The sequence below is a fragment of the Pelodiscus sinensis genome, chromosome 27, assembly GCF_049634645.1.
Source record: "Pelodiscus sinensis isolate JC-2024 chromosome 27, ASM4963464v1, whole genome shotgun sequence".
NCBI classification, from domain to species: Eukaryota; Metazoa; Chordata; order Testudines; family Trionychidae; genus Pelodiscus; species Pelodiscus sinensis.
The window spans coordinates 5,552,450-5,695,083 of record NC_134737.1 but is presented as its reverse complement, the minus strand read 5'-3'; the positions used below and the strand labels follow the sequence as shown (position 1 = coordinate 5,695,083).

The 142,634-nt window shown below is 44.2% G+C and overlaps 6 protein-coding genes and 1 long non-coding RNA gene across 9 annotated transcripts in view; 4 read left to right on the top strand and 3 right to left on the bottom strand.

The window, feature by feature from the left end:
- The first annotated feature begins 29,783 nt into the window (after nt 1-29,783).
- LOC142820892 (interleukin-20-like) lies at nt 29,784-36,196 on the top strand. The gene is made up of 6 exons (XM_075910270.1): nt 29,784-29,861; nt 30,784-30,981; nt 32,278-32,343; nt 34,528-34,680; nt 35,322-35,396; nt 35,502-36,196. Exons 2-6 carry the CDS (start codon nt 30,823-30,825, stop codon nt 35,577-35,579), a joined length of 531 nt encoding a protein of 176 aa, XP_075766385.1. The 5' UTR covers nt 29,784-29,861; nt 30,784-30,822; the 3' UTR covers nt 35,580-36,196.
- A 4,429-nt stretch (nt 36,197-40,625) lies between these two features.
- LOC142820862 (interleukin-20-like) lies at nt 40,626-43,837 on the top strand. The gene is made up of 4 exons (XM_075909852.1): nt 40,626-40,796; nt 40,937-41,002; nt 41,888-42,040; nt 43,748-43,837. The coding sequence occupies exons 1-4, from the start codon at nt 40,641-40,643 to the stop codon at nt 43,835-43,837; spliced, it is 465 nt and encodes a 154-aa protein (XP_075765967.1). The 5' UTR covers nt 40,626-40,640.
- Nucleotides 43,838-64,730: 20,893 nt separating this feature from the next.
- LOC142820875 (interleukin-20-like) lies at nt 64,731-70,818 on the top strand. Its single transcript, XM_075909973.1, has 6 exons — nt 64,731-64,754; nt 67,110-67,280; nt 67,720-67,782; nt 69,063-69,215; nt 69,858-69,932; nt 70,693-70,818. The coding sequence occupies exons 2-6, from the start codon at nt 67,119-67,121 to the stop codon at nt 70,783-70,785; spliced, it is 546 nt and encodes a 181-aa protein (XP_075766088.1). The 5' UTR covers nt 64,731-64,754; nt 67,110-67,118; the 3' UTR covers nt 70,786-70,818.
- Nucleotides 70,819-72,925: 2,107 nt separating this feature from the next.
- Nucleotides 72,926-93,697, bottom strand: FCMR (Fc mu receptor). The gene is made up of 7 exons (XM_025178568.2): nt 92,905-93,697; nt 89,686-90,015; nt 89,304-89,399; nt 85,278-85,470; nt 84,979-85,097; nt 83,419-83,580; nt 72,926-75,278 (listed from the first exon to the last, which is right to left on the bottom strand). Exons 1-7 carry the CDS (start codon nt 92,939-92,941, stop codon nt 75,232-75,234), a joined length of 984 nt encoding a protein of 327 aa, XP_025034353.2. The 5' UTR covers nt 92,942-93,697; the 3' UTR covers nt 72,926-75,231.
- A 2,037-nt stretch (nt 93,698-95,734) lies between these two features.
- PIGR (polymeric immunoglobulin receptor) lies at nt 95,735-134,856 on the bottom strand. Of its 2 annotated transcripts, none has more exons than XM_075909935.1 (11): nt 134,698-134,856; nt 116,218-116,325; nt 113,214-113,552; nt 111,802-112,131; nt 108,439-108,762; nt 107,590-107,904; nt 105,413-105,509; nt 100,613-100,731; nt 99,612-99,740; nt 97,798-97,856; nt 95,735-96,398 (listed from the first exon to the last, which is right to left on the bottom strand). In XM_075909935.1, the coding sequence occupies exons 2-11, from the start codon at nt 116,273-116,275 to the stop codon at nt 96,321-96,323; spliced, it is 1,848 nt and encodes a 615-aa protein (XP_075766050.1). In that variant the 5' UTR covers nt 116,276-116,325; nt 134,698-134,856; the 3' UTR covers nt 95,735-96,320. The 2 variants fall into 2 exon arrangements, with proteins under 2 accessions (XP_075766050.1, XP_075766051.1); XM_075909936.1 differs by having other exon boundaries at nt 116,218-116,315.
- Nucleotides 123,991-133,100, top strand: LOC142820871 (uncharacterized). The gene is made up of 3 exons (XR_012897818.1): nt 123,991-124,190; nt 129,734-129,880; nt 132,688-133,100. It is a non-coding gene; the product is annotated as an uncharacterized LOC142820871 (long non-coding RNA).
- A 6,359-nt stretch (nt 134,857-141,215) lies between the features above and the next one.
- The window catches only part of LOC112543741 (polymeric immunoglobulin receptor-like), a 19,009-nt gene continuing 17,590 nt past the window's right edge, over nt 141,216-142,634 (bottom strand). The window contains exon 10 of one of the 2 annotated variants that reach the window (XM_075909934.1): nt 141,216-141,729. The gene's annotated coding sequence lies outside the window, so the exon portion shown is untranslated. The remainder of the gene's footprint in view (nt 141,730-142,634) is intronic. The other variant, XM_025178564.2, reaches the window with a different exon arrangement.

The window sequence follows — 142,634 nt, the reverse complement described above, 5'->3', positions numbered from 1 at the left end:
TCCTTTATTGGAGTTTTGGCACTGTTTTTGACTTTTGTAATATGGGAAGTGGCAGATGAATATGAAATCTGGAAAATCCCTATCACTGAGTTATGTATATCAATGTTCAAAAAAGAGAGACAGAACAAAATCAAGCATTCTCTGCCAGGTTTTAACTCCCTAGTGTTGAGTCTGCAGTTGATGGCTTCTCTCCCCAGTAAAAGCAATTCTGGCAGGCAGTCCTTTCTTCCCTAAGTGTATCTTTCTCTTTGAATTTTTAGTGTCCGAGTTTTGCATGGCAGTACTTTCCAGTTGGCCTGAGGTAAATCCTGTAGTCATGGAGATGGGGACCCTCTCTTTCATCACAAGCTGACTCTGGAGGAGGTTCCTGAAATTTGGTGTCTCTTTGTAGATGCATCTTTTTGAAAAAGTCCTATAGAATTCAGTAGAAAATAATTCTGAAGTTGAAATCTTCCCATAGATTTTCTTGAGCTGCTCTCTATAATTTAAAAAGAATTCAACCCTTGCTATAGTCTGGAGAAGACTGAGAGGGGACATGATGAAGGTTTTCAAATACAAAAAAGGTGGTTTCAAGGAGAGAGAAAAATTAAACCTCTGAGAATAGGACAAGAAGCAATGGGCTTAAGTAACAGCAAGGGCAGTTTAGGTTGGACATGAGGAAAAGCTTCCTACCTGTCAGGGTGGTTAAGCATTGGGATAAATTGCCCAGGGAGGTTGTGGAATCTCCGTCACTGGGGGGTTTTTAAGAGTAGGTTAGACAGACATCTAGATGGTGTTTGGTCCTGCTGTGAGTGCAGGGGACTAGACTAGATGATTTCTCGGAGTCCCTTCCCTTCCAGTCCTACTGCTAGATACTAACTAAAACAGTGTTTCTTAAACTGTGCGCCACGGTGAGACAGTTGGAGGTGTACCATGGCCTCTTTTCACTTCTTTTTCCCCTTGCTCCCGGCAGAGACAGAAGCTCAGTTGGGACAACATGCACCGCAATTAAAGGAGCCACAACCTTTTTCCTTTTTTTTGCTCAACATTCCCCCCCACCCCCCCGGTGTTCCGCATTTAAAAAAAAAAAAAAAAAAAAAAGATTGTTTGGTGTTCCGCGGTCTTTAAAAGTTTAAGAAACACTGAACTAAGATCATGCTGGACCATGGATATTGCCCGACTGGAGAGTGCCAGACTAGAGAGGTGTGCCACTATAGAAAGGATGTGGATGCATTGGAGAGGGTCTAGCGGAAGGCCACCAAAATGATTAGGGGGCTGGAGCACAAGACCTATGAGGAGAGGCTGAGGAATTTGGATTTATTTAGTCTGCAAAAGAGAAGAGTGAAGGGGAATTTGAGAGCAACCTTCAGCTTCCTGAAGGGGGGGTTCCAAAAAAAATGGAGAGAGGCTGTTCTCAGTAGTGAATGATGGCAGAACAAGGAGCAATGGTCTCAAGTTATAGTGTGGGAGGACTCGGTTGGATATCAGGAAAAACTATTTCCTTAGGAGGGTGGTGAAGCACTGAGATGGGTTATCTAAGGAGGTGGTGAAATCTCCATCCCTAGAGGTTTTTAAGTCCTGGCTTGACAAAGCCCTGGCTAGGATGATTCAGTTGGATTGGTCCTGCTTTGGGCAGGGAGCTGGACTTGATGACCTCCTGAGGTCTCCTCCAGCCGTAGGATTCTATGATTCTATTGATTCAACTTGTATTTCTTTCAAGCTGATATTAATTTACATGTTTGTACTGCATGATTCTCATTGCTTGCCATTGAACTTGCTTGAGTATTAGTCATTTTAGCAAGTGTCCTTTATTTAGCATAGGGAAATATGATCACCCTACTTCTAGTGAAACAGCCACTTATCCAAGCAGTTATTTCATGTGTGTTCAGGACAATTTCCGTCCAGCAAAACTGAAACTTAAATTTGAGAGCTGAGTTGCCTGCGGCATTTGCAGACGACTTATTGAACCAGCAGGTTTTGGTTTTGGTGAAAGCTAAATCTATTAGGGTTCTTACTGGCTATTGGAATGATTCATTCACTTCTGAGCTATTTTAAAAAAATTAAGCCAAGAGAGCACTGAACAGGCAGTTTCCCCTCTATTAGGCACCATTTATTGTACGCATCATCAGCATATTTTTTTTTTTCAAATCTCTCAGGCAAACGAAAGCAGCATTGTGGGGAGAGTCTCTTGCATTGCTGGTGTTTGTCCTTTACTGGTAGGAGTAGCGTTGAAGACCCACAGAGATGAGTAATGGGGCCTTGAGTGTGTGCTCTTATTCTCCATGGTTAGCCAAGGCCCAGTCATTTTAACACACAACGAGGCTTTTTGCCATCTCAGGCAATATCAGCAGCGTGTGACTGTTGCGACTCCCATCCCCTGTGCTAGTCTTCAGTTTTGCATTTGGGGATTTAATTTATTAAATTATTTCTTGGTGGTTATGCCAAGTGGGTTGGGGGTGAGAGGAGAGTAATGGCTGAGGAACATATGTGAGCAGGGTCTTCTGGATAGTCCTCCTATGTAGGCCTCAATTCTCCAGGGCATGGGAGGTGGGTAATATAGGCAAGGGAAGGCATTGCCTTCCCAGAAAGGCAGGGGTGGCTCTTTCTATATTCCCCAAGCCACCCATGCCCCTGGGGGTATCCTTCCTCTTCCAGTCTCTCCTGAGCTCAGACAGCTAACAATTGTGCTGGACTTCAGAATGGTAACAGCATGTTTAAGGTGAGGCCTCATTCGCTGTTCCTCTGTGCCTTACGTAACACTTTAGGCCCAGTGCAAAGTGAGCATATCAAGTCAGAATCCTAGTGTTTTACACTCACTTTTCCCTCCCTGTGTCCTGGAGCTTTTGGAAATATGTGTTAAATTTTTTTAGAATTTCATAATTTTGTAGCCGTCATGATTTTTTGGGAGGATAACTTATGAGTTTTGAATGTCTGAGGCTGGTAACGCTGCAAAGTTAAACTGTGGGACTCATTGCTGCAAGGTATCACAGCAGGCAAGAGTCTGGTAGAAGTTGAAAAAGGGTTGGACATTGATATGACCAAAGCATCATGAGAGCTATTTTCTGAAACAAGAGCACAGATACTTTGAAATAGAAGATAGGAAGTGCACAAGGCTCTGGGAGAGATTTAAGGGGGCCAGGGTTCCAAGTTCTGCATCTATGCCTTGGCTGGAAAGCAAATGTATAACATTCAGGGAATGATGTACACAGGTGTTTTTTGTGACTCTTAAAATTCATGTGTGTAGAATGAGAAGCTCATTCATTGACTGAAAAATTCCTCCTAAGAAACAGCTCCCAAAAAAGTGTTATCCTTTCTACTAAATAGTTAGATCTCTTGATGAACCAAGATCTAGGACATCCTGGGACTTACAATGCCTTGAGGATCCCTAACCTCTTTGAAAATTGTCTATTTTTCATTGGTTTCATTTTTCACTCATCACTCCTACCATTCGCCTTTTAGAAGTCAAAATTCTAAAATGTCACATCCCCACATCAAAAGAATTCCTAAACCTTATGAAAACTGAAACATACTTGTGATTAAGTTAGTCTGAGATCTTGCCAGTGGAGTAGACAGACTCTTCAAGGACATGCGCGTTTGCTGAATAGGGTAAACCTAGGTCATCTGAGGGTGTTGGATTTTTTTTTTGCACTTCTTATCAGAAAGCTTGGAGCGATAGTCAATTCCAAAGCAGTTCTTTATTCGCATTTTCTTCCTTGTTTTTGCTGAAAGGACAAGTGTGATGAAAATGGTCAAAAATGAGAACAAAATTCACAGCCTGTGAAATTACATAAAAATGGATTGCCAAACTGCGAAATTCACCCGGGTAGGGTGAAAGTTAAACCCTTTGGAAAATTCCCAGAATGTTGTAGTTCTCTTGTGAAAATTTCACAAGAAGAAACAATACATTTCTGCCTCCAGCTCTTTAAATTAGCAAAAGTTCATTGAACTCCCTCATCTTGGGCCCCAATCCAGCAAAGCATTTAAGCACATGTTTAATTTGAAGTACACAAGAAGTTCCATTTGGACTTCATTTGGCTTACTTGCCCTTTAAATGTGTGTTCAGATGCGTTGTGGGATCAAAGCTCTGAAAAAGAGCTTATTCTAGTTCATGTGATGTATGTTTCTGGTGAAATCCATGAATTCACCCTTTCACGATTAGATGCGATGTAAGATTAAATTGTAAAGACATTCAACATGCATTTCTTTCTGGGGAAGATGACAGCTGTGGTCATTAGAATAATGAGCTCAAGTTTTAGCATAGCTGTGAAAGCCATTAGTTCATCTTCAGGTTTTTTTTCTTTCTGGGGACTCAATTCCTATGTTCATCCCCAGAAGAGGTACAGCAGAAGTAGTGGAAATGGAAGCTTCCTCAAAGGGGAAATCTTCATGGAGTTGGAATATTTAATTTTGTTGCATATAGGAAATCTTGACTCCCATAGGAACTTTGCCAGTAACAGGAATGGGTCAGAATGGGTCTCAAAAAAGATACCTCGGCACTGGAAAAAGTTCAGAGAAGGGCAATTAAAATTATCAGGGGTTTGGAATGGCTGCCACATGAAGGGAGATTAAAAAGACTGGAACTTTTCAACTTAGAAAAGAAGAGACCAAGGGGGGATATGATAGAGGTCTATAAAATCATGACGGGTGTGGAGAAAGTGAATAAGGCAAAGTTATTTACTTGTTCCCATAACATAAGAACTAAGGGTCACCAATTGAAATTAATAGGTATGTTTTAAACAAACAAAAGGAAGTATTTCTTCACACGGTGCACAGTCAACCTGTGGAACTCCTTGCTAGAGGATGTTGTGAAAGCCAGGGCTTTAACAAAGTTCAAAAAAGAGCTAGATAAATTCATGGAGGATAGCTCCAGCAATGGCTATTAGCCAGGATGGGTAGGAATGGTGTCCCTAGCCTCTGCTTGTTATAAGCTGGAAATGGGTGACAGGGGATTGATCACTTGATGATTCCCTGATCTGTTCATTCCCTCTGGGGTATCTGGCATTGGCCACTGTCGGCAGACAGGATACTGGCCTCAGTGGACCTTTGGTCTGACCCAGTATGGCTGTTCTTGTGTTCTTATGTTATGATTTCAGTGCATGTCTCTGTTATCTTCTATCAGGAGGATAGCTCGGTTACCAAATGCGATGGTGCTTTTCGTAGTGTGGGTTCCTCACTACTTATGACCTGTACTTAGAGGCCCCAGAATAATTTCCTGTAGGCCCCACATGGTGACAGATTTTGGGCACCTTAGTGGAAACAGTGACCAGTGATCGTGGACTGAAGGACTCTAAATCCCATTTCCTGTTCCCCATGCTATTTATTTTCCATGTTAAGGTAGAATTTGAACATATACATTTTGCAATACCTGCTGAGCTGTAATTAGCTGCCTGTAGAAAACTGTTCCTTAAACATGAATATAACTTTTTTTAACAGTGTTTGTGCCAAACTGAGGTAGTGGTGCCTGGGGCAGATCTGCAGATTTGCAGGACTGCTGAAACTGATTACAGCTACTTAGGACTCCTTTTGCCTCTGTGCTTGTGTGTTGGAAACTAATTATTAGTAATTATTAGCAGAGATAACTGACCAGTTGTGGATACAATAAGTAGAGAAGTGATTGATCCCCTGGACTAGGACATGGGAAATCTGAGTTCAATTTCAATCTCCGTTCAGACTCCACTTCTTTGTTCCTCAGTTCCCCAACTGGAAAATCAGATGATAATGCTTCTTCTCTCCCAGCTTTGGTCCCTCTTGTTGATTTATGACATCAGCAGTGTTTCCTAAAAGCTCTGTGCTTGTGCAACTGCCCAGGAAAAATTCAAACGCCGCCAAGCTGATTAGCAGAGTGCCCACAGCCTAACATGTGTTCCTTCTGGTGGTGCACATTCACACAAAAATTTATTTTGCACATGGATGGAAAAGATTAGAAGGAACATTAGCCATAAGCTCTTTGAGAGAGAAGTGATGTGTTTGTACAGTCCTGTGCACAGTAACATCCTTACTGGGGCTGGGATGTAAGAAATGAAAAGAAACGAACTACAATTTTGTTAACTATTCAGCAAGAACTTGGAATATTTTTTTCATTTTTTTTCAAAGTAAATTCATTTTTAAACTTTCCATAAGTCTGAAATAAGCCCCTGAACTTTGGCTGTCACTAAAGGGTTCATTATCTTTGAGTCTGTTGCACACCAGGGGTGGAGTCTTGGCCCTAATGAAGTCAACAGCAAAGCTCCCAGGAACTTTAGCGATGCTCAGGATTGGTCTACCTTAAATACATGTATGACTCCCATTTCCCTAGTTCTCGAACATGGCGCAATCATTAATGTAATTACCCTACCCACACACTTGGGAGGTCAACATTATTATCCCTCTCATGCAGATGGGGAATTGAGGTACACAGAGACAAAGCACCAGATTTCTAATACTCCCTTGGGTTTGCCCAACATCACAAGCTAGCAGTTGAACCTCTAAAATCTGGGACCCTTTGGTCCAGCAACATCCAGAGTCCAGTACCACCACGGATATTGCTGGATCAGAGCACCCTGGCTGGCTAGGTTCAGGAGCATGGCCTGGACTCGGCAGGCAGTGGGGAGCACAGCTCAGGCAGGCCAGTGGCAGCAGGGTTGGTATGCTAGGGAGTATTGCCCCAGCCGGAGGGCTGGAGCAGCGAGGATCACAGCCCCAACTGGGTTGGCACCCAGGAGCAGGGCAGACTGCTGGGAAGGGAGCCTTGACCTTTCCTGGTCTGGCAAACTCCATGGCTTAGGTCTGGTCAGGTCCTGAGGGTGCCGCTACATCTGTAGTGGAGTCAGGAACTGAACCCTACTTGCCCAAATTCCAGTGCAGCACTCTCAGTTCTGGAGCACCCATCAGTCTATAGCAGGGCTACTCAACACATGGCCAGTGGGCCACATGCAGCCCGTGGCCCATTTGTTTTCAGCTGGCGGGTGGGAGCCAAAACAAAAAAGTCATCAACGTAATGGTCTTTGGTGTGTATTCGTTTTGGTAGTTACATTCCTGGACTGATATAGCACTTTTAATGAGCGGTCATATGGATGGAAATGGGGTAAATATTGCATTTTATTAATATCAGCAGAACTGACTGAAATGGGGCCTGCATGATTGTGTAGTCTTGCCTTAATCTTTGTATTCATGCCCATCGGTGTGAAAAGTTATTTGCATATATTTGCATTTATATATTTTGCATATATATATTTGCATGTCTATGCAACCACACTTAAGTTGCAGCCCTCGGCATGTGCTGTGAGTATCATTGTGGCCCTTGGGGCTTCCAAAATTGAGTAGCCCCGGTCTATAGCATTCTTGTAAATAAGGTCCTAGGTGTCAGGAAACATGCTTTTTCTATGCTGAGTAGAAGGGCAAATGGAGAGCTTTTGAGGAAGTAATCCTCCAGTTTTGTAAGGTGATTAAACTGCTATTTTTATCTCTTGCCCTTTAGAATATCTGTGTGTGCGCTGAATAAAAGTTGTACTTTGTTAAGCTTAGCCATGAGTGAGCCTTGTGATTCTCCAAAATGTAATGGGTCCTATCTGATTTTCAGAATTATCAAAGCGGTTATGGTCAGAAACGTGACTGCAGAGACAGCACTGTATCATGCCTATCAGCCCATATCAGCTCCCAGCCTTGTCTTCTGAGTCATATCGGCTCAGTTTACTGAGAAAAGCAAATTTTTGCTGCTGTCAGCAACCCTGCGGAGCTGTGGGTGAGCGAGCCGAATCTTACCTTGAGTGTTAAGATTGGCAACTGTACTCTGATGTCAGAATCTTCAGTGCTGTTAATAACATACTGTGCCAAGTGAAAGAAAACAAGTGCAGCCAGATTTTTCCGGCGGCTGGAGGGAGCTGAGCAAACAGTGATGCAAGAATGTGATTCCATCTTGTACAGAGAGCAATTTCAACATGGAAGTTTATTGATGGAGCAAAGAGATTAATTCTGATCTCATGGGCACTAGTGTAAGTGTATTGACTTCAGCAGAGTTTCCCTTCTACACAGGGTTTTCTGCACCCCCCACCCCTGTTCCAGCATCCCTGCATGTGAGTGAGACCAGAAGCTCCTTTTATTTCATAGTTAATTTCATGACCATTAAGCCTCCACTTTTTGGCTGTCAGAACTAAGACTTTCAGGCTAATGCAGCCATTCCGCAAAAGAATTATCAATGGTTACCGTTAGGCAGCACCTGTTACATTTATAAATATGGTATGGTATGATCATTTCTGTGACAGATTGAAGGAAACAAGCAAGCACTAAAGCATCACATCATTAATTCTACTTTTAATCCCCTCTATGTAAGCACCTAATGGAAGCAGCTTCCATGAGATGACAGAACTAAAATGCTTAGCAAACCCATTAGCTTTCTTGCTTGTTACCTGGGAGTCACTGATGATGTTACTTAATATGTGTGGTCATGAGAAACAAAAAGAAAAAAAAACCCCTGTGGATTAGGGTCATTGCAATGCATTTGTACCTGGAAATAGGCATATTAGAGCAAGACTTCCAAAGCCGGGCCCCTAAAATTAGGTTCCTAAATCCATAGTCAGGCTCCTAAATAGGTGGGCTGATTTTTGAAAATGCTGAGTACCTAGCAGTTCCCACTGATTTCAGTGGAATCACTTCTACTTACACTGGAAGATGGGAAATATGCTTCTATGTCTTTTTCCCAGGAGTAGTGTAAATAGGTGAGAATTCTGGTTATCTGATTTAATGGAACCTTGAGGTCTGATAGCTTCTTCCTCCAACTCCCTCCCCCTACCTGTTTTCCTTAACCTTGTATCAGTGCTGGTTCTCAAGGGTCTTTCCCGGAAGTATTTTGCAAACAATTTCTTAATTGGCATTCAGTATGAGTTTTGCTTGTGCATCACTAAAACTTCAATGAAGGCATATTTATAATAAACATCTTCCATTACCTAATGGATAGGAGAGACACACCCAAACCTTTTCTGGAAAATTGGAGAAACATGAAATAACCTGCAAACCAGAAATATTTAGGAAAATGTTTTCAGGTCTGTATATTGGAGCAAAGCTGCCGTGACATGCAACGGATATGAAATGTAGTTCAATCACAAAGTGTACTAATGCAGCTGATGTGTAACATTTTCAAAAGAAGTGAGGTGAGGTGACTGAAGAGTCTAGCCATCATTTTCAAAAGTGACTTAGGAACCTATGTATCACTGAAGTCAATAGGAGGCTCCTAAATCCTATATAATTTTTTACCTGAAATCTAAAATTAAAACTTAAATGAGCAAAGCCATGCCCAGGGAGAGCTTTCACCTCTGGACCAAGACATATGGAAGTGTTTAGGATAAAACAGAGTTAGGTTAACGTAGAGTGTGGGGGTTGTGATGACTATATTCCCACTAGCACAAAGGACTCTGCGTGCTTGGATCCCTTATACAGAATCCCATTGACATAAATACTTGAGTAGGAGCTATGTTCATTTCTACTATTGAATTTCTGTGAACTAAGGTGTCTTTCTGTTTTCTTGAGTGGGAGTCTGTTTTCCTACTATGCAACAAGGTTGCTTGGTTCTTCGTCCTCCGCTCATTCAGTCACTCATTATGTAGAAACCTGGCCTTTTTCTACAATGACTGTAATTATTTTTGCCGACATAATTGTAACGCTGCTTTTGCCATTTTCACAGTGACGCGGCTGCAGCAGCTTGTTTTGCTTTGCAGCGCTGATGGCACTGAATGATAAACACTTTAGTCACTACGCTAATCGGAGATGACTGTGGAGAGATGATCTCGATAGGTAAGGGGGTAGGTTGCCAGAGCAGGAGGAGTGGTTTCCAGAGGAGGACAGCCGTGCTAGCAAGGTGAATGCCTCATGTATGTCACTGGAAAAGAAAGAAACTCTGGACACATCAAAGAAAATGACACGGAGGAGAATTTGAGACTGACGCAGTGCTAGAAGGGAAATGAAGAATGCACATTTCAGTAATGACACTCTAGTTTTGCGTGTGTATGTGTAGGCAGCTGAGAGCACGGCGCAGGTGGGGGAAGGACCGATCTCAGGTGCCCTATCATGTTCGGCATCTTATTTTAATCTCTATTCTAGGTTTCGATGCTTTGCATAGCTCTGTGAGTTCGCTGCTTTTCAGCAGTCCTGTGGTCCCAGCCGGGACCAAGTAAGTGTCCAAGCAGGTGACACGAATCACCGGGGAAGGAAGCTTCTCCAGCAGCTGTATTGGGAAGGGGGGGAGAGTTACTTCCATCTTCCTCCCCCCATCACACATCTATGCCATTCACTGCCTAGCTACTCAGATCAAACACCGGGTTTGGGAGCTGGCCCCTAGGGATTGTCCAGATAAGGAGAATTTCCAGTGGCATAAGGCCCTTGCTCTGATTGAGTCTGGTTACCAGAGCAAGCCTCGTTGGCATCGATGCAGCACATCTCTATGGGAAGTATTCAAATTTCCCTCGTCTTAGACAAAACAGAACCTTACATTCTCCGACTGTGGTTGATAGTTTATTGCCCTCTAGTGCTATCTAGTGGGATTGGATAAACTTAAAAAACCGAAAAATGGTCTGGTAGCACTTTATAGACAAACAAAACATGTCAACAATATCATGAGCTTTCGTGGGCACAGCCCACTTGTTCAGATGACTGGAGTTTTGAGTTTAGATACCCAGACCCAAAATAAATAGGGGAGAAGGGAGAGGGGGGAAGGGAAAAAATGGAAGGGGGCGGGAAACAAGAAGCAGAGGGTATGTGAATATCAAAGGGAAAACCAAACAGGCAACACTGGTAATCTATAAGCACCTAAAGATTGGATAGTTAAAAGAAGCAGATAAGGATCAAAGGATAGCAAGTAGAGAGGAAGAGTACTAGCACAAGAATCTACACAGAGCTGTTGGCACCTTCATTGTTTGTTTGGTTGATAATGTCCTAGCCATCCATTATCTCAAGGTGTGAGAATTAAATTTTTGTGGGTGAATTGTAATTCCAAGCCTGCTCTGTGTACTTGGCTTGTAGAATTGGTCTGTAACAAGACAGCCACTTGGAGATCTTTTAAAGTGTGACCAGGTAGATGGAAGTGTTTCCCCAACAGGTTTCTGTATGTTCCTTTTATCTATATCTGATTTGTGTTCATTGATTCTTTCCTGTAGGTACTGTCCAGTTTGTCCAATATATAGAGCACTGGGGCATTGTTGGCATATGACGGCATAGATCAAATTACTGGATGTGCAGTTAAATGAGCCTGTGATTTGGTAGCTTATGTTGTTGGCTCCAGTAATGAATTGGCTTGTATAGCTATGTGGGCAGAGTTGGTACCGTGGCTGATTGCAGGGCTGGATTCCTGGATGCTTATGATGTATCTGTGTAGCATGGTTACTGGAAATAATTTGTTTCAGGTTGGGGGGTTCTCTGTAAGCGAGAATAGGCTTTTCCCCCAAGGCCTCTGAGAGTGTGGGATCATTTTCCGAGATCGGTTGCAGATTGTGTATAATGCATTGGAGGGGTTTGAGTTGTGGACTGTGGGTAATAACAATTCTGTTATTTTCTCTTTTGAGCCCGTCTTCAAGTAGTTCATGTCAGGGGACTTTTTTGGCCCTGTCAATCTGTTTTTTTCACTTCTCCAGGTGGGTATTTCAGTTTTAGGAATGCTCTATAAAGATCCTGTAGGTGTTTGTCTCTGTCTGTGGGATTGGAGTAAATCTGGTTGTATTTTAGGGCTTGGCTGTATACAATAGATTGAGAAATGTGTCTGGGATGGAAGCTGGAGGCATGAAGGTAAGTGTAGCAGTCAGTGGGTTTCCAGGATAGGGTGGTGGAAACGCATCCATTATTTAATTGTACTGTAGTGTCCAGGAAGTGGATTTCCCATGTGGATTGGTCCAGGCTGAGGTTGATGGTGGGGTGGAAGTTGTTGAAATCTTTGTGAAATTCTTCAAGGAATGCCAAAAAAAACCTGAAAAAATTGCTCATGAAGCTCCCTGATGGAGCTCAGGAACAAATTTACACTAACGCACCCCTAATCAGGAGCTTTCTATCTGTGACCCAAAATACACACACCTGGAAATCCCGGACAACCCATCATATCAAGCATTGGCACACTTACTACAGGATTATCTGGCTATATCAACTCCCTTCTCAGACCCTATGCTACCAGCACTCCTATCTACCTCTGCGACACCACTGACTTCCTGAGGAAACTTCAAAACATCAGTAATCTACCTGAAAATACCATCCTGGCCACTATGGACATAGAAGCCTTTACACCAACATTCCACATGAAGACAGATTATAGGCCATCAGGAACACCATACCCAACGACAGCACTGCACACTGGTTACAGAGCTCTGCGACTTTGTCCTAGAATCATAGAGCTGGAAGAGACCTCAGGAGGTCATCAAGTCCAGCCCCCTGCCCAAGGCAGGACCAATGCCAACTAAATCAACTCAGCCAGGACTTTGTCAAGCCGAGACTTAAAAACCTCTAGGGATGGAGATTCTACCACCTCCCTAAATAACCCATTCCAGTGCTTCCCCACACTCTAGTGAAATAGTTTTTCCTCATATCCAATCTAGATCTCTCCCACTGCAACTTGAGACCATTGCTCCTTGTTCTGCATCCATCACTACTGTGAACAACCTCTCTCTATCGTCTTTGGAATCTTCCTTCAGGAAGTTGAAGGCTGCTATCAAATCCCCCCTCACTCTTCTTTTCTGCAGACTAAATAAGCCCAAATTCCTCAGCCTCTCCTCATAGGTCATGTGCTCCAGCCCCCTAATCATTTCCATTGCCCTCTGCTGGATCCTCTCCAATGTGTCCACATCCTTCCTGTAATGGGGTCTGTCGGGAATAATTCCGGACACACTGGGTGAAGGTGAAAACAAGTTGAGGATTTGTGGGTTCACACAGCTGGTGGCGGGCCAAACTTAACCGAAACATACATTAGATTATATAGGCAGCAGATGGATGGAGGGGAAGTGATTTGATAGGTCTAGCAGTGGAAATTAGATGAGCACATAAGCCAATGAACTACGAAGGTTACACAGTATCTCCGCCCATTGCCAATTAAACATGTTATCACTAATACAGGTAGTTATTCCTAACAAGCTAAGTGAGCCAACATAAACAAAATGGACATGTTCATGTTAACTTTTGTTTTGCTGAAATTATGATATGTCTACTGCGAGATGAATACTTCCTTGCATTGGCAGAGTCCTTGGAAGGACTGCCAAACTGATTAATCTGAAATTACAAGCGACAGTGAGAAAACCGCACAGCCTGGCTGGTACCAGCCAGGCCTTATCAGAGTGAGGCCCCGTTGGAACGTAGATGCCAGGGGAACCAGGCTCACGGTAACAGCCTGTCTGCGTGCTTCCTAGGCCTGGCCTACTGATTTCGGATTTGAGTACTCAGTTCTCAGCAAGATACCATGGACTGCCTCAGTTTACCCCTACAGGGTCCCAGCACTTAACACAATACTCCAGTTGTGGCCTCACTGATGCTGAATAAAAGGAAATAATCACCTCTCTAGATCTGCTACCTCTCCACAGTGTTGGCTCTTTACATCCGCTTTACACTGGTGTAAATAGCAATACAATATGCAGGGTAATGGACCCCCAAAATTGACACCATCTGATGTCTCTTAGGTCACCTATTTGTGAAATGAGTTTTGATGGTGCTCAGTCCAGTTCCTTCTGCGCTTAAAGAAACTAACCCCAACCACCCATCATAGGCAAGAGCAAGTTTGCTGGGCAGGCTAAGCAAAGAAGCCAGGACTGAACAAGCTTTGGAGGGTCAAATGTTCCTTCCTCCACGTCAGAGAGGAGACGTGTCATTGGGGCAGGTGAGGGGGAGGGTGGGCGGGGATGCCTGTGTTACTGCTAAGCACGATGAACCTGTTCTCCAGGCAGAAGATCTTGCTTTCCAATGATCATCTGTTTGGGAGCTTTCACCAACATGGAATTCATCTTCCGTTTTCAGTTCATATTTGATCTGTGTTTATTACAGGGGCTGCTGGCTGGCATTTAGAAATAAAGCATTATGCCTAAAATTTTTCAGCTGAATCTTGATGATACAACTCAGAGATAGAAGGTGGCTGGATAGGGTCTGTGTAGGCCTCCTCCCTTGTACCACCACCCTTATCTGCTTCTTGACTCACAGTACTGATGGACTTGTGGATCCTTCTCTCACTGTGGGCCTGGTCTGCAGCCCTCCAGGCAGCAAAGTCCTTTTAAGAAGTTCTCCATCAAGAAACTGCAGAGGTTTCACGCTGCAGCTTTGCCTGGGATACGTGTATTGACTCCAGCTCTCTGGGATCTTGGCAAGGAACTGCGAAAGGAGGCGCCGATACTCACAAAACGCTTCAGTGTCTTCCTGAGGTCCAGCAGCATGTTGCCAATAGTGCCCACGTTCCGCTTGACGTCTTTGCTGCTGTTGATTGCTTTTGGTAAGACTTCCTCCAGGTAAAACCGGATCATGTCTGACACAGATTGGCAGCCCTTGCGGAAGAGGAGAGTAATGCATGAATGACACGCCACCATAAGTGGAGGATTCAGCATAAACATCTGTCAGAATCTGTCATTCTGTCGTCATCGCTGACCAGAGGTTTGGTTCTATGGGTTATACAATGTAGGTAAAAGTTCTTTCTTAGTGCTTTCCATAGTGCTGTGCTGCCATCATGTGAGACTGGTAAGGAAGAATTATTGTGTCTGCTTTACAGATGGAGAAATTGAGCTGTAGGGAGGTGAAGCTATTTGTCGGAGCCCATAGATAGCATCAGCACCCTGGAAATCCAGCGTTCCTGGCTCCCAGTTCTGTGCTCTGACCAGTAGCCCAAACCAAGCATGAAACCAGAAGCAGAGCAAGCTCATAGGGAGTGACTAGGATAGAAACCAGACAGGCAAAGATATAATGAAACTGGGCATTGTATTTTTATCATATTACTGTAGCAGTTTTAACACACCCTAAGCTTTGTATAAGGCTTCAAGCTGCCTCTCTTAGAATGGAATATTAACTTAGAATTTGATTCACCATACACAGAAAAGTTCCACCTTACCTTGAAATCTTCCAGTAAATTGTCCTTTAGCAACAATATGTCAAGTTCATCATCTTTGGCTTGCTGTAAAAGTAGGCAACATAAATGTCAGTTTTACAAAGGCAGGCAGCCTTTAAAACCTACATTTCTACCATGTGAAAGTATTTCTGTTAATCAAACTCACTTTTTCCAGTATATGTGTGTGTTGTCATTTTAAGGTAAACATTAGAAATAAAAGCCTCTGATACAAAGTCCCATATTTGGCTTTGATAATCTTATGAACTTAGCTTTAAGTCAAAAGATAGGAACAAATCAAATCACACGTGTGGGTGGACAACCTACATTTCATACCCCACTTACTTTCTCTTGATTTCTGATAGCGTGCACGTAAGAGTGCCCAAAATTATGGTGATAGATAGTAACAGGTCTATTTGAGGGTCTGTTACCAGCACATTACTCAGAGACTGGTAGGAAAATTTGATTTAAAGTCTTAAATCCTATCCACCTACCATGTGTCATGTTAATTTGACTGATAATACAAACCTGATGACATTATTTAGTGATCTAACCTAGGGGGAAGACAGATCCATATTTTATATAACTAGGAAATAATGCCTTTTGATTTTTATATTGCAGTTTAGAGGCATTCAAGGCAATATTATTTCTAATACAATTACAAATGTTACGTATGACTGCTTTGCTCAGCTGTGAGCAAGACCCATTCAATACATACATCTCCCACCACAAAGGTGTAATTCTTCCTTGCAACCTATCCACAGACAGTATTCCCAGGCAGGAGGAGAGGGAAATGGGCATGAAATTCTCTAGACAAAAAATAATTTCGTTCTTGCTCTGGTTGTGTTAAAGAACAAATATTAAGCTACAACTTGAAAGCTATAGTGAAATATTTCCATCTCATTCATCATTAACTTCACCCACTTACATATGAGTTGAATTTATCTCTGTCAGCAAAGGAAACAATTTAAATGCAATATTGAAAAAATTAAAATGCACTACAATTCACTGTGAAAGCTGCTGAGTTTTCCGCAGCTGCATCTGGATAAAAGAAATTATTTTCTCTCCCCTTAGCAAGATATGAAACTAAACTACTTATTTCACTCCCAGCACCGAACCCAAAACAGAGTGTGCTTGCAGCTGAGCCTTTTCTGAGCGAAGGAACCTGCCTCCTCCGTGGGGATATGCCAAATCACTGAATACACACAAGCAGTAGACAGAAGGTGGTAGTTTTGACAGGTGTCATACTCACAAAATAATCCTTAATTTCAGCAAATGCAATCCTCAGGGCTTTGAGCTGCCGGAGCAGCTGATTGGAGAGGTTCGTGCAGCTTTCTTCAGAGAGCTGGCAGCTGGCATGTTGGATGCTGGCAATTAGAGCTTGGAAAAAGACTGCTGTGAGTAGCTTCATTTCTGAGATGAGTTTCTTTCTTGTGGTCCAGCTATTAGTTCAATTTCACAAGTGGCAAAAAAAGACTGATCTGAATGCCTTCACCTTGATGGAGCTCCTGATTTTATACACTCCAAATATGCATTCAATTTCCTTTCCCATTTCCTGGGGACTAATATTGGGGTTTTAAGACATTCAAAGGTCACATGAGTTTCCCGGCAAGAGTTTTCCCGTGCTCTGCACTTCCCATTTTCCACACCCCATCAAATTGTTTGTTAGACACTGCTTTTTTTTTTTTTTTTTAAACATACCTTGCTTCTTGTAAATTTGAATGTGGATATAGATGAAATATGAACAGAAGCAGGTGCGGTATGGAGAACACTTCTGCATCATGGGTATCTTCAATTTTTACATAGAAGGCCCGTGGGGGAGGGCGAATGTTTCCATTTTTAAATCTCTGTAATGCACTTACCTAATTTAGACTTTTGTCCAGTCCATGACCAAGCAAATGTCATTTTAAAGACACTTGAGCCTTTTGAACAGGTAAGTAATTCACTACTACTCGCCAAAAGTATGAATTCCCCCTTTTCCTGTCCTTTCTATGATAAATAACCCTTTTTATATAAAAACATAAGATTGGCCATACTAGGTCAGGACAAAGGACCATCTAGCCCACTACGCAGTCTTCCTACACTTGTCAATGTCGGTGCCCCAGAGGGAATGAACAGAATACATAATCATCAAGTGATGCGCCCTCTGGGTATGTCTACACTACAAAGTTAATTCGAAATAACAGCCGTTATTTTGAATTAACTTTAATAGCGTCTACACAGCCAGCAGACCATGCACCTGGCACAGCATAAGCCAGCAACCCGCTGCCACCCAGCCCTCCACCGCTCCCCAGGAAAAAGGTGGCGGTTCCCAGGAGTCTGCCAGGGGCCATAAAAGGCGGGCACCTGCCTGGTCTAGTGCAGAGATCGTGGACCTCATTGAGGTTTGGGGGGAAACCTTCAATGCCCACGATCTCGGCACTAGGCGCAGGAATGCGGCCGTCTACAGCCGCATGGCTGCCAGCCTGGCCACCTGAGGCCACATGTGCAGCCAGGAGCAGGGGCGGAGCAAAAGTAAAGAACTGTGACAGGCCTATGCCAGGGCCTCCCAACCAGGGGCTGACCCGGAGGCCTGCCTGCAGTATGAGGCCCTGGACCGCATCCTGGGGGTCAGATAGTCCGTGCCCCCCTCGTCGTCATTGACCCCAGGGCAGAGGGCCCTGCCCCTGACACATGGGAAAAGGAGGAAGAAGAGGAGGATGGCAGCCAGGAGCCTGCAGGGAGTGTGCCCTGCGCCCAGGACCCCCAAGCTGAACCAGAGAGCCTGTCAACAGCCTCATCCAAGGCCGGGGAGGTCTCCACATGTGAGTGACATCACGGTCCCCTTATGCAGGGCGGCGGGAGGAGGGGAGCCCAGGGACCGTGCGCGTGGGCCTTGCTGACCATGGAGCATGTGGCAACCTGTGCATCTGCCATGCCAGATGGGACATGTGGCCCCAGCTGGGTGCCATGCAGGGGCTCTGGCCTATTCCCCACACGCGTCTACGCGTGCAGGCACATGACAGGTTCCTGACCCCGGGGAAAGACACTGCACACTGCCCTCCCTCCAGACGCCCCCTCTACGCAGAGGCAGGGCACATCTCTTCTCCACCCCCCCCCACACTCCACACTATAGGCAGCACAGGGGCTGGGGTGCAGTCCTGGGCCAGCTCACACTCCAGGGGACGGCAGGATGTGAGGGTGCGGAGACCTGCCATCCTCGCCCTGCAGAGGGGGGCTGGGTTTCACCCACTGTGTCCCCAGGGAGAACTGACCACTGCTCTTGTTTCACCACAGCCGCAGCACCTGCGAGTGCAGGGCGCATCACCCCACCTAGAACATCCACCTGCACCCGGGCCAGCAGGCGCACCCGCAACCAGGAGGAGTACCAGAGGCAGCAGCTGCGGTTACAGACACGGCAGGTCCACAGCCAGGAGCAGTGGGTGCAAGAGGACCTGCAGCTGCAGTGGGAGAGCTTCTGGGAGCTGAGGGAGCAGGGCCATGTGCTCCGCGAGCACCTGCAGCCCCTGGCGGACCAATTGCTGCCTTCTGCTGCTCCAGCCCCTGCGGTCGCCCCAGCTATCGCTCCTTCTCCCACTCCTGCTCCCCCTCCCACTTCTTCCACTCCCCCCCGCCCCTCCTGCCCCACCCTCCATACCCACTCGCTAAAAAAAGCAGCAGAAGAAATGCATCCCTGGACGCGGAAGAGTTTTGTAGTCTAGCCGTATCCTCATTGGGTTGAGACACGAGGTGTGGGCTCTGGGGTGGGAATGAGGGATTTGGGTGTGGGAAGGGGTGAGAGGTGCAAGCTCTGTGAAGAAATTTGGATGCAGGAGGATGTAGAGAAGGGGCTGCTGGCTTGGGGAGTGGGCTCCAGGCTGGGGAGTGTTGGGGTCAGGTGGAGGGTTGGGGTGCTGGGGTATGAAGGTGCAGGAGCTTGGGTTTGAGTGTGTGAGGGGCTAGGGCAGGAAGGTTGAGAGTATGATGGGCTCAGAACACAGAGATTTCTGGTGTGTGGATGGTGCAGGAGTGTTCTGGCAGAAGACTCAGGATGTGGAAGTGCAGAAGTTTGGGGATGTGAGAGGCTCAGGACAGGGAGTTCCAGTGTATGATAGGCTCAGATTTGGGGTAGAGGGGGGTTCAGGAATGTTATGATGCTGTGGCCAGATGGGGGCTTGTTGGCCAGGCTTCATTTTTAAATAAAATATTATGTCAAATACAAAAAGTTTCAGCATTGTCTTTATTTATGAGAGGGGCAGGGAACTTGTTTTGGGTCACAGGTCACTTGCTCCAACTGACTTTTCTGTGGGTCACACAAGGGAGATGCAAAGAAAACCAAGATTCACTAATGTGGCCTCAACTGTGCTGGTGGGGACAGGGGTCAGGAAGCTGATGTGTGCTGGGACAGGGGACAGGGTGCTGGGGAAGGGGACAGGTTGCTGGTGGGAGCTGAGGCAGAGTGCTGGTGGGGGTAGGAGATGGTGCCAGTGGGTGCTGGGGCAGAGGACAGGGAATCCCCTGTGTGCATGCACTCCTCCTCCTGGGACTCCTCTCCTCCGTGTGCAGGAAGGCAGCAGGGGAAGGAAGTCCTCGGTGCGTACCTTCTCCCGGGGCTCCTATCCTTCTCCCCACCTCACAGGGGAAGGAAGTCCCCGGCATGTGTCTCCTCCTGGGACTCTACCCCTCCCCCATACAGGGAAAGGAAGTCCCTAGCATGCATCTCCTCCCAGGACTTCTACCCCCTTTCCCCTCCCTATAGGGGAAGGAAGTCCCCTGCATGCGCATCCTCCCAGGACACCTATCCCTTCCCCCCTTCAGGGGAAGGAATTCCTCAGTGCACCACAGATCCGGCTTCAGGAAATGTGCTGGCTGTCTGGGGGAGGGGGAGCAGCCTACACACTTCCTGAGACCCCGGAAGTGGCGCTCAGCGGCGGGACTGCCCCCCCCCCCCCCAGCATGCAGGAAGCCAGCACTACCTCCGTTGTCACAGGAGGTCGTGTCAGTGGGGCTTCTTGGGGGTAGGGAAAAATGAGGGGCCCCTGAATGCCTCGTGATCGACTGGTTGAGCCCTCCTTAGTCTCCTCTTTTACAAGCTGAAAAGTCCCAGTCTTTTTAATCGCTCTTCAGATGGCAGCTGTTCCAAACCCCTAATTATTTTTGTTTCCCTTTTCTGAACTATTTCAAATGCCAAGATATCTCTTTTGAGATAAGGTGACCACATCAGCATGCAGCATTCAGTATGTGGGTGTTCCATGGATTTATAGAGAGTCAATGAGATATTCTCGGTCTTATTCTTTATCCCTTTTTAATGATTCTCAACTTTCGATTTTTATCAATAAACAAATGTTCTTATGGGGAAATAAATGTCACCTAGGGTTTATGGAAATCAGTACAGAGCAATTAAAAAAATCCTTAGGGACTTTTTCTGTTGGAAAAACTATGCGAGCATGCATTGTCTGGCTAAATGCCAACTTTTGTAGTAATTTTGCAACCTGCCGAAGCTCCCTCTTCATCTTTCAAATATGTTATCCAGTTTGTTTCAACTGGATCTAGTATCCTTTATAGTAACCTTCTTTCTTCTGGGTATTTGACATAACTCCCGTGTCTTTACTACGCTATGCAGACAATATACAGCCATATTCTCCTTTTGTACTCAACTCGGCCCTGGGTGCATGCTCAGATACCACAGAGAAGAGCATTTTATAAACATGTAACAATATTGTTAGTATCACACACCATAGTTTGGGGTATGATCCCAAATTACAGAAGTAGTCAACAAAAGTCTTTCTATTGACTTCAGATCAATGGGTGTTGGCTCTGTGTCTGATCTGTACATGCGATTCCCAAATCTGATGCAAGTGCCACAGTTGTAAGGGAGAACAGCCATGTGGGTCAATGAAGAAAATGTGACCGCACTTTGTAAAAGTGATTCTGGCTGAAAGGGGGTTATAAACACCAACTATTTTCAGACATCTTTTTTTAAAATTGTCATCGTTTTCCCTTTTCTGCTCATCCACTATATATTTGAGAGAGTCCGTCTGTGTGTCTGCCTGCCTGTTCAAGAACTCCTCCTAAATTGTAGGAGCTAGGACCACCAAATTTGGTAGGCAGCTTTCTCTTATCCTATCTTTAAAGCAAGGTCGGGGTTGGTTGTGTGTGGACAATGGGATGTGCAAATGGAATTGCTTCTCAGGAACCATAGAGAAAAGAATCACCAGGCAAGTGAAAGGGGCTAGTAGGGGGCATGCACCCCCTCCAATCCTGCCCCCTGGGATGCCTTTTAGGAATGGGAGGGAGGCTGAAGCTTCTCCCCTTCCCCCAAATTTGTTCAGGAACATTGCTGGCTGTTCCACTTGGTTAGGAACAGTGGGGGAAATGCAGTTTGCTGCATTCCTCACTCTGATGGCGGAGTGTAGGGAACAGATGAACTTGGACCTGCCCCAGCTGGGGAACATGCACCCTTCCCCGGGCTGTGCCAGCTGGCACCACAACAGCCATGGAAAGGTGCTTCTCATCTGGTCCCAAGCTGCTAGGGTGGGAGTCATTCATTGTAAATGATCTTTACTAATCACACATCTGCGCCATGCACTGCCTAGTTACTCAAGTGAAGCATCGGGCTTGGGGGCTGGTCTCTAGGGATTGTCTAGATCAGGAAAATTTGCAGTTATGTAAGGCCCTTGCTATGATTGAGCCTGGTTACCAGAGCAAGCCTCATTGGCATGGATGCAGCACCTCTGTATGGGAAGTATTCACATTTCTCTGGTCTTGGACAAAAGAGAACCTTAAATTCTCCAACTGTGGTTGACAGTTAATTGCTCTCTAGTGCTACCTAGTGGGATTGGACAGAGGAACTTTTTGCACAAAAGTCTCAGAGGGGTTGCCTTGTGAGTCTGTAAATTGAAAAACAAGTAGTTCTGTAGCACCTTAGAGACGAAGAAAAATAGATATATATGGTGTTGTGAACTTTCATTTGCTTTTGTTTTGCCCATGAAACTCATCTATCTCCCCTCATCTCCCCTCATCTCCCCATATCTCCCCATATCTCCCCCTCTCCCCCTCTCCCCCTCTCTCCATCTCCATCTCCATCTCCATCTCCATCTCCATCTCCATCTCCATCTCCATCTCCATCTCCATCTCCAATCCCAATCCCAATCCCATCTCTAAGGTGTTACAGACTATTTTTGAATAACTTTAATTCATGTGGTTCCAGAAAAACTTTGTTCTTTCTCACTTCCCCCCAGCAATGAGAGCCTTATTATTGTAGGCTCTGGTGGAGTTTCATACAGATGTGAATTTGTTTTGGCTCCATCTAGCTGTAAGGGATCCTGCCACAGGAATTGCAGTCACCTTTGCAGTCCCCAGAATGCAGATCAGTAAAATCTTTAAAAAATCCTCATTAAGTTCCTTGCTGTTTTTGGTGTGACACCTGTGAGAAATGAGGAATGTTCACTCCCATATTTTAAGGAGAAATGAGTTTTCAGCCAGTCAAGTACATCTGATGTCACACTGGGTCCCAGAGTTCAGGGCCACATTATGACTTTCGTGGGCCCTAGGCACTTTTGCCTTCATGGGCTCCTCCCACCATAATAATATCCAGGGCTCAACAAATAATGCAATCTACTCACCTGTGGTGTGTAGATTGCAACCCTGAAGAGCCGGGTTTGGGTGATCTCCTCATGCACAGGTCGCCGGACAGCACAGTTGGCGAGCGGGGCTCACCGCGGTTCGGCAAGCCCTGAAATATCAATATTAAAAATTATTTTTGATATAACTTTAAATACTTCAACATTATATTTTTTTTCTGTTTTAGGCAAAATTTAATAGATTTTCGTGGGCCCTAAAAGTTTCATTTTTTTCTGATGTGAGAAAAAAATTAAAACATTTTCTTCGACCCTAAAAGTTCATTTATTTTCTTCTGATTTTAAAAGAAATTAAAACATTTTTGTGGGCCCCTAAAAGTATTGTGGGCCCTCGCCACTGTGCATACTGTGCCTAATGGATAAGTCGGCCCTGCGAGGGCTAAATACACTGCAGTTCTGAAATTGCCCATCACATGGCTGAGAAGCAATTTTTATGATAAAGAATTAATGGAGGAGTTTCTGTCTTGTTCTGTCTTAGTTCTGACTTGTCTAAACAGCAGTCTAATCCCTGGATGTTGCTAGGATTGCTAAGGAACATAAACTTTGTTTGATCATTGGCTCTGTTAACGTTATTTAGGTGCTTTTATCGTTACAGGAGATAGCCTCAAAGTATCAATCCCCTTTTTACCATTCAATGTTCTATATGTATTGTCATCACAGGAAGTTCCAGGAATGCTAATTATCAGGAGGGGGAGGATAAAGGTTCCCCTTCCTTACCAGCCTGTGCGAAATCTGGTTTCATACTGTGTGCAGATGTCATTACCTCATCTCAAAAAAGATATCTTGGCATTTGAAAAATTTCAGAAAAGGGCAACTAAAATGATAAGGGGTTTGGAATGGCTGCTATATGATGAGATTAAAAAGACTGTGACTTTTCAGCATAGAAAAGAGGAGACTAAAGAAGGATATGATAGAGGTCTATAAAATCATGACTGGTGTGGAAAAAGTGAATAAGGAACAGTTATTTATTTGTTCCCATAACACAAGAACTATGGGTCACCAAATGAAATTAATAGATAGCAGCTTTAAAACAAACACAAGGCAGTATTTGTTTACGCAATGCCCAGTCAACCTGTGGAATTCCTTGCCGGAGGATATTGTGAAGTTCAGGAGTTTGACAGGGTTCAAAAATGTATTAGATAAATTCATGGAGGATAGGTACATTAATGACTATTAGCCAGGATGGGCAGGAATGGTGTCCCTAACCTGTGTTTTTTCAGAAGCTGGGAATAGGCAACGGGGGACGAATCACTTCAAGACCCAGTATAGCTGTTCTTATGTTCATATATCCTTAAATGGACCCATTTTCCATGTTTTTGACATTTGTTGGAGAAGTTTATATAGTCTATATCCGGGGACTGGTAGATCCTGAAGCCTCTGACAGGTGATCTTAATTGATTTGGCCAGGAAATTCTCAAGTGCTGGCACTTCAGCTGCTGCTGCTTCCCTCTGCCTTGGACCTGCCCCCTGGGAGCCTTCTGCTTGCTGTGCAAGGTGGGGGAGGCGGAGAAGCGGGGCGCTGATGTCAGGGTATCCCCATCCCTCTGCCCTTCTACCTCATATTCACAGAGAAAGCAGGGTGGGGCAGGGCCACAGAGAAAGGGCCGGCAGGGGTATTTGGGTCTGAGGTAGATCCTGGATTGACTCAAATTCAAAAAGTGATCTTGTGCTTAAAAAGGCTGGAGGCCACTGGTCTAGATCATACACCTGAAAACTTTGTAGAGAAATTTACTTTGCCCCAACCCTGGTTTTCAGTAAAGGAAAAATGTTCTTCATTGTTTTTAGAACACTTTCAATAACATGTTGTATTAAAATGTCGGGAAGAAAGGTAAGCCCTTTTCTTGCCATGCATGGAACACTGCCATTTTTTTTTAAGTTTTCACGGGGGGGGAAGAAAAGTTGTATTTGAAAAATGCAGCCGTCTCTACTATGGTAAGACCCTAGTGGAATGACCACTGCTCAGCTATCTTTGCTTGTAAGTTTCTCACATGTGTGTCAGAGTTGTCAATTTTTAATGAAACATTAGCAACCTTTTTGTGTGTCTGTATTTAAGGTACTGCTATGGCCCTACCGCCTCTCTGAAGTATCTGACCACCTCCCAGTCTTCTAATGTATGTATTCTGCTAACGTGTCTGTGAGGTAAAGCATTTTACAGGTAGGGAACTACAGCAGAGAGAGACTAAATGGCGCGCCCAAGGGTACAAAGGAAGTCTGTGGCAGAGCAGGTAATGATCGTGGCATCCCAGGTTAGTGCTGTAATTGCTGGACCGTCCTTCCTTTTCCTGTCTGGTCTGTGTTTGGCAGACCCACCATTGCATTTCTTTCATTAGTCTTTAACCTAATTTTGTTTTTTGAATACTCAATTGAGCTTTAAAATTTCCCTTCTTCTCATCCATGATTTACATAATTACTGAGTAACAGTTTCCCCCGTTAGTTCCCTACTGGGATTTGGGAGTGGCTTGGGAAAGCTGGGGGGCACATGGGGAAACTGATTTGGTCAAGTGCACCTAACAAGTGCCCGTTCCCTTCTTGCGGGAGGAGCGTATGTTCCCATTGCGTTTGCCAGGTAGCAGCCAGGAACCCAGGGAGGCGTGCACTGTGCAACAGTGCTGCAGGCTACAGGGAATCTTTTCAGCACATTGACAAGGGGAAACCACAAACCGCTTTGGATTTATTTCCGCTTCTAGTTGCACTAACTGTTTTTCATTATCCTGCAGAATAACAGCCATGGTGAGACACGTTTTTCACGGGCAATCGCAGGTGTCTCTCGTATTCCGTGTTCCCATCTGCATGGTCTGGAGCCGCACTTGGTGGCAGAGTAAGTTAGACATGTGCCAGGTACTCGGGGGGTGGAAGGGAGGGGAGACTTAGGTGCCTAACATCACAATGGCTGTGTCTACATTGGCACACCTTTCCGGAAAAGGGATGCTAATGTAGACTTCGGAATAGCAAAATCCGCGGGGGATTTAAATATCCCCCGCGGCATTTGCATTTACATGGCTGCAGCTTTTTTCCGGCTTGGGGATAAGCCGGAGAAAAGCGCCAGTCTAGACGTGATTCTCCGGAAAATAAGCCCTTGAAAGTAGGAATAAGAGATCCTCCGGAAAAGGGCTTATTTTCCGGAGAATCACGTCTAGATTGGCGCTTTTCTCCGGCTTATCCCCAAGCCGGAAAAAAGCTGCAGCCATGTAAATGCAAATGCCGTGGGGGATATTTAAATCCCCCGCGGATTTTGCTATTCCGAAGTCTACATTAGCATCCCTTTTCCGGAAAGGGGTGCCAATGTAGACACAGCCAATGGGTATAACTCAGCCTTACCTGTTTGTCTTGAGAATTGACAAGGCTGAGGCACATCATCTACTTGTGTAATCCTACCATACTGAAAGACAATCTAGATCAGGGGTGGGCAAATACCGGCTCGTGGACTGGATCTGGTTCGCCAGAGTTAAGCCCATGGCAGCCCCCGACTGCTAGATTTATCTGCTCCTCCAGAGGTTCGGGCGATGGCTGTTGATCGCTGTTCCCAGCTCATGGTGTCTCAGTCTGCATTCCTTCTCGCTGCTCTCATTGGCCAGGAATGTCAATCTGTGGCCAATGGGATCTACGATTGCTGGTTCCTGTGGCCCTGCAGGTAAACATAGTAGCAGCAGCCCGCTAGGCACTAACTCTGACTTATAGGGTTGCCAGGCATCCGGTATTGGCCCAGATAGTCTGGTATTTGTGGCCTCTGTCAGGTAAAAAAAACCCAAAAACCGAAAATACCGGACATGTAAAATGTCATATTTTCTGTCCTGTCCTTCTTGGATGGAAGGAAGCTTGGGACATTCCCCCCCATGCTGTGTCTGGTGGGGGCATGGGGAGTGGTGGGAATTTAAAGGCAAAGTGCCTCTTTTTTTTTTTCCTCAACCAATTTTTTCCCACCATATTCAGTATTTTTTTTAAAGTATCTGGCAACCCTCCTGATGTACCACCACTATTTTATTGTCCACCCTGGGCTAGATGATCACAATGGCGCCTTCTGGCCTTGGAATCTATGACTCTATAAACTGCCCTCCAGCCTGAGCTGCAATACCGAAGAGCTGACTACATGGCTGGCTTTAAAGCACTATCCTGAGGTGGTCGACCTGGGCTGGGAGGCTCACTCTTGCAGGCTCCAAGATTCTGTGTAGAAATATCCTCTGGTGGGCATGTGTGTGGGTAGAGCCCTGCACGGATACAAAATTTGTATCCACGTCTGCATCTGTATCTGCAAAAATGAGCCACAGATACCTGCATTTACATCTGTGGATGCAGATCCCCAGGGATATCAAACAGATACCTGCAAATTTGCAGGGTTCTAGATACAAAATTTGTATCCGCATCTGCACAAATGAGGTATGGCTGTCCTGCAGATATAAAGCAGGTAGCTACCGATTTGCAAGTCTCTGTTTGTGGATACTGAGAGAGCATTGTCCATTTCTGGTTGTCCTCGTCATAACAATTTCTGTCATGGATTCCTTGCTTAGTTCAGTGCTATGCCTCCTCCTCCCATCCCTTTTATCCCCAACTTTATTACTGAGGTCTTTCCTTCTGCCCCAGAAGGCAGAAGGAAGCAATCTCAAGTTAGACAAGTCCCAAATTGTTTAGGGCTTTATAGGGGGAACCAAATCCTTTATCAACCTCTAGAAATTAGTAGTCAGTGGACCGGACATTGTCCTTCATTGTACAGTGTTATTTCAGCTTTAATTGCACGACATCTCCCAAGTCAAAGGTCGTCTTCTGAGATGTTTAAAGCTCTTGAGAACTGTAGATTACTATATGAGGATCAATCCTCCACTGATCCTTAGGGGAACAGCTTGGGTGAACTAAATGTCTGCTGGTGACACCTTTGATTCTGTGAATTTCTGCTCCTTCAAAGACTGTACAGTATGGAGTGCCCAGCAAACCCCATGTGAGTCACTGAGTTTCCACATCATGGCATGTTCAGTCCGATGTTTCCAGGCCTGTGACTGTCCCATGTTTCCGACATCATGTGTCTCTGCTCCTGCATCGTGGATGTAAGTCAAATATTCAAATTGCTTATAACAAAGTGATGGCCAGTTCGATATCCATAGCAGTTAAATCCCCTGATGGAAGGCCACTCTTAGACCTGCTTATTCAGCTTTCATGCTGTCTTTATTCAGGCAAAACTCTTGCTGAGTTTTAGGACCAAGTCAACTGGAGTAAGGAGCTCCAGATTTGGTTCCTAATAACTACAGTGAAATCTGTATTGTGGCTCAACTCCCACAAGCCAGCACTCTCTAAAATATAAAGATAATTCTCTCCTATTGGCCTACTATTTGCCACTGGGTGGTTGTTAAAGGCAGATGTCACCATCATAATCTCTGCTTGGGCAAAAATTGCATTGATGCTGCTGGGTTGGGAGCAGTTCTAAGACATGGGCGGATTTTCTTTTGGTTGACGTGACCAGAATTCTAACTTGGAATCTAGAAAAAAAGATGACCAGGGCATAGTTACATGTATGTGGGTAACTTGGGACTGTGCAAAGCAGGCACCCAAAACGTTGGCTTGCCTGGAAAACTGACCACTTATTCCGGTGCCTACATGAGAGCTAAGTTCCTTTGAAAATTCTGGCCTCACTGTGGCTCTGGAAATCTCCACTTACTGGTTGATGATGAAATGCAAATAGCTCCGAAGGATATGTCTATACTGGAGCAGACATATACTCACATAGGGTATGTCTACACTAGCTGGTTAATTTGAGCTAGGTAGGCAAATGAGGCGACCGGAGTTGCAAATGAAGCCCAGGATTTAAATATCCCGGGCTTTATTTTCATGGTCCCGTCTGGTTGCCATTTTGAAATTCCACTAGCCTGAACTCACTGCCGCGCGGCTACACGCGGCAGTGAAACATTAATTCAAACTAAGTCCGCGCGGCAGTGAGTTCGGGCTAGTGGAATTTCAAAATGGCGACCGGACAGGAACATGCAAATGAAGCCCGGGATATTTAAATCCCAGGCTTCATTTGCAACTCCGGTTGCCTCATTTGCCTACCTAGCTCGAATTAATGAGCTAGTGTAGACATACCCATATATACTACACAGGTGGGGAGATGGGTTAGCACATTCTGACCCGAGGCCTCCGACAGGGATGGGCAATAAAATAGCAGCAGTTCCCCAGGGATAGCCCCTGATGGGCTGCTGCTGCCATATTTATCTGCACCTCCACAGGTAATTATGGCTCCCATTGGGCAGTAAGGGTGATCTGTGGCCAATAGGAACTGTGATTCCCCCATACCTGCAGAGGCACAGGTAAATATGGCAGCATGGAGGGCAGACCGGATCCAGCCTGTGGGCTGGTATTTGCCCACCCCTGCCCTAGGAACATACCATGGGACTTCTAGGTGCTCCCATTATGCATGCAGTTGCAGCAACACTGCTATTTTTAGCTCACTAGTTTGATCAGAGCTAGTACAGGTATATGTACTGCCTGGAAACCCCTTCAGTGTAGACATACCCTGAGTGAAGCAAGCTGCTGTCAGGCATCCTATGGTCTGTCCAATTGGCCTGCAAGTCTGAGGGCGATGCCCCCAACCATCCCCTGTACAGCAGTGAGTTCATCATCTGGCCCCTGTGACTGACACAGCGAAGTGAACAGTTGCTGGGAGCAACATGGCCAACTCTCACAATTTCCTCGTGAGTCGCACCATTTCAGCTGGCGCCAATCTAGACGTGACACCAGAAGCTCCAGCCTTCCGCAGTTTCAGATCTGTTTCATATCTCTGCCGTGAAGCACCATCCCACACACAAACGTCTTGTCCCCTCATGGGGCCGTAGGTGCGGCCTTTTTCCAGAAACCCCCTGGTAGCACAATTCCTCTGAGACAGGAGGAAGCTGGAGAAAGGGGAAAAGCATGGGTGCTGGCAGCCCCTGGACTCCATCAGATCCTGTACGAGTGGCAGGTTAATTGAGGGAACACCTATGCAAAGCCCTGTTTCTCCCCCGCAAAGGACAACTTACAAGGAAGCTCTGAGACTTCCCATTCCCATGTGCAGGAATAACACGCATGGGGGAGAAAAACTTGGCCCCTTTTAGAAACTAATTAAGTCAGAATATTAGGAAAGGAAATAAAGTAATGAGAGAAGTGGGAAGAATCCCAAAAGTTCATCCAAAGGCGTTTCCTCTCTACTCTTGCATAAAAAGGATCACTGCTTTCCAGGTGAGGCAGCACATCAAGAAGCAAGTGAATACATATTCTTGAATAAGGTAAGGTACCAATATTTTTGTATATCTCTGCAGTCGGTTCACCTGTTCTACCTGTCTAGGATTCATATACTAACTTACTCTACATAGGTATATATGTATATTCATGCATATACACATGCATACCTACCTATGAGATTTTGTTAATTAATTAGTTAATTTTCAGTTGTATCAAAAACGTTAGTAAAAGTATCAGAACTATTTTTGTGATAACCCAATACTTTCAGTGGCTCCTAATTTTCTGAGGGAGCTTTCTTTGGGATACAGATTTACATTCTGGGTCTCAGCACAATTATCAGTCCTGGGGAAAATTTTAAGACAGTTTCTTCCACTAGAGCTGCTTTTAAGTTCAAAACAGTTTGAAATATGTAATTAGGACAACATGATCTTTTCCATGCAAAGTTTTGTTTGAGAAGACTTTTTTTTCATTCAAAATGTATGTAATTTAACAAGTTTTCAACTGAACAAATGGAAAAGAAAACTTTTTTTTTGATAAATTTTAAATCAAAATGTATTATTTTATTTCAATTTTGGTTCTCCTACTCTTCCTTCTGGGGGAAACTGAAAGAAATGGGGGGAAACAGGGAAGAAAAGGGAGGAAATACAAACGAATAATCCAAAAAGCCCAAGCGACAAAACAAAAATGATCAATTTTGACATAATGAATTGAACATTTCAATTTATCTTCATTTTAATCAAAATATTTTTTTAAAAGTCATAGGAAATATTATGTTGAAGAGGGAACCAGGGCTGCAGTCCTGTCCCTATAGATGCACGTGAAATTTTTGCTGCTGATTTGGGAGGGAGTAGGGTGGAGAGGGGGGAGGGAGTACATCCTAGTACAAAACCCTAAGAGTTGGAGAGTATATTTTTTAAATTGTGTAGATAAAGGCTAATGAAGAAATATTTCCTCCCTACTGAACAGCTATCCCGGCTAGCCAGAACTTTCATATTCTACTGCAATATGAAGGTCTCCTGCCTCTCTCTCAGCCTCCTTTCTGCAACATGCTGGTTGTATCTGACACCAACAATTACGAGCAAAATCGTCCATTCTGGACACTGCATGATTTCAGTGAATGTGAAGGAAATCAGAGCCAGCTTCACAGCGATCAAAGCAACCATTGTAAGTATTGTCCAGTATGCTTCAGAGGGACAAAGCCCTATGCAATTATAGTTTTCCCAATGAACGTCTCTTTAAAGTCAAATCTCACAGGGGGAGCCATGTTGATCTGTATCTGCAAAAACAACAAGCAATCTTGTGGCACCTTAAAGATTGAGGCCTGATCTACATCACTGGAGAAAGTCATCCTAAGAGATGCAAATCCAGCTACGTGAACAGTGTAGCTGGAGTTGATATACCTTAGGTCAAATTTCTGCAACATCCCCCCTGTGAGAGGTCAACATAAAAAACTCTCCCATAGACTTCAGACTTCTCTTATTTCTTGTGATCCGGTGGAGTGCCAGAATCAGTGTGTGTGCGTGTGTGTGTGCGTGTGTGTGCGTGCCATCAGTGGTTGATTTAGCAGGCCCTTAGTAGACCTGCTGAATCAAACCCGGAGAGATGGATCTCCACAGCATTGATGTGTTGGTAAGTGGAAACAAGCGCAACCAGATTTATTTGGGCATAAGCTTTCGAGGGTAAAAACCACTTCATCAGATGCATCTAGCAAAGTAATTTTTACTCATAAAAGCTTATGCCCAAATAAATCTTTTAGCCTTTAAGGTGCTAGAGGACTCCTCACTTTTAAAATCGGTTATCTGGGGACTGCTTGCCTCAGGAGATTGAGATATGAAGCTTTAGTAGTGACCCAGAACCAGATTCTTCCTTGCTCTGCATCTTGTGCAGCCATTTACATCACTGAGTGAGTGCAGAGCAGGCATACTGTGCTACCTCTCTGTGGTGTTGGCTCTTTACATCCACTTCACACTGGTGTAAATTACAGCACAAGGTAATTTACACCATTTGATGTCTCTTAGGTCACCTATTTGTGAAATGAGTTTTGATGGTTCTCAGCCCAGTTCCTTCTGAGATTAAAAAACCCAACCCCAACCACCCATCATAGGCAAGAGCAAGTTTGCTGGGCAGGCTAAGCAAAGTGGCCAGGACAGAACAAGCTTTGGAGGCACAACTGTTCCTTTCTCCACCCCAAGTTCCCTCCATGTCAGGGAGGAGACATGCCATTGGGGCAGGTGAGGGAGGGCGGGGATGCCTGTGTTACTGCTAAGCACAATGAACCTGTTCTTCAGGCAGAAGACCTTGCTTTCCAGTGATCATCTATTTGGGAGCTTTCACCAATATGGAATTCACTTTCCGTTTTTAAGAAGAAAAGTTCTGTTTATATGCTGGATTCATTAGCTGTCTAAAGATCTCCGTAGCTGACATGCATTAACACCATTGTATTTTTCTCTTACTGTCTAGCAAGCCAGAGATGCTGTGAGAACCATAAGCATTTTGTCATACCCATCCTCTCTGCATAATTTCACCGTAGGTATCATTAGCATCTTCTCATACAACTTTCCTTGTGTTGAATTTATCCTTTACCACTAATTTAAAGGAGGCTAATTCTCAAGTCTCAAGTCTCAAATTCCACAAAGGTGTGAATTAGGGCTGATTGCAAGGTTCCAATGGGACATCTTTCCATCAGAAAATGGAACACAGATGTTTTCTATGGGAGTGTGTTGATTTCAACAACATTTTATGTTGAAAAAGAAAAATCAAAACAAAGTGAGCTTTTTGGTATAGAACAGTTTGATTTTTTTTAATTTCAAAATGTATTTTATTTAAGTAAGATATATTAAAATAGAAAAATAAAAATTGAGATGAAATACTTTGATTGACCTGAAACCATTTTAAAAATTTTGTTTCACGAACAGTTTAGAAATGGAACATTTTGTTCTGATTGAGAAGGAAAACACGCTTCAAAATTGCAGAATTCACCTTGAAGCAGGTTCCCACGTGGCTGTAATAGGAATATGTTTACATAGCTAAGTGGACGAATATTGTCCGATTACATGAATTAAGAGCACCTGTTAGGGATGGTCTCGATTGTGTTTGATCCTGCTGTATGGGCAGGGGACTGGACTTGTTGACCTCTTAAGGTTCCTTCCAGTTCTATGATTCTAAGAGTCCCTCTTTTGAAAACAAGATTCCACTTGGCTAGTGTTTGATAATGAACAGGGGACAAAACTGTTTTGCTCAGGAAGTATATTACTGTCATTGATTCTCTTCCGCTCCCCAAGTAAAGAAAGCTCACACTAGAAGATCAATCTTTGGGATGGGAAACTACTAAGAAACTCAGGGACACTGCAAAAGGGGGGTAGTATTGATAATTTAATAGGTGGCCTCAGGTATGTTGGAAGATGTTGTACAGCTGGAGGCATCATCTTTTGGAAGAGGCGTGTGGCCAAATTCTTGGCTGCTTGTTGATATTAAAACCGCCTAGAACTTTTCATAATGGGTATGGCGGATACCCCGGCAACCGTATCCTATTCCAGCTTGAGTAATAAGCTTTTTACTTCTACCTTTCCCTGGCAATTTCAGTTGTATCCTTCATGGGTATTCTTGACTTGCTGCGAGACTTTACACTGTGTGTGTTTCCCAAGCTCTGGGCACATGGCAGGGTTGTATTTTCAAAAGTGCTCCACTGTCTATAACTTCTTGTTGTTCACTTGTGAAAGTCAGGTGGCTTGTTTAGGGTCTTTGTCACAAGCTGGCTCGTCCCGGAATGGAGTCAATCAATTTCCACTGTGTGTGGACAGATCATAGAATCGTAGAATCCCAGGGCTGGAAGAGACCTCAGGAGGTCATCGAGTCCAGCCCCCTGCTCAAAGCAGGACCACTTGATCCCATTGGGCCATGTGATGGGGCAGGGCAGCACCTGGGGGCTATAAAACATTAGGGCAAATCAGAGACAGGAGAGACCTGCTAAGTCAGAATTGCTTGAGGGAGAGTCACAGGGCCAGGGGAGGTCTGTCACAGACACTGTGTGCAGAGCTGGGAGAGAGCGGAAGGCAGGAGAATAGCAAGAGATGACGCAGGCTGGTGAGATGGCTGGGGGAAGAGTGAGGGATGCTCCCCTGGGAAAGACGATCTCCCAGCCGAAGAGTAGAAGTTGCACTTTGGTAAGAAGGTTTGGGGAGGCTTACCTGATAGCAGGACAGAGGAGAACTTCTAGAGTGCTTGGGCGTGGTCAGTGGAGCTGGTGTGTGATATGCGGAGGATTGCGGGATACTATGTCAGGTGATCTTAATGGTCGTTTTCACTGGGGCGAGACAAGTGTTTGGGCTTGTATTTGGGACCATTTGCCAATGTCTCACTAGAAACCAGCCCAAAGAAGGCTTCCATTGTGTCAAGGAGAGTGTGCATAGAGTTACGGCGGTCTCCGAATGGGGAAACTGAGGCACGCATAACTGCCGTACCGTGGCCTGGTGCAGGTTTGACCTAGAACAGTCCTTGGGAGCCGAGCGCTTTTGAAAATCTATCCCAAAGCTACTGTCAACCGTGTAATACAATGTATTAAACAAAACTTGGTAACAAATAAATCTCCTTAGCTGTCGTGTTCAGCCCCAAAAGGGGCTGTCTGCTAGTGGTGGGTGGTGTGGTAGCAGATTATGGGATTTGATAGCCGTTTGTAAAGCACTTAAAAGAAAAGATGCTCTTCCTCTGAAGTCTACAGATAGATGCTGCATCGTCCATCACCTTTTACAATTCTACGTGGACAAGGTCTTCAGACACTGTGAGATTGAGGATTCTCAGGTCAACCGGAAAATCAGCAGCATAGCCAACTCTTTCCTCAGCATCAAGAAGAAATTCAGACGATGTGTATGTCAGGTTTCAATAAATCCCACTTACCTCTAAAATGTATGTTGACTCCATTAAAATGAAGGATAGAAAAGTGCGCACAGATTAAATAAAACAGTCTGATCATTTCCTGAGATTCTAAAAAGTTTGCTTAAAAGAGAGTTCAGACTGCTGTGAGCTTCAGCAAGGAACAGAAGCATCAAAACACCATGAAAAGAATTGTTCACATGTACTCAGTATTCCCTGGAAGCTGAGAGCTCGGGCAGCCACCCAGGAGAGATTTAAATGCCACCCAACTGTGATTAGCAGAGCACCCACAACCAGCAGCATGTGTATATTCTGGTGGTGGATGTAACAAAATGTATTCTTCATGTGGACAGAAAAAATTAGAGGGAACACTGCTGCGAATCTTTCAGATTTACCTTTGCACCACATAACTCCTATTTGAATCTGAAAATTAGTATTTAATTGGGATCTTGGACTAGTCCTCCACTCAGTGGCGAATGTCTTCCTTAGGTGAGGATGTCTGATTTAAGGGAATGCAGTATTTTGTACAGTTTAGCAACAGCTAGCCTATAAAAGAGTGTCTGTATTAATTATAAAGCCACGGCTTGCTAAAGCAAAAAAAAAAAAAATTAATGAATTCTTTCTTCTTTTTCTAGCATGAACAAAATGTGTGCAGTTGTGGAGAGGAAGCAACAGAGAAATATAAACAAATTCTCACCAATTATGGACAGGTACATTGATAAGGCTTATTCGCTACCACAAAGACTCTCATTCCTTTTTGCTCATGTTCAGAGTGCCATAATTATTTACCAATATTTCTTTGAATTTACTTCCAGATGAACATTACTTCGGCAGCAATGAAATCCCTTGGGGAACTGGATATCCTATTAGACTGGCTGGAGAAGATTTATTAGAGAACAGAATGCAATAACCAATATGCAGCATTTAAAGGTTCTTTAAAGTTGTTCTGTGGCCATAATGATGAGTGTGGAATAAGGACTTAAAACAACTTTCTTTAGGGGTCTTCCCAATTACTTGAATTGGCACTTAGTAGGGCCATGAATGTTGAAACAGAATCTTACATATAGAGACAATTACTTCAAGCTCATCTGTGGGTTTTTTCCCAATTCACAGCACCCCTATTCCCGATTAGCCTTGAATGACCTCTGCTGATAGGTTTTTAATTATTCTTTTTATTGTTGGTTAGATGGGTCTCTTGTAGCAATTTAATGCAAGTATTGCTGAGATTGTGTGCTCTTTGGCACAGGAACTGTATCTTCATCTATGTTTGTAAAGCACCGAGCCCACTTTGGAATCTACTTCAGTCTAGCTATTAGTAAAGAATGATGTTTACAAACCAAGGGCTCAGTCTTGCATAACCCCCACAGGTATCAAACTCCCCTTGAAGCTAATGGGAGTACAGACTGTGGAAGGCTTGCAGGATTGGTCCCCCCTATAATTATTTTTTAATTGCTAAAAGTATTGCTATTGTCTCTGGAAACAATGCTTCGTGTCATTGCGTTTCTCTGGATGCAAAACCATTTTCTATGTAAGATAATTTATTCTCAAACAGGAAAAGAACTGTGTTCTTCCCTTATGTATTATGCTATCTGCATGACACTCAGTAAGTATATATTGTACTGATCAATTGCACTCATCTTAAATAAACACTTCTCTGAATGATGTTAACTCTGCCTTGTCTGTGTTAGTGAAAGTTCTCAATAATCTTGTATCTGATTCTTGTCTGGAACTTATCTGATACGTTCTCTTAGATGACACACGTTCACAATTGCCAGTCCCACAATTTAGAGTAATAATTTAGACTTTCAGTTTAGAGTCACAGTTCCTGAGTTCATCCCACATAGAACTGGAACAGTTAAGGTGGCCAGATAAGCTTATTAATTACACAACTGTACCTAGAGGAAGAAACAGAGAATAGGTAATTGACTGGAAGCAGGCTCAACTGGGCAGGAACAGAGGAGGCCTATAAAATTAGGAAGCTAGCAACAGACAGGGACCTCCGTCACGCCCCGAGGGGAGAGTTTGGAGTTGGAACTCCCCGAGAAAGAGAGGGAGGGAGGAACCAGGAGTGGTTGGAAGTAATACAGGAAAGGGGAAAAGAGGGCTAGGAGAATAAAACCCAGAAGCATTGAGGGACCCTGGTCTGGAACACAGAGTGAAAGCAGGGGCCTGGATTTCCCTACCACACACTGAAGGAGTGACACCGGAGGCTGTGAATGGGAATACTGCCTAGGATCGCTGAGGGAAACACTTGGATACTCCCCGGAATGAGGGGAACTCAGAGTTACCTGGCCAGAGGGCTGAGACGTGAAGAGAACTCTGAGAGAGGGATGGAGTGAGGGTGTATGACTGGAGGAATTGTTGTCATCCTCTTAATGAGCTAATCTCCAGAGCCACCAGGAGGAGGTGCTGTCCTTGTGGTGGGTGGAACATACATTTTTCTTATTTGCCTTCTGGGTTTTGAGCCTTGAGGTGTCATGTCTTCAAGCGTTTGACTCCAATCATTTGAGCTAGAAATTCTTTTGATGTGATATACATGAAAACTGAGATTCTCACATAATTATTACTTTAGGAGGTGGGATTATGAAATAAACGGCAACTTTTTTTTTAAGATTTACTATGACATCGCAAGAATTAGTAACAGGGCATATTATAGGGTCCTGTGCATTGTGGGAGGCTGAGTATCTGGGGTCTATGTCGGTGGAGCACAAGGAGGCTGTGGAGATGGAACTTACCCGGTCCCATCCTAGGTCCAGGGTACCAGGCTACCGTGCTGTTCCCTTCAGCTATTGTTCCTGCAATGAGCTGGAACGTGGCTATAGGCAGCTGATGCCAGTTGCATAGGATACTGGTGTCATTGCTAGAAGAGAAGAAATGTGTGATTCCAAGGTGTTGCAATCTGGAAACCCAAAGGGGTCAGATACTGGTGAGATGTCTGGAATATTTAGCTTCTGTTTGTTGCTGTTGATTTATAGCCTGCAATGGCCACTTTATCTCAGGCCACATCTCTGCTTCGATCTTCCGGGGTTTGATTTAGTGAGTCTAGTAAAGACCCACTAAATTAAATGCTGAGGGCACTGCCATTGTGCTGGTATTCCTACTCCTTGCAAAGAGTAAGGGAAGTTGACGGGAGCGTTTCTCCCATCAACCTACTGCTATGAGGCTGTCCCAGAAAATCAATGTAAAGTACACTGATTCCAGCTACACAGTTCATGTAGCTGGAGTTGCATCTCTTGCATCGATTTTCTCCCCTTATATAGGTAGACCTGGCCTCTGTGTGGTAGTTTTCCTTTTAAGGCAAATGGGGAAGTCACTTCAGCCTCCCATGGGCAAGAATGGGAAAACAGGCATTCTGAGGAAAAGTCTGGCCAGGCGCAATATCTTAAGTCCTGATGTAAATATGTGAATCTTTCCATGGGAGGAAATGTATAGTCAAAGCAGAAATACCATGGGAATTCCACCTTTAACTTCATTTCCTTTTCTCACCTGTATATAAAGGGGAAGCAACCTCAGAGGCAGAGAGATGGTATATCACAAGACAAGACAACACACATCTTAAAAAACAAGGTATGCTATTTGTCTCCATTCTATCATTTTACATTACTTTAGCTCAATTCTCCATAAACGGTTAAATATAAAGACCCATTAGACTGATGCATTAGGTCAAATTCAGCATTGGTGTGACTTCAGTAGAGTTATAAAAAGATACATTTGTCCCACTGAATATAGGACTAGACTTTGTCTACCTATCTAGGGTACTTATATGGTCCCCCTCATCATGATATCTGAATGCTTCACAATCTGTGCTAGATATGTGGTCACAACATCCTGTGAGGTAGGCTGGATTTCTGTGAAGAATTCCCAAACCAAAAAAGGATGTTGTTGGTGGTAAGCTTTATTCTGGTGTACTAAACGGGGGGGAGGAGGGGGGGATGAATTTTACCTTAGTTACATCAACTCACCCCTTTGCCTATCTCCATAGCACCATGAGTCATCAGGCAGGGACTTACTACGTTTCTGTTTGTCCCAGAGAGGAGGATGAACTGTGACAATGTCATACCAGGAAACAAGACCTAATTGTGACAGATAACCTAAGCACTTCTAAGTAGCTGATCTTGTCTTCAAAAAAAAAAAAAAAAAAAAATGGATGGATGCAGCTTTGGTCCACTGAGGTTTCACCTGTGGCCCTGCAGACCTCGTCTTCACCTCTCCCCCATGTATCTCTTGCACACTGGGGCACTGGAGACCTATGGCAGGGTCAGAGTAAGCCACGCTGAGCCCCTAAACTATGTCACGTTTAAGAGGACCCGTAGCATCACCAAAAACTTAAATTTAGGGTTTTTTTTCAATTTAGAGGCCCCTCATAATCTGAGGCCCCAAGATGTATCTTTCTTAGCTCGTGCATAAATCTGGCACTGCTCCCAGCACTTCTGAAGCACCATGAATTCACTGGTTGGTACTCCATCCCTGCTCCACCCCCCACCCCAACTTCCTCCCAGAGCTGGAATGCTGCGAATCAGCTGTTTGCAGCTCTTCAAGCTCTGGCAGTGGTGGTGGTGGGGGGTGGGGGGGGGGAGCATAAATCAGACAATTCGTGGCGCTCCAAAGGTGCTAAGAGCTCCAAGGAGGAGTAGGAAGAGCGGGGCTTCATTGGCACAAGAGACATGTGGGGCAGACAGGAAGCCCAGTGGTCTGCAGGCTGCGGTGGCCCACGCAGGTGAAGGAGGGCTATTTATGCGTCCCACTCACTGTTCTTGGCTGCCCATGGCTGGCTATAGCTATTCCCCATATTCCACTCAGGACCTGCTCCATTGAAAGAGAGAACTTGTACAAGCGCTTAGAGAATTTGTTACCAGCAGCTTGAATTTCCTTTTATGATACTGTTATGATGTTCTAAGCTGTTCACTCTCCTTCCTGGGGAGCAACAGAAACTTGGTGCCTCAACTTAGAGGGAATGGAGAAGACACCTCTCTAGGTCCCTTCCAGCCGTGCATATCAATAGGGTCTCCTAATTCCAGATCCAGGTGCACATATTTAAATACAAGCAGGAAACAGTCAGCAAACCAAACTTTTCTATCACCTCTTGAAATAATTGGCACAGTCCAAGCGTCTGTTTCTCTTTGGCTTTCCTTCCATTCATCCACCTGTCTAAGCTCAGGGTTATAAAATGTAAAAGTGATGTCAGAAGGGACATGCCTCTTGTACACTGGTAAATGGATGAATCGAAGTGAGTCTGTGTGAAGGTAAAGGACATCTTAGCAGGTTAACATAAATGTTGGAAGGAAAGGAGGTACGAAGATGGGTGAGCCTACAGTGACTTAACCCTCTTTTAGATTAAGGTTGCCAGATGGTTTAACCAAAAATACTGAACACCCCACCTCCCCCCGAAAAAACACCAGAGAAAATTTTTTGTTGAGGGCAGGGGGAAGAGGGGAGGGGAGAGAGGTTGAGCACTAAGACCCAGGGAAGGCATTGCTTCCCCTTGCTTCAGTTCTTTAGGCATTTTGCCAGTGGCCATTTTGTTTTTTTGATGGAGCCAGAATGCAGCTTCCCTGTGGAACCAGCTAAGCAGGGGATCCTGGGGAGGGGGAGGCAGGTCCCAGGCCCAGTTGCTGAATGTATTGTAGGGTTACCAGGTGTCTGGTATTTTCACCTCCTGGCTAGGAAAAAAATCAGAAAATACCGGGCATTTCAGGTGTCCGGTATTTTCTGAATTTTTTTTACCAGGCAGAAGGTGAAAATACCGGACTGTCCAGGTCAATATCAGACACCTGGCAATCCTGCTCTAGACACAGGACTCCACTATGAATTTGAACCCCAGTATCAACAGCATTGGTTTCCTATGTTGCAAAACCAAGATTTAACTTGTGTAAACCATCAATAAGTGAGCAATGTTTTATTTCCTACTGAACAGTTGTCCCGGCTAGAAGTGAGTTTCTGTAATCTGCAGGAGAATGAAAGGTACCTGCTTCTTCTGTCTCCTCTCCACTGCACTTTTGATATGTCTGAAACCCACCACCAGCCTCCGAAGACTCCACTTGGGCCAATGTGTGATCTCTGTGAACATCCATGAAATAAGGCACAGCTTTAGAGCCATTAAAGACATGATTGTAAGTATGGACTATTTGGAAACCCACCTATCGCTGTAACTCTGAATCATGCTGATCTATTGAAAGATCCCTCATAAAAGCAAACCTTCACTCAGTGATATCTGTCTGATTTGTTTTTTTTCTTTTCCCCTCTTGTTCAGCAATCTAAAGATGAACATACAGACATCAGACTTTTACACCAATCATATTCTTTGCAAGACACTGAGGTATGTACAATATCTATCCACTGGCCAAGGGAGTATGGAGAGGGGGAAGATGGAATTTGAGGGGTAACAGCCCTTGTAAGAGGGTCTGCTTGGATTCTTCTCCACACCCTGTTGCTTAGTTTTGATTTGCACCTTCTTTGATGCTCAAACCTCCCTGTCTAGCTGCAACACCTCTCCCCTCCCTCTCGCAGCTCTGCTTAGAATCCATTAAGGATCCAGCCCAAATAGCCATAAAGGAGTAAGGTGCATGGATATTACAGAAAAGGGCAGCAGTTTAAAACCCCAACCAGTACTGAGAACCTGGTGTACTTTGTGCTGTACTATTGTGCTCATTTGAGCTATCCTTTCAAAGGAATAACCCTGTTAGTTTGCTTGAGCAAAAAACAACAAGGAGTCCTGAGGCACCTTCAAGATTAACACATTTATTTGGGCATCAGCTTTTGTGGGCAGGAGTTCCCTTCATGCCTCTGACCAAGTGAGCTCCCACCTACAAAAACTGATGCCCAAATAAATGTATTGGTCTTTAAGGTGCATTAGGACTCCATGTTGCTATTTGTGCTTTAGTGACTTTAGTCATATAAATAGTCATATTGAAGTCAAAGGTCTGCTCATGTGAGTAGAGTATGTGGGTGAGGGTCTAGGACCAGAGCCTTGGATTATAAATTCTTCAGGGAAGGAATTTAAGGCAAAGTTCACTGAGAATAAGAGTCATACATGTGGAGAGGGCCAATATATGACTAAGGCACCATTGAAATCCCTGCATAGCAGGGATGAATTCCATCCATACACTAAGGTGTCACGTAGACAGCTGGTTACATAATACATGACTTCTTGATTTTTACAAGGATTTTTGCTGTATGTACTGAGCTGATTTTTTTTTTGTAGCCCATGGACAGGTGTTGTTTCCTTCGTCACTTGTTACGATTTTACCTGACTACCGTTTTCAGCCACTGCAAAGTATCCAGTTCCCCCATCATCAGGAAGGTCAGCAGGATAGCCAACACCTTTCTCAGCATTAAGAAGGACCTGCGACTCTGTGTAAGTCAGAGGGAAAGGGGCAAATTCTGCTCACCGTGTAAATGTGGAGAAAAGCCACTGCAGTGAATAGAATCACTCTGGATTTACACCGAGGTAACAGACCAGAATCTGTCCAGGAATATAAAGGAACGAGTTATAATTATGAGCTAGATTCTGCCCCTGTTACTTGCCTTGAGTAGTTCCTTACTCTGGGAGGAATCCCATGGGATTACTGGAGAAGTAAGGTGCTATTCAGTGTTAGTAAGAATAGCAGAACTGAGCCCTATGTCTATAATGAGGTATTATTCATGTCTGCGTATCTGTCATTAATTGCCTTGCTTTTATCCCTCTCCAGCATCAAGTTAGCATGTGCCACTGCAGAGAGGATGTGAAGCATAAATATGGACTAATCATGAGCCAGTATGAAAAGGTAAATCACTATTTGCTTTCTGATGTAGCTAATGGCTATGCAGAGAGTGTCTCATGCGGGAGGCAGACAACTGGTTTTAGAATGTGACAGCTGAAGTGACACTGACTTGGGATGCTCTCTTTTCTCTACCCGAAGGAAAGCGCCCTTTGAGAATCTTACTTTGCGGCTTTCGGGTGCTGTAACGATTCTGGGTTGTGTCCAAAGGTCCTCAGGGCTGTCAATGCATTGAGTTCCTCTAGGTGGCATCCACAGACTCCTCACAGAAACTTACCTTCCCCCCTCACCCCGACTGTTCTAAAATTTGATTTATCAATTTCACATGTGTTCATTTTTTTTTATTGTATCACTTTGGTATATATGGTTGTGCCAATTTTCTTCCACATATTGATCTGAGGAAGTCGGTCTGGCCCACGAAAGCTCATCACCTAATAAACCATCTTGTTAGTCTTTAAAGTCCTACATAGTCCTGTTTTTTGTTTCAGCTACACCAGACTAACATGGCTGCATCTCTATCACTATTCCTCTAAGCAGTGTGTGTTGTCTGGACCTCTGAGCTCCCTGTTGCCCAGGACCATTGTCAGGATTTCTGGGCCCCTACGCAGTGCTATTAAACTGATGCCCAATGGCAGCAGGGGTGTGTGTGATTTTTTTTTTAGAGATGTGATTTTATAACAATACACTAATGAAATATTTTAAACTAAGGTCCTGCCTACTCACACAGTAAGGGTACATCTACACTTGCTCCTTGTTCGAGCTAGGGATGCAAATGTAGCCGACCGAAATTGCCCGTGAAGCGGGGATTTAAATATCCCGCACTTCATTAGCATAATATCTCGCCCACGCGTTATTCCACTCAGCAGCTGATTCGAACCAGGAAGTGCGCTCCAGGATGTTAGTTCGAATCAAACTCCTTGGTTCGAACTAACATTACTCCTCAAAAAATGAGTACCGCACCTGGTAGGGAAAACCTTTGTTGCTTTGAGCTCTGCCTACCAACTCCAGTCATCAAACAGGCTGGCACTGACATTAATGCCCAAATCAAAACCGAGAAGGAGATGAACCAAATGCCCAAGGTTGAGTCTGAGGATGGGGAAGGACTGAGAGCCTGGGTGTGAGTTACGGTCACCATTTGCCAGAGTGGCACCTGAGAGATACAGTGCTGAATACTTATTACTGTCTTGGTTGCAGACACTGGTTCTGGGGCATTGATAGAAAACCAAAAGGCCCTTTAAAAATGTGCTTCTGTTATTGCAACCGAACTAGCTGTTTAGCAAGCAATTCTCTGCATTCCCTTTCAGATGGATGTTCACTCTGCAGGTCTGAAAGCTCTTGGGGAGCTGGATATCCTACTGGACTGGATGGACAAGGCTGATGGGACAGAAATCTAGAACTGCCATCCTGCCGAGCCACCCATCTCGCCACCTGAGGATGAGCAAGACAGAGGATGGGGCCCTAAATCAGGCTTTCCAAAGAGTTCTTCTGGGCTTGAATTCTTGCTTTCATTGCAGTTGGTGGAATTGAAACTGAAGACTTCAGTAGGAACAGGATGGGTCATTTCATCTGCAGAGGTAGGGTGCCCAGCACATCACAGGAGGAGGCACTCAGCACCCTGCAGAATCAAACCCAGCACCTCCAGTCCAACAAAACACCTGAGCAGCTGTGCAACTTGAAACATGTAAATCATCCCAGGGAAATCCTCTGTGCTCCTGTTTCAGAGTTTGACAAGACAAGCACAGCCCAGATGTTTCACCCTCCCGTCTAATTAAGCTGCATGGCCCAGTCCTTTTTTTTTTGGCCCTATTTTTATCATGCTTTGCACGTGTCTCTTATCATTTCTTGTGTCTGAAAAATATTTTCTATGATGCCGATTTTCCCCCAATTTGCATTATGTATTTATTTATTTGTGTATTTATTTATTTATTTAATATTTATTTTATTAATGTTATTTATTGGCCCACCACCTTTTTATTGTTCTGGGCTAAATTTATATACAAGATATCTTTAACTTATTGTTAAACCCAGTAAGCACTGTGTGCTCCCTAGGTGTGTGACGTTTGTGGGGCATTGGAAAACTGTAAATTGTATGAACCCCTCACACTTTTTTTTTTTTTATAAATAAAAAGCACTGGAATGACGACATGGTGCCTAGTCTGTGTGTGAAAATGTTCCTTGGCCAAATCCCCCACAATAACACAGCTGATTAATAGCAGCATGTGATGCTGTAGAGCCTTCCATTCAAAGAGGTCAGAGCACTTGACAAACAGAAAAGAATGATGCATATTGAGAGACCTGTTTAGGGAAGGTAAGAGTATCCCCTTTTTGCAGGTGAGGAAATAGAGGCAGAAGAGTGGTGTGCCTGTCTCTAAAGCGGGGGTCTCAAAACAGGGGGGCTGGCAAGTGCCACATGTCTGCAGTGGTCGGAGCCCCCCGGATTTCCCACAGCAGCAGGAGTTGTGAGGAAATGGAGTGCACTGGGGGAGTTCTACACTCTGCTTCCCTGCCACTGTCGGGTGTGTGGGAGTGTGGGTGCGTGAGTGGGGGGACTGCTGCCGCCTTGCAGTGCCAGGCACCCGGTGAACCCCTAAGCTGCGTCCTCGTGGACGGGGTGCCGTGGGGAGGGAGAGAGTGGGGAGGTGGCAGGCAGGGCCAGATTAAGATATGCTGCGGTGCTACACTATGACAAGTTTGAGAGGCCCCATAGCATTACCAAAAAAAGTGCATTGCTCTAACTCAGTGGTCACCAACCAATAGATCGGGATCTACTGGTAGATCTTGGAGCCTCTGACAGGTGATCCCGACAGGTTTGGCCGGGAGGCTGTCAGGCGCTGGCTCTTGCTCAGCCCCGCTCAGCACTGCCGTGCTGCTCCTGCCCTCTGCCTTGGAGCGGCCCCCCACCCCAGGCTCAGGAGCCTCTTGTTTGCTATGCAGGGCCCAAGAAGAAGAGGCGGGGGTGCTGATGTCAGAGTGCCCCTCCCTTCACCCTGTACCCCATCTCCACAGAGCAGAGGGGGCAGGGATGGAGACAGTTTGCTGGCTGCTTTTGGGAGAGGTGCAGGGCCAGGGTAGAGGGGAGCCTGCCTTAGTCCCTTGCACCACCACCCAGAAGCCACCTATGGTAAGCGGTGCCCAGCTGGAACCTGCATTCCAAACGCCAGCCCCAGTCCTGAACCCCTCCTGCCCCCCAAACCTCTGCCCTAGCCGAGTCTCCCTCCCAGAGCCTGCAGTCTGAACCCCTCCTGCACCTCCACCCACTGCCCCAGGCTCAGCTCAGAACCCCTCCCACACTCCAAATCTTTTAGCCCAAGATCAATGTCTGCATCCCCCTCCCAGGAACCTCAGCCCTCTGCCCCCAGCCTGATAAAAGTGAGTGAGGTGGAGGAGAGAGGATGGAATGAGAAGGGGCGGGAAGGAGGCAGGGCAAGGGTGTTTGGGTTTGAGGTGGATCCTGGATAGCAAGTAATTCAAAAAGTGATCTCGTGCTTAGAAAGGTTGAAGACCCTGCTCCAACTAGAAGGACAATGAAAATAGAGATAGAAATGTAGCCGTGTTAGTCTGGGGTAGTTGAAGCAAAATGCAGGACAATGTAGCACTTTAAAGACTAACAAGATGGTTTATTAGATGATGAGCTTTCGTGGGCCAGACCCACTTCCTCAGATCTGAGGTTTTTGATCTGAGGAAGTGGGTCTGGCCCACGAAAGCTCATCATCTAATAAACCATCTTGTTAGTCTTTAAAGTGCTACATTGTCCTGCATTTTGCTTCAATGAAAATAGAAAGAGTAAAGTTTGATATTTGGATATATACTGGTACTTAGGCGAGCGTGCAACTGAAAACTAATCATTGTGTTGTATTTAGAGGCCCCTCATAATCTGAGGTCTGAAGCTGTAGCTCACTCAGCTTGTGCAGAAATCCAGCACTTATGGCAGGAAGGGGCGGGATTTGGGGGGAACGGTAATGGACAGCTACTCCTCCCCTCACCTGCTGGGTGTCTTGGGCTGGATTGCACAGCCTGGGAATCTGAGACCCCTGGTCTAAAGTCGTACAAGAAGGTTCTGGCAGTGCTGGAAGAAGAACCCAGGTGTTCTAAACTTCATTCATTGTTTTTATAAACTCATCCGTTAGCCTCCCCCAAGTGTCTCTCCTCCCGTTCTTATCTAATCAGTCAAGGAGTGGCTGCTGTCACCCTCAGCCTAAAGAAATAGCACGGAGATCGGGCTAGGCATTCACGTGCTTCCATCACTGTGGTGTCCGAGTGCCTTCCTTCAGTAATGCTTTAATAAATGAGGCAAGATGAACCACATTTTATTTATTGAGAATGTCCATGAGTGCATGCTTCCTTTGCAGCCCATAGGAATTTTCTGGTTTCAGGCCTGAGGTAAGTAGGTGTAGCCGATTAGCATGGGCATTCTGCCAGAGCGCGCGTGTCATTTATGTTCCCGGTATCACTGTAATCTGAATGTTTAGGATGTTGAAATTTCCCCTGCTGGACTTGTCCCAGGCTGGAAAGTTCAGCTCAGGGGAGGGAGATGTATTTAGGGTTTGGATTTGGCTCATTTAGGTCTGCAGAGGAAAAGTTCCACCTCAAAAAACATCGTGGCTGTGTCTACATTGGCACCCCTTTCCGGAAAAGGGATGCTAATGAGACACTTCAGAATTACAAATTCCGCGGGGGATTTAAATATCCCCTGTGGCATTTGCATGAACATGGCTGCCGCTTTTTTCCGGCTCGGGGTTTTGCCGGAGAAAAGCGCCAGCCTGTAGGAATAAGGGATCTTCCGGAAAAGGGCTTATTTTCTGCAAGATTTTTTTATCATGATTCTTATAATTTTTATATTGGCTCCCACTTTTTTAAAGTGTTTTTCTTAAAGTCCTAGCTGCTGGAATCATACTATTGCATGAGATTCTCAGCTTTCATTAAAAAAAAAGTTTCTTGACTGACTAGAGGGAAAGAATAAAGCAAGTGCAACCTAACTGCAGAAAAGCCAGAAGACAAATAAAAATATCTATCTATCTATCTATCTATCTATCTATCTATCTATCTATCTATCTATCTATCTATCTATCTATCTATCTATCATTTTTTTTAAAAAAAAACTTATTTTTAAACTCTCATAGAATCATAGAACACTATGGTCATCAAGTCCAGTCCCCTGCCCTCATGGCAGGGCCAAGCACCGTCTAGATCACCCCGATAGATGTCTATCTAATCTGCTCTGAAATATCTCCAGAACTGGAGATTTCACAACCTCCCTGGGCAATTTATTCCAGGGTTTAACCACCCTGACAGGTAGGAAGTTTTTCCTAATGTCCAACCCAAACCTCCTTTGCTGCAATTTAAGCCCATTGCTTCTTGTTCTATCCTCAGAGGCCAAGGAGAATTTTTGAGGGGTTGGAATCAACTGGGATTTTAGACTCATTGGATCTGGCAACATTGTTAATTGTTAAGAGACTCTATACAACCAACCACAGGAGCATGTAGACATGACTTTACTAATTAATACACTGCAGTCACTGAAGCCTTTGGAAAGAGCTCAATGCCTCCACCACCAGCCTTGGGGATTGCCCCATTATTAACGTGCTGAGGTTCATATGAGCCTCTCTTTCATGCCCTGCTCCTCTTCCCACAATGCCTCACTCTTTGTGGCCTGATAAAGTGTCTTCCAGACTTCAGGACAATCCTAGTCATCATAATCTACCCCACCTCCACTGCTACATTGGTTGGCCTGCTGCTGACAATGGCAGTTTCTACAGAAGTGGTTTTCAGTGGCTCTTCCTTACAGGAGCAGTGAGGAGGATAAGAAATCACTTGAGGAAGAGACTGTTTTCCAGAGTTGTGTAACCCTATCCATGACATATGGTAAGCTCTCCAAGTCATTAAACAGATGTTTCCTATTGCTTGTGATTTCATCTATGTCAGCATTTAGGCAATACTGCCTCTTCACATACATGTTGGGTCTTTGTAGCAGGTGCTATTAGATTTTTAACTGGAACCGATTAAATTGTTTTGCCGTGAAGAGGGCCTTTCTCCCTGCTTTCAAACTGACTCTGATTTCTGAGGATGCTTTTTGGAAAATCATGGAAGACAGGAGAGATTCCAGAAGACTGGAAAAGGGCAAATATAGTGCCCATCTATAAAAAGGGAAATAAGAACAACCCAGGAAACTACAGACCAGTCAGTTTAACTTCTGTGCCAGGAAAGATAATGGAGCAAGTAATTAAGGAAATCATCTGTAAACTCTTGGAATGTGGCAAGCCTGTTTCTTGTCCATGCCTAGAGCACCTACAATATAAACAGCACAATAATTTAAGATGCATAGGTAACTGTAAATATTAAGGACATTGCAAACAGGATCTCATGCCCAAATCAGAAAGGAAACACAACATGCAAGATCTTTTCAACTGTTTTCAGGATGCCTCTGCTCATATTTTGCCTCAAAAACCTCCTCATTCTCTTTTTTTTTTTTGGACAAAAAGTTCATGTAATTATTCTGGAGAGGTCGCATTTCTATCCACCATAGCTCACTTCCATCCCCCCACTGTGGTATACAGACTCTATCCAACCCAGCTTTTCACACAAGGGATGCAGGCCTGCAGCCCTTACTCACAAAATAATTTGCACTTTTGTTACTAGCCGCATTCATTGCCTGGTGCTGTCTTCACTAAGACCGTGGAATTGGCTAAAAACTATTAATAAGAATAAGGGTTTTAAGGTGGGGCCTTCTCCTTTGCTAGATATTACTGGCATTGTGGCAATTATCTCTGAAGTTAGAATCAAAAGGTTATAAAAATAGTTTAAAGAAAAAGATCATACAATGCTGCCACCTAATGGCAATCCTGATGTTGCCACAATTCAAGCAGAAAATTTGTTAGTATGTGCAGACTGTGCGCTCAGACGAGAACACAGGTCCAACTTTTGCTCCCCTTTCCCACATTGGAACTCCATAAATATTCAGCTCATCACTGGTGTAATGGAAAGTTGGATCTGGCTCTGCTTCAGGCTAGCCAGGTATTTAGGCATTTAAAGATGCAGAGAAACACAGAGTGGGATTTTCAAAAGCTCCTAAGCTGGGTAGGTGCTTAACACTGTGGCTTGCACATGGGACTTGAAACAGCAGATATTATTTTTGCTGTTCATCAAATACACTGCAATGAGATGCCTCACGCCCACTGAAATCAATTGGAGTTAGGTATCTAAGTTGCTTAGGTATTTTTTAAAATCCCAGTAGATGCCTATGTGCAATTTTCTAACTTTTAGCTTTGAAAATCTCACCCTTACTATATGTAGCATTGACCTTGTCTCACATTAATTTATGCATTTCTTTTAACTGCACATTTTATTCACAATATGTTGCAGGTCAGTTTTACTTCTGATGCTTTTCCTTTTCAACAAAAAAGTTGGTCCTGGACCAGAGGACATCAGGTGATAGCAGGTAGGAGATTGTGAATTTGTTCAGCTAAGGGCAGATTTGTGTTACATTGGTTTGAAGATGTTTGCATGGTCACTGCCTAGGCTGGTTCCATCCTGGAGATAAGCAGAAGTGTCATTGGCTAGTGTTAAATGAACACAAAAATGCACTTAATATCTAGATAGTTAGTACATTTTTAATATAATCATTACATCTGATTTTCTGGTCCCCTAAACCAGGGGTGAGGAACCTAAGGCCTGGGGGCTGGATTCAGCCCTTGGCTTGCCTGAATCTGGGCCCTGAGGCCCAGGCTCCCCCCCACCACCACCACTGGGGAGTCAGCGCCAGTGCTCCAGCCTCCTTGCTCCCTCGCCCCCCATCGCTGTGGCATCCCTCGCAGGCCTGGAGTGCCAGCGCTGGCTGCCACCTGTGGGGGGAGAAGCCCCAAGCCTCGTGGGCAGGAGTCAGGCAAGACAGAGCTGGATCTGATCCTGGCAGGGGGAGGAACCTGCTTCTCTTCCCCCTGGTTTCCTGGAGGCTTTTCCTCACACAAAATCTACTAGCCCAAATCCCCCCAGGCTCTGGTGTGAGAGGGGAATGTGGGGGTGTGTCATTCTCCTCAGTTAGAATCCATGTCGGTGCAGGGCCGGCTCGAGCCATTCCTGCGCCCCAGGCAGCGGGTGTGCAGGGCATGCGTGGCCCCACCCCCCGGTACACTGCGCACCTTACAGTTGCCATCAGGCACCCCCCATAGGTTGGCACCCCGGGCAGCTGCCCAGCTAGCCCCCTGCCCCTCCATCCAGCCCTGTGTCAGTGAGGTTTTTTTTTCTGCTTCTCATTTTTGTGCAGGCCCCGACTGATTTTTCTGTGGGTCAGCAGCCCCTCCCCGCAAAAGGTTCCCCACCCCAAACGATCCTTTTACTTCTTCAAATAGTTTCTGATACCAGGCAGGACTCTGCCTGGGGTTATACTGTATTTAACCAGTCTTGTCACCATCAGGTCTCTGCGTTCTTGCTTCCAGACGTCTCACTGACAGGATGCTGTACGACAGTGTCTCACCCCAGATTGTGTGTGTTCTCCCATGTGCTTTGAGCTCACTTCCAAGAGTCGGTGTTCAGCCTGAGGGAGGCTTTCAAGGATTATATTCGGGGCATGTTTCCTGTTTTCAAGTAAGAGCAAAAAAAAAAAACCATGAATGGGCTGGTGACTTAATGACGTGCCATCACTTCATCTTCAGGTAAAGCTGCCTGTCACATAATAAATCAAGATCAGGCTCCTGGTCCCACAGACCTTGAAAATAGTCCCAATAGCCGCAGTGGGACTATTTCTATAAGGGCTGATCCAATGGAAAGTGAGTTTTCCTATTGTCTTCAATGGGTTTTGTATCAGCTAAGCATGGAGTGCTGGATTGGGCTACATATCTTGGAAGGTCACACATTCATAATCATAACTGAATTCCTTTCCAGGAGGCAATACACTTAATTTCAATGTATGTGCATTAACAGCATTCACCAGGTAAAGTTTAGTCAATCCATTAGGAAGAGGGATGGTGTTGGGGCAGACACACATGTCTGGGAGTCAGTCAGCAGATCTGGTTTCAGTTCCTATTTGCTCAGCTTTGCATGAGTTGAAGTGATCTGGGATGAAAACCTGTGCATGGAGCAGGGACAAGAACCTGGCTCTTTGACAGCCCGGGTCGGCATTCTAACCCCATCAGGTTGCAGAATCCATGCCCTTGGGTTTTCATTCCAATGCTGATCAAAAGCAAAGTTAGAAACTTGTAACAAAACAGAATTGTTGCTCCCTGTCTAGCCCCAGAAGCTCTAGATAGAGACCAAATTGTTAAGCAATTGTTCAAAAGACTGGATAGTGTCATATGCCTTTTTATCATATGTAATGAGATCACATTGTGACGGAAACTTTGGGGTGCAGCCTGGGACTGTGGGATCTCTCTGCCCCTTAGCTCTCCAGTCTGGGCTGTCTCTCACAATGCTTTGCTAGGGACAAGCAGCAAACCCCTTCAGGAACTATGATCACTCAGCACAATCACTTGTGGAGCCCCATGCCCAGCTAGATTGTATGCATGCTCCTAAAACCACTCATGAATCCCACAGAGAAAGGCACCAGCCAACCCCGCAGCTCCCAGCGCTGTACCTCAGCAATATACCATCTTGCAGTGCTGAAGATGAGCAGTGGTTCACCACTTATATATTAATTGGTTCACCACTTATGTACACCAGCCTTTATAAAACTCTTGAGCAAATTTACCAGGCATTTCAGGCAAACTCACTTCTAAAGATAAACAGTAAAACAAATTTATTGAGTACACAAGATAGATTTTAAGTGACTCTTTAGTGTTAGGCAACAAGTCAGAGGGGTGACACCTGCTACTTTGACCTCTGCAAGTCGATCGTTTGACGTTTCAGCTCTCAGTGAGGGAACCTCACAGCTAGTGCAAGCTGGGGTGTCTCTTCCCCAGAAACACTGTTCCGGAGTAGGTCTAAGGGAGCATCTATGATGCACCGTTATTTCAAGATAACAAGCATTATTTCAAAATAACAGTGCGAGCATCTACATAGCTATTCCGTTATTTTGAAGTAATTTTGAAATAATGGACTGCTTATTCCTAAATCTGTAAACCTCATTCTATGAGGAATAATGCCTATTCCAAAATAGCTATTTCGAAATAAGGCGTGTGTAGACACGCCACTTCTGCTATTTCAAAATAGCCCCTTACCAGGGCCATTCTAAGTTATTCCTCCCCAGTGCCTCTTGGGGCTCTAAATTGAGATAACACATCTACATTAGGGAAGCCTGCCTTGAACTGATTTTGAGGCTTCCCTGCAGTGTAGATGTGCTATTTCAAAATAAGCTATTTCAGAATAACTATTCTGGAATAGCTTATTTCAAAATAAGCATGCAGTGTAGATGAACCCTAAACACTTAGATCTGATTATCAGTGATTTCAGCACTAAACAAAGACTCTCTATGGTACCTAATCAGTTCTGTGCTTGTGATGCTTAGGCAGACTACCAAGCAAAACACGCCACTTCTGCTGTGTAAGCGGCGAGGAGTCCTGTGGCACCTTATAGACTAAGTGAAGTGTTGGAGCATAAGCTTTCGTGGGCAAAGACTCACTTCGTCAGAGGCATGTATAAGTATACAGGCCAGAATCAGGCTGGAGATGACAAGGTGGATCCAATCAAGGAGGATGAGGCCCACTTCTAGTAGCTGATCTGGAGGTGTGAATTCCAAGAGAGGAGAAGCTGCTTTTGTAGTTAGCAAGCCTAACTACAGCAAAAATCTGTAGGGGAACACTTCAATCTCCCTGGACACACAATTGCAGATCTAAAGGTAGCCATCCTGCAGCAAAAAAACTTCAGGACCAGACTTCAAAGAGAAACTGCTGAGCTACAGTTCATCTTCAAGTTTGACACAATCAACTCTGGATTAAACAGACTGTGAATGGCTCGCTAACTACAAAAGCAACTTCTCCACAGGACTCCTCGCCGCTTCTGCAGATTCATACTAACACGGCTATCCCTCTGACACTTGACAGCTGTGTAACTAGTTGACAACGAGGGGCAGGAGTTGGGGAAATTTTTTTGGGTACACCTTCCATATTGGGTGAGGGGTGGGAAAATCTCTGGGCTTTATGGAAGCAAGTAATTGAATTGTAGCTCCTGTGCTAGTCAACAGCTGGTGATTTCTTTTTAGCTCCCACCTAGGTGTTGGTTACTACTATTGTCATTGTCTCTAGAAAGCTAGTATCTGGGCACCTCCCAAACCCACAACTTATTTCAGTGACAGCCTTACAACATATCCTCATAACATCACATGCTTTATTTTTTTTAAGGGTATGGTCTACTGAAAGTCCTTTGCTATCACTGGTTAAACGAGGTGAGTAATTTAATGGGAAATGTCCAAGGAAGTTGTGCTGGTGGCTCATTAATTGGTGCTTTCTCTATATTAATATGAAAAAAATCTTCCAGCAGATCATAACTGATGTAAAGTCTTTCAACCGAGCATAACCTTTCCTCTGATACCTTATATGGTCCGCCTTATATGCGATATCACAATTATATGTAAAGGAGGAATATAGAGATTACAGGGTGGTCCCCCTAGAGATAGCGTATCACACACACTGAATATGTATGTGTCACACATATATGTAGTGTGAGTCCATGTTCTGTGTTGTTTAGATTAGTGGTGGGCAAGCTACAGCCTGAGGGTCACCTGTGGTCCATCAGGGTTCTATATGTGGCCTATGAGATGTTTTGTTTATTATTGCCCATTGCTCCGGTTGCCAGATTCCACTGGTTTCTGTCCATGCTGTTTTTTCCCTATCAGCATACCAAAGTGACATGCACGTAAAGCAAGGGGCATGTGATGGGAGGTGGGTGCTGATTGCTCACCACGCTGACTGTGAGAGCCAGGTGCTTCCTCTGCAACCAATCACAGCGCTGCTCCGGTTCAATCCACACACCCTCCAAATTCTAGGTATGCATGCACAGTTAGAAAAACTGCCCTATCCCAGGAGACCATCTTGCATCCGGTCTACTGGGAAGGAGGAGGCCGCTCATGTGCCCCATTCACTAGCTTAGGTTGCCCGTCACTGCTTTAGATGAGGGATTTGTTCTGGAGGTGACCTGTACATTTTCATGTTTCTCAGTTTCTCCCATCTGAAAAAAACCCACTTTGCTTCCTTGGGATGTTGTAATAAACTCCCATTTATAAAGTACTTAGGCTTGGGAGAGGGAACCCAAATATATGTTGTTTTTCATTTAATTTGGAATCTAGACTCATTTTTTGTCCTTGATGAAATGAAAACCCAAGCAATTTTCATTGGAGGTGAGCAAAATGTTTTCAATGTGGTTTTAAAATGACATTTCAAAATGAAGCTGTTTGTTTGGAAGTGAAATGTCAAAATGCTTGATGTAGAAAATACAGAAACAAATTGTTTTGGCTTTTAAAAAAAATCATGTGTTTTGTTTGGCTGAAATTACTCACCAAATTTGATCCACATTTGTGAATAGTTTCTGTTGTCACTAAATTGCATTTTTAGGGACTTTATTATTCAAAGAAAAAATGTGAAACAGCTCTTGAGAACTGTACTCTCTGGTAATATAACTTCCCTTTGCTTTCAGTGTAATTACATGTGTTTTATTTGCCTGCAGGTTCTTTGGTGTTCTGCTTCCATCCTATGTCAAATGCTAGGCAATGGTTAAAAGAGGTGAGTAATTTAACTGGAAATGTCCAAGGATGTCGTGGTGGTGGTTCTGTACCTGGCACTTTTTCTTTTGAATCCATGCTTAGCCAGTGACCGAACTTAGGGCTAGATAATGTGCCATATTTCACATAAGATGGAAAACAGATTTCGGCACTTATTATGGACTGTTGCATTGATTGAACTGTGCTCTCTGGGTAGCCAGGACTGGAATAGCAGGGCATGCTGCCTGTCAGGAATGAGGTGTATTGATAGTCATTTGTGGGGATCCAAGCCTTGGAAACAGAGATGGGGCTGCCTTTCAGAGCTGAGATACACTGGCAGCAATGTTCCCTTTAATCATTAGAGATTAAAGAAGCATGGGAAATAAGCAGGAAGAACTGGAAGTGTTAATAAGTAAGTACAATTATGACATTGTTGGCATCACAGAAACTTGGTGGAATAATACACATGATTGGAATGTTTCTACAGAAGGGTACAGCTTGCTCAAGAAGGATAGACAGGGAAAAAAGGAGGAGGTATAGCCTTATACATTAAAAATGAATACACTTGGAGTGAGGTGGAGATGGACATAGGAGACGGAAGCGTTGAGAGTCTCTGGGTTAGGCTAAAAGGGATTAAAAACAAAGGTGATGTCATGCTGGGAGTCTACTACAGGCCACCTACCCAGGTGGAAGAAGTGGATGAGGCTTTTTTCAAACAACTAACAAAATCATCCAAAGCCCTAGATTTGGTGGTGATGGGGGACTTCAACTATCCAGATATATGTTGGGAATATAAGTCACCAGGGCCTGATGAAATTCATCCTAGAATACTCAAGGAGTTAATAGAGGAGGTATCTGAACCTCTAGCTATCATCTGTGGAAAATCATGGGAGACAGGAGAGATTCCAGAAGACTGGAAAAGGGCAAATATAGTGCCCATCTATAAAAAAGGAAATAAGAACAACCTAGGAAACAACAGACCAGTTAGTTTAACTTCGGTGCCAGGGAAGCTAGTGGAGAAAGTAATTAAGGAAATCATCTGTAAACTCTTGGAATGTGGCAAGGTGATAAGGAACAGCCAGCATGGATTTGTAAAGAACTGGCTCTGTTCGATATCTTCATCAATGATTTAGATATTGATATAGAAAGTTTGCAGATGATATCAAGCTTGGCGGGGTTGCGACTAATCTGGAGGATAGGGTCGTAATTCAAAATGACCTGGACAAATTGGAGAAATGGTCTGAGGTAAATAGGATGAAGTTTAATAAAGACAAATGCAAAGTGCTCCACTTAGGAAGGAACAATCAGTTTCATGCATACAGAATGGGAAGCGACTATCTGGGAAGGAGTACGACAGAAAGAGATCTAGGGGTTATAGTGGACCACAAGTTGAATATGAGTCAGCAGTGTGATGCTGTTGCAAAGAAAGCAAACATGATTCTGGGATGCATTAACAGGTGTGTTGTGAGCAAGACAGGAGAAGTCATTCTTCCGCTCTACTCTGCACTGGTTAGGCCTCAGTTGGAGTATTGTGTCCAGTTCTGGGCACCACATTTCAAGAAAGATGTGGAGAAATTGGAGAGGGTCCAGAGACGAGCAACGAGAATGATTAAAGGTCTAGAGAACATGACCTATGAGGGAAGGCTCAAGGAATTGGGTTTGTTTAGTTTAGAAAAGAGAATATTGAGGGGGGACATGTTAGCAGTTTTCAGATATCTAAAAGGGTGTCATAAGAAGAAGGGAGAAAACTTGTTCATCTTGGCCTCTGAGGATAGAACAAGAAGCAATGGGCTTAAACTGCAGCAAGGAAGGGTTATCTGGACATTAGGAAAAAGTTCCGAACTGTCAGGGTAGTCCAACACTGGAATAAATTGCCCAGGGAGGTTGTGGAATCTCCATCTTTGTAGGTTAGATAAATGTCTATCAGGGATGGTCTAGACAGTATTTGGTCCTGCCATGAGGGCAGGGGACTGGACTTGATGACCTCTCGAGGTCCCTTCCAGTCCTAGTGTTCTATGATTCTATGATTTCCATCCATGTGCAGAATAATTTTTCATGTGCATTATGTGTGACTGTGCACCACCAGTAGAAACAAAAAACTTATCTGTGAGCACTCTGCTAATTAGCTGGGAGTCATTTGAATCTCTCCTGAGTGGCCCCCTTCTAGGGAACACTGACTGGCGAGTTGTGTGTGAGGACACACAGACTCTGGTCAGGGCTATCCAACCCTCACTTTCACTAGAATGTAGTTCACTCTCTTTTTCTGGCAGAGTGATACAGCAGAAGAATGGGGACAAGAACAGGGCAGAGAAGGTGAGCAGAAGAGGGAGCAAACTTTTTTGTTTTCCTTCTCAGGAAATCCCCAGCCTGAAGCATTCCCCTCCATCTTCCGTGCTCGCCACTCCCTGGAGGACACTTTCCGTGTACACACCTTTTTCCGTTGCACCAGAGCCATTTGCTCATTTCCAGCAACTCTCTGCAGGTTGGGGCCTGTGCAACACCCTGCCCATTCCGTTCTGTATCTAAGTACACAGTCCATTCACTCCTTTAACAACATGTGAAAACGTAATGAAATAAGAGAAACTGTTCCAAGCAGCAGTCTCCCCATTGAGGAGAAGCATAGGGAACATAAATTTTATACATCATGTTTCTATTGAACAGATTAAATATTGTCACGTTTTTAGCTACATTCAGGATCAGCAGTATTTAATTGAACAGGCTGGCTTCATTGAAGATCTATGGGATTTTATAGGATGAAAACAACAGAGGTCTATAGAATTAGAGTTATTTTAATATTAATGCAGTAGGGATGAAGCCATCAGGGTTTTACAGCAGTGACTAATCTCTGAATACTGGGTGCGTATGTGGTTACCTCATTTCCAAAATGATATTGTGGCATTAGAAAAAGTTAAGAAAAGGGCAGCAAAAATGATTAGGAGTATGGAATGGGTGCCATATGAGGAGAGATAAATAAGACTGGAATTTTTCAGCTTGGAAAAGAGATGACTAAGGAAGGATATGATAGAGGTGTATAAAATCATGAATGATGTGGAAAAAGTGAATAAAGAAGAGTTATTTACTCCTTCCCATAACACAGCTACTGGGGTTGACCAAATGAAATTAATAGGCAGAAGGCTTCAAACAAACAAAAGGAAGTATTTCTTAACACAACACACAGTCAACCTGTGGAACTCCTTGCCAGAGGATGTTGTGAAGGCCAAGACTATAACAGGGTCCAAAAAAGAGCTACATAAATTCCTGGAGGTTAAGTCCATCAATGACTATTAGCCAGGATGGGCAGGGATGCTGTTGCTAGCCTCTGTTTGTCAGAAGCTGGGAATTGACAACAGGGGATGGATCACTTGAACTCCTATATCATTCAGTAGAAAAAGCTAACCTTTCTTTAGGTTTGGGGGAACACTACAGAAGGGATTTAAGTTTTTGTTGCATTCTACAGGATTTTTCCATAAGGGATGGGACAAATTCATCTCTGGTAACATTCTTTTAACTTTCTGATTGTTAAGCTAAATAGACTGAGCTCCCTGAATCTTCCACTGTCAACATGTTTTAAAATCCTTTGTTTATTCTGATGGCTCTTTCTTGAACTCTCACCAATTTTTCCTCATCCTTCTTGGAGGTGGACAACTGAACTGGATGGAATATTACAGTAGCAGTTGCAGCAGTGCTTAAAAAAAAAAGAGCTAATGTAACCTCCCTCCTCTTCCGACTTGGTAGTTGGCTGTTTATGTTACCAAGGTAATAGAGATGTAGCCGTGTTAGTCTAGTCTAGCTGAAACAAAAAAACAGGACTATGTAGCACAATCTTAATGGGTTGTTAACTCCTGTTTTATATTACCAAGGGTCGCATTAGACCTTTGGCCACGCCATAGAAGATCTTCCACCATCACTCCCAAAGTTTTTTTCAGAATCACTCCTACCCCCGATAGCATCTCCCGTCTTATAAGTGTGGCCTATATTCTTTATTCCTGGATGTTCCTAGACAATATGATTGAAAGCTTAGGGGACAGCTAATGTAACTGTGATGTAAAAACAGTGTGACGCTGTTGGGAAAAAAAGCAAACATGATTCTGGGATGCATTAATCAGAGTGTTGAGAGAGAGAGACATGAGAAGTCATTCTTCCGCTCTACTCTGCGTAGATTAGGCCTCAGTTGGAGTATTGTGTCCAGTTCTGGGCCCCACATTTTTGAGAAAGATGTGGAGAAATTGGCGGAAGGTCCAAAGAAGAGCAACAAAAATGATTCAAGGTCTAGAGAACATGAGCTATGAGGGAAGACTGAAAGAACTGGGATTGTTTAGTTTAGAAAAGAGAAGACTGAGAGGGGAGATGAGAGCAGTTTTCAAGTCTCTAAAAGGGTGTTATAAGGAGGAAGGAGAAAAATTGTTCTCCGTTTTAACCTCTCATGATAGGACAAGAAGCAACGGGCTTAAATTGCAGCAAGGGAGGTTTAGGTTGGACATTAGGAAAAACTTCCTACCTGTCAGGGTGGTTAAACACTGGAATAAATTGGAGAAGTTGTGGAATATCTCTCCCTGGTGATATTTAAGAGCAGGTTGGACAGACATCTGTCAGGGATGATTTAGATGGTGCTTTGTCCTGCCGTGAGGGCAGGGGACTGGACTTGACCTCTCGAGGTCCCTTCCAGTTCTAGTGTGCTAGGATTCTATTCTATGATTCTATGACAGCTGCCCTGAGGCCATGAGGGAAGACACATAATTAGTGCTTGAACTATGTTCTCAAGGAAGAGAGTTTTATTCACCGTCCTACTCAGTATGGGCCAGATCCCATCAGTGAGCTGTGGGGCTGACAGCCTTGCCGGCGCCTGGATCTATGTTCCGGGAATGGCTAGGCCCTTAGGTGGAAGGGGACAGGGCCAGAGCAGCACCACTCAGAGTGTGCCATGCTATGCCCTCCCCACCTCATTCCCTCGTCCTGGGAGTCCTCACAGCTGCCCAGAGCGCACAGGGCAGCACTCCATGGGCGATTTAAAGGGCCTGGGATTATGGCTGTCGCTGGTTCTGCAGTGGCAGCTGGAAGCCCAGGCCTTTTTGGATCATCAGGCCCTGGGACATTTACCCCCTCCTTCTGTTCCTTCCTTTGCCTCCTTCCTGCCCCCTGTCAACAGGCCTGCCAATGTGTGGAATAAACTCAAGGATGAATCTGGCCCCATGACTTTCATTCTCAAGGAAGGCTTCAAATCTGGGTCTTAAGGCAGAAATGCCTGTACCCTGACTTTAGAAAAAAAAAAACCTTTCATCGTTGAATGCTGTGTTGTTGTAGCCATATTGGTCTGTTGGTCCAAGGATATTAAAGATCAGGAGGGTGAGCTAATATCTTTTCTTGGACCAACTTCTGTTTTGTTGCCAGTAAAAGATATTTGTTACCTTTCAATTCTTTGGAAGAAAACAGACAAATTATCAGTGGTTGAACAACTTTCTCTCTCTCTTAAATGTAATTAATATTCTTGCATGTTCTTGTAAGTATCTATCTATCTATCTATCTATCTATCTATCTATCTATCTATCTATCTATCTATCTATCTATCTATCTATCTATCTATCTATCTATCTATCTATCTATCTATCCATCCAGACATGATCTCTTCTGTGTGTAAATACACATGCAGACACAGAAATAAAAGCATAGTCCCCTTAATATTTTCTAATACAGTTACAGAGGGTACCATGAATGTAGACTGTTCAAAAGATTATTTTTTTTAAATCATTCCAGAGAATAAGGCTAGACATATCCTCTTCTCTTTTTTTAACTTTATCATAGTCTATCAGATGTATACATGATAAAGACAATGACTCCAGTGGGATGTTGGAATATGAATTTCCCTATCCCACTGTCCAGACACCTCTGCCCCTTGTTTAACATCTCCACCCAAACTTTCACTAGCCGATCAGACTCCAAAACCTCCCACTTGTTCCAGAAAAACTGAGAAACTCACATCCATGCTTTGTTGAAACTATTTCATCAGAACTATTTCCTAACTAGCTTTCTCTACAGACCATCCTGCCTACCTCCCACCTCATTGACAAGATAACAATGTAAACTGGGCTATTTTTAAACCTCTGCCTTGATAAATTGCTTCTTCCTGCCTCTCTACCCTTTTTTGACCTTAGGCCAGGAGCTATGAGAATCATCCATATTGTTAATGGCTTTCGGTGTCTGAGAACCTCAGCACCAGCTGGCCTCAAGAAAAGTGATTTCACTGCGGAACGGCAGTAAATTAGACTGTGGAGCTATACTGATGCAACAGAGGCTTAGGGCTAATAGACTAAAGGTCAGATTTTAGGAAGCTCTGAACACCCAGCATGCTGAAGGGTGAGCTCTTTCAAAAATCTGGCTGCAAGTGTCACAATGAAAGTGACTGGGTGCTAAGCACGTTGGATAATCTTGCCCTAATATGTAAATACCTATTCCTGAGTAATCTCCCCTAATCATAACGGCGTGGAAAGGAAAGGGTTCTCTGTAGGTGTCTGACTGGCTGAGCTCCTGGTGCAATGATTATTGCAGAGTTGCTGGGATGTCATTACACAGTGTAATGAAAGAGGTGTCCAGGTGAGGAGCACCTTGGAGAGGCCATTTTTGTTCATCATTTTAAATCTGAATCAATGAATAGGGGTTCGGGTGCTGGCGGCTTCCCAGCTGCTCGTGGTGCCTCATTTGTTCATCCTTGACTAGGTTGCAGGTGCGGAATATGAACCCATAGAACACTGTTGGAATATAAGAAACTGCACAAGAATGTTAGTTTAGAGCAGGAGATATACCATTTCATAGAGCTGGAAGGGACCTTGAGAGGTCATCAAGTCCAGTCCCCTGCCCTCACGGCAGGGCCAAGTACCATCCCTGACAGATTTGCCCCAGATATCTGAATGGTCCCCTCAAAGACTGAGCTTACAACCCTGGGTTTAGCAGGCCAATGCTCTAACCACTGAGCTATCCCTCCCCCTCAAGCAGAAGTGGGGAAACTTTTTTGGGCTGGGGCAGTTAAGCCACAGAAAAATCAGTCGGGAGCCATACACAAATGGGAAGCAAAAACAAACACACACTCATGGACATGGGCTTCTTCCTGCCTCCCTACGCTTTTTTGACCTTAGGCCAGGAGCAGAAAGATCATCCCCTGTATTCCCCCCCCACACCAGAGCCTAGAGGGACCTGGGCTAGTAGATTTGGGTGGGGGGAACCTCCTGGCAGCTTTACAGCACAAGCAAGGGAGCAACAGCCTACAAAGTCATTTCCTCCCCCACCAGGCAGAGCATGTAGATTGGATTGGATCTGGCTTGCCTGACTTTGGCCTGTGAGGCTTGGGGCTCTCCCCCAGCATTGGGGAGCCAGTTCTGTGCTCTAACTCCACAGGGCAAGATTGCAGGGGGGCATGGAGTTGGAGCATGAGAGTGGGGCCCCCAATGCTGAGGTGGGTCGCCCATTCCCCACCCATCCTCTAAAGTTAGTTAATGAATCTCATACAGTTGCTGGGATCAAGACTAGAACTGGGTCTCGCCACCACTGTTTTTCTGTGAAAAATGCAAGTTTCATGTCAGTGAAAAATTTTGTGGATTTGTGTTGGGCTTTGCCGAGCCAAATGAAAAAAAAATCAAATGTTTGAAAAAATTTTATGGGAAAAAACGTACTGTTTCAAATTAGAATTGCTTAAGAAATGTTTAAATGTTAAAAATTGCTCATATTGAAATAAAATACTTTGTTTTGGGTTAAACCAAATGTGAATTTTGACCCCAAACAATTTGTTTGTACATTTCAATTTGCTGGAAATGTTGGAAAGGTATTTTTTTGTTTCACCCCCAAATATTTTTTTATTGACCAGGATTGACAGCAACCAAAAAAAATATATATTTTTTAAATCCATTTTTGTTGCAGCTCCACTAAAGTCTTTATGGACATTTTGGTATTATTTTGATTTTTATTTTGGTTCCTTTTCCTGTAGTGCGAATGTAGTTATCAATTTTGTATCCATCTAGGTCTCTAATTTTATCATTTTTTTCTTAGCTTGGGGCTTTAGCCAACATTTTCTTCAATAGGACTAAAATACATGCTTAAGTGCTTCTCTTAATAAGGGTGGACGTCAGCATGTTCTTAAACATTTGGCTGAATCAAGGTGTTGGTCTGCAGAAATTTTTAAAAATGAAAAAACTCTCACCTTGTTTCAGATAGATACAGATAATCTTCTGATACCCCCTCCATTTACAAATCTGGCATAAACTAAATATACTATGAAATCAATAAGCAATCCAGTGGCACCTTAGAGACTAACCAATTTATTAGGACATGAGTGGTTCGTGGTTAAAAGCCACTTCATCAGATGTGTTTTGCCCACAAAAGCTCTTGACCTCATAAATTGGTTAGTTCCTAAGGAGCTGCAGGATTGCTTGTTGTTTTTTCAGTTACATCTACCCGTTTCCAGCATTTATTTCAGTCATGTGCTGGGCTGTGGAGGGCGTTAAGGCTACATCACTTAGCAGATGATCAACACTCCAGAGGTCGATCGTCTAGCGTTTGGTTTAGCAGGTTTAGTATATACCTGTAAATTGAACGCTGAGGGCAGCCCCTGCCAGTGTCTGCAAAGAGTAAGGGAAGCTGATGGAAGCGTTTGCTCCTGTCAGCCTCCTACTATGTAGATGCCGCCGTGGCTTGGATGAAGGTAAGCCGACTCTAGGTGCACACTTTGGCTGTGTCTAGACTGGCCAGTTTTTCCGGAAAATCAGCCGCTTTTCCGGAAAAACTTGCCAGCTGTCTACACTGGCCGCTTGAATTTCCGCAAAAGCACTGACTTCCTACTGTAAGAAATCAGAGCTTCTTGCGGAAATACTATTCTGCTCCCGTTCAGGCAAAAGTCCCTTTTGCGCAAAACTTTTGTGCAAAAGGGCCAGTGTAGACAGCTCAGATTTGTTTTCCGCAAAAAAGCCTCAATCACGAAAATGGTAATCGGGGCTATTTTACGGAAAAGCGCGTCTAGATAGGCACAGACGCTTTTCCGCAAAAAGTGCTTTTGCGGAAAAGCGTCCGTGCCAATCTAGATGCTCTGTTCCGAAAATGCTTTTAACGGAAAAGTTTTCCGTTAAAAGCATTTCCGGAAAATCATGCCAATCTAGATGCAGCCTTTGCTGCGTTGAGTACCATAAGCCTTCCTGCCCGGTATAGTATAGATCTGGGCTAAAAGTGATGTTGATAGGTCTGGCTTCTTTATCTATTGTTCTGCCTCATGTTTTGGCACTTAGAAAAGAAACTAGCTTCTACAGCCAGCAATTCTGTGTGTCTTTAATAAAAACTTAGTAGCTAAACAGATGTTTTACTTTCTTTTGTTAAAAGGAACAACGGTGTGAAACTTTGGTAATTGCATTGTTGCATAGGAAGTTGGTCCTGAACCTGCCTCCTATTCAATTTCAAAATCGTTATAAATCTGCAAGTGTATGAAGTCATGACTACTCATGACTAGGGTATTTTGGGGGGTGCTTTTGTGAAACTGTTGAAATATGCAAATGAAGCCTTGACAGGAAGGTAGGAGAAGCCACCCCCTCACTAGTGCACCTAACAGCTGAAAGAGTTGGCAGGAAATTTGTTTTCACCTGTATAAAAAGGACCAAGAGCCCATAGTTAGACTCACAAATCCATAAACACCAAGCGACTGTCACCAAGGAACTCAGGTAAGAAATGGAACTGAGTACTCTATGCTAACATAAAAATAATGTTGCTATATTTTTTAACGAATTGTATATTAAACACCAGTGTGGTCTAATAGGTAGGGTATGTCATAAAGATTCAAGAAAGCTGGGGTTTATATATCCTGCCACTGTTGACATGATATTTGTGATTATGGGAAAGTCTCTTCCATTTGTCTATGCCTCCATTTTCCCTTCTGTAGAATGGTGATGTTACAGATGTATGTTTGTAAAGTACTTTGAGATATCTGGATGAAAAAAGCTATATAATACAAGATTTCTTAGGGTATATTTTAAATAGGTTTAGACATTGAACATGGATTGTCTACAGCTGGAGGAATTAAATTTTTTCACTTCAGTTTATGAACACTTTCCATCGCAACAAAACCAACTTTAAACTATGCTTGAAAAACAGACAGAAATCCCTCTTCCTGAACATGAAATCAAATATTGTGACTAATCATATTTTTGCCCCGAGCACAATCTGGATTCTATACTTGACCATTTATACACCAGGAAGAATTAAAATGACATCTAAATATTATTTTCCCATATGAGATCACATGCAAAGAGCCTAGAAAGGTCATGTTAAATAACCTTTAGAATAATTAGTAGATCATTAATAATGACACTGATTATTTGGAGGGTTCGCTGTTCATGTGGACTATGCCTTAGATCCCATTATTATATTTGGTATGAAAGTAAAAATGATGATATTGTGGTCAAGTAAGAGGACTGGGAATCAGAACTTCAAGGGGCAACTTGAAGAGAGTCTGTAAGTACCTACATGGAGAACAAATATTTAATAACCTTCTCCTCAATCTAGTAGAGAAATGTACTTAGAAATGGAAGCTAGACAAATTGAGCTTGGAAATGAGGTGTACATTTTTACCAGTGAGAGTGATGAACCATTGGAACAATTTACCAAAGGTCACAGGTCAAAGGTCTCCATCACTGACAATTTTTAAATCAAGATGGGATGTTTTTCTAAAAGCACTCCTCTAGGAATTACTTTGGTGGCGTATATACTTTGTGCTATATAGGACAATAGACTGGCTGATCCTTTCCAGCCTTGGAAACTATGAAACATCTGGTTCTCTCAGTTCTGCCACAGCCTATGTAGGTAAAGTCGGTAAACCTCAGTGCCTCGATTTTCTCCAGGGCTGCCCAGAGGATTCAGGAGGCCTGGGGAAAAGCAATTTTGGGGGCCCTTTCCTGGCACTCCCTGACTGAGACCTCAGATTTCAGAAATTCTCGTGGAGGCCCTGGGGCCTGGGGCAAATTGCCCCACTTGCCTTGATTGCCTAGGTGGTCTTGATTTCCCCACATATATAATTCTTACAGATTTTTCAGAGGTGCTTTAAGAGTACATTCATTTATGTTTGGAAAGTGCTTTGAGATTGTAGTATATAAAGTGCTTAGAAAGGGCTAAGTATGTTTCCAGAGTAAACTCATCTAAATATTATTTTCCCATGTGAAATAACATACAAAGAGCCTAGAAAGGTCATGTTAAATAAGTTAGAATAATTAGCACATCATTAATAATGATCCTGATCACTTGGAGCGTTTGCTATTCATGTGGACTATGCTTCAGGTTCCGTTATTATATTATATTTGGTATGAAAGTAGAAAGGATGATCTTGTGGTCAGGTAAGAGGTTTATAGAAGTTTCAGAACCCAAATAGAATAGAATAAAATAGAATAGAAAAGAAAATGGCCCATTACTCTTAAAATTTATCAGACTTACTTTTCTTGGTAGCATGGTCATTTTGTTCATGTTTTCCATAAACAACACACCTGGCATTTAATAACATTTAACAGTTTTAGTGGGTGAACAAAATGAACGGTACAGTTGCTCCAGGGAAGTCATAGAAATCCCGTCACTCAATTTAAGATTATGATTTAACAAAGCCTGTAACACACATATTACTCCGTCCCTGTTCAGCAAAGTTCTTAAGCATATTATATATGACTATGCTGACTTCTACTACCCGAGGCTATCCCACTGAGTCAATGTGCTGAAGAAACTGTCAAAAGAAACATGAGAAGATAATGAAAGAAATGAGAGATAAGGCAGGTGAGGCTACAGCAACACTGCAAAGTCAAAAGCAACCAAGCCTTTCATTTCTAATGACAACTGAAAATGGCCAAGTGAGATACTTTGGAAGATGTTAGAGATAAACGAACAAGTGGAGAACACATTGACTCTTTCTCGTATAAGCAGCAAATTATGCTACCAGATGACTTGTATCAGTGGTGCCAATCATCTGTAACTCCATCATCTCTGAAAATCAGTCTCAAAATGAGAGTAAGATTATAACCCCCATTTCTTTTGCACAGGACAGAACGATGATGACCGGAAATCGTCTCTCCTGCCTGGTTTTTCTTCCTTTTGTCTTTGGTGGTGTTCTGATGACAGAAAGCAGAAGGCTCCGCTTTGGGGCATGTGAACTGAGTGGTGTTTCTTTTCAGGAGCTAAGGGACTACTTTGGTGCTATCAGAGGAGCCACTGTAAGTACCAGCAGGGAATGCTTGTTGACTTCCCATCTATTCACAGGCAATCACTAGTGCATATTGAGAAGTCCGAATTAAAGGGGGGAGGTGGGCATGCAAAATGTTGGAATAATATGACAGCTAGAAGCAAGTTCAGGGACAGAACAGCTGTCAACTCAGATGAATGGACCACCACCTTGGATTATTCCCTACAGGAAGTGAAAGGAATTTGGAACCAACATTCTGCTTCCTTCACTATTTATAGTCATTATTCGGTTGGAACAAATATCCATAGATACCCAGACCAATAGCATTTGAAACCAATGTAAAAAAGAAACTGTAGCCCTGAGCAAAACCCTCAGGTGGTTGACTCTAAATTTAAACCCAAAATAAAGGAAACTAATCTCCCCTTTTCATGTCATCATTCAAATGATGTCTCTTCTTGTTGTGACTGCAGCAAACCCAAGACCGCATGACGGACGTTGTACTGCTGAAGAGAGTCGCTCTGCAAGGAGTTCCGGTAAATGCTGTCATTTGTCAACAAATCCAATTGCTCAGAGTAGGGCGGTTCTCATGTAATTTCTTGCCCTCTCCCCTCCTGATTAGAATTCACCTTCACACACACACAAGCTCTTTTTCATTTCCTGTCTTCCTCTTGCCATGTTCAAGGTTCCTTCACTACTTACTTCCTTTCCCCACCACCCTCTCCTCCTTGTCCCACATCTTTCACTTTGCCCTCAAGACCAAAAATATTGGCGTTGTTTTTCATCCCAAATGTGTTTGTTTCACTGGTTGTATGTCTAAAAGTCACCTCCCACCTGCATTCCCTCTTTCTCCAGAAAGTCCTGTCCCTGTGTCTGTGACTCCTCACAGCTGAGTGTGGTCTTTTCATTTCATTGCAACTTTGTCTACACCTAAAGCCCCTCTTTCTAAGGCACTGTGTCATTTGCTGCCTAAAGAGCTCACCAGAAGAGCTGCCTCTACAGTTTAGCGTGATGAGTGTTTCCCCTAATGGATTCTGGAAAGAACTTTACAAAGAACAGATTTTCTCCTTTTCACACTGCCTCTGGCTTTATTTCCTATTTTGCTCTCCAGCTTTGTGCAGAACTTCCATTGGTCTCCATGGAGAGTTTCTTGTGCACTAGAGATCTGATATTGCTGCACAGACTGAACCTCTCTAGTTCAGCACTCTCACAACATCCATGGTCTGGCATGATTTTAGTTAGCCCGATGTCCACTGATCATGGGTGTGGCTAAGTTTCCCGCAGTCATATAAAGTTTGTTCACAGCCCACCAGTCCTGGCTCTCAGTGTTCTGTGGTGTTATTTGTCTCTAATGTACCCCTCAATGTCTTTTACGTAAGTGGAAGTGTTGGCAATGCTGCCAGACAATATTGACCTCCCGGGGTTCAGCAAATTCTCTGGTTCAGTGCCAGTCAGGTCCCAAGGGTGCCGCACTAGAGAGATTCAACCTGTAGTCACCACAGATCCAAAGGTGGGTGGAAAGAGAAGAAGGCTGCCCAGATTACATTGCAATAATCTTATTGACCAAAGCTTGTTGGGAGCTTGCTCAATGAAAACCGAGGATGAATACAGTGGAAATAATATTGGAAAATGGACCTGGCCAAGCAGGGCTTCATGTGGCCAGGGGCACCACCATACGGATTCAAACTGCTTGAGCATAGTTTTGAATTGCCTATGATCTCCCTATGTGCACAAGGGACTTTGCATGCGACTGAGTAAGAGACATAAGATAGTTTGACTGTTGAATAACCCTCATCTCCTCTCCTCTTGCCTTTAGATTTCAGAGAGCTGTTGCTTACTCCGCCATCTGTTGAGGTTCTACGTTGAGAGTGTTTTCAGGCACTACGAAGCAACAAGCTCCCTTCTTCGCAGAAGAACCAGTAGGCTGTCTAACTCCTTCCTCAGCATTAAGGGGAAGCTGAGATACTGTGTAAGCATGGAGGCTACCACAAATGTCTTTAATGTCATGAAATAGGGGCCAATAACCTCAGGAGATGATGGAGATTTGGGTCCAACAGTTATAAGAACAGTGTATGAAATATATTTTAAAAATCAAACTTTGAATAAAATAAGCTAGCATGGCCTTTGCTGTCTGTCCGGATAATGCATACCTGCTGGGCGACTGAATGCCTCAGATATTAGAAATGAGATATGGGCTCAGGTCCTCAAAAGTTCTTAGGCACTTAATGCTTCAGTGATTTCAATAAGAGTTAGATGTCTAACTGCCTTAAGAGAGGTTCCATGGGCTTGATAGTTTTTCAGAAATGAGTCGGTAGATCTCTGACTAGCTCCTAGTGGACATTCATGAGAAAAATACCCCATAACTGGTGCTGGTTCCCATTCTTTTGCATTCTAAGCAAAGTAAGAAAGGACTAAGAGGACCATGGAGATGGAGTAAGCTTTCTCTTTTGTAAGCTGGGGGGAGCAGTATAGGATAGCTAGCTGAACTCCAGAGCATGGACTTCAGTCTCCAGGATGGCCCTTAAGCCACTCCCCAAAACTGGGCACTAAGCAAATTTGTTGGCTTTGCTCAATAGTTCTAACAACATATTTGTGTTTTCCCTTTATGTAGCATGATCAGAAGAAGTGTTCCTGCGGGGAAGAGTCAACCAGTAGATTTCAACTCATCAGAGAGGAATATGAAAAGGTAACTTGGGGGTTTCTCTTAGTCATCTGTTGCACTATTGATTTCTATCTCTGTTTGGGAAGAGGAGAGGGAACAATCAGCACACCACCCCGTTGTTATTATTAATTTGAATTATAGTAGTAGTTGGAGGCTGCAAAGAAGAGAAGGCCCCATTGTACTTGGTGTTGCACAGGCAAACAGGGAGAGACAGTCCTTGCCCCAAAGAGCTTAAACCCAGATTTTGAAAGGTTTTCACATGTTGTTCTATTTGGTGTTGCAACATGTAACTTATTTAGGAGCCTAAATCTCATTTTCAAAAAGGATTTAGGCACTTTTGGGATTTAAATCCCATCAGTTGTTACCAAATCATTTTTGAAAATGGAAATTAGGCTCCTACAGCACTTAGGGTTTTTTGAAAAAATTGCCCATTGTTTTTAAGATTCAGAATTTGCAAATAGTTGGCACACACTGATGTACAAGCCACCACAGTTTTCCTCCAGATTATACTTAGAAATTAATGGTGGTAACTGTATTGGCAAGTCTGGAATTTTTTACAGTGGGCTACTATTCCATTCGCCACTCTTCATTTTGTCAGATTAAGAGAGCATCAGTTAAAAAGAAATTAAAATGCACAGCTCCTTCAGTAACGTCCTGCAAGATAACTTTGATTATAGAAATAGGACCTGGAATATGAAAAACCAAATCAATATGATCAACCTTTAATTGTATCTGCAGTTTTTTATGACGGTACTAATTCCTTGACTTGGTTTTATTTCTCTAGCTAGATAGAAACTCTGCAGCAAACAAAGCATTGAGTGAAATGGACATTCTTTTAGTCTGGATGGAAGAGATTAAGAACATGGAGAAAATCTAGAGTGACGTCTTATTTTTTATTTCAATAACTTATTTATTTTATTTTAAAATTATATATATATTTATATTTATAAATCATATCCGTGTTGCTTTCCTTTGTACCGTGGAATAAAGTCTCAGATGGTTTAAATTGATGGAGCTCCATGGAAGCCCAGGGAGAGAGGTCAGTTTACACCAGTTGAGGATGGTCTGTGTAGCTAATGGTTTGTTCCTGAAAGAGGCAGGAATTCCTGAATATCCTTAACTTTAGAATCTCAAGGGATCTGGTGCTGTAGGCTGAGAGCTACTTTGATATGACAGAAATGAACAGCTAAAGCAGGTTATCTGATCCTGGAATTGTTAGCATGCACTGCTTCTCAGCCCTAGGCCATATGATTGGAAATGTCACATCAGGAATAAAATGATCCTTCCATTCCACACGCCCCCACAACATTCCATTGCTACTTTTCTGGGACTTACTACTAACGATGGGCCTGAACCAAAAGCTGGAGCCAAATCAATTCAGGAGCATGTCTTTCCACCAGACTGTTGGACCAACTGTAGTAAGAAGCCAGACTATTCAGCCATAGCTTCCATAGATATATTTTTTAATTGTTCTTTGCCTCTGTTGTGAGTGGTCCTAATCTGAGCTAGAAATGGAAGCATCTGACTATTGTGAGAAACACTCTTCCAACAGCATTTTCAGCCCAGCTGGAAGGAGGTACCAGAAAATTCACAAGAGCCTCTTTTCTTTCTAGATGAAGGCCAGCCTCAAAATTCTGCAAAATAAACCTGTTAACTTGAATGAGACAGTTTCTCTGAGTGTCAGATTTGACACTACCCTTTCCAGCTGAAATGGCTGGATTCTCCTTTTACTTACACCCATGTAGGCTAGAAGTAACCCTACTGAAGCTATAGGAGATATGTGTAGCTATATCACTGGTATGAAATCCTGGCTCTTGTGAAATCAAACGGGAGTTTAGCCATTGGCTTTGAAAGGGGCTAGGATTTCACTTCTGGTGTCAGTGAGATGAGAATCAATCCCATGAGGTTTAGATAAAGTTAGAGAAGTATTCACCCAAAGTAGAATGTCTTGAGGGTCTCACATTATGTTAAACACAGGGATAAGCGACAAGATGCAAAGTTCAGACACTAAATTGTTTACTAATTAAAAAACCTTAATACTAAAACTATATTTCCATCATGACCATCACCGTGGTAAAGCTCTTTGAAATCTCTGTTGCTACACATGTTCAATATGTTATTTATTTTAAATAAGCTCTATTTAAATCATGTTTTATTTAAAATGTATTTATAGTAAAACATATTTAAGGTGTATATGTTTTGTATAACTAATATGGCATGATCATATTGTCTGTTGTTCAGTAAGTACATACTGTACAAGCTACTGGCAGTAAACCATGTCCTAAAGAGACCGACATCAGTTGTAACGACAGTATTTGTTCTTGCAATTTTTTATATGCCTGTTTTTAAGATGTATGGTCAAAGTTCTTTGCTTTTTCTCAGCTAATAAAAGTGGTTCATTTCAAAACAGATGCGGGGAATTTCTTTTTTGAAGATGTTAAGGGAAGGACAGAATCTGAGACGGGGGAAAGGGTCTGATTTGTCCTCCTCTCTGCAGAACGCACAGGGCTCAGCCATGAAGAATATAAGGAGGATTCAACCACAGGATGAGCTCTGTGGTTGTCTTTCGCTCCCAGACTAACACAATCCATTCCATCCCATTATACCTACATGGAGGCCATGCTAAGTCCTGGCCAGGAATCATGGAAAGGAGTGGTGGCTATAGAACAGGTTTCAGTTCCACTGTCAAGGTCACTGTGAGGTAATCTGGGATGACACTTTCCGTGTAGAGCAGCCTCACCCCTCAACAGAAGTGGGCAAAGGAGGCAGTTATCTCGAGGGGCGATGATTCAAAAGGGCCCAGGGCTCCCAGCTGCCAAAGCTATCACAGAATCATAGAGCTGGAAGAGACCTCAGGAGGTCATCAAATCCAGCCCCCTGCCCAAGGTAGGACCAATCTCAACTAAATCAACCCAGCCAGGGCTTTGTCCAGCTGAGACTTAAAAACCTCTAGGAATGGAGATTCCACCCCCTCCCTAGGGAACCCATTCCAGTGCTTCCCCACCCTCCTAGGGAAATAGTTTTTCCTAATATCCAACCTAGATCTCCCCCACTGTAACTTGAGACCATTGCTCCTTGTTCTGCATCCGTCACTACTGAGAACAGCCTCTCTCCATCCTCTTTGGAACCTCCCTTCAGGAAGTTGAAGGCTGCTCTCAAATCCCCCCTCACTCTTCTGCAGACTAAACAAACCCAAATCCCTCTGTCTCTCTTCATAGGCCATGCACTCCAGCCCCCTAATCATTTTGGTCGCCCCCCACTGGACCCTCTCCAATGCGTCCACATCCTTGCTATAGTGGGGGGCCCAGCACTGGACACGATACTCCGGATGTGGCTTCACAGGAGTGACAGTGGCTGGTGCCCTAGGCCCTTTAAATTGCCACTGGAGTGCCAGGCAGTGCGTTCCAGGAGGCTCTCAGGGCTGGTTGGAGAGTGGCGGGAGGAAAGGCCAGCCTGGTGCGCTCTGGGTGGCACTGTAGGCTGACTGCGCCAGCCTTGTCCCTCCCATCTTATGCCCCGCCCCTTCTGGGAATGCAGAGCCACTCCCCCTTGCTGAGGGCCCCAGCAAGCCTGTTGGCCCCGCCCCTCCTGGCCTGGATAGTGACAATACAAGTTCCCTCCACTCCACCCCACTAGTAGGGGAAAACATGGAAGGACCTACTTTAGGGCTGCAAGAGTAGTTTGGAATCTGAATCTGATTTCACTTACACTGCTCTAAATTAACAGTGAAACACGGGGGTCCAGTTCTATTGGTAAGAGGCACAAGCTACACAGAGTTCTTCAGACCCGGGGAAGGAAGCAGAGTGTTGGAACTAAATGCAAATTGGGGCAGATTGTTAAGCAGAAGGGAAAGCATGTTGGAATTAAATGTAACCTCACTAAAGTCAATGGATTTACCTCAGTGTTCAGTTGGGATCACACCCATAGTACCAGTAAAAATAAACACTGCTTAAAAATTTCTCCAAAACGTTTTTATTTGTTTTAACAAAAAAAAAATGTATAAAGTGTTTGGAAATGCAAAACAATCTCTCTCAGTTTTCCAGACAATTTTATAACTGATCAGAAATTTAACACCAACTATACATTGGATGAAATTTTTGCAAAACAGTTCCCCTTCGTCTTTTTTGGGCACTGGATTGCTGACTACATTCACCTAGTTCAAGTTGACAATAAAGATGAATTTTAACATGCGAGTCAAAATGCCAGTGAACTTAGGGTGAAATCTATTCCTGTGCAAAGAGCACATAACCTATGCAACACTTCAGTCTATTCACCTAATTTGAGGCTATAATGTAAGGCCAGGTCTAGTGTGGCGGAGAAAATCGATGCAAGATACGGAACTACAGCTATTTGAAGTTCAAAACTGGAGTCAACGTACTGTCCATCAATTTTCTGGGGCAGCCCCACAGCGGGAGGTTGATGGGATAAACTCTCCTGTCACTTTAAGAACATGAGAACGGCCACACTGGGTCAGACCAAACGTCCATCTAGCCCAGTGTCCTGTCTGCCGACAGTGGCCGATGCCAGGTACCCCAGAGGGAGTGAACACAGCAAGTAAGCCCCAAGTTCATCGTAAGACACAGTTAAGGGGTCACACCTGAAAGAAAACCTGCTCAGAAACTAGCACCTATGCAGTTGGGTCTGGTCAGAAGGTGTATGTATGGGAGTGGGAATAACACACAAATAGTGTGGCAGCCAGTGTGAAAGAGGCAGGCAGGGGGAAAAGCTGAAAGCACAGGGGCTAACCTGGAAAGAAACCTGGGGAGAGATTTATGTGCTAGGGTGCGGGTGAAAAGAAGTGGTTAAGTGCTGTGAACCGAAGAAACTGGTTCCTTCTATTTGCTTCCCTTTGACTTCACAGACACAGGGCCCCACTCAGTATTCAGTTTTGTGGGTCTTTACTAGACCTATTAAATCAAATGCTGAAGACCTAATCCCTGAGTGTTGATCTTCCGGTAAGTTGAGACATGGCCTAAGTGGTGCTTAGGTCCTGCACTGGTCCTCTGCAGAGGATACATCTTCATCCATAGTCAATAAATATTGAAGGGGAAAAGGGTGCCGCTGCTTATAATTGTTCACCTGAGCTGCGTGTTTTGGGAACCATCTGTACAGAAACACTAACCAAGATCTGCAGAACACACAAGCAAAACTCACATGTCAAAGACAACAGCCAATCCATTGTACCTCGGTAAACGCAGCAGGAGCGCACTACGTGAAAAAGCGAATAGACCCGTTTCTGCAGGGCATTGTGGTTCCAGAGCATGTCAGGGTTGGATGTGGTGCCAGATGACCCAGGCACAAATGTGCAGTCACAGCAGCTCTCTTATAAGTTGATTCTGCAGTGATATGACTCCTGAGGTACATGAGAACCTAGGGAAAAATGCAGAGACAGCAGGTGGTACAGGAGCGTCTTTTTATCAAACATGAAATCTAGCAACGGGTCTGGCAATGCAGCAGAGTGAGGCAGAGTGGAATACCGTGACTACCTACCCATCTCAGGTCTGACTAGAGGCAGTGGAATATATCCTCAGCCTTTTGCACTGCCGGCTCCTATAAGCAAGGAAGGAGTATACTGGGGAAGACACATTTATACTGAAATAACTGTGCCCACAAAGGGGTTGCATGGATGTGAGGGGAGCTATTGGGGTTTGGGAGGGGGTGCTCCAGGTTGGAGAGGAGAATTGTGGGGGTTCCTACCTGCTCCCAGGTCTTGCTCCCTGCCCTGATCAAATGTCCACGTACCTGCTCCAGACCCTTTGGATGCCTCCTCCCTCTTCCCAGCCCAGTCCCAGTGGCAGCTGCTCCTGCCCCTCCAGATCCTATGCTCTGCTCTCCAGCTTATTCCTGAGCCCCACGGCAGCTGCTCCAGACCCTCTGCTCTGTCCTCTGTGTCTAAGTTTATGCAGGAATAGATCACTGCCAGGTGCTGCTGCCCTGGAGAGGCGTTATAAAGGTAAAACTGTTTTGGTAACCCTACCCCTCTCACCAACTTAGTTATACCATAAACATAGGTGACTGGTGCCTGCAAGGGGAGGTTGTCGGGGAGGGCCACCCACAGAGGCAGGGTGGGGGCAACTGGGACCACCCCTTTTATCAATTCCAATTTTGGCAGGGGTATAGTGGGCGGTGCACCTCCCACGCGTCGCCAATGACCATAAAACGTTTAAGTGTCATACAGGCCCTGAGGCGCACAGGCCGAGATGCCACTGACACATCGTCCAAGGCGTTGCCAGGCAACTCAGAACCATATGGGCCCGGTGTGACTTCGAAACCCTTCCTCGCAGAGATCCCATTGACATCCAGTGGCACCAGCATGCCTCAGTGACCTAAGTGCTTCTGAAAATCCCTCCTTTAGAGTTGATGGTGTCAGAGGTTTATTCCCTAGCGGTTTTTTCATAGCAGCTTAAGAGAGCTAGGGCAACTTTGTTGGGGGGAGGGAGGGGACACATAACATAATGAGCTAACTGAAGCAGCTCAAAAGCTTCCTAGTGTGCCACAGCTGTTGGAAACACGTAAGCAGCAGGACAGTCAGAATACAGGCGACCCACCGCACTTACGACCTAATTGGTTCCGTTGTAAATCGAACCCTTATTGCCCATTGGGGCAATGTTATGAATGGGGGTTCCGTTCCTGGCCCACTTTGCCTTCTGGGAATTGTAGTCTTTTGGATCCGGCGGCGTGACTGGCACCCAGAGCTGGCTGAGGGCTGCGCCGGGCGGTGGTAGGCAGCCCTGCGGCCAGGGGCGGATATAGGGCAGGGTAAGCGGGGCAGCCGACCCGGGCCCCGTGCTTCAAGAAGCCCCACACATGTGCCGTGGCAAAGGGGGGGCCTCGTGAAATTGTGCTGCCCTGGGCCCCGCAAAATGGTCATCTGCCCCTGCCTGCAGCATGGCACAAGCGGTGCCCTGAGCTGGTCGTGGGCTGTGCCAGGCAGTAGGTGACCCCGCAGCTCCTGGAGCAGGGTGGCTGTAAATGCAGGGGGAGGGGGAGTCACAGGACGGTCGGTCATAAGCTAACTTTTTTATCCAGTGCTTTTCAACAGAAGAGCTCAAAGCCCTTTATGAAAGAGGTCACTGTAATTATCCCTGTTTTACAGATGAGGTGACTGCGACAGAGAGAGGACCTGACTTGCTCATGACCACACAGTAGACCCGTGACAGAGCTGGGAACAGAATACACTGCATCCCAGACCAGGGCTTTAACTAATAGGAAGTATTGCCTCCCTGACATGATGATGTAACTATTCCAGGGTTTTGCAACACAAATTAGAACTCCTTGGGTGAATGCAACTGCATTTTTCCAGCTTAACACTTTTCTGAAAAGGCTCCTGGCTCATCAGTGCCTCAAGTGGCCCAGTGAACATCCAGTTATTTAGCTCTTCTTTCAGATATTGCCAGCAAAAATGCTGAGTCTTGTCTATGATGCAAGTTCTGTATGTTTCCCAAATGAAAGCATTTCCTGCTGTTGCTTCTCATAGCTTCACTACCTGAACATGTATCCAGCCTAACAGGCAAAAGAATAAAGGAATAGGGTGTGTAACACAGACCCTGCCCTGCTGAGGGAGGAATATTATACCCCTTCCTGTAAATTAACTCTGGAAATACCCATGGTCACACTGTGATGATCACTATCTGTGAAAGTTAATGTATCTTTTCTGTACTCATAGGTCTATTGTTAAGATACACAGGTTGGACCTCTCTGGTACAGCAGCCTCAGGACCTGACTGATCCCAGATGAGGGATTTTGTGGATTCAGGGAAGGTCATTTCTGGTCCCCCTGCTGCCATCCCTGCTGCTCCATAGGCTTCTCTGGGCAGTCACGCTGGGTTGTGTGCTGGGCTTCCCACCCCTCACCCCTTTACCCTCATTCCCCACCCCCCTTGCTGGCCTTCCTGGCTCCCCCAACCCCACATCTCCGCTGAGCTGAACACCAACCCCTCCTCCTCCTCCGACCCCAGCCCAGCTGCACTGCCTGCTGGGCTCCACCCTCTCCCCACATCACATCAAGCTCCCAGGATTCTCAGATGCTGGACCATCCAGACAATCACAGAATCATAGAACTCTAGGACTGGAAGAGACCTCAGGAGGTCATCAAGTCCATCCCCTGCCCAAGGCAGGACCAATCCCAACTACCCCAACAATCCCAGTTTATAGAGGGGCAACTTCTCTTGTTTGAGGTCATTATTTTATTACAGTTTTCTAACATTGTTTACTATGCACACAGCCACCTATTTAGAGCTGTATGAAGAGGATGACATTTAAAAGGAGAAACTGAATCTGAGTATCAGGAAAATGGTCTAATTGTGAGCTCTGTTAGGCAATGGAGTAGACTAAGAAAACACAACGTTCTTGTCATTGGGGATATTTAAACAAGACTATAAAAAAATCCTTAAATAATGCGCCCTATGCTAGCCAGTAAGAATTCTGTGCCAAGACTAGATAATCAAGTTGTCTCCAATTTCCATGATACAAATCAGTCCCTCAATTTCCCCCATTTACTTCCTTTGGAAAGTTCTTTGATCGATACTGCGGAGTAGAGCAATATGTCATTAATTATTATTTACACCCATTCAGACAGTCAGTCTGAAAAATGGCAGTGTTATAAAGGTTGAACCAGTCAGATAAAAATAACCTATCGGTTAAGTCACACATCTTGCAAGTTATTTCCTAGTGTTCTGGTTTATTGCATGAGCTGAACTCGCCCTGGGAAGCTCCATAGATCATGCCAAAATTCTCTCTTTCTCTCTTAAGGGGTTGACTATTGATCTTTTCTCTAGAAGAAGGGAATGGAACTAGCCATCCCAAAGAGAGGTAGCAGGCATTCACATAAGATGTCTTCCCATCTATTACTGCTGAGAGATGAGCTTTCTGTTTGGCCTTAAGATATATGGGGCTGGTTGCCCACAGAAATCTAACTGCCCCAGGAGAGGCACTGCAGAACACAGCCATAAGGTTGCTTCCATCAAAAGCCCTCTTGTGGGGGACATGCTGGGGGCTGGTGGGGTATGTTGCAGTGGGAGATCTGGGGCAGCACTGCAGCCTATCGGATAATTCTGGAAGGTTGCTGTAACCTAGACAGGCCGCTCCAGCCATCGGAGCAGCCTGAGAAGATATTAAAGCTGCCGAAAGCTGCCTTAGCTTCGCTTCCCGCTGGCTGATGAATTCTAAGAGGCACTGCACCAAACCCCCTCCCTAGAGTCTGTTCTGAATGCTGCCATTGATCTCCGGCAAATCATTTAGCCTCTCCGGGCACCAGTTTCTCCAACTGTAAAAAGGGGGCGACTACCAGCCCTCGAGCCTTCTGTAACTGGTTTTCCTCAAGCCCTGGGATGTATGAATACAAAGTGTTATTGCTTATCTCCTTTATTAAGCAGACATGTCCTCAGACAGTCTCCTCAGTAGTTAATTGCCCGCTGCAGGTGGATATAATCTTGACAGCAGTATTAAAAGGTGGGTTTAATATGGGTTGATTTAAGTTCCCATATTAGGAGGTAAACCTCCAAAGGTCTTCAGACTCCATTTGGCTTACTGTCCAAACCTTTGGGGTCTGAAAAACAGGGCTAGAAATCTCTCAACATTCACATGCTGTATTTCAACTCTTCCCTTTCTGCTTCCTGATAGAATTAGAGCAGAGGGCATGAAAATTAAAAGGAGTGATGTGTGTGGGGAGAAGGAGGGGAGGATTAAAAGTAACCCAGCTTTTAAAACTTATTGTTAATCTAGTATTGTTGGATCAAATTCACCTCTACTGTAACTTCCAGGCAGTTACATCAGGATTGGATTTGGCCCAAGCATGAAAAATGTAATATATACTTTGTCTAACAAGAGACAGGATAGAGTCACTGGGGTGGGTTGTATGGTTTGCCCTATGAGTAATTTGTTAAGTTGACTTAATAGGCAATCTGGGGTCAGAGACAGTACAAGTGACTGTAACTTCATTAAAGTCACTGGAGTTTTGCTTGTTTAAACCAGGACTCCATTCTCTGTGGATTAGCCACCTGATTCTCCATGCAAAGTCCCATAATGCACAGCAATTCCTGCAGTTCTGGCCTCCATTGAATAGCTGCTGCAGTCTAAACAGACTAAAAGCTCCTTTACTCTAGCCTCCTTTATGTGTGGGAAGGATTGCCAGGTTTCTGACATTTCTGCAGCTTCTGAGCTTTACATTTAAATTTCATTCTCACCTAGAGGAACAGTGTGATTGATGCAATGCAAGAAACAGACGCGTGGTATCTTGGAAAAGGTTCAGACAAGGGGGTGACTTTGAAGAGAAGCCAAAACATCTGGATTTCATCAGGCCTCTGTTCCTGACAGCTCAGGTAATTGTGGATGACTGTATCTGCCTAATTATACTGGAGGGAGAAATTCCTACTGACGTGAGAGATCTGGGAGAAAGAAAAAGGCCTTAAAATAGACTCCTTGTTGATTTATGCACCTCCTACTGTGTCTGTTCTTGTGGTAGGTGGGTAGGTCATGGCTCTGGGGTCTAAGCTCAGATGGGGAACAACTAGATTTCTTAGCACCCCACACCCAAAGGCCTTGTGTGCTAAGCGCAGCTCAGGTATGAGACTAAGTACTGAAGTCCAGCTAACCAGAGCAATCCTGTGGTAAGCAGCAGCTTGCTATAATGGATCATTATAAAGGAGCTGGGAGCCCAACCTGCCTGGTGACAGGTTCTCCTTTCTTTCCCTTTGCACCACTCCCAGCCCGTTCCTTGTCAACATTAACACCCAGGGGTTTTAGTTGGGACTATCTGCACAAGGTTGCCTCCTCCAGCTTGCTGTTGCAATAGGGACATAACAGGAATGTTTTCAGTATTTGATGGTCTTAGAGTTGGCCTTATCGGCAGGCATGTGGTCAAGGGAACACCAGGGTCAAGAGACAAGGAGTGGGGCAGGCCCAGGGAACAAGGCTGCAGAATGGGGTCTGGGGTAATGTGTGTGTGTGTGTGTGTGTGTGTGTGTGTGTGACGGGGGAAGGCAACAGAATCTGAGGGCAAAGGATTGGAGGTTGGGGAAGCAGCAAGGATGATGGGTGGGGGACAGTGTTCCTTGTAAACTGAGCACTGGGGCAGCTGCCCAGGAGAGATTCGACTGGCTGATTGGCAGAGTTCCTACAGCCGGCAGCTAGGGTTGCCAGATTGTTTAACCAAAAATACCGAACCCCTCCCCCAAAAAAAACCACTGGGAAAAAAATTCTGTTGAGGGGGGGGAAAAAAGGGGGCAGGAGACCAAAGTTGTTGGGGGGGGGGGGGGAGGAGGAAGACCCCCGAAAGTTAAGGAAAAAAAGTAAAAAAAAAAAGTAAAAATAGTAAACAAACAAACAAACAAAAAAACCCAGCGTGGCCCCTTTAAGAAATGCTTTTGAGGCTTTTTGGCCTTAACTGGCTGCTGGCAGCCGTCCGCCATCTTGCCTCCCTGCGCCAGGCCAGATGGCTCCCCTGCAGAATCCAGTAAGCACCTGGGATTTTCGCTTCCTGGCTGGAAAAAAATCAGAAAATACCACACATTTCAGGTGTCCGGTATTTTCTGCATTTTTTTTACTGAAGGCAAAAATACCGGACTGTCTGGGTCAATACCGGACACCTGGCAACCCTACCAGCAGCATGTGTTTCCATTGGTAGTGTACCTCCGCACATAAAAAAATTTATTCTGCACACTGATACAAAAAATGAAGGCGTGTGTGTGTGCTGGGGGAAGGGTGTCAGAGCACCAAAATATAGGTTTGACCGGGATGTCATTTCCCCTAAAGCCTGCCTGGGAAGGTCTCTTGCTCACATGTGTGTAGCCTGTGCTCACAAGCCACAGCCTGTGCTGAAAAAGTCTGCCCAGTTCCATGGCAGTGCGCCATGTGCAGCACATTACAAAGCCTGCACAGGCTTCTGGTAGGTTTCCAGCTGCTGTCAGGAATCCGGGAAGATGGTTTGCATGCCTAACAGTCTGCCTTCTTGTGCGTCATCCAGACAAGTGCTATGAGCGGGGTGTGCTTGTACTGCCAGCCCTCAGCGCTGAAATTCTCAGGGATGGGGCCTGGAATTTATTTCATCTTTTGATCCGGCAGGGCCTGACCTTTGCTGACCCTGCTGTTTATAGAGGGCTTTGCCTATGGAAGCGATTAGATAATGTAAAAAGGAGCAGAAGCCAGTGCGGTTCGGTGTGTGCTGCTAGCCAAGAGTGTATATATGTTCAACCCCCAGCTAATTTCAGACCAACTCCCAGGGCTACACTAACTTGTTGGTTAGTAATATACATTAGATGGGTTTCATTTCCCAGGATTACCCCCTACCATTTGGATTTGAGTCTGTTGCAGAGGCTGATCCTACTGATTTGTGCTCTGTGCCGTTACACTTCATGGGTAAGCTGAGTACCGTATCTAGCCCTTTAGAGATTCTCCAGGGATTCCTGCATCTGTACAGACACAACATTAGTATCACTAGACCTGCCGCTTTCCTTTTCCTTAGGGCTGCCCTGATGCTTGTTTGTCCATCTATGCAACTTTGCTTCCGTGATTTTTTTTTTCTTCTTCTTCTTTTTTTTTTTTTTTGTAAAACCAACTCCCTGAAAAACCAACCAACCAACCAAACAAAACCAACACGGAAAGAAAGGAGACAGACACGTTTCACAAGGCCCATGCTAATCTGGGAGCACCCTGCGCTCTAGCCAAGCATTACTAGCACAACAGAGGCTGTATAAACTAAAGGGACTGGGCTTGTTAGGTATATGTATGAACAGTTCCGTAACCATATCCTGCTAGCTCTCCACCCACACGCACCCCAGCCAGCAGGGCACATAACATGAGTAACATTAGACAGCGAGACCAGTTCTGTTTTCTGCTGGACTGTGTGGGAGACAGAACTTTTGGGGGGGCTGGTCCAGGACTGTGGAATGAACCCCCTCTGCAAATTAAGAGCCTTCACAAGCCTTATCGCTTGTCACTCCGAGGGCAAAGTGTGTTCCTTTGACCGTGTCTTTTCTAACATGTTCCTAGCCACATGTATATTTAAAAAAAACCCCACACATCTAAACCCCAACCAAAACAGGATATTGCCCTGAATGCTTCTCCCTCTGGAGAGAGGACAGCACATTACAGATGTTGGTTACAATATTTAATGAACTATGGAGAAGCGCTCAGAGACAGGCTAGCCCATTCTAGGGGTTGCCAGATGATCTCCCAAAAAATACCGGACACAAAAAATCGAGCAAAAAAAAAAAAAAAAAGGATAAGCGGCGATTGCAACCTCGTCTCGCAGGTGGGACTCCCAGGCTGGGAGGAGGGGCCACTATCGGTGCTGGGAATAACGGACACCTGGCAACCCTATCCCATTATGAGAGCTTGAGTAGACATGAGTACAATAGTAGTACTGGGGGTGTGAACACAATACTGAGTTCAACATTATACGGGTGTAAATGAGAGAAGAATCTTGCTTTCTGTCATACATGAGCATCTGTGGAGGGAAAGACCATAGGTAGAGAATAATTCATTAGAGATTGAATAGTTGTGGATGAACTTACTGTTCTTGTCAGCTCCCTGGAGCCTGCGGGGACACACGCTGTAGATATTTTCCACTGGAGCGTTTCCTTGGACCTGTTCAAGCGCACTCAACCTCAGGTTTATTCCGTAGGTTTCGCTGGGAGCTGCTTTTCCAGAACATCCGAACATGTAGATGGTAATGCCTATAAATCAATGGCCATCAGCAGGTCTACAGGCTAAATATGTTTAGCGTTCATGATCTGTGTTATTTCAGTTTGACATAAGTGAGTGCCTAGGTTTGAGAGGTGCTGAGTGTTTGTCTCCCACCAGTGGAAATGTGCCAGTCCTAAATTGGACTCTATAGCAGTTATAAAAATGGCGCTTCAATAGCCAAAGATTCTGTTCACCGGACTGTACAAAATGGATGACAAGTTACTTCCACTGTCTTCCCTGAAATGCAGCCCCCTCTGGGATGGAAGGCAGGTGTATAGCCACATAGCACAACAATTCAGGTGAGCCAATGAAGCAGGTTATGCATATGAAAAAGTCTGAATTGAAACGATAGGGCAATTTTATGCAGGCAGAATGTATTATAGTCATACTGGAATTTGGCTGGGACCTAGCAGCTAACATCCAGTCATCAGATATGGATGGTCAGGACATACATTTTGTTTCATCTGAAATGGTTTTATTTCCTATCTTGCTGTTTGAGTTGTGGTGTTTTTTCCCTAGAAATAAAGCCATTTAACCGGTAATTTCCCCCTTGATGTGACAGGTACACATGTGATTGGGTGAGGGACAAGAACCAAAATAGAATAAAATATCTGTGCAAGCATCTGCAATTTTCATGAGGAGTTGTGCATTTGATCCAGGGTACAGTTTTAGGGTTACCAGATACCTTCACAAAAAATCCCGTACATGGCAAGGAAAAAAATTGGTTGAGCAAAAAACAAACAAACAACCCCCCCTCCCCCCCCAAAAAAAACAAAACTGGAGACCAAACTTGTTAAGCACACACACACAAAAAAGTTGCTGCACCTTTAAATTCCCCCACTCCTCACTCTCCATGCCCCCACCAGATGCACAGAGCAAAAATGTCCCTGCTGGCTTTCCACCCGAGAGAAACAGAAAATACTGGACATTTTACATGTCCGGTATTTTCGGGGTTTTCTTTTTTACTGGAGAGAAGATGCAATTACTGGAGTGTCCGGGCGAAAACTGGACAGCTGGCAATCCTATACAATTTGCTTTTAAAAGCAGCTACCTGTGATTTTCATAGTTAGAACCCTGTAAATCCACTGATACCCGCTTTGTATCTGTGCATATTTGCATCTGCAATACAGATGCAGATATCCAGGGTCCATTTTTGCAGCTGCAGATACAAATTTTGTATCTGTTCAGGAGCTGTGTTTATAGTGGCACATAAGGACATTCTTTTCAAGAGGCAAGGAACCATGAGACTTTATCCAAAGCAGAAATCCATCCTTTCCAAAGAGAAATTATAGCTCTCCAAGTGTGGAAAGTCTCTTGTCCTTTCTTTTTATCCCGGAGTGGCAGGTTAGCAGGTACAATGTATCATGGGTATGTGACCTTTATCTTACCTTTCCTTCCTTGTAATTGTTTTCTAACTATGGTCATGGAAGCCACAAGCAGCATTATTATCAGGAGAATTGGTATCAGGATTTGAAAGATGTCTTTCCCATAACTGCTTCTCGGGAGGCTGGAAAATATTGAGTCACAGGGGGAAATGGTTTCACTGCCAGTTCTGACATGCTGACCCACTCCTCCCACAAACAGCTTGGTTGACCAGGTGACATGTGTAAGCTTGAGAAGAAATGAAGGGATCTGGGGGACTTAATTCTGGAAAATTGCTGATGGGGGGAAAGGTGGCAGTACTCACAGCTTTCTAGGCCTGGGATGGGCATAGCCGGTTGTCCTGGAAAACCCCTTTGTCATACTTCCAGTTGTTGCATCAACAAGAATGTTGCCAATTTCTTTGGCAGGCATGATTTTTCTGGTGTCAGGGAACTGGGTGCCAGGTGCTGTGTAAGAGGCATATTTTGCCCTGGCTGTCATCACTGGTTCTGTGACTCCTGGGGGAAATATATTAAAATTTACTGTGGCTACATTTCCCATTCTTGAACACATGTATCTTTTCCAGTGAAGCAAGTTCCCTAGGGATGAGTGTGAGGGGCAAATAAATCTGGAGATACAGGTTGAATCCCTCTAGTTCAGCACCCTCGGGACCTGACCTGTCCCGAGCCAGAGAATTTGCCGAATCATTGGAGTTCTATAGTGTCTGGCAGCATGACCAACACTTCCACTGCTTGCTGAGATGTTAGAAGACATTTAGAGGTACATTAGAACTAAATAACAGCACAGAACACGGAGAGCCAGGACTGGGGGCTATAAACAGACTTTATGGGACTGCTAGAAACTTGGCCACACCCAAAAGTGAACATCCAGCTAATTAAAATCATGCTGGATCACGGGTGTTGCTGGACCAGAGAGTGTCGGACTAAAGAGGTTCAACCTGTATTCCAGTGGCTTCAGTGGGGTTTTATGTGGATTTGACACTAAGTTGAACGAGACCACAATTTAGCGTTTTCTTTTGTTAAATTGTGAAGTTCTTGAGCAACACTCGGCTCTCATTTCCTCATACTGTGTTCAGTTGGGTTGCTACGTGGGCGTAACTGAGGGTAGGATTTTTTTTTTTTTTGGCTTGAAGGATCAAAGATCCGAGCTGCAAGACTGGAGCCAGGCCCCATCTTTGAAGGTTATTACTGATTGGTCCATGATAAATGAACACTTACTATCGAAACATTTAGATTCTAGAACACAGCAGAGTTGATTCTGCTCTCACATAATAATAGGCAGAGGCTGGCTGGGAGAGGATATAGGGACACCACAATGATATTGCCAAATATCTACTTGGGAGCCTTTGGAACAAGTACAGATTTAAACACCCCAGGAGGTTTTATGGGCACCAAACTGAAAATGCTCTAGATCAGTGTTTCTTAAACTATGTTCCACAGCACGAAGCAGTCGGAGGTGTGCCATGGAGAACAACAGAGTTCAAAATATCCACATTTAAAGGGGTAGCCTTTTTTTTTTTTTTTTTTTTGGTCAATAACTTCCCCCGACGCTTTTTTTTTCTGGTCAATAACTTTTCCTTGGTGTTCCTCATAAAAGAAAAATATTGTTTGGTGTTCCTCAGTCTTAAAAAGTTTAAGAAACACTGCTCTAGACAATGAAGTGGCTAAGGTTTTATGAACTGCGGCCATTGTCATAGACCAAAAGAGGACAGGTAAATGGGCTGCATATAGGTGTAGTAGAAAAGAACACAAGGCATGATAATTGATATTGTTATACTAGCGAATATATATGAAGAGACAAGAAGAGAGGATAAAAAAGTTTGGGGAACTTTGCCAGGAATAGGAATGATTACAGAAAACTAGAACAAAAATTCTATGCAGACCGTCACAATTGGTTTGTAGTCAGGATTCACTGGGATCACTGTGGATAAATTTTAGACAGTAGCTTTCCCCTTTTAAGCTTAATGGTCTTGTATATTGTTAAGGTGGTTGGTTAAAAAACATCCAATGCCATCGTTAAAACAGAGGTATAATTAATATACTTACCTCATTTACAAATGCACATTTTTAGATCTGCGAACATGTTCCAAAAGAACTCAGTATTTACAGCTGGGGAAATGGAGGCACAAATGAAATGACTTGGCCAACATCACCAAGCAAGCCAGTGGTTAGAGCTGGGAGGATGGGGACAGATCCACAGTTGGCATAAATGATCATGTGCTAGCTGAAGACTAAATGTTGCCAAATTAAGTGATTGGGTAACAAAATGGCAAATTAAATTTAATATAGATAAATGTAAAGTAATGCACATTGAAAAAAATAATCCCAACTATACATACAATATGATGGGGACTAATTTAGCTACAACTACTCGAGAGAGATCTTGGAGTCATTGTGGAGGGTTCTTTGAAAACATCCACTCAATGTGTAGTGGCAGTCAAAAAACCAAATAGAATGTTATGAATAATTAAAAAAGGGGATAGAAAATATTTTATCACCTCTGTATAAAACCATGGTACACCCGCATCTTGAATATTGTGTACATATATGGTTGCCTCATCTCAAAAAAGATACATTGGCATTGGAAAAGGTTCAGAGAAGGGCAACAAAAATGATTAGGGGTTTGGAACAGGTCCCATATGAAGAGAGATTAAAAAGACATGGATTTTTCAGCTTAGAAAAGAGGAGACTGGGGGGGAGGGTTCAGATATGATAGAAGTTCTATAAAATCATGACTGGTGTGGAAGAAGTGAATAAGGAAAAGTTATTTAGTTATTCCCACAATATAAGAACTAGGGATCACCAAATGAAATTAATAGGCATCAGATTTAAAACAAACAAAAGGAAGTTTTTTCTTCACTCAGCGCACAGTCAACCTGTGGAACTCCTTGACAGAGGATGTGGTGATGGCTAGGACTTTAACAGGATTCAAAAAAGAGCTAAATAGATTCATGGAGGTTAGGTCCATCAATGGCTGTTAGCCAGGATGGGTAGGAATGGTGTCCCCAGCCTCTGTTTGTCTGGAGGTGGGTGTCAGGAGAGGGAGCCTGGGAGGATTCCCTGTTGTGTTCCTTCCCTTCGGGGCCTCTGGTATTGGCCTCTGTCAGCAGACAGGATACTGGGTTAAATGGACCTTTGGCCTGACCCGGTATGGCTGTGCTTATGCTTTTATAACTGTGCCTTAAGTTTCCAGAGTCCCAATCTGATGTCCTATTCCAGGGGTGGGGAACCGAAAGCCTGGAGCACAGAAGTGGCACCTGAGTTGCCAGGATCTGGCCCCCAAGGCGTAGAGCCTCCCTCAGATCTGGGGAGCCCACGGTGGCACTCCAGCCCCACCGCTGCCTCCTTGCAGTCCCTAGCCCCCGACTGATTTTTCTATAGGTCAGCATTCCCTGACCCAAAAAAGGTTCCCCACCCCTGCCCTGTTCATTAGGCCAGACTGCCTTTCCATTGTACCACAAACAGGACTCCATTGATTTTTAATGAAGGCAAACTCCATACTCCAGCCAAATAAAGACTCCCACTGAATATAACCATTACAACACCAGCTCTAGTAGTGTCCTAGTTTGGGCAATATAAGCCAACAGGCCTACGCAAAGGAATGGAGGAAACAAGTGTCTGCCCTAAAAAAGAAGGCGAAAAGAATGAGAAGGATGTGTGTCCCCTAGCATTATCTGGTCTTCATGCTTGTGCACTGCACCTAAGGGAAGATAGAAAGCTCTATAAACGAAGACCTCAGGGTCTGAATATATTTGCAGTAGCAACTGCCATGTGTGTATGACGTTAGTTAAAGTAACAAAAAACTACAGCAACTTGTTGAGTCCAAAAGCTTAATCTTGATGGGAACATTCAGAAATAAATGTCTCTGCATTTAAGATTTTTCTTTTAGAGAGGAAAAACAATCGCACAGAGAAATCAGCTCTGGAGATTTTACTCCACCACCGACTTCCTGTGTGACCATGGGCCACTTACATGGACTACCCTGTGTCCCAGCTTCCTGTCTGTCAAGTAGGGAGGATGCTTCCCACACCTCACAAAGAGGCTGTGAGGATAAAACCCATTGATACATGTGAGGCGATCTAATACTACAATGGTGGGAAGAAGCAGATAAATCCCTAGATGAGATTGGTAATTCTAAGTGAATGAACCCAGTGCCAAAAAATGGTCTGAAATCTACCAAACAAGCACAGCACAGGCAGCTGTGGCATAAAATTCCGGGGTGCATCACCTCATCAGTGCGATCCTGAGAGACCTCCCTCATGCTAGAGGGCACCAGTTAATGTCAATTCCCTTTCCTGTGGGACAATACAGAGGGATGCAGCAAATCTCACCTTTATCATCAACACCTTTGATGCCAGACTCTGCTGGGACCACGACAGGTCTGTCACGTCTTGGGGGGTCAGCCAGCAACATGTGTGGAGCACCCCCTGCATGGAACAGAAACCAGATGTGTTCCTAGAGCATGAGTCACAATCGGATTCTCAAGGCTAAAGCTAGACTGTCAGAGATACGGCAGAGAGAGCATCGCCAGTGACTCTGTACAACCAGCGTGGTACTGTGCAGGGTAATCCCAGCACCTCAGTGGCACTATCAGCAGTGATGCTGTACAGAGTGACTCTGGATTAGCAGAGACACCGAACCATCAGAGTGAGACTGTAGCATGGTCCTGATACTGTGCACAGCGACTCTGTTCCATACAAAGTGATCCCCTACCATTAAAAACATTCAGCTCCACTTGCAGGGTCTTTCCACTGTCTCTGTCATTGTGATATCCTGTCCCACACGCATACAACCCAGCGTCCTCCTCTTCCAGCCTTCTGATTGTGACTTGAAATAGTCTTTCCTGGGGCCTCTCAGAGATGGATATTCTGTCTTTGTAAGTCTCATCGATGTACGGAGAGGTCGAAATCATGGTGACACAGGCCTTTGTGATCTCCCTGCACCAGAATTTTCGCTCGGACATGTCCTCCACAGGACATATTATAGTAATGGATTTTCCAACCTCACCGGTCATTTGAACGCGCCGTCTTGCTGCATTTGAAACTGATGACACAGAGAAAGAAGTCACAGGGCCTTAGTTATGTTCATGCACGAGGGCCCTGTCTTCTCTAAGCTAAAAGGTTGGTCCTTACCGTGTGATAACCAGTGCCAGCTCACAACATTTTGGCACCTGAGGCGGGGAGCTCAAATGATGCCCCCATGTCCACGTGGGCCAAAACTTTGAAAGGTCTTAATTCTGCCTTTTTCCCGCTCTACTCCTCTCATGGTACTGCTCTACTACCTACATATGCACCAGCAGCAGACACAATTTTCTACACTCTGGGTCCTACTGCCCCCCTCCCCCACACAGTCTGGCACCTAAGACAGCTGCCTCAGTTCGCCTTATGGTAAGGCCAGCCATGGTGATAACTCACACGAGGTAAAATCTAAGTGAAGTCTAAGGCCTCATGACCCTTTACAAAATCATACAAGTGTGGGACTAGAAGTGTGGGTCAGCTAGTCTGGGTCCCTGCACTTAGAACAGGACTACAAAATAACTCAGCCATTCCTTGTAGGTATTTGTCTAACCTATTCTTAAAAACCTCCAATGATGGAGATACCACAACCTCCCTAGGCAATTTATTCCAGCACTGAACCACCCGGACAGTTAGGAAGTTTCTCCCAATGTGCAACCTTTGCTGCAATTTAAGCCCATTGCTTCTTGCCCTATCCTCAGAGGTTAAGGAAGACAATTTTTCACCCTCTTCCTTGTAATAATCTTTTATGTGCTTGAAAAGTCTACTGTTCTGAAAGTGTAAATCAGTCTTAGAGTCAAGCTACGTTACAGCTACACCCACGTTCAGCGCCTTTTGCACAGCTAGTGTAAATGGAGAAGAAGCTCATGTCCTTTTTCAACGGACTAAAAATCTGTCCCTGAGTTTTGACAGTGAAGAATGTGGGATTTTCTAAAGCACAAATCACATGAGCTCCCTAAGCTAATTGCCCTAAGTCATTGAAGTATTTTTGGAATCTCACCCCATATTCCAAAAACCAGAGATTATTTGAAAATTCTTTTAGACCCTTACTACTGCCAGTCTTCTCACTAGTGCAGATACAGACACTCTACACAAATAAAGCCTTTACTTGATTGATATCATATGTCCGTGAATGGCTTGATTCCTGATCCTTCCATCCTCTTGGTACTGCAATGCCTGAGTTCCATTGGGATACTTTTATTTAAACTCCTCGTATTTAAACATGAAGGTTTCCAACTCTGTAATTCATTACTTCTCTAGCGTAAGAGTGCTCAGGTCTGTCAACCTTCAGCGTATAACGTAGTGTCCTTCTGTGAACTGTTTCCTGGTGGGGCAGGGCAGTGTGTGGATCTGAATGGGTGGGAATTGTTTTCAGATTTGGTAATGCTCTTTTCTATTGGCTTTTTGGGAATAAGGACTGATTTTTCTGGAGCATGACGTACCAACAGCTTCAAATGAAGTGCACAAAAACCGGGGGGGGGGGGGGGAGGGGGAGAGGAATCAGGACCCATGTTTTTACTTCATGCCATTCACATGCCCTGAGCTAGGCAAGAGAGGGAACCATTTATAAATCTATTAACAATTCAATAAAATAACACCTTTGTATATAGGCAGGGTTCCTCATCCATCTATTTGTGCTGTAATCCTTTGCTGTAGGTTTGTTTTCCTACCCTATCTCTGTAAAAATGACCGAATAAATTCCACGTACTGCTAAAGCGAGGAAGCCCATGGCTAGCTAACCACAAAACAACAAGCTGAGGGACTGCTTATGATAGTATCCAAATTCTGGCAATCTCTGAGGCAGTACAGAAATCTTGATCAAAATAGGAGTTTTGCTTGAGTAAAGATGGCTGGCTGGATTTGACCTTTTTAGTAAAATCCTGGCTCTTTTGAAGTCAAGAGGAAAACTCTCATTGACTTCAATGGCATCAGGATTTTATCCCTACATCCTGAACACACTAAATCCAATTTGAAATGTGTGTTCATTTGAACGCTTTTAGGTACCCAGTAGGCCATTTTATTTAACCGTACATCAACATTGGGGGCCCAGTTCACTAACTTCGGTTTGTAAATCACTCTGCTTTAGGAACAAGGCGCCCATGATGAACATCTCTAAAATGAAAATGTTCTTCTATTCTGCAAAATTAAAGCATCATCTGAAGAAGTGGGCTATGCCCACGAAAGCTCATGATCCCATCTACATGATTTGTTAGTCTATAAAGTGCTACCAGACCATTTGTTGTTTTTTAAGTTTAAGCTATTTATTGTTCTTGGGAAGCTACAGCAACTGTACGTAGTCCAGTGTCAAACAGTTCCTGACATGTCAGGTTGACTCAGATGTCAGAGCCTTAATTCCTCCCCCCTCCCCCCCCCCAAAAAGAAATGTACAGTAAAACTCCAGTTGTCCGGCATCCAGTGGTCCAGCACTCCTGATAGTCCGGCACCACTTGGAACCCGGAAGTGCTCCAGGCAGCCAGACAATTGGAGCTGCTCTGCCCTGGGCTTCCCAGAGCCAGCTGCTGGTCAGTTTCAGCAGCGGCTGACTTGGGGCAGAGCAGCTGGGGTGCTGCCAGGTTGGTCCCACAGTGCCAGCCCCCCCCCCCAACCTCCCCACCCCACCCCAGATCCCTCATAGCCCCCCCCTTCCAATAGTCCAACCTATCTGATAATCCAGCACCCCCAGGGTCCTAAAGGTGCTGGATTATCGGAAGTTTACAGTACAACGTTTTAAAAATCACACTGGAAGTTCATGGAGGGTAAAAAACCCTCTGCAATTTATGATAAAAGGAAACAGGCCCAGTAAACTGTTTAACTGAAGATGACCCAAGCTTAAAAACAAAGTTCAAAAGCATCTTCTTCTTACCTGCTATTTCCATTTGGACTCCCTGACACTCTTATTAATCTATACAACTCTTACCTTGCAGCAAGAAAAGTAACATACTAATGACGTCCATCTTCTCCTTTTGTAAAACAAGATCTGGTGTCTCTACCGCAATAGTTGGAGCACCTTCACTGGTGGCTGCCTACTTCTCTGTGGCATGTGTTTCCAATAAGAGAAAGTTGCAAAGCACCAAAAAGGTACTGGCTAGGCTTGAGATTCTATATCAGAACCTTTCTAGCTCTGCAAATGGTATGCAAACCAGAAAGGAAGTTTTACAGGAGGCTTCAAAACGTATGGGACCAAATTCATCCCAGGAGTAACCCTACTGTGGGGTTGCACCTGGGCTGAATTATTTTCTGTATTTAGATGTCTGTCTTATCTGAACCCCACATCAAAGAGCACTCCTCCCCCATCATCCAACGCTCTAGGCGCTTTAGACATTTAGTTAAAAATACAGGCGCTGCAAACTAAAATCAACCCGAAGCAGCAACACTTCCACTTCACCTACTGAACAACATCTGGTCATCAGTTATACGGCCAATGTAGATGAAACCCCTCCACTATTCTCAGGCTTGGCTACACAGAGGAAAAATCTGGCAGTAGCTGCTGTGCATTTGTTAGCATTCACTAGCTACTCACTGTTAACTCCGGGCAGGTGCTCTGCCTACTTGCTAACACTGCCCTCAGCTTAATCCCCTCCCAAAGTGAAGCTGATTCACACGAAGGCTGCCGCCTATGTAGGCATAGCTGAGCTGGCTTTGATGTAGCTAGCTCCAGTTACGCTCTCAATTGCACGGGTCAGCATGGGCGTAGAAGCCTACCCAGCTACGTCTACACTGCCAGTTTTGCCGGCAGTGAGTATGCAAATGAAGTGTGGATTAGTATATTGCGGCACCTCATTTGCATAATTTATGCATGAATTATGCATAAGTAGTGTAGACTTTTTCTTTTTGAGCAAAAACCCCTTTTCCTGACAGATGCTTATGCCCCCAAGAAAGAGGTTTACCGATCTGGCGGGAAAAGGGGTTTTTGCGCAATAAGAAAACGTTCACATTTATTTTTTTTCCTGCAAAAACCCTTTGCGCAAAAACAGCTTGCCTAAATTATGCAAATGAAGCGCAGCAATATGCTAATTTGCAAACAAAGTGCTTACTGGAGTGAGTGGCCCAAACTGCCCCCTCTGCTACCAATTTTTGCAGTTGGCCAAGTATCCTTGGTAGGTATGTCTACACACGCTGTGGGGACACCTTTGCAATATAGACATCTCTATGGATTCAGGCCCATTGTGCTTAACATAACCAGTATGGCAGGAGCGTATCGGGACCTTATTTGAACAGCTGGAGATATAGACTTCAGGCTGACTCCGGGTTGTTACTACTTTCAAGTTCTGCTCGAGCGGGATTGTGAGGAAGGAAGCCCTAAGGGGAAGCGAGACGCAATCCAGTGAGGAAAAAATAATGAGCAAAGCTGGAGAAGAGTGTGTGGTAGGGTGGAAAAAAAAAACCAACCAAGGGAAGGAGCCTGGATCCAGAAGGCAAATTCTCTCACCTTGCTGGTCCTTTAGACTGAGGTGCGTAGGGGTTGTGGAGAGAGCGGCTTCTCTCTCCTGCCCTTCCTGGAACTCTTCATGGTTCCAGGTTTCCATAGCTATTGGCCCGGTACCTCTCAGCCGCGTGTTATTAAAAGAAAGAAACACAGCATCACTGGCCACTGCTCAGTGTTGTTACTGAAGGAATTAACAGGGTGAGTGGCCCATGAGAGGCACACCCTTCCTTTTTTCAGTATGTATTTATACCCTTCCTTTTGTCAGTATGTATTTATATCCCTTTAGGGTGTGAGCACCCAGTTGGTGTTGTTTAAAAAAAACCAGCCTATTTTTACCTTTAGTGTGTGGTACAATAATACAAGAAGCAGTCATGCATCTCCGAGCAGGTGGCTTGAAGCAAGGTCTGCCCCTTTTGCTTGCTTCAGTGTTATCGCTAGCATCATACCCTCCTCGTAGCGAAGCAAAGCTCTCCAGTTCCTCCTGCCCGAGCTCTGATGACAAACCACAATGGCCTTCTTTTTGGCGAGGTCAGGAAATAACACTGCCTACGCTGCGGGTGTCGTCATGGAACCCGGTGGAGCTGAGAACTACCCAGAATGTTTTCTTGAACGTTAAGACTATGGGTCTGATTTTCTTCCTGTTTGCACCAGTGTCACACTGGGGCCATGCCGCTGCTGGTTTTACTGAGAGGAGAATCAGACCCCATGGACCTGAATCAAAGCCTAGGAAAATCATCGGAAAGACTCCCATTGACTTCTCTAGATTTTTGGAGCAGGGCCCATGTTGTAAACTTTTGGGTGGCTTTAAAACTCTTCACTTCTTTTTGCCCCACTCTGTGTCATGCCTCCTCTCCCTGAAACAGCTTCCCACTTTTCCAAGTGTGAAGCACCCACCGTCTTAAAACTCTCCGTGAAACTTTCCATTGTTTTTCTTTGTACCTTCTCAGGTGTGAACTAAGCATGTAAAATCCTGTTTAATCAGTTAAACATTAACATTAACTGGTTAACGTTAATCAGTTAAATGACCCATAGTTTGAAAACCACTGATTTAGATTCAGATTTTGAGTGTCACAGACTGGCTCCCGGATAATCCCCATCCTTCTTTCATTGTAATGAGCAAATTTCAGCACAGGAGAGAATCTTGGTCCTTTAATGCATTGCTGTACAATATAAATGTACCTGGTGTCTCAAGAGAGTTCTAGTTTTGAGTAACAAAAAGTAAGAAATAACTCCAAATCCCAAGTGTTTTTTTAACCCTTGCCTACCCCCATAGCATTCACCCCATGCAGTATAAAAGTATACAGAAAGTAAACCGAATAACTGATCTGCTAAAATACAATCATATTCTTTATTAGCTGCGAAGAAAAATTCAGGTTACTTGTCTGGTCTATAGGTTGTGCCTTGAAGATTAAAAAGCTCATAGAAATCAAAAGAGTCATGCTGTTCTAAAATATTTCCTGGTGTTGTAAAATCAAATGAGATTTGAATCTAAAGTGCATCCTTAAGTCATTGCCATCCCTGGGACTGGTGAACTCCAACCAGGGAGCCCAGCCTGCAGGAAAGTAAAGGCGTTAGAGCTTTATTGACATTTTGCATCAAATGTGCTTGAAATGACACCCTTTGCTCTAATTTTTTTTAAAAAAATCAAACTTCTGAGGGTTTAACTTCCCCCAGGCAAGTTATATTTCATCTAGAAGATTCTTATTATATTACCACTCAGAACTTCATTAAAATATCTTTTGAGGAACTGAAAGATCTTGATGCAGCAAAAGATTTGACAGTAAGAAAAAGTGCGGCTTGCAGATCTGTTCTTCACTGATTCCAAACACCGTATTGTTTTCAGTCGTTATTGCTTTGTGCTTGTGCTATCTCCAGAAGCAGTTGTCCTGGGACTGGTGAGGAATTTGCTAAGCATTTCCCTCGGCTACTTTGCTTGCCTGAAGCAGGAATGTGCTGTAAGCCATATCGGCCTCCTCCTTGGAACCCTGAGAAAAGGAATCACATTATTCAGACTTCCCCAGAAGAACCAACGATGAGGCAGAAACGAACACGTAAAAGTGCCACATGCAGCCAATGTCTAAAGAGACTGTCTTATCCAATACAAACAAGGTCCCCAGCATCTCATCAGAACCTTTTTGTTATGCTCTTGCCTACTCAAGAGGTTCAGGGTGTCAGGATCAACTTCAGAGAAATGTTGGAAACTTGGAATTCTTTGCTATATTCCCTTCACTGCATCCCAGTTAGTTGTGTTAAAACGGCCATTAGATTTGCCTGTTCTAAAGCAAGTGCCAAAGTTGCTGTTTTTGCACAATTTTCTCATGGCATAAAGACCTCTTGCACCTCTCTTGAGTGATGTTCAGCTAAGGACCTCAAAGAAATATACAAACCTTAGTTAATTCAAAGCTATTAGAGAGCCATTCTTCATGGAGACTTTGGACCTTGCTCTCTATGCTCACCTTTTTGGTCAAATAGCCTTCTGGGAATGCTGCAAAAGTTTTGGGGGAGGTGTAAGGAGTAAGGTGATGCTTTGATTTACTGGTTGTGTTCCTGGTGCCATTAATTTGTAGGGCACCTAAAACTGTTTGTTACAGATATTTTTTAATAGCTGTCACCAGCTAGTGGAACAGTAATTCAGCTGTACAGCACTCCTGTGGGAATGTGAGAATATCATGATATCACTTTACAGTTGGGCAAAGTGACTTGCCTGTGATCATACACACAGTCAGCGGTGGACTTGAATAGAACTCACAGCTTCTATTCACCCTGTAAATCTAGCAGTTTGGGATTGATCCTTCTCCTCCCCTGGTCTCAGGCATTCAGAACAATAACACTGGCTAATTTTCCCAGCTGCACTGAAATCATGAATCAAAGCTAAGGCCAGGTCTACAATGGTGGGGAAAATCAATGTGAATTGTGTAGCTGGAGTTGATGTACTTGCACTGATTTTTCTGTGGTTGCCCCATAGGAGGAGGTAGATGAGAAAAATTGAATGCTGAGGGTGCTCCCATCAACTTCCCTTACTCCTCGTGACAGCAAGTTGTACTGGTGCTGATGGGGGCACCCTCAGCATCCGATTTAGCAGGTCTTTACTAGACCCACTAAATCGAACTGCAGAGGATCGGTCGTCAGAGCATCAATCCTCCGGCAAAAGGAGATGTGGCCTAAGTGACTGCTGTTGAGTTATCTCTATAGTGATGTGGGTGCTGTAAAGGGTTAGAAAGTCCAGTGTAGAGGCTCCAGATGAGATGCTTAACAGGCTGCTAATGGAGAAGGGAGTTAATCCTGAATAGGGCAAAGGGAAAAAGAGGAGCTTTTTTTGCTGAAGCTCTAGAGAAAGAAAAACAGGCTGCGGCACCTTAAGTTATATATTCTAGCTGTTCTTACCCTTTTCACCACCTTTGGTTCTTCTGCACTCTCAGTATTGGCAGGAATGGTTACAAATTCTGAAATCATAGGAGATGTTAGAGTACCGGGCCTGGACAATCATGCAGCATAGACCAAGCCCCATTTATTCAGTAGCTAGTTTGTCCTAAACTGGTACTGATGTTCAGGGTACAACCACCTCTCTAGGCTGGATGTCAGCTTGCAGCAGTAGTACAATAAGGCTTTTGCAAATGCTACCCTTCCTTTCCTTTCGACCAACTGTGCTGTGCCTGTGTTAAGTGCTAAGCAGCCCTGCACATAGTCAGGGAAGGCCCTAGATTTCTAGGGAAGAACAAACATTTTTGACGTTTCTTTTCAGCAGTTTTATTGTCCCTTTTCAAAGATGATAATCACTAGCTGCTCTGTGGCCCACACTCTCAGGGTATGTCTACAGTACAAAAAAGATCGAAGCTGCCGCTGTCGATCTTCCAGGGTTTGAATTAGCGGGTCTAGTGAAAACACGCTAATTTGAACTGAGAGGGGCACTCGAGTCAATGCCAATAGTCCTGCTTCCATAAGGAGTAAGGGAAGTCGAAGGGAGAGCGGTCTCCCTTTGACTTCCTGAAGTGCATACGGCACCAAAAGTCGAGTTAAGGTACTTCAACTTCAGCTACACAATTAACGTAGCTGAAGTTGCGTATCTTAATTTGTCCTTACCCATAGTGTACATGTACCCTCAGTGTGGTGATCTAGGTGCTGGAAATTTTAGGCTTAGCATTCAAACAATAACCCCAACTATCAAAAAGAAATTATTTTAACCATTTCTTGCTAATTTAGTGCTTGTGAAAGATGCTGAAGTCAGAAATCTGGAGACCAAGTCTTGATTGCTCCTGTTTGTGCTTTTACACAGGAATGGCCATAATGGGTGAGGCCATTGGTCCTTCTAGCCCAGTATCTTGTCTCTGGCTGGTGCCAGATGCCCTAGAGGGAATGAGCAGAACAGGGCAATTTCAAGTGATGCACGCTTCATTCAGTTCCAGTTATTGGCTGTTGGAGCTTTAAGAACACTGGGACTGCATCCTCGCCCATCTTGGCAAATAGCTGTTGATGTACCTCTATCCTTCATGAACTTTTCTATATTTTTTTTAACCTAATTAAACTTCTGGCTTTCACAACGCCCAATGTCAACAAGTTCAAGAGGATAACTCTGTTGGGTGAAGCAGTTCTTCTTTTGGTTTGTTTTAGATCTGCTCATAATTTCACTAGGACTTACTTCTAGTGTGTTATATGAAGGGGAAAATAACACCTACTTATTCAACAAGAGTGGTCCAAAGTATTCAAAGTGTAGGCCTCGCAAGCATTTGTCCAGGGGCATTATTTCTTTTTTACTATCTATACCTTTCCTAATGGTTCCTAGCATTCTGTTAGCTTTTTGTTGACTGCCACTATACATTGAGCAGATGTTTTCCGAGACTATTCACGATGACTCCAATGTCGTTCTTTAGTAGTAACAGTTAATTTATTTTGCTGTGTGTAAGTGAGATTATTTTTTCCAATGTGTACTACTTTGCATTTAACATTGTAAACCTTTCTCGGAGAATCTGTTTTGTATGTAGTACATCTTAGTCCACTGTAGAAACCATCCAGTTTGCTGTTGGTTGCTAGATACATTTTTAATATATATTTTGCTTTTCCACAAGAAAATAAGAAAAGATCCCAGCACCTACTCTGTAGCCACCACCTCAGTTCAGAATCCTCTTGACATGTCCTGTTCCTTAGGTGAGTCATTGCTTTACCCCAAGATGTGCTATAAGTATATTTAATATGCAACTTACCATCCACTCCCCCAATCTGCGTCTCCTGAGAATTATTTATGCCCGCATTCTCCTTCGCTCCCAGCTCTCGTGGATTGTCAAACTCGGACATGCTAATATTTGTTCTGTAGCTTCCAACCGAAACCAGCTCTGTTCAAGGGAGGAATGGAGCAGACACGTGCACACAACATTGTTTAATACAGTGGGTGCCTTTGTTTGATACTTTCAAGGAAAATACCTCACTATTGACCATAAAATCTCCCTCCCTTATTTCACATACACATTTATTAGCACCAGATGACCTGCAAAAGATGCTGATGCTAAGACTGTAGCAGTCAAGTATTTATCTGAGCCTCACTGATATAGAAACCAGGCTAGCTGTGTAAAGAGAACAGTCTTCCTTCAAGCTTTCTGCTACAGCCTGATTTTGAGAGAGACGCGTCTGGAGAGCTGAGCACCGGTCAGGAGGAGCAGACGTGCGAATGCCAGGAAAGACACCACTACCTTTGCAGCCTCATTTACCATGTCTGTACAATGGGTGTGAAAATCCTCACCTTACCACTGCCTCATGGAGGGGCGGGTAGGTCAATTCGCTAAACATAAAGTGCTGTGAAGCACAATGCTATTACTGAAGCCAGGCCATAAATATTATACCTTGCCAACCATTTTTTTTTTATACGGAGTGGCTTTGTTCTGGGGTTAAAGGGTGGGATACTGTTCCCCACTGTATCTATATGAGTGCTCTGATGGGGCGGGGGGCTCACAGGACCCACTCAAACTGGTACCAAGAGCATTGTTCATGTCACACGCCCGCTACCCCGAAATCGCCAGTATTCCCAAATAGTCAGGGAAGGCCCTAGATTTCTAGGGAAGAACAAACATTTTTGACGTTTCTTTTCAGCAGTTTTATTGTCCCTTTTCAAAGATGATAATCACTAGCTGCTCTGTGGCCCACACTCTCAGGGTATGTCTACAGTACAAAAAAGGAGGCTAATAAAGTGAAGTAAGTTGTTAGGACTCACCTGTGCGCTTCAGGAGCTTGAATTTAACAACAACAAAGACTGTACCAAGGAGTAGACACACAACAGCAATGGGGATCAGGACTGAGAGAATCACCTTAGAGTTGTCATGTTCCTGCGAGCTGGAAAAGGAGCAAATGTGTAGTACTCTTGTATGTTCATGTGACTTTATACTGATCTATACAAGACTGAATCACCTAGGAGATCCGGTATACAGTAGAAAATCTATATAGAAACGTGCACAACAATGGACACAGAAATGCTCAACATGGAATTCCCAAACCTGCACCATCCTTTGTGGAAGATGAATCTGAGGAACTGTCCTGGATTGAAGTGTCATTAGAGGAGGTTTTGGAACAAATAGAAAAACTTAACATTAACAAATCTCCAGGACCGGATGGCATTCATCCAAGGGTTCTAAAAGAACTCAAATGGGAAAATGCAGAACTGTTAAATGTGGCTTGTAATCTATGCTTTAAATTGGCTTCCATACCTACTGACTGGGGGAGATCTAATGTGACACCAATATTTAAAAAGGGCTCTAGTGGTGATCCTGGCAATTATAGATCAGTAAGTCTAACATCGGTACCAGGCAAATTAAAAGAAACAATAATTAAGAATAAAATTGTGAGGCACGTAGAAGAACATAATGTGTTGGGCAAAAGTCAACATGGTTTCTGTAAAGGGAAATCATGTCTTACTAATCTAGTAGAGTTCTTTGAAGGGGTTAACAAACATGTGGACAAGGGGGATCCAGTAGATATAGTATACTTAGATTTTCAGAAAGCCTTTGACAAAGTCCCCCACCAAAGGCTCTTGTGTAACTTACATTGTCATGGGATAAGAGGTAAGGTCCTTTCTTGGATTGAGAACTGGTTAAAAGTCAGGAAACAAAGGGTAGGAATAAATGGTAAATTTTCAGAATGGAGAGGGGTAACTAGTGGTGTCCTTTAGGGTCAGTCCTGGGACCAATCCTATTCAACTTATTCATAAATGATCTAGAGAAAGGGGCAAGCAGTGAGGTAGTAAAGTTTGCAGATGATACAAAACTGTTCAAGATAGTCAAGACAGAAGCAGACTGTAAAGAACTTCAAAAAGATCTCAAAAAACTGAGTGATTGGGCAACAAAATGGCAAATGAAGTTTAACGTTGATAAGTGTAAAGTAATGCACATTGGAAAAAATAACCCCAACTATACATATAGTATGATGGGGGTTAATTTGGCCACAACAAATCAGGAAAAAGATCTTGGCGTTATCGTGGATAGTTCTCTGAAAACGTCCACACAGTGTGCTGCAGTGGTCAAAAAGGCAAATAGAGTGTTAGGAATTATTAAGAAAGAGATAGAAAATAAGACAGAGAATATCTTACTGCCCCTGTATAAAACTATGGTACGCCCACATCTTGAGTACTGTGTACAGATGTGGTCTCCTAACCTCAAAAAAGATATTTTGGCCTTGGAAAGGGTTCAGAAAAGGGCAACTAAAATGATTAGTGGTTTGGAGCAGGTCCCATATGAAGAGAAGCTAAAGCGACTGGGACTTTTCAGTTTGGAAAAGAGGAGACTGAGGGGGGATATGATAGAGGTCTATAAAATCATGAGTGGTGTGGAGAGGGCAAATAAAGAAAAGTTATTTATTAGTTCCCATAATATAAGGACTAGAGGACACCAAATGAAATTAATGAGTAGCAGGTTTAAAACTAATAAGCAGAAGTTCTCCACACAGTGCACAGTCAACCTGTGGAAATCCTTGCGAGAGGAGGCTGTGAAGGCTAGAATTATAACCGAGTTTAAAGAGAAGCCAGATAAATTCATGGATGTTAGGTCCATAAAAGGCTATTAGCCAGGGGATAGAAATGGTGTCCCTGGCCTCTGTTTGTCAGAGGCTGGAGATGGACGGCACGAAACAAATCTCTTGATCATTGTCTTCAGTCTACCCCCTCCGGATCCCTTGGTGCTGGCCACTGTCGGCAGACAGGCTACTGGTCTGGATGGACCTTTGGTCTGACCCAGTACGGCCATTCTTATGTTCTTATGGAAAAATCATAGATAGCCAAAGTTCAGAATTGAGTGGGATTGTTTTTAAGAACAAAATCAGTGCATTCACATAATTCTATTCATTTAGAGAGGTCAGAGCTACTCATAAACAATTGATAAAGTATCTCAACATCTCAGTGAGGCAAATATTTTTATCCCTGTTTTGCAGATGGGGTAATTGAGACACTTAGGGCAAATAGGCTTCCCCCAATCCCAAACGGAAGGAGCATCACAGCTAAGAATAGGATCCTAGGTTTCTGTGTTGTTCTAGCCACTAGAACATGTTGCAATGTTTCTACCAACAGAAGCCTCTGACGAATCAGTATTTGCCAAATGGCATTAAGAGAAATGATGGACGGAAGTAAAAAAGTTGAAGTGCAGAGTGGATTCTGGGTTAGGATGATTACTGTGACAAAGCTCCTAATTTCTCAAAATGGGTCCTGCACTTCTGGGTATAGAATCATAGAGCTGGAAGAGACCTCACAAGGTCATCAAGTCTAGCTCCCTGCCCAAAGCAGGACCAATCCCAACTAAATCAACCCAGCCAGGGCTTGATGTAAAAACCTCTAGGGATGGAGATTCCACCACCTCCCTAGGGAGCCCATTCCAGTACTTCACCACCCTCCTAGGGAAATAGTTTTTCCTAATATCCAAGCTAGATCTCTCCCACTGTAACTTCAGACCATTGCTGCTTGTTCTGCATCCGTCACTACTGAGAACAGCCTCTCTCCTTCCTTTTCAACCACCCTTCAGGATGTTGAAGGCTGCTATCAAATCCCCCCTCACTCTTCTCTTCTGCAGACTAAACAAACCCAAATCTCTTAGCCTCTCCTCATAGGGCATGCACTCCAGCCCCCTAATCATTTTGGTCACCCTCCGCTGGACCCTCTCCAATGTATCCACATCCTGTCTATAATGGGGGGCCTGGAACTGGACACAGTACTCCAGATGTGGCCTCATCAGAGCTGAATAAAGGGGAATAATCACTTCTCTAGATCTGCTGGCAATGCTCTTCCTAATGCAACCTAATATGCCATTAGCCTTCTTGGGCTACAAGGGCACACTGTTGATTCCTATCCAGCTTCTTATCCACTGTAATCCCCAGGTCCTTTTCTGCTACTTAGCCAGTCAGTTCCCAGCCTGTAACAATGCTTGGTATTCTTCTGTCCCAAGTGCAGGACTCTACACTTGCATTGAGGTAGCAGTAGGCTAAATATTATCTTTCCCCTTCTGGGGAAAACAGCAGCTCCTGATCTAATTGCTCACCTCGGTGGCTCTCTATAGCTCTCAGCCTAGTCTACACTGTCATGTTTTGTCACCAAAAACTGCCTTCCGATGACAGAAAAGGGAGAATGTTTACACTGTAATGCAACTTTTGTCAGGAAAAACACCTGGTTTTGGTGACACAAAACCTCCACCCGTGCCAGAGTCTTTTTGCTTTTCTCCTCCCTTTATTGTTGACAAAGAGCCAGTGTAGATCTGTTGTTTGTTTTGTCGGGAGAAAATACAAACTGGCTTCTGCCAGTATCTCACAATGCCTGCCCTGATGGCCGTGCTCAGCGTATTGTGATCTCTGCTGCCCTGTAGGCATGTGCCCCTCCCCTTTCAAAGCTCTGTTTGTGGAACAAACAAAGAACAAATTATTGGACTGCTTCTGTTCTTCCCTGCTAGGAACACAGTAGCAGGCAGGCTGCTGCTGCAGGAGGAGGGCTGGAGAGACTCCTGTGCTGCTGTGACATTCCTTAGCACGAAGAGCTCACAGTGCGATGAGGGAATCCTAAGAAGAGCAGGGATCAGTTCTGCCTTCCCACAGTACTGCACTGTGGGACACTCACTCACCTTGCTTTGCTCTATTTGTTAACAGGGTGCTAGTGAGGTGTCCGTGAAATGTTGACAGTAGGACGTAGAAAAATCAGTTTGATCAATTTTTCACTTTTGGCCACTTTTGCATGTTGACAGCACTTTTGTTGCCAAACCTTCCTAATGTAGACAAAGCCTAACTCCTTTACTTCAGGGGCAAGCCATGGTCTGATTTATTCACTCTCATTATTGGCAGAGCAGGGGGAGAAATCTTTTAGTCTCTAATGGTCTCTCCAGATGTGGAGACAACAGACTAGATTTTTTTAACTCAGTTTCTCCCTGTCTAGCAGGGGTTTACCTCCTTCAAACTTCTGGGATCCGAAGTGGTTGTTCCCTAGCAGGGCCTTCACCTCTGTACCTACAGGGATCCTCGTGGTACCTGACAGCATTTCTACAGTTCCTGATCTCCTGTAGTACATCCTCCTCTCACCTTGCTTGGCACCCCATCAAACTGACTACAGGGAAGGCTTTTAATCAGTTCCAGCTGGTCCTTGTTTGGCTCCAGGTGTTCAAATCAAACCTAACTGTCTCAACTGGTTCTAGCAGGTTCTTGATTGACTCCAGCTGTCTTAGTTAAACTGGGGTCACCTTGTTTGATTTCCAGGGAAACAGGGACTTGTTTAACCCAGGACAAATATACCTGCTTTTTGTTACTTTCTTGTAGTCCTCTACCCTCACACAGTCACATTATCCAAAGCTGATCCACAACTTTGATATGGACCAAAATTGGCTGGGAAAACATGACCTCTGACCATATGTAGTGTTCAATGGAATTGAACATAGATCAGAATACACAAGAACCATACAAGTGAATTAAGTTGTAAAAAAGGACAGAGGTTGAATGAGGCAGGGGAACTCTTGCTTTTTTCCAAAACACTTTGGAACAAAGTTTTCAACAGACTGACCTTGGTGAAGAACTGTCAGCTGGGAAGTCAGCTCTTTTTCCAGAACCACTGTTTGAAATATCAGGTACTTCATAGTCTGCATTGCGAGGGATGGTACCTTTAGTTCCGAACAAGTTGTAGACGGGAATGGGTTATTTGGGTCCAGCATCACAGCAGAGAGGCACAGAGAGAAAAACAAATATATTGTCAGCATCTGATTCATAGGTAAGTCAATTTTCAAAAGCACCAAAGTCTCTTTTTCAAAATGTTCTAATTGATTTTCAGTGGGACTTTGGCTCCTAGTGTCTTTTTTAAAGGGGAGTCTTTGTCAAAATGACCTTGTCAGAAAATCTTGAGTGATCTTTTGAGCCATGTATTTTAAAAAAACCCATTGTTTATAATCCCTACCTATATAACTAGTACACTCCAGAATATGGCTCACTATTTGATTTGCTTCTCCCCATTTATCAGGCATGTTACTTTTTGCAAATCACTCATACAGGATGTGCTTCCCTTTCATTTCTAGCCACTGGCTCTTCCTGGTTCTCATGCATTAGTTAACACAATGATATTGGGTTTTATGTTTCCAACACCACATGCTTGTGTTTGCCCCCAGCTTCCTCTGAGCCCCTATTCCAAGAAAGATTTTGAGATGGAGTGGAGAAATAGTTCCTCATCTGTAAAAGAGTTTAACAGTCTTTTGTTTCTTGCTCCCTGTATTTTTATCTACATAGACCAGAGGTGGGCAAATACTGGCCTCCAGGACAGATTCAGTTTCCCAGGGTTGTCCTCTGTAGGGCTGCTACCACTATATTTATCTGAGCCTCTACCGGTACAAGTGATTGCCACTCCCATTGTTCTGTGGATCGCCTTTCCCAATGGGAGTTGCTGGAAGTTGTGCAGCGTGAGACACCACTTCCTGCAGCTCCAATTGGCTGGGAATAGTGATCCGTGGCCAATGGGATCTGCAGTCGCCTGTACTTGCAGAGGCACAGGTAAATATAGGAGTGGTGGCCTGTTGGGCACAAACACTGGTGGACCACTACCGTTGTATTGCCCACCCTGCTATAGACTGTTAGCTTTTTGTGGCAGGTATGTCCTGTTCTGCCCTGCTAGGAACACAGCAGCAGGCTGCTGCTGCAGGGGGAGGGCTGGAGAGACGGCTGTGCTGCTTTGATATTCCTCAGCTTAAGGTCAGTGCACCATTAAATATCCTCCTGCCCCCGCCAGACGTAGCAGGGGAAGAATGTTCCCACCGGCCTCCTGTCCGAGAAAAACAGAAAATACCGGACTTTACATGTCCAGTATTTCTGGATTTTTTTTACTGGACAGAGGCAGCGAAAACTGGATTGTCTGGGCAAAAATTGGACACCTGGCAACCCTAAGCATGGCAGGATCCAGGTTCTGGTCAAGCAGTCTCAGGGTGTGTCTAGACTACATCCCTCTTTTGACAAAGGGATGTAAATTAGATGCTTCGAAATTGCAAATGAAACCGGGATTTGAATTTCCTGTGCTTCATTTGCATATTTGTGTCATGGCGCTCTTTCGAAAAAGCGCTCTTTTGAAAGTGAAACCTCAGTCTAGATGCAGTTCTTTCGAAAATAGAAGCCTTTTTCAAAAGATCCTGTAAACCTCATTTTTTGAGGAGTAAGGGATCTTTCAAAAAAGGCTTTTCTTTTTTAAAAAACCGTGTCTAGACCGCGGGTTTACTTTTGAAATAGCGTTTTTCAAAAAACCCTGCCATGCGCGAATGTGCAAATGAAGCGTGGGAAATTCAAATCCCGGCTTCATTTGCAATTTCAAAGTGTCTAATTTACATCCCTCTGTCGAAAGAGGTCTAGACGTACCCTCAGTGCTGCTGTAATACAAATAATAACATCTAGGGGGCTGCAATGCAAAATATTGGGGCAGGCTCCATTCTTTTTACTGGCTAGTAACCGAGATTGGAAAATGGAAGAATGCTGTGACCCATGTGTGAATGAAAGTTAGGGATACATGTTGTGAATACAGTGAGAGCCTTAGTGAAACAGGAAGTGTTGTCTGTCCTAGACAAAGAGCCGGACGATGTTCTGAAAGGCCACCACTTAGTTGAGGTTCAGAGTAGTTTCTCTCAATGAAATGACACCATTTTGGGTGAGCATTGTGACAGCAGAGAAAACCTGGCCTGTTTTTGCCCTGTGGTAAATTCTTAGGCTCACCTCCATTTACTCTCAGGAACACGGCCATGGTTTCTCCATAGTGACCCGAATGGCTCACTCCACACCAATACCACCCTTGGTCCGTCTGTGTGACTTGGTTAAAAGTTAAGTAGAGTGTCTTATTCTCCTCGTCACAGTTGACAGCCGGGCTGGTTTGGTTTTGCTCATAGGAGACGAGAGGTTTGCATCCCCTATTATTCCACTTGCACCAATATTTCTGGTAAGAATAATATTTGCACGGGTAAGAGCATGACAAAGTGACCCGTGTACCAATGACAGCATTAACCTCTTTCAGTCCTGTTAAGCCTGGTTGTCCTGTTTAGAAGGGGGGGAAAAATCAATGAGGTGGCTGTTAATGATCTGAACAATTAAAATGCAGAAGTATCCCCAATATGAGCACGGTGTTAGTAATTATAAATTCCTATTATGTAACTACATGGCATAGAATGTATCTATGATGGTAAACTTACCTTATGTTGCTATCATGCACCTATATGGTATATTTAATTTTATGCAAACATATCTCCCTATGTGCCTATGTGACATTTTAAATAAATCATGTGTCAGAAAAGCTTTAAAATGTTTCAGCTCCTTCCTCCCCCAATTTCAAACATAGTCCAAAAACGTTTCTGTGGAATTCGTGTACTTTTGAAAATCTTCCACCAGCTCTAATTTGTGCCTTGCAATATTACATGTTGCCCATTGAGATGATGAAGCTATGAATTAGAAAATAGTTCTCCATAGGAAAACAAGGCTCTGCTCTATGCTGCTGCTTTAGGAGGAACAAAAATAAAGTACACACATCACTTGCGCTGGAAGAGACACTAATCTCTACCCACGTTTTCATACCATCAATAATCTTCAGCTCCTTTGAAGATTTCCTTTCTACATCTCCATCTGTCATACACCAGTAATATCCTGCATCCTCTGCTACTAGCTGGTTCATTATTATAGTGAAGGTTCCATTTTTCGGGTTATCATGCATGACTATCCTTCCTTCGTATGAATCTATCATCATGATAAGGTTGGTTATTAATTGAGTGCACCCATTCTTTCTCCATTTGCACAAGTACTTAAGTGTGTAATTCCGACGTGGATCATAGCGGCATTCGACAGATACTGAACCTCCGATGACTCCATTGATTGTGTGTCGTCCCTGGGGCACAGCTGTCTCTGGAGATACAAAAGGGGACATGTGCTGTTAGGCTCCTCTGGTGCATTGCGTGCTAGGCTCATGTGCACGCAGCATGTGCCTTGTGTAGTTGTGCGGATGGATCTGTTCCTTGTAAAAACATTTTAAAGTAAATTGCAGGGATGCAATGTAACAGACTGCTAGCCTGCTGTAGAATCTTTCCCCTGACTTCTGTGGTCCTATGTCTCAATCCTGAATAGGAGGAACTGCCCCTTCCCCCAGAAGCCAGCAACTTAGCTTTTTTGGGAACAAGAGGAGCATTTCCAGCAGATCTAGGGAAGTGATTATACCCCTTTATTCAGCAGCACTGGTCCAATTCTGGGCCTCCCATCACAGAAAGGATGTGGACACATTGGCGAGAGTCCAGCAGAGGGCAATGAAAATGATTAGTGAGCTGGAGCACATGACCTCTGAGGAGAGGCTGATGAATTTGGGCATATTTAGTCAACAGACGAGAAGAGTGAGGGGGGATTTGATAGCAGCCTTCAACTACCTGAAGGGGGGTTCCAAAGAGGATGGAGAGAGGCTGTTCTTAGTGGTGGCAGATGACAGAACAAGGAGCAAAGGTCTCAAGTTACAGTGGGAGAGGTTAGTTGGGATATTACGAAAACCTATTTCCCTAGGAGGGTGGGGAAGCCCTGGGATGGGTTCCCTAAGGAGGGGATGGAAATCACCATCCATAGAAATGTTTAAGTCTCGGCTTGACACAGCCCTGGCTGGGATGATTTAGTTGGGATTTTCCTGCTGTTAGTAGGGGGTTGGATTCAATGACCTCCTGAGGTCTCTGCCAACCCTGGGTCAGGAGAGCCAGCAAGGACACCAACTATAATGGGTGTTTCCTTGTTTAAGGTTTAACATGATTGGTTCATGCAAAGTTTTGGTGTCCCCTTCATTTGGAATCAGTGGAGAAACCTAGACACAAAGGCATGACATCGCTCCAAACAATGTCTCCGCCAAAGGTCAGAGAATCTACACACAGAGTGGAACAGTAATGGCCACAGGCGCCTCAAAAGGAACAGCAGCCATTAAGGGCAAGTCTACACAACAAGCTTTTACTCCACTTTGGCAAGAGGCATAAGCTGTGTCAGTGGGAGAGCAGCACCTGCAGACATACTGCTGGGGTGTACAGTGAGTGCATCACTTGAGCGGGGGGGAGATTTTCATACCCCTGAGAATTGTAAGTTAGATCACCTTAAGCAGTAGTATACACCTGCCCTAAATCTGTTAGCAAATCCACCTTCGCATAGAAATACCTTTGGCTTATTACTCATAACATCTGCTTTTTGCCCTTTTACTTTGCAAACTAATCCAGAATGAAGCAACAATGTTAATTTGCAGCAGACTGATTATTCTATTTGACTATGCCGTCGTGTCCCTAAGAAAGTGGTGGTAACTCCATCCTGCGAGATGTTTAAAACTAGACTGGAGAATAGATGGTAGGGAGCTATTCTGGGATAGCTGAGGGGGCAAACTGTATGGGCTCCAACAGATCTTTCCCTTTTCTAAAATCTATACAGTTGAACCTCTCTAGTCCAGCATTCTCTGGTCTGGCAAGTTCCGTGGTCCGGCATGATTTGAGTTAGCCAGATGTTCATTTATGGGTGTGGCCAACTTTCTCACGGTACTATAACAGTTGTTTACAGTCATCAATCCTAGCTCTCAGTGTTCTGTGCTGTTATTTAGCTCTAATTTACCCCTTCTCAGAGCCCAGGAAGCAGTGGAAGTGTTGGCAATGCTGCTAGACAATGTTGACCTCCTGTGGTTTGGCAAATTCTCTGGTTCTGCACTAGTCAGGACCCAAGGTTGCTGGACTAGAGAGATTCAACCTGTAGTTATTTCTCTTCCTATTGGAACAAAGTTTGTAAAAAATTACTTAGGCAGGCAGCATGTCTAGTGGTCAGGAAAATGTCTGGGATTTTTTCATCTGTAGTCTGCATTTAAGATACGCTGTTAAGTGGATCAAGCAATAGTTTCCTCATCCCAAGTCTGAAAAGAGAACTGGCCGTTTGCAAGTATCATCATCAGGGCTCGACCATTTAAGTAATCTACTTATCACAGGCAAGTAGATTATAGCCCGGCACGGCGCCACAGCGCAATCAGTGCATGCGCAGTGTGGTCTGTGAATGCGCAGCATGCTGAACCACGTGGATGGTGAGCAGGGCTCGCCGCGGCTTGGCGAGCCCTGAACATCATGAACAAAAGGCTAGTTCTCAGGCAGGATTACAGCGTGTCACTGTGGCCTGCTAATGGAATTACACCTTCAACTCCTAGGATAGCTTCTCTGATGAAAGCTCAAGTTTAAAACCCTGCTGACAACACACAGTGGAGATAGCAACATTGAGTCTTTGGGAAAGGGACTTTGTCTTCTTATGTATATATTGATAAATATATATATTGATAATTTATTTATATATATTCTTATTTATATATTGATATTTAAGAGCAGGCTAGACAGACTTCTATCAGGGATGGTCTGGACCAGTGTTTCTTAAACTGTGTTCTGCGGCACAGTGGTGTGCCGCAAGGCAGTCAGAGGTGTGACGTGGAGAAGAACAGAATTCAAAATGGCCACCCTTAAAGGGGCAGGCAACTTTTTTTTCCCCTCAATAACTTTCCCCCTGACCCTTCCCCTCCCCCCCCCCCTTTTTTTTGGCTCAACAAAAAATCCTTGGTGTTCCTCATAAAAAAAAAATTGTTAGGTGTTCCTCAGTCTTAAAAAGTTTAAGAAACACTGGTCTAGATGGTATTTTGGACTGCTGTAAGGGCAGGGGACTGGATTTGATGACCTCTCAAGGTCCCTTCCAGTTCTAGTATTCTATGATTCTGTGATTTGTCTGTGACAGACATATGACATTATTGGTAAATGAAAAAAACATAAAGGAATAATAAGTACAATGCTTATACTCTTATCTTTAACTAGAGAGAATCAGTAGGGTTCTCAAGGGAAACTCAGACCCACAGGAAATTAAACATTAGACTGTTGGAATGTCTGAAATCCACACACCCTGCCCATTGCTCACCTTGGTAAACATGCATATCCAGTTCCTTGGATTCTCCTGTCTCCCCATATTCTCCAACTCCGCACAAATATAAACCTGAATCTTCCTTCCTCAGCTGGGTCATGTAGATGACGAATGACCCAGGAGTCTCCTGAGGACTTAGCAAAGCTCGCCCTTTGTAGGTTGGGTTAACGTTCCCGTAGGTGTCGATGACCGTAGAGCAGCCGGTTTTCCCCATTTTGCACAGATACTTCCTGACACTAGCATACTGCGTGCCAAATGCGCAATTCATGGTTACAGAACCTCCCAGCTCTTTGTAATAGAGTTCAGCTCCTTCAGGCACTTTTGGACCTGTGTAAATGATAGGCCAAGTCAGTATCCAGAACCCAGACTGTACTGCAGTTTACCACACTCTTCTATACCATGCTCTCTTGCACTGCAGCAATCAGACTTCTCTATACTACTCCAGATTGTACTATAGCCTACTCCAGTTTAGTATATCCTGCTCAACCATAGCTCTAGACACCTTTACCATACTCTTCAACCCTGCGTCATTGTGTACTAAGCCACCCCACATGCACTGCACTGTAGGATGTCTTTGATGCAACACATTACTGCACATAGCATCATATTCTTCTGCCTTATGTCACATGGCACTGTTTGCTGTACTGTTCGGTACTGTGTTAGGCTGCCATGCATGACTGCATATGGTGGTATAAATTACACACCACTTTTATTTTGACTGAGTAAACACCTTCCATTTAGGAGAGTAGATACATCAAGGACTGGTGGAGACTTTTGGCTGCCTTGAATCTGTGTACATCTCCTTTTTTTTTTATGGTACCTTTATACAACCATGATAGGAGCACTAGAAATGCAGAAAGCTCTTTGGGTATGTCTACACAGCAAAGTAATTTCAAAATAACTTTCCTAGCATCTACACAAGCCAACTGCTATTTCAAAACTAATTCGAAATAGTGGAAGGCTTATTTCAAAATTGGTAAACCTCATTCCACGAGGAATAGCGCCAGTTTTGAAATTGCTATTTCAAAATAAGCGCTGTGTAGACGCTTGTTTCGAAATAGGGGGCCTCCTGCTTGCCGCCCTGGCCACAAGATAACTTCTGACCTGATGCCTTGCCAGAACCAGTTTCAGCTGGCCTTAAATGCGATTCAGCATCCAATCAGTGTGGATGTGCTATTTTGAAATAGCAAAAAGCTATTTCGAAATGCATTTTGTGTGTGGACATGTTATTTCAAAATAAGATATTTAGATATTTCAAAATAACGCTGTAGTGTAGACATACCCTTGGTTATTACTAAAGGCACCAATCCCCTTGCTCTCTTGGATGTTGTCATTTGGGTAGATTTCCCAATCTCAAATACACTTATTACAAAAGACAATAAGATAGGAAGCCCCCAGGTGGTAACTACCCTGGGAAACATCCAGCTTGACTTCGAAGGAGAGTCCTCTATCATTGAGACCAATGCCACATTTATAAAAGCCGATGTCCTTTAGCCCTAGCTTCGAGAGCTCCATGATGAAGATGCCTTGCTCTGGGAAGTCGGTGATGGTCGCTCTGCCAGCGAAATCTTGAGCGATGTAGCCATTGGACGAAATTACGGTTGCACACTGCCGTGTTGATTCCTTGCACCAATATTTTCTGTCATGTCGGTTCACGTTGGTGCGAGGGTAGAAGCATTTCACAGTAACTGATCCTCCCAGCAAACCGGTCACCTGTCTGGGTCCGAATATGGAACTTGAACTTGAAACTGGCAAGGGGAAACATATTTCATGTTATTCACCACAATTCAAGTGATTACCACATGAGCATCCTCAGGCCCCAATTGAAATCAGGACTTCAGTGAGCCAGGCGTAGCTACAAACAAATAGTGTGAGACAGTCCCTGTCCCCAAAGAGTTTTCAGTCAAAGTAGCCAGGACAAACAAAATAAAAATCAAATGACTTGCCACAGGTCACACGAGAACTCTAAAAGAGAGCCAAAAATTAATCTCTTGTGTCACAGTCTAGTGCCTTAACCCCCAGGCTCACTTTGTTTCAGAAAGTGCTCTGAAATGTCTGTGGTAATGTAGAGTGGTTGTTATTTGTGATACTTAAGCTGGCATGGATGAAGTAAGAACCAATTCAAACTTTCGTGCCCATTTGAAGTGAAACCCCATGGTTTTCGCTGACTTGGCTTTTTAAACTTATTTTAATTTTCTTGCAATCTTGGTTTCAATTATAGGCAGATATCTACTCTATATTTGAAAGAGTTTGTCTGTGAGTGTCTGTCTATCCCGTTTATCTGTCTGTCTGTTCGAGAGCTCCTCCTAAACAGTTAAGAGCTAGGACCGCCAAATTTGGTAGGCTGCTTCCTCTTATCAGAACTTAAAGCGAGGTCAGGGTTTGGTTGTCCCCGGACAATGGGATGTGCCTGAAATGTGATTGTTTCTCGTTAAACAGAAAGTGAAGGCTTTGCAAACAGGGATAGTTATATTGTATAATGACCACAGGGGGGCAGCAAGGGTACAGAGATGGGAATTGGGACAGCTTTAACCCCACTGGGACAGCAGGGGCAGTGGTGGAGAAGGGACAGCTATCTACTATATATTTAAGAGAGTTTGTCTCTTTGGCTACATCTAGACTACAAGCCTCTTTCGAAAGAAAATGTCTAGACTACAAGTAGATTTTTCAAAAAAGCGAGCCGCTTTTTCAAAAGACAGTCTAGACACTCTTTCGAAAAAGCACAGTTTGCATTCAATAGTGCCTTTTTTCGAAAGAGTTCTTTCAAAAAAAGGTGTTATTCCTCATAAAATGAAGTTTACCGTGATCAAAAAAACTGCCGCGTTCTTTCGATTTACTTTTGAAAGAACATGGCTTCAGTCTAGACGCAGGTGAAGTTTTTTCGAAAAAGGCTACTTTTGTTGAAAAAGGCTACTTTTTTCGAAAAAAAACCAAAACAACCCTGTAGTCTAGACACACCCTTTGTGTGTCTGTCTGTCTCTCTCTGTGCCTGGAATGGGATTGCTTCTCATAAAACCATATCGAAGAGACACAGAATCACCAGGCAGGGGAAGGAGGCTGGCTAGGGCATATCGCCCCCCTCCTGGACTGCCCTAGCCCCGTGTGTTCCGCCCCCCATTTGCCCTTTAGGGAGGGAAGAAGGAGCTGAATCTCCCTCCCATTCATATGGGGATGCATAAAACCATACAGAAGAGAGACAGAATCACCAGGCAGGTGAAAGGGGGTCGCTGGTGTGGCCCCCCTCCCAACATCCTGGACTGCCCCAGTTATGAGCCTCCCACCCCACAGGCATTTTTTAGGGTGTGGTGGAAGGCTGCAGCTCCACCTCCCCCCCCCCTCCCACCTCCACAATTCATACCGGAACATTGTTGGCTGTTCCCCTTTGTCAGGGAGTGAGGGGAAAGTGCACAGTTGGCTGCATTCCTCACTCTGCCTGGGGGAGGCAGGGGCAAATAGGGGGCTGTAGTGGCCATGGAGAGATGCCTCTTACCTGGCCCCAAGCTACTGTGGTGAGGGAGGGCTGGGGTATTCCTCTCTCCCTGGGGGCAACCTGCATCCTATGCCCCTCCTCCCCTGCCCCACCCAGAGCAAAGATTTAAATGAAGCCTGGACATTTTCATTTTCTTTTCCAAAAAATAATAATAATTGAGTTAAGGACCCGAGCAATGCCCGTTAAATCTTCTAGTTCTAAATAGTTGTGGAAACAGTCACTGCACTGGCTATTCTATCCTGGCTCAAACCAGCAGAGATCTGAAATGTTGCAAAGCAATGGGTCCCAGTCAGACCTACGGAACCTTTCCTTAATGATGGTTTCATCTGCTGGGTTGGTTGCAAACTCAAAAACTCAGCTTTTTTTCCATAGTTTCATTGAGGTTCAGGAACCTTGAAAGGGGGAGGCTGAATGTCGAGAGAGCCCTGAGCCTGATTTTATCTTTTGAAAGACACAATGCTAAGCGGGAGGGATAGCCTATTATTTCGGGCCACACCCTGTCACATTGATTGAGAGAAGCTTAGCACTTACATTTTCCGTCCAATCGAACCCCAAACTCAAAATGGAGCTTGGGGTTTGGAACCCAAACTACAAAATTGCAGAAAGGTTTCTGGGAGCTGCCCCCCCTGGACAAAAAAACGCAAGGCCTCACACAGCTCTAGTGCCCAGGAGATTTCAGACCAAATACCACAACAGAGAGAAAAAGATGAGGAAATGAGAAAGCCCAGAAATCTGAGATATCAGCAGAATTGCCTCTAATCTGAATGGTCTCAAGAGATCAGCATGAGTGTAAAGAACATTCATCTATTTGGTCATAACTATGCCTTCAATGTGCTGCGTAAGATCAGCCTTACAGGTACTGTTGATACCAAACATCAACATGCTTCTCACACTCATCACTCAGGCACTGGTTAAATACTTACTTTTTGCAGACTCCACTTGGAGGAAGGACAGCAGGAAGATGAACACCAAGAAAGTCATTTTCCTTTCAAACGCCTGGTTCCCCAACCTCTCCTGAAATCTGTAAATAACTGCATTCAGAAGGTCAGGTTATTTATTTAGTAGGAGATTTAAAAAATTTTAAAGCCACCTGTTGAACAGGGTCTATGAGACCAACACCTTGAGTCACAAGTGAAGCCACACGCATGGAGTGTTACCAGAAACGTAGGAATGCAACAGTTTGTACTACAGGAAAAACAGTGCTCTAACATTCACAGCAGGCAACGGAACTTCTGTTCGGGGTACTTCTGTTCTTGGCTTTATCATTGACTCATTAAGTGACTACAAATAAGTTACCTAATATCCCTAGACCATAGTTTCCTTCTTAGTAAAATGTGGCATCAGGTTGCCTGGGATGCAGTCCAGATCAGTGAGACATTGAGTCATTATCTGTCCTGTAACTGTGGATGCCTCAAAAGCCAGGCTCTGGTAACGCCCTGCTTGGGATGTTTAGCAGCAAACATGCAGCTCACACTGGATGGTGTTTGCATAATATCACCCCTCTTCCAGCAACTCTGAACCCAGCAGCCTGCTGGTAAGACACCAGTCACGCTCCTGACCTTTATCAATCTTGGTTATTACTTGCGAAGTGACCCCCACATACTCCCAATCCCGAATTTTCCAAAATCATGTGCTCTGTAATGTCTAGTCCTCTCTTGGGCAGTTCAGAAGAAAATAACGTTTATTTTTTCCGTCTAACATCTCAAAAGACCATCCTAGCTAATTTACTTTACTGGGGCAAATACCCCCTTCCATTTAAACACAGCACTGAGTTGATTTATAGTAAAAAAAAAAACAACCAAATGTATTAACAATAAGACATACGTTAAGTAGCTACCCAGTAAGAGAAATAAAGTTAGATAGAGTTACCAACAAGCACAATTGACAACACATGTCTAAACATCTAAAACTTAATCTAGCAAGATACAGGTTTTGTTTGTTTAAAATGTTTTTCTCACCAATCATTCTCCTTCCCAGCCATCATTGACTTTTTCCTCTGTCAGGACCTTCACAGAAGTACACGAGGATGCCTTCCCTTGTCTGCCTTGGTGAAAGATCTTTGCCTGAGTGATATTCAGTTTCTAGAGACATCAACCTCCCTGGTTGAAGAACCCATCTTCCTCAGCTCCCAAAAGCTCTGTTGCCATGTGTCGGTATACTCCTATCTCTGCTTATATCTCCCCAAATGTAATGGCTTTGCTTCAAGAGACAGGATGACTTCATTCTTCCCTCCCCATGGGTTTTCCATCCCATGGTGTGTAGATAGGGCTTCCATTGTCTTGAATCCATCATGCTTAATTAACTCAGGGGACTGCTGGGACATTCTCTCCTGTCTGGGAGAGACCTGTTCCTCTTTTTGTTTGGACACAGACCGTAAAGCCATACATGAATCAGTGTCCATAATTCCTTGTATCGTGCCAACACATACACTTTGCGATAATATTAAACACCAATGTGTCATTTCATAAATACCTACTTGATACACTTGAATACAATCAGTTGAGTCAGTTGGTTATCACTTGGGGTTCGGTACCCCTGTCTTTATAGACCAATGAACCTTCGCAGAGGAGTCTCTGGAATAAAATCCTGGACCAAGTTTCTCTCTCCTGCTGGGTGTGAGCACAGACATTCTGCTGTCTCCAGGCCAGCTCGATAGCTTTGTTTACTTGTGTGATGGGGGTGTCCCTCCCAGCACATGTCCTGAGGGGGGTAATAGAGGTCTGATGGACAAATTAACCTGTTCCTCTGAAGTCTGAGAGGAAAGCTCTGATTAGGGGAAGTTCACCTGTGTGGGAACACAAGGGCCTTCTATAAAGGTATGGAGCTAAGAGCAGGCCAGGGGCTGCAAGGAGGTGTCTGCAGTCACTTCATTGGCGAAGGGAGGTGTGTCAGGGGCCTACAGAGCTAAGTGAATCATGGTACCCCCCGGGAAGAGGCAATAGAGAGGCCCTCGAACATGTAATGGGGAATGCCAGGGCATGAAGCAGCCTAGCAAGTAAGCAGCAAAGATGAGGACTGAACTGCCCTTAGCTGTGTGTGGTAGGGTCCCCGGGCTGGAACCTGGAGGAGAGGGGGGCTTGGATTCCCTTAAGCTGTACTGGGGAAATGACACTGGTGGGGCAGTGAATGGAAGACTGCCTGGGGCTCTGTGCGAGTGACGGAAACTTTGAAAAACTATATCCTGGAAGGGAAGAACGCTGAGTGAACTGGGCGAAGGGCTGAGGCACAGAGAGGACCCAGCAACTCCTGGAGTGACAAAGAAGCGGCAGGCCAAAGAGAGAGATGGAGAGACAGCAGGCAACCACAGGCAGGGGAGTTGGCCAGGGGAGAGATTCCCCAGGAGTAGGTGCCATGCCTGTGTGAGTGAAGGGCCCCTTTTGGAAACCAGTGTGTAAAAAGGAGCCTTCGTTGTCTGCCCAAAGACTGGGCTGGTCAGGGACTCCAATGACCATTCCTTTGTCCAAGGTGCACTGTGTGTGATTTACCAAACACATTTTAAGAACATAATTTTAGCAAGTATTGATAACTTTCTGCATGCACCCTGTGCATACGTCATGCATGAATATTAGTGCTCAGTGACTTGTTGGTTTTCCAAGGGTACCTTGATTTCCTGACACCTTTTTAGATACACATTGTAACCACAGTTGAGTTGGGGTTCACTGAATTGGCCAGGCCAGAGGAAGCTCCTAACTTGGTACCAATAGGCCTCTAGCCCTCCTGGCATCAGGATGTTCTCGGAGTCATACTTACCTGCCTCCCATGGGGCATTGCTATGTTAAATTAATGTCTGTGAAATTCTTTATTATCTTAAGAGCCCTGCAAATCTGCAGATACCTAGTTTATGTCTGTGAATATCCGCATCCATGGCTCATTTTTGTGGCTATGGATATAGATTTTGTAAGTACAATCCTGCAAATCTGCAGATATCTGCTTTATATCTGTGGGTATCTGTCTCTGTGGAGGTGGATGCAGAAATCTGCGGATCGTTTTTGTAGATTTAGATGCAGATACCAATTTTTTGTCTGCGCAGGGCTCTAATTAACTTTGCATAAAAGTCACTATAGTTTGTGGACCTTCAACAAGAAAGGTTGCTTGCAAATGTCTAATTTCTAGCCATTAGAGGGCAGTGGTATCACAAAAAGTACCATCTAGTGCCTGTCCCGATTTATGGTACAATGGTGTTCTAAACTAATCCCGTTTGGGCAGGGTTAGCCTATGCTCTGCAGTAAGAATGAAATGAATTCTATGAGAAAAAACATACTGTAGATCTCTGCTCACCTGAAGGTTTTCATTGGATACTTCATTCTGGAGGAAATCATTCCACATTTTGATGTGAATTATTTTTGACTTTCAGTACCATCTTTGTCTGGAGAATGGATTCCTCTGGTGGCCTTTGCCATCCTCTGTACCGTCCATGTCCCCGGAATGAGTGAGATGCCTGGATTTTGTAACCTCCAACAGGCTGTAAAAGCCAACACTTTCCTACAAGAGTTCCATATTTGTAAGGAGCAAAATGCAGGACAATGTAGCACTTTAAAGACTAACAAGATGGTTTATTAGATGATGAGCTTTCGTGGGCCAGACCCACTTCCTCAGATCAAAAAAGTGGGTCTGGCCCACGAAAGCTCATCATCTAATAAACCATCTTGTTAGTCTTTAAAGTGCTACATTGTCCTGCATTTTGCTTCAACTACCCCAGACTAACACGGCTACATTTCTATCATATTTGTAAGGCATAGTCTTACATTCAGGATGGTAGCCTGCACTGCGGAATTACCTTCCTCGTCCTTTCAGCCCCTCTTAGTTCTTTTCTTAGGAAGATCACCTCAAATCTATTATACGTGTAGCTATTGTTATGCTAAACAGCTGCTCAGGCCAAAGAATTGAGGTCCAGTCCCTGCTCCCCCCCCCCCCCCCCCCCACCGTCTTTATAGACCAATGAACCTTGGCAGTGGAGTCTCTGGAAAATAAAATCCCAGACCAAACTTCTCTCTCCTGCTGGGTGTGAGCTCAGATATGCTGCTATGTCCAGGCCTGCTTGATAGCTTTGTTTACCTGTGTTATAGGGTGTCCCCCATGGCACAAGCCCAGAAGAGGTTAACAGTGGCCAGATGGACCAATGAACCTATTCCTTAGAAAGCTGATGGGAAAGCTCTGATTAGAGGAAGTTTACCAGGCAAAGACCATAGTGTTCCACAATTTGATAAGAGTCAAAAATAATTGATGGTACAATCTTTGCTGGAGAGTGGAACAGAAGGGGCTTCTATAAAGGCAGGAAGCTAAGAGCAGACCAGATGCTGCAAGGATGTGTCTGCAGTCCCTGCGAGAGAGCAGGGAGGTGTGTCTGGGGGCGTAGTGGCAAGTAGCCCATGGTGACTCCTTGGGAGGAAGCAATAGAGAGGCCAGCGAACCAGTAATGGTGGATACTGGGGTAGGAAGCAGCCTAACAAGTATCTTTCTCGCTCAAGGCTGTGACCCGCCTCTCCCCGAGTGCAGCAAGTTACAGTGCTGTGAAGTGCCAGTGTAAACAGGCTCCCAGTGCTGGGCCCTGTACTTTTTGTGGAGGTGCTTTACCTAGAGTGCTGGGAAAGCCTCTCCCCCAGCACTGGTGCCCTGACCACATTGCCACGTAAAAGCACATGGCAATGTTTTTCAGCCTGGAAATGAAGACAAAGCCTTAGGGCTTGTCTATGTATACAGCGCTGCACCTGCGCTGCTGTAGCACTTAGTGAAGGTGCCACCTAACCTAAAGGGAGAGCTTCTCCTTTCCGGACAAATATTCCACCTCCCTGAGAGGCAGTATCTACTCGGGTGGAGAACCTAAGGCCTGGGGGCCAGGTGCAGCCCCCGGCTTGTCTGGAGCTGAGCCCTACAGCTTTGGTTCAAGGTTCCCCCACAGCTTTGGGGAGCCCGCACTGGCTCGCCAGGCCTCCTCCACGTCACCACAGGGCTGGAGCATACAAAACTCTACTAGCCCAGGCCCCAGTAGGCTGTGGTGTGCAAGGGAAACGTGGGGAGTGTCCTTCTTCTCAGTCAGGGGCCAAGTCAGTGAGGTGTGTTTTTTTTTTTCCTTTTTTCTTTTGCTTCTTGTTTGTGTGCAGCCCCTGGCTGGTTCTTCTGTGGGTCAGTGGCCTCCGACCCAAAAAAGGTTCCCCACCCCTGATCTAGATCAACCGGAGGAAGCCATTTTGTGCACACCAGTGTCCACACCAGCAGTTCAGTCAGAACAACTGCATCGCTCTGTTGTCCATAATCCTGACCAACATGGCTACCCTGAAATACATTTGTAGTATATGCCAGGGCTGAGTCTTGTCCACATTACAAATGGGCCTAACCTAACCCTCTCCCTCAAGATTTTACGTTTTGAAGATCCAAAGCAAAAACTTTTTCTGATGGCTCCTCGCCTTATTCTGAGCTGAAACCAAACCTAGACCCAAGCATCTTTAAACTGAGGGGAAGAAGAAAGTCTGAAAACCAGACAGTTTGGATCCAGACTCTTCAATGTGGGTCCATTTCAGAACAAAGCCCATTTTACAGAGTTTGACACCTCACTTTCTCCCTTCTGCATTTTAACATTATTCACACAGCTGGAAGAGATTGTTCACTTGGCATCCCATTGGGTGCCAGAACCAGGCCTTTAAAACCGTCTTCCATTGTTCCTGCAAAACTATACTTGTCTTCTGATAACTGTTCTTCTGCCATTTTCAATCACAGATGCAGGTCTAAAAAATGAAAGGTTTTTCCTCTCCTCCTGACCCCCCTCAGCTTGTGGTAAGTCAATGGGAGATGCAGGTACTCAATGTGGCTTAAACTGGGTAGAGAACTTGTCACACCCCATCTGTCATACTGTGTCCAATGCAGCACTGCATCTAATGGAGGGGAAAGCAGACCAGCGCCCCCAAAATAAAACCAAGTGTCAAGTAGGGCTGGCCCTACCATGATGCGAACTGAGGCGGCCACCTTAGGTGCCAAACTCGGGGGGGGCCACTAGGACCCAGAGCGTAGAAAACTGTGTTTGCTGCTGGTACAGATGTAGGTAGCAGAGCAGTCCCATGAGAGGAGTAGAACAGGAAGAAGGCAGACTCGAGACCTTTCAAAGTTTTGGCCCAAGCGAGGAGGCAAGGGGGCATCGTTTGAGTTCCCCGCCTCAGGGGCCAAAATATTGTGGGCTGGTCCTGATGTCAAAGATCAAAATTCCAAACATTGGAGCATTAGGATTCTCCTAATCAAACTGTGCTCATCTTAATCAGAGTCTGTCTATAATTCCTATGTTCCTAAAACCTTCATATGTCCCAAAACTTTGATGGTTTGGATGGACTTTTGTGCAACAAGCTGGGGGGATCTGGGATTGTTCCTGTTTTAAACATGCTTGCCTATTACTGAAGGATAGTGGGGAAGTGTGTGTGTGTGTGTGTGTGTGTGTGTGTGTGTGTGTGTGTGTGTGTGTGTGTGCAATGCATGATCAATGACGCATAGACTACTGCAGGGAGCAATGTTTGATTGTTCAGTTACTGAGAATATGATGGCTGCCAAGAAAAGTTTGTACAAATAGCCAGACTAGTTTATTTTCTGGGTATCAGGTGACAAGTTTTATTTTATAAGGGGTATTTCCCAGCAAAGAGAGGGTTTTATTTCCTCCTTTAGATGAAAGGTGTTCTGTTGTGCTTTCTTCCTCTTGCTGTGAGACCAAGTTGCTCAATGGCTACTTGTCTGTGGCTAATAATTAACTCCTGGAGCATGAAAAAATGCCCTTAATTATCCACCCCCAGAAGATGCTGGTAAGATAAACATGACCCACTCAGCTACAGAATACCAAATCAACAGAATAATGGCCCTGCTTTTTATAACAGTTACTGTGTTTTATTAGAAGTGGCCTAAGCAGTCTTGTTGTGGAAGGACCAGCTCAGTCTCTACTTTGCCAGCCTAGGAAAAGTTGGGAAAAGCCAGGACTGCCCCCCTCCCCAATCTTTCCTCCTCCTTGGACTAGAGAGAGGTTGTGGAAGAGGTGGAAAAACCTCTGTGGGGTCAGCAGCTAAGCTGGCTTCATTGTGAACAATCAGGCCAGGTCTACAGTAAAGGGGAAGGTTGAATCAAGATACACAACTCTAGCTATGTTTATTATGTAGTTGGAGTCGGCATATCTTGATTCAAGTGTCTCCATTGTCCCCACAATGGGAAACTGATGGGAGCAAATACTCTTGTCATCTTCCCTTACTCCTCACAGGAGCAGGAGTTATTGTTAGGTAACAAAGAAATAGCATCTATGGTCTGTGAACTCCTGAGAACACAGCTGTCTCCTTGCTCAAGGAGAGAGTGAATGTAGGAGCATGTTCTGGTTTGTGCACATGTGTGTTAAATGACACGTGTGCATAACATCATGCGAGCACCCATGCGTACATTGACACACAAGTGCACCTGTATGCATTGGTGTATGTGTGAGCACAACTGTATTAATATGTGTAAACAAACACACTGATGACTACTGAACTCATTCCCCGTGTTACTTGCAGTCAAATCCTGAGACTGAGTTCAGTTCCTTCGCTGTAAACATGGCATTTATGCAGAACAAGCCCCAGCGAGTACAATCAGCTGTTGTGTAAATTGCTCTTTGTCTGATGCCTCCATGACAAGACTGAAGATTGAACCTAAGACTTAGCTCACTGGAAACCCCCTTTTCTCCTGCTGCGTATTATGAACCGTGCCCAGGAAGAGTGTCATTTTCCAGGTCTACAACCTGCGCTGCTCAGTCTACAAGATCCAGGCACTCAAGAGGCTGGAAGAGAATTTTATCAAACCTCTGATGCTTTCCACCTGAATTTGCAGGAACAATATGAGACTGAACATCATACGACCCGCAGAAGGGAAATGAACAGCACTGATGTGAAGGAGAATCCAAGTGAGTACCACCGAAATTCACTCCACTTTATGGCTTTGTGCAGCCAAGAGGCCCTTAAAGGAAAGAGAGTTTGAGGCAGTTAGTGTTTGCCGGGTGCTGTCCAAGGAATAAAGAGGACAAAAGCAACGTAATGTGCAATATGGATTGCACTTCAACCAGCGAAGAAAAGGGTTCATAATCTCCCTGGTGCAGGTTTGATTTAGAACAATGAGTGTGCTCTAAGTTTTGATTCTTGATACGGGGTCAGGATTTACATAAATTGACGTCTGTTGAGAAGTGCACTCACTCCAACTCTTGGCTAACCCTAATGAATGTCACGATCGAGTGTTGAAACCAGTTTCAGACTAGTGAGGTGTGTTTGTGTCCATCTGCATGTCTATCTCGTAAAGATTTTTATCCTGGCTTCTCAGGGGTGCAAGAGGAGAAAAATCGCCTTTCTTTGTAAGTCCATATCAGGGTGAAATGTTGGCTCAGCTGAAGTCAATAGTAAAGCTCCCATTGACTTCATTTACACCACTGATGTGAGCATAAGAATTGCAGGACTGGATCAGATCCAGGGATTCTCCAGTCCCATATCCCATCTCCGACAATGTCCAGAACTAGCTGCTTCAGAGACAGGTGCAAGAAGCCCTGCATTAGGCAGTGAAGCGGCCACCTCCCCACAGGGGAAGATTCTGCCTAAGCCCTCCTTAGTGCCTCAAACATGAAGGCTTATATCCTTTCCAGATGAAAGATGACCTTGATTGCACTGAGATTTGAAAACCATTATGCATGATAATTAATAACTCCGCTTTGCGCCGCAATCCAAAGGTTTCAAGCCACTCTGCCGGCTGCTGTTCTTTCTGCTCACGTTCTGTGTGAGTTCAGTGACAGCAGGCTGATGGTGGTGCTGTGTAATTAAATGGGGTCTCCCTATATTTTTTTTCGCACCAACCGCAGATCCTTCTAAGATAGAAACCACCTGTCCAGACGTACCATTTCTCCAGAGTGATTCTGATCAGAAAGAGCACAGTTCAGCAGGCCAAGGTAGCCCAAGGAATGGTTAATGAGATAGAAGAAACTCCCTCCCCTATAGATCATCAGGTCAGGGGCTCAGTTCAGTTAGGGTGCATGCTTCTCTCCACCAATATCAGCCCTACCTGTCCAGGATTGAAGGAATCCTGGAGGATAGCCTATGCTGTCCCCAGTTGATGGTCTCACGCTACGGCTGGTGTTAGAAATATTATGGGGTTGTATATTGGGAGGAAGCAATGTTCTCTCTAATCTTTTCCATCCCCGTGTGGATTTTTTTTTTACATCCAGGTGCAGAATACATTTTGTCATGTGCATCAAGCCATGTGAGAATGTGAACCACCAGAAGAAACACAAAACCTAGCTGTGGCTGCTCTGCTAATCAGCTGGGCAGCACTGGAATCTCTCCTGAGCGGCTGCCCAAGCGCTCGGCTTACAGGGAATACTGGGGGGAAGTTTGGATTGCCGCTGCTTGTGTTGTAGCTATGCATACAGACTGAGTGTATTGGTATCCAGGGCTGCCCATCTCAGCATGAAAACCGCAGGCTGAAAATGCACTTAAAAATAAAAATATTAAAGTCACCGAGAGAATCTGCACGGAGGGAGTGAAAGAGGCTGGGGAGAGAGGAGTGAGATGAAAAGATCCAGTATATCCGCACTGTGGTGGGAGACAGCAGAACTACCATTGTGCAGGGAAACAGGACCAATATATGCATGGTGCAACAGGAAGAAGCTGTGATGTAGCCCTGGAGCTGATGGTTTCTGCATCACTCCCTCTGTTTGCATTCTTTCACCTTTTCTGCTGGTCTGCACTGCCTGGATGCACAGCTGATTTGCAGCTGCTTTCTTTTTCTGTCTACGTAAACAGAAAGCAAACTGTTGGAGGGTAAAACAGGTTGTACCAGTTCCCACTAATACTCTACCTTTCAGCAGATAAGTGGCATGGGAAAAAACATTTGGATAAAGGTGTGTTATCTAGCATGGCACAGGTGTGTGCAGGCCCGGTTTAGAAATTCCCCTTTTGCAAAATACAAAGGGCAAAATCCCTCAGCTGATCTAAATTGGCACAGCTTCGGTGAAGTAAGTCAGCTACTCTCATTTACGTCAGCTAAAGATGGGGCACATCATTTCTATTAAAGGACATGGCTTGTGCCTGGCTATTAAATGAAAATTCAAAATGATCTGGATAAGCTAGAGAAATGGTCTGAGGTAAATGGGATGAAGTTTAATAAGAACATAAGAATGGCCAAACTGGGTCAGACCAAAGGTCCATACAGCCCAGTACCCTGTCTGCTGACAGTGGCCAATGCCACTTCCTTTTATTTGTTTTAAACTTGCTGCCCATTAGTTTCATTAGGTGGCCCCTAGTTCTTACATTATAAGAACAAGTAAATAATTTTTCCTCATTCGCTTTCTCCACACCACTCATAATTTTATAGACCTCTCTCATATCCCCCCTTAGTCTCCTCTTTTCCAAGCTGAAAAGTCCCAGTCTCTTTAATCTCTCCTCATATGGGACCCGTTCCAAACCCCAAACATTTTAGTTGCCCTTCTCTGAACCTTTTCTAATGCCAGTATATCTTTTTTGAGATGAGACCACATCTGTACGCAGTATTCCAAATGCAAACCCAATTCTTTCAGAATAGTAATAGAAATGTAGCCGTGTTAGTCTGGTGTAGCTGAAGCAAAATATTTGATCTGAGGAAGAGGGTCTGGCCCATGAAAGCTCATCATCTAATAAACCATCTTGTTAGTCTTTAAAGTGCTACATAGTCCTATATTTTCCAATTCTTTCAGTCTTCCCTCATAGCTCATGTTTTCTAGACCTTTAATAATTTTTGTCCAAGGACAAATGCAAAGTATTCCATTTAGGAAGGAGCAATCAATTTCACACACACAGAATGGGAAGTGATTGTCTCAGAAGAAAAACTGCAGAAAGGGACCTAGGGGTCGTAGTGGACCACAAGCTAAATATGAGTCAACAGGGTGACACTCTTGCAAAAAAAGCAAACATGGTTCTGGGATGCATTAACAGGAGTGTTGTGAGCAAGTCACAAGAAGTAATTGTGCCATTCTACTTTGTGTTGATTAGGCCTCAGCTGGAGTACTGTGTGGCACCGCATTTCAAGAAAGATGTGGATAAACTGGAGAAGGTCCAGAGAAGAGCAACAAAAATTATTAAATGTCTAGAAAACATGAGCTATGAGGGAAGACTGAAAGAACTGGGTTTGTTTAGTTTGGAAAGGAGAAGACTGAGAGGGGACATGATAGCAGTTTCAAGTGTGTAAAAGGGTGTTACAAGGAGGAGGGAGAAAAATTGTTCTCCTTAACCTCTCATGATAGGACAAGAAGCAATGAGCTTAAACTGCAGCAAGGGAGGTTTAGGTTGGACATTGGGAAAAAATTCCTCATTGTCAGGGTGGTTAAACACTGGAATACATTGCCAAGGGAAGTTGTGGAATCTCCATCACTGGAGATATTTAAGAACAGGTTAGGCAAACACTTGTCAGGGATGGTTTAGATTCTGCTTAGTCCTGCCATGAATACAGGGGTCTGGACTTGATGACCTCCAGAGGTTCCTTCCAGTTCTGTGATTCTATGATTAAGGTAGAGGGGATGCTTTTGATTTTATTTTAACTAATTAATTGCATTACAACCTTGGCAGCACCCTAGAACTGTGAGCATTTCCCACCATACCAAAGCTTTGGGTTCATGCTACAGAATGAGGCAGGCACTTTTTCTATGTGTGTATGTACAGCACCCAATACAATGAGGTTCTGATCCTGTTTGAAGTGTCTGGACATTAGTGTAATATGAACAATATCAAGAACCAGGAGATTTGGATCATATAATCCAACCAGCTCACCCTCCTGGCCTGTGCAGGATTGTTTCTGACAGTGTGTTTTCTATTGCTTTGGTTGGTCTGGTTTTTAACCACAGCAGGCAATGACCTCTCCACATCTCCTTTGGCAAGGGCTTCTCATATATCTCTGTTCCAAAAGGCAATAGATTTATTCTAATAGTCATCCTCAATTATCCTTTTCTTAAGGCTCTGGGATGATTCCCAATAGATGCTGAGATTTCCAGAGAAAATCATGCAAAAAAGGCAAACATGAATATATGACCAACATCACCACTGTGGCCTGCCAATCCAGACATCAAGGATACATAATTGCTGTCACATGGAGGATACGAGTCACTTTTGTTAAACAAACCAGGCCATTGGTGTGAGCCTGATTATAATGGCCCGTAATATACCTCTCTGCGCTGTTTTCCTTGGATTAGACTGAAGTTTATTCTGCTGTGCAAGGCCAAAAGCTAATTGGGTATTTGCATATGAAACATTCCAATCTCTTCCTGGTTAAGGGCAAGGATTTGGACTGCAGGCCAGACAGTTTCTTAACATCGAAAAGTACATTTATCCATGCAGAGGGTGATACAAGTGTAGTTCTTGTGAAGGATTTTGCTGCTATGGAGTCTCAGTGTGCATTCATAGCTGCATGCTGGGCACGTCTCCCTTCCAGTCATCATTCACCTGGGAGAATCTGTCATGGAATTCCTCTTAGCCAACATACAATGTTAAATGCAAATGCACATTTTGTCTTCATTACTTGGAAATTATTTTCCCCAGTGATTGTCCATGTTCCGGTGGTTACATATTACTTATATTGTGTTAGTGCATCTGAGCCCCATTGGGCTAAGATGTGTACAGACAAAGCACAAAAAAACCCAACACCTGGGTAGGCCCAGGAATCTCCCTTCCCATATTAAACTAGCCTTGTATGAAACTCAGAAGTTCACCACTGTTGCTGATAAAGAATTAATTCAATTAAGTTCTTATATGGTGTCCACCCCTGTGGATGCAGATTGTCTGTGAGAACGGCCTCTAGATTTGCGTTTGCTTTAAAACCTCTAGTCTATTAGCTAAAGCAAGAAAAAAAAGGCTAATTCCCTCATTAAAATATGAGCCACTAAAATTATAGGTGCATTTAATAGCACTGTTGATAGACCCTACATTCGAAGTGGTTTAGTAGCAGTGGGATATTAATATTTACTAGGAACTTGCTGTGTGAAACAAGGTCTCTGAGTGCAACATGTCGCTTTTCAGGAAAAAAACAACAACATTTTTATTTTTTTGAATTGCAGGTGTGTTTAAAGCAGGGGAAGATGGTCTGCTACCCACAGTCCAACTGTACCATTCATGGAATCCCCACAACCCCAAGAATGCTTCAGTTGCTCTAGGCCCAGTTTTCCTGTGAAGCAGATTTCTGGGCCATGCAGTCATGAGAAACAGACATGCGCCATCTCTTCCCTGGCACAAAAGAATAATTGTAGCCTGTGGTGAAAATTGGATAACAGTAAAATGTGAGGGCACTGCCTGGAATACTGAAGGGCAGCTTTTAATGGGAATGAAGAGCTGGTGGGAGGGAGCTCTACACACAACATCTGAGTAGAGATGTAAGAAGAGTCAGTTTTGTGGTTAGAGAAAGGGATAGGATGTCAGGATTCCATGTTCGTTTGTTTTTCCTCAGCTCTGCCACTGCCTGTATGTGCAATTGTGGATACGTCTGTGCCCTTCGGATTCCCTCATCTGTAACATGGGAACAGTAATGCATATGGGATGTAGACGGTGTAAGAATCTTCAACGGCTGGCTAAGAACAGACTTCCTCCTCTACAGGTGGGTGGCGAGTCTGAATGCACTAATATTTTTGAAGTGCTTTGAGATTCTTGGTTTAAAAACATTATAGGCGGGGGCATAGGAATCATCCTGGGATCTTCCACTTGGTCGTCCTTTCTATTTTTATATTTTTCTTCTTCTTCCAGTAAAAAACCTTTTAAAAAACCCCTCCCAAGGGATGATCTTAGCTATACCATTAGAATTCCATTGGAGACGTTCCAGATTGGCACCAGTACAACTAAGATCAAGAGCTAGCCCCAGGATTACCTAAGAATTGGTAAACACCTGTTCTTGCTGTACAGAGGAAGGTGCTAAAGCGCCCCTCCCAAACTCCATTGGTGCAGCTCTGTGAATGAATCTTAAGGAATTGGTATTTGCTAGCAGTACAGAAAGTGCAGGGTCAGCACACTGCCCAGTCTAATCCATTAGTCATTAACTCTTGCTCTTAACAATGGCCATTGTCAAGGGAACATTACTTGATCATCAAAGCATTAAAATACTGCGCACGGTTTGTAATTTCACCAAATTCACTTTCTTTTTTAAAAAAGATTGCCACCATCAAGCTGGTCACCTTTTCCAGGAATGTGAACAGAATTGATCACCTCCATGGAGAGAGAGCAGTTTCTTTTTATTCTTTTATTTGGAATGGACTTTTGCATCTGCTCTAAATATTGAGTCGCATGAGCTGGGAATACAGGGATTAATGGTTGCAAACTGACTCCTTTCCAACTCAAAAGGAGCTAATAATAATAATCGTGGCAACTTCCTTGAGTTTTAATAATATATTATTGGGCAAATTCCCAAAATCCAGCAAAATGCGATGAACATTTTTAAAAGCAGACTGTGCTTCCCTTCCCTCCCTTTGGCGTCAGGTGAAAATGGAAATTGCATGTTATTGCACCTTGCAAGAATATGAGGTACAATGGATTTCTTTCCACATCACAAAACATTAGCACCCCTTGGTCTTTCTTTCTATTTTTCCAAAGCAAGACCTGTTCCAGACAAAGTCAATCTAAGGTGGACTTATGACAGTCTTGAGCGATGCTATTTCTAGATGTTCTTGAGTTTCTAGGTGCCTTCAACATCATTCAAACTAAATAACAGGTGACAGTGATGCAATAGAGCAAGAATGTTTCCCCCCAATGCCTTTTAAACCCATGCACCACAAAAACAATGAATTAAACAAAGCAATGCAGTGCCTTGTATGGACACGGGTAGTGACCATTGTTTGCTGAGCCATAGCCAATGGGCATCCTCAGAGGTTAGAATCAGTTATATCATGAGTAAGGCTAAGATTTCATCATGGATAATTTTAGTAAGTCACAAACGATAAAGAAAAATTCACGGAAGCCTGTGAGACGACTCTAATTTTTACTAACAATATCAGTGACAAAATGGGGAATGGCGGTGGCTGGGCAGCTGGGCCACCCACGGGGGCTCGGAACTCTGTAGGCATCGGGGAGCTGGAGTCCCGCTATCCCGCCGCCCACAGCGAGTCCCCCAGTGGCAGCCAACAGCTATGGGATGCCTGCACTGCACACGGCAGTTCGGAGCCTTGAAGGCTGGAGGTGAGAAGGTTTCTGAAAATCACACATGCCGTGACTTCCACGTCCTCTGTGACAAAATCATAGCCTCAGTCACGCGCAGGGAGGCTGAGTGGGAACCAGGGGCTACTCCCTAACCTTTTTTGAAAGATGCCACAGGCTCATCATTTTCTCTATGCCAAGTCACCAGAATGGGTCAGATGTAGACTTCTCTTCTGTACAGAAGTATTTTGCTTATTTAGCTGCCTTGTTAAGGCCTTTTGCTGCAAAAGGAAGAAAGCGGTAGGATGATAATTAACAATGAAAACCCGAGCCTGTTTCTGCAAAGCTTTACCGGCACAATTAAATGTCATGCGTTTGAGTAGCCAAATTCAGTGGCCACAACTGATCTGCTCACCAACAAAGTAAAAGCAAGGTTGAGGCTCAATAAGGGAATATTCATGACCCAGATCAGCCTCCAAGAGAGGCTCTGATTTCACTTTGGCTGTGTCTAGACTGGCCGCTCGAATTTCTGCAAAAGCACTGACAATCTCATGTAAGATTGTCAGTGCTTTTGCGGAAATACTATGCTGCTCCCGTTCAGGAAAAGTCTTTTTCCGAAAAACTTTTGCGCAAAAGGGCCAGTGTAGACAGCAGAGATTTGTTTTCCGCAAAAAAGCCCCAATTGCGAAAATGGCGATTGGGGCTTTTTTGCAGAAAAGCGCATCTAGATTGGCACGGACGCTTTTCCACAAAAAGTGCTTTTGCGGAAAAGTGTCCTGCCAATCTAGACGCGCTTTTCCGAAAATGCTTTTAACTGAAAACTTTTCCGTTATAAGCATTTCCGGAAAATCATGCCAGTGTAGACATAGCCTTCAAGTTTAATTTGATATTAGGAAAACCTTTGCCCTCCTAATGGGTTTATAACAAATAACTGACTAGCTAAAATTCACATTTGTCAGCCCTACCAGAGAATAGGAGTTTTTACTTAGAACTAAAAGCTGAAGGTTTTGGTCACACCTTAGAAGAGTTTACTTATGTAAAATCTTCTCAGAATTGAAGCGTTGCTGCAGAGTCCTTTCACAAAAGGGATAATGAGTAAAATGACTAAGTAAGAAAGGACTGCAGGAGGATTAATGACATGAAGAGGGTAGGAGGATCAGCTTGCTGCTGATGTGAAGCAGAAACAGGACAGTGAAAATTGGGTAAAGCAGCAGCTGCCATCTCTTTCTGTCTCCTTTTCCAACATTGCTAACTAACATCTAGCACTTCTGTGTTTGGTAGGACCTTTTCTTCTGAGGATCTCGACCAGTGTTCCCGCTAATCTTTTTCATCCATGTGTGGAATGATATTTTATGTGCACTGAGGCATGTGTGAATGTGCACAATCAGTAGAAACAAAAAATACAATGCCGCCACCCCCAAAAAATCCCCAACACCTAGCTATGGGTGCTCTGCTTATCAGCTGGGCAGCATCTTAATTTTCCTACACAAGCTCATAACCAACAGGGAACACTGATCTTGATGGGTTTCGCATGGACACTTGAAGAATTTCTGCACCCTTCTGAAGGTAATTGTTATTACAGACATTTTACAGATAGGAAAACAAGTACAAAGCAATAGTAACTTTGTCTTGGTCACATTGGAAGGTCACTAGAGAAGCTTGATTCCCCATTCGTGACTATAATTACTAGACCATACCCCTTTCTATGCAATGTAACATTCTTAACTTCTGAGAATTCAGCCAATAGGCTGCATTGGCAATATTCAGGAATTAACGTAGCAGAATATTGGATATTCCAGTGGGATCCACTAACATGTGCATTTAGAGTGATGAACTTTTATTGGCTGGAGAAGGAAATGCAACATGTCTAGAGGGATGGAATATGTCCAATGTATTTTGGGGGGCTGTGAGTGAGCAATAGATCATTTCAAATGCTAGTAATACCTGCCAACTTGAGCACCTATGAAAGTGAGGAAATTCTTCGGGTTCTGAATCAATGTCCCGTTTAGGGCATTGAATGAGTAGAGAATAAATAATCATCATTAAACTGTGATGTGCTATACAGAAAATGCCCTAAGATTTAGGATAAAATCAACTATTTGCCTATCTGTGTTAAGGTTCTGAGTACTATAGAAACCCTAGTATCTTACCACTTACAGACTAAAATAGACATCCTAATATTTTAAATCATTGTAATATGTATAACCATTAGATCATGTCTTAGGAATTACTCACGGAAGATGATTTTCAGCATGGAAAGTGAAGTGACTAATGTCAGACGTAAGACTGAAATTCACAGTACCAAGAGGAAAGCTCTCAAATGATCTGGCCTCATATTTAAGCTAAAACTTTATACTACAATATACTATTTTGCCAAATCTCATATATTTGGAATTCTTAGTTTGTGTCTCTAGATTTTCTACTTGTTGTATTTAAGCAGCTTTCTTTGCAAAGGGAATCCAATTACAGTTAAATGCCATTACAATGGCAAGCAGGGAGTCGTTTTAATCCAAAGATACTACTGTGCTGCTGATGATTATACAATAGAAAGTTTGACAAAAGCAGATATTGCACCAGGGCACATATGTTAGGATTAAATAAAAGTTTATGTTTGTTATGTATCCATAGTCTAAATGATAACACAGACCAATAATTGTGTTAGCCTATTTACTGGGCAGAGTAAAAATGTGTAGAAAAAGTCCTTCACTGATGTGACATATATGTTAGTAGAGGGTATTTCCATGATCTGGGGATAATAACGTATGACTCATTTATAGATTATGCTTCCACCACTTTGCATCTCTGTCTACTGTGCTAATATGATTGAGATTTTTTTAGTGCCCACTAAGGGAATTAGTAACACAACTCCCACTGAAGTTAGCTGGAGTGGTGTAGCTGAATTCCTTACCTGGCTTTGAAAATCTTGGCCCTTAAAAAATATACTACAACTTTCTGCACTAATGATCCAAAATGGTAATCCGATACGGATCTACAGTGTTTTCAATAATGGCTGTAGACTACACTAGTACTTTTTAAACAAGGCAAAAGTACATTTTTTTTTCTGCAGATAAGAAACAATAAAAATCTTGGGGCTAATTCTGCAGTGCTGACTTCTGCAAAACCAACAAACAAATCCACTGTGTGTCTGTGTATCTGCCTATCGTATGAATAAGACTCACTGAGTTTTCAGGCTGGAAATCTTGCTTTAAGTTCTTTTGTTTCTCCAGCCCCAACATGTAGCTCATTTGGGGATTTCATATTTTAGGGAGACAAATTATAAACATTACTCACAGTAGGTTCTGCAGACTATTTGGGTGTCGTCTTCTTTTCTCTGTTAGTCTGGTCACTTGAATTCTGTTTCCATCTCAGGAACCTGTCCTCTGAGGATCTTCTGTGTGTGGGTGTGAGTATGTCCTGCCTCCTTCTCTGTAGCCAGCAGGACACTGAATTCTGTAAGAATTGAAAGTGGTTTAAGTACTCCTCTCAACGCTAGCCCTGGACTTCTACCTGTTGAGCCTTCTTAAAGGAATATCATCCAAAAATGCAGGTAGGTAGGAATATCGCATGGGACTGTTTTCAGCTAAGCCACATTTTCGTTTTGCTGACCAGTTGGTTGTTCACATTATTGTTTACTTTTTTGATTAAAGGTTGCAATAGCATAATAGTGGTGTTGCAGTTACTATTGGACTACATGATTACTGTGAGTGTGGGACAGTGTGTGTTCGTGACCAGCCCTCTCTTGACACTCAGGATCAGGGGAAGGAATCATGCAGTGGGTATTGGAACCAGACTTAAAGGAAATTTCTATGCCTCTTCTCTTGCCAGGTGTTTGCTGGATGGGCTTCCAAAGCATGGATTTAACTGGTGCCCCTAACTCAACAACATCCTGCCTTCTTTCCCCCCTAGGTTTCCACAGTGTAGGCTTTTGTGGGCCAGCTGCAGGAAAATGGTTTGTCTTCTCCTTTCATCTGTCACTGAGTTCCCAAATGCGGGACATGGAGAGCACATGCTGAAGGTCTGCAGAGAGCAGGCGGACTGCATGATGTCTGGTTCCTCTTCCTCATTTCCAGCTGCTAACCATTCTGTCCCCACGTTCACTGTGGACAGGACAATTTTCTGTCCTCACACAAAAGTTATTAATAATGTTGCATTATTAATTGACTTGTTTCCATCTGCCCTCCTTAGCACTTTCCAAAAGTGTAAAAGAACATAAGAGTGGGTCAGAGCAATGGTCCATCTAACCCAGTCTCCTGCATTTCGAGAGTGACCAATGCCTGATCTCTGAGTGACCCATCCCCTGTTGTCCACTCCCAGATTCTGGCAGTCAGAGGCTAGGGATACTCAAAGCATGGGGTTATTACCCTGACCATGTTCACTAACAGCTATTGACAGACCTATCCTCCTATCTCCCTTCCATATCCACAACCTGAGCCTCTTTCCAAGAACTAACCAGGGCTCTTACACTCAGTAAGGTCACTGGGGGGACATTGCTAGTTACCTCTCTCTATTCTGAAAACTGGCCATTTATTACTATCCTCTGTGTTCTGTCTTTTAACCCATTATTGATCCATGAGAGGGCTTTCCCGCTTATCGTTCCTTAAAAGCCTTCGATGAGAGACCTTGAAAGTCCAAGTACACTATATCCATTGGATCACTCTGACCCGCATGTTTATGGTTCCCCTCAGAGAATTCTAATTGATTGGTGAGGTATGATTTTTCTTAAAGTCATGTTGACTCTTACCCAATGAATCGTGTTAATCTCTGTCTGGAAATTCTGTTCCTTACTATAGTTGCAAACCAATTTGCCCAGGGAGGCTTCCTAGCCTGTTGTCAGCATCAACTCTGGAGCCTTTGTAAAAAGTACTTAAGTTACAGATATATAACTGCTGGAATTCCCAGAGCACTGTTAATCAACCATGGGAAGGAGATCCCTCATCATGAATGGGATAAGGCGTGTCCATCTCTCTCTCCTGGTGACCTACACTATGAAAAAAGTCAGATTTCCGGACCTAAAAATCAGTTCCTTAAAAGCTCAATTGAAGTCGTAGGTGCAAAGTTTCCTGGAGACCTCTATGGGAGCTGAATCAGATCAACAATACAGTCTCTCTTAGCCAGCCCTCTCTTCCTGGTGGTCCTAGATATTTGCTGTGTCACACATCTTCACAACATGGGCCGATCGGGAGGCGAAGTCCTGAATGGAAGTGCTGCTAGTTATCCAGTCAAAGAAACTACCTGCTCTATGTGGGGAAGCGCATACATCTGAGATCTTCATGACACCTTTGTGGTGTGACTATGTTGTACAGCATTGAGTGGAGCTGGTCATAGAGCAGCATAAAAAAACAAGAAGATTGAGATGGAAATAGCGGAGCGAGAGACAGGGAAGAAGAGAAGGGGGAGTGAGCCTGTGTCAGCAGGTAATGTTTATGCAGACATGTTAGCTACAGTTTGTGGGACACACCTTTGATGGAGCTCACGTTTGGTCATTTCCAGTATGATGTCATTTCCTCACTGGGAAAATTAGGAGATCTAAATTTGCTAGGCATCAAGTTTTTCAGCTCTTCGGAAAATAATGTCTGTCAGTCTTTTCCAAGTTGACCCATGTAGATGGCTCCTTCCAAATAAGCAAAGCTCTGCAGGGGTGCAAGGATCTACCCATCCACATAGCCCTAATGGGGTCATGCCATGGAAGCAGGCAAAGACTGTCTTTTATTTCCATTGAGCTCATAGAGGACAGTCCATCAATGGCTGTTAGCCAGGATGGGTAGGAATAGTGCTGGGAGCCTCTGTTTGTCAGAAGCTGGGAATGGATAGCAGGGGAGGGATCACTTGGTGATATACCTGTTTTGTTCATTCCCTCTGGGGCACCTGGCATTGGCCACTGTCAGAAGACAGGACCCTGGGCTAGATGCACCTTTGGCCTGACACATTATGGACATTCTTACGTTGTCTTAAGTGAAAAATGAACAATAACTCTGCTGTCCCCTTAATGAGGAAATCTCTTCTGCTCCTTCATGAGAGAGAGGGAGTAATCAAAGATCCCTTGTTAAGTAAAGTGCTATAGGAAACCCAAACACAGTCCAGACAAAAATAAGAAAGTATCCCTTTTGAGGGATCAATCATTAATTTGCTGTATGGAAGGGCTAATGGCTCGTTGAAGCTGAAATGCAACCCTAAAGCTCCATCATTCCTTTCCACAGAGTAATAAGCAGAAAGCTGACCAGATGTAGCAGAAGAATGATCACCATGCAATGGGAGTGCTGTTTAATTTTTAAACAACATCTAGGGCAGGCCATCTTGTTTTGTTTCAGTCTTGCCAAAATCTAGGGTCATAATTCTATGGCCATGAACTTAAATTGCCAGATTTTTACAGGCGGAGCTCTGCAGTGGCATGTTAGTTTCAGTTTTGCAGGCTACGAAGCTTTCCTGTAGTTTAAAGGTTAACACATAAGAAACAAACCAACTGGCTTCTCATTGTTCTCTGTAAAGCATAAGGAAATGTCAGATTTTCATGAAGGTGCGCACAAGAGGTACAAACTGTGGATAAAACCTCCTGTAAAGTGCCACCCTAAGTGCACTTGCCCAGTCATAGGTACCCCCAGCAGATGCTCCTTACTAATGTAGATTATATGTAGTATGCCCCAGCTACGAGCTGGAGGGGACTATGTATAGGGGAAAATTTTCTAATCTTTGAAAACCTCTTAATCTCTTTTTCATAATCTTTGTGACCATTAAAGACCTCACAGTTTTGTCTTCTACGTAGGAACTTGCTGGTGTTGCATCTTGGGCTGTGTCCAGACTCAGGGTTTTTTTCGGGAAAAGTAGCCTTTTCCCGAAAAAACTTCCCCTGCGTCCAGACTCAAGCCGCGTTCTTTCGAAATTATTTCGAAAGAACGCGGCTTTTCTTTCGATGGCGGTAAACCTCATTTCACGAGGAAGAACGCCTTCTTTCGAAAGTTCCTCTTTCGAAAGAAGGCGTTCTTCAATGTAAATAGGGCTTCCTCGAAAGAGAGCATCCAGACTCACTGGGTGCTCTCTTTCAAAAAAGCTGATTGCTCTTTCGAAAGATCCGCCTGCAGTCTAGACGCGATCTTTCGAAAGAGGCTCTTTCGAAAGATGTTTTCGAAAGAGGCTCTTTCGAAAGAAGCCTGCAGTCTAGACATAGCCACGCTGAGGAAAGGAGGTGACTTTTGAAGGTTTGCTGTTTGAAAACATGGGCCTCTTTAAGACAAAACATTAAGTCCTGTAAAGATCTGCTCTTGCTCAGCCCAGCAGTTTTGGGCTTGATTCAGGAATCATTCAACAGGATACTCTGGCCTGTGTAATGCAGGAGGTCAGAGGGAGCTGTCATTCTCCTGGTCCTGCCTGGCCACCCCCAATAAATCAGTGAGTCTATTACAGGTCAAATCTCTCTAGTTCAGCATACTCTGATCCAGCAACATCCATGGTTCAGCATGATTGCAGTTAGCTAGGTGTCAATTTATCATGGGTGTGGCCAAGGTTTTGTACAGCTGCCAGTCCTGGCTCTCACTGTACTGTGCTGTTATTTAGCACTAATTTACCCCTGAATGTCGTCTTAAGAGCCCAGTGAGCAGTGGAAGTGTTGGCAATGCTGCTTGACAAAATTGACCTCCCCTCCAAATTCTCTGGTACAGCACCAATTAGGTCCCGAGGGGGCCAGACTAGAGAGGTTCAACCTATGACTGTGAAATGATCATCAAGTATTAATGGAGGGCAAAGACAAATGAAGATTTTGCTCCCTGGGCTCTGATTACAGACCTAATCAGAGATGGCTGCTCGAAATGCTGCAAACCATTTTGAATACAGTTGTGGATCAGATAGCTTTTGGTTTTAGCTTATAATTTTTTTCATAGGATCTCAGCTTCAGGCATTTTTGTCTGGTAGCAGTCATTCCAGTTCCTTGTTGGAGTTAAGAGTTTAGTAGGGGAGTGTTAGGTCTCCCACATCTTTGCCTGTGGATTGGCACCTTCTATGCAGTAGGGTTGCAGCTGCAGGTAACAGTCAAGCTCCTGTTAAGGCCATGTCTTCACTAAACAGAAGATCAATGCTACTGTGATCAATCTTTCAGAGTACGATTTAGCGGGTCTGGTTAAGACTTGCTAAATCAAACTCAGAGGGCACCCCATGTTGGTTGCCAGTACTCTTTCTTCTGCAAGGAGTAAGGGAAGCTGATGTGAGTGTTTGCTCCTATCAGCCTCCCACTGTGGAGATGGCGGGGAAACTTGAAACAAGGTATGTTGACTCCAGCTATGTAATTAACTAGATGGAGTTGTGTATCTTGATTAGACCTTCCCTTTTTGTGTAGACCTGGCCTAAGTGTTATAAGACGTACACAGGATTAGTTGTTGTCTAGGTGCAGGATGCTTTTAAATGTGCCACTTAGGCATATAAAGAAAAGATGTTCAGGATCTTAGTTTTAAAACAGCAACACCTTGGTGACTATTCACAGCAATCATCCTGTCTCCACATTCATTTTTGCCAGAACAGAGATTAACTTTGGGGTTATTTTGTTCTGTCCTCACAAAAATTATTAATAATGTTGCAGCACATGGCCACCATTTACTTGTTTACATCTGCCCTCCTTCACACCATTAGCCATTTCCAGACATTCTCTCTTCTTGGCTGTCCGCATGACCTTGTCCTGTGCTGTTTTTCTTCCATAATGTTGTTTGCACTGAGGAATAGTTTTTAAGAACATTAGTGATTAAATAGTTTGTAATTGGCACCAATTTGCCATTTGGAGAGTGTGAAAAATGAATGTAATGTACACTGTGGGTGTGTAAAAGGGATTCTGCTAGAAAACCAACTCAGTGGAGGCTATAAGTTAAAGCACTTGTGGTCTATGATATCTTACACATACAGTAAATATAATCTGATTCAAGCAATGTTACTTTGCACCTTGTTTACTGAACTATTTAGCCCATAACTAAAATCAGCAGTGAAACTGGCCCGGTGACTCGAAATTAGCTGGAATTACACAAGTGTATTTACATGCCTTTTGCTGATAAGGAAGCATCCTCCTGCCAAACTGAAGTTTTCCAGTGCATTCTGGTTTCTCAGACAACAAACCTGAGCTGTTACTTCTCAGTCCCAAGTATGATGTATAACACAGCACATAGTTCACCCATTAGAACTAAGGACATTATTTGAGTCTGAGCTACAGTCAGGCCAAAATGGTTTGATTAGCTCTGAGGTAAAGATGGATTGGAAGCAGGGATGGTTATCTAGATCCCCTTGCACCTGAGTGGCTTAGGACAGGTCTACCCTAAAGGGGAAGGTCAAATCAAAATGCACAACGTTAGCTACATTAATTACTTAGCTGGAGTCAACATTCCTTGATTTGAGTTTCCCTGGTGTCCCCACAGTGGGAGGCTGATGGGAGGAAACACTCCCATCGGCTTCCCTTACTACTCACAAGAGCAGGAGTACCTGCTGTTGATGAGGGCGCCTTCTGAGTTTGATTTAGCCGGTCTTAACTAGATGGGCTAAATCAAACTCCGGAAGATTGATCACAGCATCATTGAACGTTGCAGAGTGAATATATGGCCTTAGATATGAATCTCAGATATAAACTGCCCCTGATTTTTGTTTTCCAAAACAAAGTCTGACAGATGAGGCATCTCAAAAGCCAAAACCACACCTTAATTTTTGTCCATCTCTATAAGCAGGGCTCGACAAATTAAGCAATCTACTCTCCCGTGGCGAGTAGATTTTAGCCTGGTGGGGCCGTGCAGCGTGGTCAGCGCATGTGCAGTGTAGTCTGTGCATGAGCAGCATGCGCTTCCGCGTAGCTGGCGAGCAGGGCTCGCTGCCACTTGGCGAGCCCTGTCTATAAGATACATAAGATGCATTTCAGTCTGTCGTTCATTCAAGCTTAGTATCCATACACATTCATGATGGCTAATGTGCCACATAGATGCTTCTGTGTGCCTCTTGAAGTTTCTAAATAGCCTTTAATCATAAATGTTTTGTCTTTAGTATACATATAAAAGAGATGGGTTGCTCCATAAGAGTTACACATAGAAATATCTTGGCTGTAAGATAGACATTTTATTCTGGGTTTAGCAAACAGTGCAACTAACTGTGCAATCTGTAGTTCTTCTGCACGATCACTACCTATGACATGAAATACATCCCTTTTGAAGATGGGAATAAGCTAAGAGTTCAGCTGTGCAATATGCAATTTATAGCGGTGTCTATCTTAGCTTGTGCACACCCTGAGTTCCCTTGAGACTTCAGCAATTGGTACTTCACTGTGGGTGGTGGGCAGATGTAATTGGGGGAGCAACATTTTCCATGGAATCCCTGCAAAAACAGAGAGAAAATATTAGCTGCTATTGTTTCTGGCTAATATGAAGTACTTATATGAAAACTGGGCAATGTTAGTAATGGGGCCTGATTTTTCAGAAAACATTAAGCACCCACCCTCTAAAATAGGGGTTGAGGAACCTTTTTTGGTTTGGGGGCTGCTGACCCACAGAAAAATCAGTTGGGTGGGGGCAGCAGGGCCTGGAGTGCCAGCTTAGTCTCCTCCATGCTGGGGGTGGGGAGGAGTCCTGAGCCCCCAGGGGCAGGATCCAGGCAAGCCAGGGACCGCATCTGGCCCCTTAGGTTCCCCACTCCTGCTCCTTTTAAGTTATTTCAAAATGGGCACTCATAATCCAATGAGAATTAGTGGGGTTCTTGGCCTCTGTTCTTACTCTTTTGGACTCTCAAAATGTAAAATGCCTCATTGCTTTTTTCCCCAAAGCCCTAGATTTGATTCTATAAATTCTCTCTCATATATTAGACATCTCAAATATCATATATATAGTAGCCCAGTGTCTGTGAGTCTGTAACGCTGAAATGCTGGCTGTTCCCTCTGGGCAGCACTGTTGCCTGAAATGCTGGCTGTTCCCTCTGGGCGGCCCGTGGTGCATCGGGAGTGCGGGGCCCAAATGCTCGCTTGCACCTCTTGCTCTCCCGTGGCGGCCCGGCTGAGCGGCGCAGAAGTCAGCCGAGTGCCATGGTGGGAGGGGAAGGGGGGCGAGGCAGTTACGTGCGGCGTGACAGCAGCTCCAGGCCCTACCCCCTGGCCGTGAATGTCACTGCTCCCCTTCGCCTCTCGCTGTGGTGCTCAGCTGACTTCTGCACCGCTCAGCCAGGCCACCGCATGGGAGCACGTGGCATAAGCGACCGTTTGGGTTCCACGGCCCCCCGAATGAGAGGCA

Bases quoted from the DNA above. Each gene is read 5' to 3' on its own strand.
- FCMR (XM_025178568.2), bottom strand. From the start codon at position 92,941: ATGGACGTCATTAGTATGTTACTTTTCTTGCTGCAAG. The intron at 90,016-92,904 runs GTAAGAGTTGTA...CTGTGTCATCAG, and splicing joins GTTACTTTTCTTGCTGCAAG to TTTCAAATGCAGCAAGACGG. The intron at 75,279-83,418 runs GTAAGTTCATCC...ATTTTTCCCTAG, and splicing joins CCAGGGAGCTGACAAGAACA to GTTCTCATGTACCTCAGGAG.
- LOC142820862 (XM_075909852.1), top strand. From the start codon at position 40,641: ATGAAAGGTACCTGCTTCTTCTGTCTCCTCTCCACTGCACTTTTGATA. The intron at 40,797-40,936 runs GTAAGTATGGAC...CCTCTTGTTCAG, and splicing joins GAGCCATTAAAGACATGATT to CAATCTAAAGATGAACATAC. The intron at 42,041-43,747 runs GTAAGTCAGAGG...ATTCCCTTTCAG, and splicing joins AGAAGGACCTGCGACTCTGT to ATGGATGTTCACTCTGCAGG.
- LOC142820875 (XM_075909973.1), top strand. From the start codon at position 67,119: ATGATGACCGGAAATCGTCTCTCCTGCCTGGTTTTTCTTCCTTTTGTC. The intron at 67,783-69,062 runs GTAAATGCTGTC...TCTTGCCTTTAG, and splicing joins TCGCTCTGCAAGGAGTTCCG to ATTTCAGAGAGCTGTTGCTT. The intron at 69,933-70,692 runs GTAACTTGGGGG...TTATTTCTCTAG, and splicing joins TCAGAGAGGAATATGAAAAG to CTAGATAGAAACTCTGCAGC.
- LOC142820892 (XM_075910270.1), top strand. From the start codon at position 30,823: ATGAAGGTCTCCTGCCTCTCTCTCAGCCTCCTTTCTGCAACATGCTGG. The intron at 32,344-34,527 runs GTAGGTATCATT...CTTCCTCTGAAG, and splicing joins CCTCTCTGCATAATTTCACC to TCTACAGATAGATGCTGCAT. The intron at 34,681-35,321 runs GTATGTCAGGTT...TTCTTTTTCTAG, and splicing joins AGAAGAAATTCAGACGATGT to CATGAACAAAATGTGTGCAG.
- PIGR (XM_075909935.1), bottom strand. From the start codon at position 116,275: ATGACTTTCTTGGTGTTCATCTTCCTGCTGTCCTTCCTCCAAGTGGAG. The intron at 113,553-116,217 runs GTAAGTATTTAA...TCCCCTTGCCAG, and splicing joins CCAAGTGGAGTCTGCAAAAA to TTTCAAGTTCAAGTTCCATA. The intron at 112,132-113,213 runs GTAGTTACCACC...TCATTTACACAG, and splicing joins CAAGCTGGATGTTTCCCAGG to GTCCAAAAGTGCCTGAAGGA.